The 144,179-nt window shown below is 38.8% G+C and overlaps 5 protein-coding genes across 12 annotated transcripts in view; 2 read left to right on the top strand and 3 right to left on the bottom strand.

Annotated features, from left to right (window-relative positions):
• tmem91 (transmembrane protein 91) overlaps positions 1-3,561 on the bottom strand; it is a 38,892-nt gene extending 35,331 nt beyond the window's left edge. Inside the window, exon 1 of the mRNA XM_058388289.1 lies at positions 3,183-3,561. The gene's annotated coding sequence lies outside the window, so the exon portion shown is untranslated. The remainder of the gene's footprint in view (positions 1-3,182) is intronic.
• Positions 3,562-39,641: 36,080 nt separating this feature from the next.
• On the bottom strand, positions 39,642-67,247 carry ppp1r13l (protein phosphatase 1, regulatory subunit 13 like). Of its 4 annotated transcripts, XM_058387000.1 has the most exons (15): positions 67,059-67,247; positions 64,330-64,462; positions 55,098-55,142; positions 53,721-53,814; positions 52,689-52,807; positions 51,292-51,931; positions 50,275-50,367; positions 50,056-50,135; positions 46,996-47,353; positions 46,052-46,533; positions 45,789-45,923; positions 45,567-45,700; positions 45,141-45,307; positions 44,199-44,392; positions 39,642-41,490 (listed from the first exon to the last, which is right to left on the bottom strand). In XM_058387000.1, exons 4-15 carry the CDS (start codon positions 53,755-53,757, stop codon positions 41,455-41,457), a joined length of 2,475 nt encoding a protein of 824 aa, XP_058242983.1. In that variant the 5' UTR covers positions 53,758-53,814; positions 55,098-55,142; positions 64,330-64,462; positions 67,059-67,247; the 3' UTR covers positions 39,642-41,454. The 4 variants fall into 4 exon arrangements, with proteins under 4 accessions (XP_058242983.1, XP_058242982.1, XP_058242984.1 ...); XM_058386999.1 differs by lacking the exon at positions 55,098-55,142; XM_058387001.1 differs by lacking the exon at positions 64,330-64,462.
• A 968-nt stretch (positions 67,248-68,215) lies between these two features.
• On the top strand, positions 68,216-70,948 carry opa3 (outer mitochondrial membrane lipid metabolism regulator OPA3). The gene is made up of 2 exons (XM_058387003.1): positions 68,216-68,392; positions 69,855-70,948. Exons 1-2 carry the CDS (start codon positions 68,251-68,253, stop codon positions 70,184-70,186), a joined length of 474 nt encoding a protein of 157 aa, XP_058242986.1. The 5' UTR covers positions 68,216-68,250; the 3' UTR covers positions 70,187-70,948.
• Positions 70,949-72,198: 1,250 nt separating this feature from the next.
• hnrnpul1 (heterogeneous nuclear ribonucleoprotein U-like 1) lies at positions 72,199-98,478 on the top strand. Of its 2 annotated transcripts, XM_058386872.1 has the most exons (16): positions 72,199-72,332; positions 73,616-73,811; positions 74,021-74,233; positions 74,772-74,979; positions 75,071-75,144; positions 75,282-75,421; positions 75,669-75,768; positions 75,934-76,046; positions 76,137-76,403; positions 87,574-87,696; positions 90,813-90,941; positions 93,100-93,268; positions 94,734-94,991; positions 95,143-95,291; positions 95,366-95,542; positions 97,023-98,478. In XM_058386872.1, the coding sequence occupies exons 2-16, from the start codon at positions 73,628-73,630 to the stop codon at positions 97,128-97,130; spliced, it is 2,412 nt and encodes an 803-aa protein (XP_058242855.1). In that variant the 5' UTR covers positions 72,199-72,332; positions 73,616-73,627; the 3' UTR covers positions 97,131-98,478. The 2 variants fall into 2 exon arrangements, with proteins under 2 accessions (XP_058242855.1, XP_058242856.1); XM_058386873.1 differs by lacking the exons at positions 87,574-87,696; positions 90,813-90,941; positions 93,100-93,268; ... (2 more) ...; positions 95,366-95,542; positions 97,023-98,478 and adding exons at positions 80,928-81,002; positions 81,101-82,091.
• A 93-nt stretch (positions 98,479-98,571) lies between these two features.
• rasgrp4 (RAS guanyl releasing protein 4) lies at positions 98,572-122,375 on the bottom strand. 4 transcript variants are annotated; one of them, XM_058386875.1, is made up of 18 exons: positions 121,833-122,375; positions 121,240-121,379; positions 114,476-114,651; positions 111,169-111,274; positions 110,822-110,884; positions 110,607-110,735; positions 109,977-110,118; positions 109,490-109,663; positions 106,382-106,498; positions 105,673-105,948; positions 103,916-103,996; positions 102,923-103,027; positions 102,672-102,781; positions 101,527-101,677; positions 101,334-101,370; positions 101,109-101,243; positions 100,683-100,870; positions 98,572-99,570 (listed from the first exon to the last, which is right to left on the bottom strand). In XM_058386875.1, the coding sequence occupies exons 2-18, from the start codon at positions 121,335-121,337 to the stop codon at positions 99,460-99,462; spliced, it is 2,199 nt and encodes a 732-aa protein (XP_058242858.1). In that variant the 5' UTR covers positions 121,338-121,379; positions 121,833-122,375; the 3' UTR covers positions 98,572-99,459. The 4 variants fall into 4 exon arrangements, with proteins under 4 accessions (XP_058242858.1, XP_058242860.1, XP_058242861.1 ...); XM_058386874.1 differs by having other exon boundaries at positions 98,573-99,570; positions 114,476-114,654; XM_058386877.1 differs by lacking the exon at positions 121,240-121,379 and having other exon boundaries at positions 114,476-114,654.
• Between the last annotated feature and the right edge of the window lie 21,804 nt (positions 122,376-144,179).

The following is a 144,179-nucleotide window of genomic DNA, read 5'->3' as shown; positions in this document are numbered from 1 at the left end:
TATATATTCATTCAGCAGGTCAGGGTTTAAGTCACTGACTCGTTCAGTCCTGACCAAGATTCTGTCCTCTCTCTTATTCAGCAGGTCAGTGTTTGAATCAGTGAATCATTTCACATGACCAAGATTCTGTCCTCTCTCTTTTTCAGCAGGTCAGTGTTTGAGTCAGTGAATCATTTCACATTGACCAAGATTCTGTCCTCTCTCTTATTCAGCAGGTCAGTGTTTGAATCAGTGAATCATTTCACATGACCAAGATTCTGTCCTCTCTCTTATTCAGCAGGTCAGTGTTTGAGTCAGTGAATCATTTCACATGACCAAGATTCTGCCCTCTCTCTTTTTCAGCAGGTCAGTGTTTGAGTCAGTGAATCATTTCACATGACCAAGATTCTGTCCTCTCTCATTCAGCAGGTCAGTGTTTGAGTCAGTGAATCATTTCACATGACCAAGATTCTGTCCTCTCTCATTCAGCATGTCAGGGTTTAAGTCACTGACTCGTTCAGTCCTGACCAAGATTCTGTCCTCTCTCAATCAGCAGGTCAGTGTTTGAGTCAGTGAATCATTTCACATGACCAAGATTCTGTCCTCTCTCTTTTTCAGCAGGTCAGTGTTTGAGTCAGTGAATCATTTCACATGACCAAGATTCTGTCCTCTCTCATTCAGCAGGTCAGTGTTTGAGTCAGTGAATCATTTCACATGACCAAGATTCTGTCCTCTCTCATTCAGCATGTCAGGGTTTAAGTCACTGACTCGTTCAGTCCTGACCAAGATTCTGTCCTCTCTCAATCAGCAGGTCAGTGTTTGAGTCAGTGAATCATTTCACATGACCAAGATTCTGCCCTCTCTCATTCAGCAGGTCAGTGTTTGAGTCAGTGAATCATTTCACATGACCAAGATTCTGCCCTCTCTCATTCAGCAGGTCAGTGTTTGAGTCAGTGAATCATTTCACATGACCAAGATTCTGTCATCTCTCATTCAGCAGGTCAGGGTTTGAGACACTGAGTCTTTTGCTGTTGACTGAGATTCGCTCATTCTGTGTTTAAGTCACTGACTCATTTGGTCCCCTCGTTCAGTAGGTCAGTGTTTGAGTCTGTTGTTCATGACTGAGAGTCAGTCATTGAGTTGTTCTCTCATGATGAAGATATTATCCTCTCTAATTCAACAGGTCAGTATTTGAGTCAGTGAGACATTTGTTTATGACCAGGATTCTCTTCTCCCTGATTCAGCATGTCAGAGTTTAAGTCACTGACTCATTTGGTTCTGAACACGATTCTGTGTTCGAGTCAGTGAGAGTTTGTGTCATGGCCAAGATTCTCTCTCCTTATTCAGTGGTTCCGTGTTTATTTTAACTCAGCGAATCTTTTGCTTATGAGTTGTTTGACTCTCTCCTTTCTCATTCAGCAGATCAGTTCAATGAACCCTGTATAAGCTCATTAGGTCTGAGATGGAAATATCCAGAGTTGAATAGAATTTTGAGCTGTTTTCAAGACTTCTCACACTGGCTTAGTCTTAGGATCTGGACAATGAAATGAATCGGTGAACAAATCTAAATGAATCACTTAACTAAACCGTAACGCATTAACGTACTTATCACTCCAATTGTGAGACCTTGTGATGGCACAAACCCAATACTTTCATTGTCTAGTGAATTATAGATATTAGATTTTATCCCTTCCATCTCATTTCATGAGCAGCCTTCACTGGTTAATCTCCCATACACTTATTCCCCAAACCCTGGCATTAATCATGGTGAATGAGCACATGCTTCGATATGCAAGGCTGAATTCCTGTCTGGATGAACGAGTGTTACTGAATTATCATTATCATTGCAATCAGTGTAGGACATAAGTGGCTGCTAATTGTTTGTCACCTACGCTAGGATCTTGCTAACACACCGGGAGCTGCGAAATTACAACAGCGCGCAGCATGGGACAAAGTGATAGAGCTATACACTCACACACACATACACACACACACACACACACTTTCACAAACACAATGCCCTTCCTCGCCGCACTTCATTCCAGTGAAGTGTTATTCTGCTTTCGGTGAAAAGGAAGAAAATGAGATTCCACTGCCGTTAAACCCGGGTGACGCGTGCATACCATATGCAATCTCATAATCCCTTTTTCATTGTAATCTCAAATATGGTTTTATCAGGGAGATTGTGCTCAAAGGGTATGTGTGTATATACAGTGTGAGTGTGTATGAGCGACTGAAAGTGTGCTGAATACCAGGCATCACAAACAGTGGGGAAGTCAAGTGCTATAATAATAAAAAATGCTAGAAAATTGGATCCCAAAGGAATCAAAGCAGAAAGCAAACTCAGATCCTGGTTTATTTTATATATATATATATATATATATATATATCTATATATATATATATATATATATATATATATATATATATATATATATATATTCGTGCATGCAGATGGACTGAAACAGTAGAAACAGTGCAGCGTTTCAGCAGCGTCCTTGCCAACACCAGCCACTGCAGAGCATCAATAACCCAACCCTAATGCAGTGTGTGCAATCAGCGTGAACCTTGCATCCTCGTTACATCAACGTGACACTGCGTTAAAGCTAAAAATAAATAAACAAATCACCAGTCAGATTGATGAGACCGGCAGGAGGAAGAGGCTCAATATGCCATTAACCCTTATGCAAATCAGAACGAGTTCTGGACATCGATCGGTGGAAAAACAAACGAGGGGTCAGATTGACCTGCATGAACACTTTGTGCATCACTGACGGTAGTGTCCATACGCGAGAAGCTTGGACGATGGTGGTGGTGGTGCTCTTCAGGTCTCTGGATAAAGTTTTCGGTGCAGAAACTTTCTACACTACCAGTGGTATAAATAAAAGCTACTGAACAAGGGTTTGTCAGTGAGGTGGTACCAGGATATGCCTCGTGCTTTTTTAAAGGAATATAATAATAAAAAAAAAAAACATATATTATCTTCATGTTTTAGATCACCAAAGATCCTAAAGTTCATGTGATGGACCATTGAGAGTATACTGAGCATGAAGCCTGTGTATGTATTGAAGAAGAACATCACTGAAGCTTTAAGGTGTCCACACGTTTACATTGCTTTAAGCCTGGTGCATATATAAAACAGAAGATCATAACACACTTTATGAGGTTTTATTATAATAAATGAATAATAGATATGATCGTACCTGTCATTTCCTGTGAGGCTGGTCTTGTTGTCTGAGGATCTCTGGTGCATGTGTGTGTTGGAGTTCAGTTCAGGCTCTGTGTGTGTGTGTGTGTGTGTGTGTGTGTGTGTGAGGTGATGATCTCCAGCTACCTGAGTTCCCAGCTATGAGAACACCAGCCTCCTGTCACGCGCGCGGTTCCTCGTCTCCTCTGCACAGTCTCTCAGACTTTGTCAGGGAAGGAAAGTGTTATGGCTTTAATCCGGTTAAAAGCGGAGGTATTTATATCACCGTTGCCGTTTTAAGTCTCTCCGCAAAGACTTTCAAACTCCAGCGCAGCTCAGCAGTTCTCTGTCGCTCACCGCTCTCTCCTCTTGTCATCTCTCTCTCTCTCTCCCTCTCTCTCTCTCTCTCTCTCTCTCCGTGACTCTACCCCCGACTCTTATCTCTGTCCTCAGCTATATTCCACAGTGCAGCCCAGGGTCTTAGCGCCTGCCCACTACCTGTGTACCAAAATCAGGAGTGCATTATTAATACAGTAATCCCCCTCTATATCGCGGTTCATATATCGCGGTCCCGGTATATCGCTGATTTAAACACTTGTTTTGCACTTATCTTGTTTTTCATTCCATTCTCCATATTTATTCCTTAAATCTCTGTTTAAATCTATTTTTCTGCTATATTTTGTTAAATCGTGTAATATTTTGTTATTTGATATATTTTTTGTTATATTTTTGTACCCTAATTTGTTTTTTGTTTTTTTTTTTAGTTTTTTATTTACCTGTGTTTGTGGATACTGCTGGAAGCTGTGAATTTCCCTTTGGGATGAATAAAGTATCTATCTATCTATCTATCTATCTATCTATCTATCTATCTATCTATCTATCTATCTATCTATCTATCTATCTATCTATCTATCTATCTGATTTTTATTGGGAACATAACTAATTTATTTATTTATTTATTTTTGCGGATTTTCCCGCGGTATCCGCAAACCTTATAGTGAATTGTTTTTATGTTGAAATAAGGTAATTTATTAATAAAAATATAATTAATGATTACAAAATCTAAACATTAATTACAAAAGAAATGAAGTAAAAAGTTAATAAGAACACGTAGCGTTGTTTAGGAAAGCGCGGTGGTGAAAATCAAAAGACAGTACAGCAGGAGGAACGAGTCCGGGCAATCGGAATGCCCCATTCATTTAATCATGGTTAGTGATTGGCTGCTGGCTATGCGTGCAGTCGGGTGAAAGGGAAGCAGAATTCTCCAGCATCCCAGTTCTTCACGTGTCACTGTCCCGAGTGTTTCGTTTTGTGCTGTGTACGCTGTGTTTTTTGCTGTATTGTACACAAATGATTTCTGTGTGTGTTTAAAGAGTGTGGGAGGGAAATTTACGGCTTAAACAATTAAGTGTATCGCGGATTTTCGTTTATCATGGGTGGTTTTGGAACGTAACCCCGTGATAAACAGGGGATTACTGTACAATTATTAGCGACAAGCTAGCTAGAGTTAGCTTTATTTTTATTTGGATTGGATTAGTTCATGAATTCGACGTCTGTGGTATTTTTATTCCTCCTCTTCAGCAATTAAGTTCTTAATTCTAAACAGCAGTACAATGTTACAGACAGGTTGTATGTTCCTACAAGTCCAGATGTTTGGGTCACATGATAGTATGATCATGCTACATTCACAAGATGGCGTCCAAGTGATTGAGAGACAGTAGAGAAGAGACAAAACGCTGGCTCTTATTGCAGTTTTAATCACAAAGTATTTGCAAACGTCCATTTTTCATTTTGCGATTTGAAAAGTGTAATACAGTGAGGGGAAAAATTATTTGATCCCCTGCTGATTTTGTACGTTTGCCCACTGGCAAAGAAATGATCAGTCTGTAATTTTAATGGTAGGTTTATTTGAACAGTGAGAGACAGAATAACAACAAAACAATCCAGAAAAACACATTTCAAAAAAGTTATACATTGATTTGCATTTTATTGAGTGAAATAACTATTTGACCCCTTTGCAAAACATGACTTCGTACTTGGTGGCAAACCCTTGTTGGCAATTACAGACGTCAGACATTTCTTGTAGTTGGCCACCAGGTTTGCACACATCTCACATCTCAAGGAATTTGGGTCCACTCCTCTTTGCAGATCCTCTCCAAGTCATTAAGGTTTTGTGGCTGACCCTTCAGCTCCCTCCACAGATTTTCTATGGGATTAAGGTCTGGAGTCTGGCTAGGCCACTACACTACTTAATGTGCTTCTTTTTGAACCACTCCTTTGTTGCCTTGGCCGTGTGTTTTGGGTCATTGTCAGGCTGGAATATCCATCCACAACCCATTTTCAATGCCCTGGCTGAGGGAAGGAGGTTCTCATCCAAGATTTAACGGTACATGGCCCCGTCCATCATCCCTTCGATGCAGTGCAGTTGTCCTGTCACCTGGGGATGATGTACTTGGGGTCATAGGCAGCATTCCTCCTCCTCCAAACACGGCGAGTTGAGTTGATGCTAAAGAGCTGGATTTTGGTCTCATTTGACCACAACACTTTCACCCAGTTCTCCTCTGAATCATTCAGATGTTCACTGGCAAACTTCAGATGAGCCTGTACATGTGCTTTCTTTAGCAGGGGGACCTTGCGGGCACTACCGGATTTCAGTCTTTCACGGCGTAGTGTGATACCAATTGTTTTCTTGGTGACTGTGGTCCCAGCTGCCTTGAGATCATTGACAAAATCCTCCAGTGTAATTCTGGGCTGATTCCTCCCCGTTCTCATGATCATTGAAACTCCATGAGGTGAGAGCCCGAGACCAAGGAAGATTGACAGTCCTTTTGTGTTTCTTCCATTTGGGAATAATCGCACCAACTGTTGTCACCTTCTCACCAAGCTGCTTGGCGATGGTCTTGTAGCTCATTCCAGCCTTGTGTAGGTCTACAATCTTGTCCCTGACATCCATGGACAGCTCTTTGATCTTGGCCATGATGGAGAGTTTGGAATCTGATTGATTGCTTCCTTCTGTGGACAGGTGTCTTTCATACAGGTAACGAGCTGAGATTAAGAGCCCTCCCCGAGAGTGCTCCTACTGTAATCTCAGCTCCTTACCTGTATAAAAGACACCTGGGAGCCAGAAATCTTTCTGACTGATAGAGGATCAAATACTTTTTCCCTCACTGTATTTTAGGAAGGGGCACTGATAGCGGAATCCAAGAAACAATATGGCAGCATTCAAGCATGGCAACATGATTTTCACTGACTTTGGCAATAATAGTAATATTCAAATGTACACCAACTAGGCATAACATTATGACCACCTGCCTAATATTGTGTTGGTTCCTTTTTTGCTGCCAAAACAGCCCTGACCTGTCATACACTGTGTATTCTGACACCTTTCTATCAGAACCAGCATTAACTTCTTTAGCAATTTGAGCAACAGTAGATCGTCTGTTGGATCGGATCAAACGGGCCAGCCTTCGCTCCCCACGTGAATCAGTGAGCCTTGGCCGCCCATGACCCTGTCGTCGGTCTACCACTGTTCCTTCCTTGGACCACTTTTGATAGATACTGACCACTGCAGACCGGGAACACCCCACAAGAGCTGCAGTTTTGAAGATGATCTGATCCAGTGGTCTAGCCATCACCATTAGGCCCTTCGTCAAACTCGCTCAAATCCTTACGCTTGTCCATTTTTCCTGCTTCTAACACATCAACACTGAGGACAAAATGTTCACTTGCTGCCTAATATATCCCACCCACTAACAGGTGCCATGATGAGGAGATCATCAGCGTTATTCACTTCACCTGTCAGTCCTCATAATGTTATTGCTGATCGGTGGAAATGTAATAATAATAATAATAATAATAATAATAATAATAATAATAATAGATGTTAGGTTTTTCTGGCTTGTAATGTTCTTAAAGTTCTGAGAAAAACACTGACATGACCAATCCAGAAATATAAAGTCTAATACACAGGCTGTGTCTCAAACCATGTACTGTGACTGTAATGTTCTGAATGGTGTGTAAATTAGTACAAGTCTATTTTTTTGCAACTATTTGGTATTTGGTATATGGTTTACGACTATGGACGCAGTCATGGACAAAAACAGCACCACAGGACATTTTTGTGGCTGTTGTCTGTGCTGAAAACATTCAGACCTAAAAGATAACCTCCCTCTTACTACATCTTAGCTTACCATTTGTTTTCTTCACACATTTGTCAGTGTACCCACGAATGTGCCATTACTGTAAGCGTTGACACGGACATAATATAACAACAATTCAACAGTTAAATCAGAGAAAAAAGAGCCAGGGATTGTTATTAGATTTGTTATTAGAATAACAACAACAAAAAATTTAGATTAAAAAAAGTTAATAAAAAAATGCAGCCATTACTGATAAACCTTTGGCAACGTGTAATAGCCTGAGGTCGAAAAACTAATATATCATTTTAACCAGATGCACCGTTGATGATGCCTTTAAATGATGAATCTCTCTTAGAACATGTTTTGTTTGTTTCTTATAGTCTTTGTATGAATGCATGCTCATAGATTATCTTAGACAGACGCAGGATGCTAAAAAATATCCCTGCGTTACTATGAAGAAATGATGAAAGGGAGACAAAAAGAGAAATAAATGAGAGATGTGGTATTATTTCACAGTTTCCCAATCCATAGTATTGCTAAAGCTCCTCAGTATATTTTTCACCAATCTTACAAAAAATAATATATAATCTATGGATAAATCTTTCCTCTGTCCTTTTCTGTACTGGATTTCCACAGGATGGGGTCAACCATGCTGGGGATAAAGCAAAAGCCTGACACACACTAATAATCAATAAATGTCCTCTGGGATTATACAGACTATTTCATAATGTCCACACTCACTGCTCTCTGTCCTTTTCCCTGCCTCATACACATACACTAGCACTGCTGTTGTGTTGTGTAGCGTAGCGAGAGTCTGTTTGACGTGTCATTTGTCTAGTTCTCTTGTTGTGGCAGCTGTTTGGCACGGCGTGGATTAATAGCCTTTCCAGCTTCGCATCATGTCCATGTTTACACACCAGCCAGATGAACACAAAGATAGAGGGAGGACTAGGCTAATTCAGACAGCCTTAGTTTAACATGGGGTGATTTTTTCAGCCTTTCGGTGTGCTACGTTGCGTCAGTATAAACAATTTCAGGTCTCCTTCCTCGGCTAAAAAATTTGGCTAGATAGATCATTTTCATTTTCAATTGTAGTTCAAAGAACAATCGTGAAGCTTGGAGGGGTTTTCTATATGTGTTTCTTTCAACATTTGGAAGAGATTGTTAGAATAAGAATGCTAACAACATTCATTCATTCAGTCAGTCATTAATCTTCAAGAATAATTTGATCCTGGTCATGACCACGGATCTAGAACCAACCCCAGGGACGCCAAGTGTGACGTGGAACTCTATATCAATCCAGTCCAATATGTGCAAACATTCATATTCAGAGGCAAATTAGAATAGCCAGTGCTAAGGTTAGAGGACACTCATGTAACACAGGCTAAACTAATCAAGATCAGGATCGAATTCTAATGAAATGATCAGACAAGCAATATGGTTTTATATCATTAATGACCTTTACATCCTCTAGCTTACAGTTTTAGGTTTTAACAAAACATTTATTATTGATTTTTTTTTCCTGACAACATTTCCAAGCAAACTATTATAACAGATATTGCATTAATGTTATTTTAGGGACTGTTACAATCTAACCTTCTTAAAGTACTTGTCACAATTACAGCTTAAAATAACTGCTGATTTTTTAACAAACTCAAAACTGGTAATTTTAGCCCTTTATAGACTCTGATCTTCCAAGCAGATGTTGCCAGTTGGAAATATTTTTTCAGACAGTGCTGCATGGCATGAAAATCACTAGAATACTTTGAAACTGAAAATCTGGAGGTTACAGAAAGATGGATAAATGCTGGGATGAATCTCTCAGAAATGTAGTCGAAGTGGGTCAGTTTCAAAGATATTTATTTTCAACAATATCATACAACCACCAGTAAATCCAGTATGGTCTTCCTATATCAATACTGGGCACTAATTCAATGGCTTTAGCTGCATCTGTATCTGTTTTGGTTTTCAATTAGTCATCCATGTATATACACCCATCAGGCATAACATTCTGAGCACTGTGAATAAGACTGATGATCTCCTCATCATGGCACCTGTTAGTGGGTGGGATATATTAGACAGCAAGTGAACATTTTGTCCTCAAAGTCAACGTGTTAGAAGCAGGAAAAATGGGCAAGAGTAAGGATTTGTAAGCAAGTTTGACAAGGGCCATAAATTGTGATGGCTAGACCACTGGATCAGAGCATCTCCAAAACTGCCGCTCTTGTGGGGTGTTCCCGGTCTACAGTGGTCAGTATCTATCAAAAGTGGTCCAAGGAAGGAACAGTGGTGAACCGGCGACAGGGTCATGAGTGAGCAAGGCGCACTTGATTCACGTAGGGAGTGAAGGCTGGCCCGTGTGATCCGATCCAACAGATGACCTACTGTTGCTCAAATTGCTGAAGAAGTTAATGCTGGTTCTGATAGAAAGGTGTCAGAATACACAGTGCATGATGGCTGATCTGGCAGCAAAAGGGGGACCAACACGATATTAGGCAGGTTGTTATAATGCTATGCCTGGTTACATTGATGGCACCTGCAAATGGGTGGGATATGTTACAGTCAGTTCTCAAACTGCTGGATAAATGAGTCCGATTTATGGAGGCACCATCTCGCAACTTACAGGACTTAAAGGATCTGCTGTTAACATCTTGGAGCCCAGATACCACAGCACACCTTCAGAGGTCTTGCTTGGATGAGGCAGAGCTGTTTTGGTGCACAACAAGGACCTACACCATAATAGCAGGTGATTTTTATGCTATGGCTGATTGGAGGATATACACTGTATTATTTATAACACATATTTTATACCATCCTAATTCAGCTAGAGAATTCTTGGAAAAAAATTAACAACCGAATTACTAGGGGATCGGATACTGACTAAAGGGTGCGTGGGCATGAGTGTGTGTGTGTGTGTGTGCCAGAACATGAGTGAGTATGTGGAGTTCACATCAGTTCAATCAGGACTCTGGGAGTGATGATTGAGCCTAGTGAGTCACACATCGCACTTCATAGCAGATCATAGCTTCACTCATGTCTGCTGAGTCACGCCATCCGTATCATCCAGTGAATACGTTACACCATCTTATACTGTACATATGAATATTAAGTGTGTAGTTTGGAAATTGCGCAGCATGGTGGCTCAGTGGTTAGCACTGTTGCCTCACAGCAAGAAGGTCCCGGGTTCGAACAGGAAGGGGCCTTTCTGTGTGGAGTTTGTATGTTCTCCCTGTACCTGCGTGGGTTTACTCCAGTTTCCTCCCACAGTCCCGAAAACATGTACAATAGGTTGATTGGTAATTCTAAATTCCCCAAAGGAGTGAGTGTGTGTTGTTGTCTGTCTATATGTGTGGCCCTGTGATAGACTGGTGACCTGTCCAGGGTGTACCCCTGCCTTACGCCCAATGTGTACTTGGATAGACACCAGCAGATTCCCATGACCCTAATTAGGAATAAAGTGGGTATAGAAAATGGATGGATGTTTGGAAATTTGAACCCATCAAGTCTCATCTTACATTAATATAACATCGATGAAGCGTATATCCAATGTCATCATTATCAACTCATAGTCTTTCATTTAGGATATAAAGATATTCATGTTGTGTTTATTTTGTCCAGTGTATTAACATGTTTTATTGCAGATTGCAATATATTTTATTGCAACACTGGTTATCTCCTCACCTGTTAGTGGGTGGGATATATTAGGCAGCAAGTGAACATTTTGCCCTCAAAGTTGATGTGTTAGAAGCAGGAAAAATGGGCAAGCTAGGTGAGGGCTGTTTTGGCAGCAAAAGGAGGACCAACACAATATTAGGCAGGTGGTCATAATGTTATGCCTGATCGTGTGTAAATGTGGTCACTTTTATACTGGTCAGAGAAAATACTCCTTTCCTTTGGGTTGCCAGGTGATTATTGTGTCTGAACACCTCTGATACAGATTCAGGCCAAAATACTGATATTAAAACATATAACCTTAGAGTTGCATAATGGTTTCGTTATCGGCAAAGAAAATAAGAGAAAATAATAATAATTAAAAAAAAGCTTGCAGGAAAAAAAAAAGATTTTGGGGCCTTGAAAAAGGTAATAAAATAAAAAATATATATATATATAATAAATAAAGCACACAGATCTCTATTCACTGGAAGAGCGAACAAGACATTGAACACTCTCTCTCCCTTTTAAGATCTTAATTTTCTTTTAGGAAATTCAATCCAGAAAGTTGTCTTATTAAGTACGATCTAATCTTCTAAAGGTAGCCTGTTACATATAATATCATTTCCCTCTCTGAGAAATTATCTGTCAAGATAACAGCTCAGTTTTCTTCAAAGTGTCCTGCCAGATCGGTAGATTTCTCCCCATATTATTTTCTCCAGAAGTGAACCTCTTTTTTTATTTACTGTAAATGTTAAATAATATTATTATTATTATTATTATTATTATTATTATTATTATTACTACTACTACTACTACTACTACTACTACTACTACTAATAATAATATAATTTATTAAATAACAAGTTACACTTTTTATACATTTATAATTACATTTAATGCTGCAGAACATCTGTTTTCTCTTTAGTCATAGCAGTGAAAAATACAGGAAATCCCTCACTTTTTCTTGAATTCAGTATGATAAAAAAAAGCTTAGTGAGAAAATGCTGACCACATTCTGACCACCTCAATGTCGGTGATAAAGCACTGACACTGGAGACTCCTTTAATAAATGTCTGTAAACCGAAAGCTTTACGTCTTTACGTACATTTTTTAATCTGTTTTTCATCAAATTTTTCATTATATTCCTTGTGAATAAGTTGATATTATAGACAGCCATACTTTCCGACCAATCAGGATTAAGGAAACCTCTTTTGTCTAATTTTTTTATGTAGTATGTTTTAGTTGAAATGACGTTACAATACACTGTTTGTGTTGAATAGTGAAATGTCCTTGTGCAAAATATCTAGCACACATGCGCATTTTGGCTCATTTTTTTTCTCACAGGAACACATTTTAACCTCATTTGGTTTCTCTAAGATAAACAAAAGCGGTAACGTTACAGCATGTTGACCTTTCTCCATAACCCCAAGGCAAAGTCTGTAGAGTTTATCATCATTTGGTTTTTGATTACAGCTAGCACACCGTCGCCTCTGGATACTGACCTTTACATACATGAAGCTAATAATGGAGGAGGGAACAAAGACACACACACACACACACATACAAAGGCTGTATGACTGAACGAGACGTCATCCTGAAGAGAATCAAATGAAGCACATAGAGCAGACAGCGTGAAATAATCTCAAGCGACAGCTGAGCGAACTCACACACCTGACAACACACAGATAAATGAGTTCGGCTCTCCTCCGCACTGCTGTTCGTTACACCTGAGGATACACACACACACACACACACCCACCAACCCACCCTACACACACACACACAATTTAAAAAGCAAAGCAACTGTCCTGACCTTGTGTATGTACATTTTAAAGCTATTGTGTTTGTATCAGATCAGTGCATTTCCATTACTTTGCATAAATATTCACCCCCTCTTGAACTTTCCAGCAATTTCTTCTCCTATCGCCTGGAATTGATCGTTTTTCAAGGATCTACATTTACATTCATATTTATTGCAGAAGCTCTTATCTAGATGTATTTAGATCATTTATACATCTGAGCAGATAAGGAGCTAAAGGTCTTGCTGTAAGGTCCAGCAGTGGCAGCTTGGATTGGAAACTGCTGCCCGTCTGATCAGTAGTCTAACATCTTAACCATCTAAACCAACGGAGATTTTTAAACACTCTAGTGTTTTGTATTTTCTGTTTGCACTGTCTGTTGTCCTGCACTCAATGCTGGTGTTATATTTAGCACCATGGTCCTGGAGAAATGTTGTTTCATTTCACTATGTACTGTACTGCTTCAGCTATATATGGTTAAAATGACAATTAAAGCTTCTTGACTTGATTTTAATCCATTTTTGTGAAGTATCCGCCATATATGTCTCTGTGTAAGTTGTGTAAGTCCCTAAAGAAGGGATAAAATGTCTCCCTTTACAAATAAATAAATAAATAAATAAATAAATAAATAAATACAATACAATACAATACAATACAATACAATACAATACAATACAATACAATACAGTACAATACAATACAATACAATACAATAATAAATAAATAAATCTAATGAGATAAAGAAGAGTTGAGGAGAATAGCAAATAAAATAAAGTGGCATTAGCTGTACAGTGGAAAAATAAATATTTTCAAAAATGCCGCAGCACAGTTACTGATGAAATACGATGATATAAATAATATAAATAACAGTTATGAATAAACGTACATAAAGCTGTGATTTGCCTTGTCCTAAATATGATCAGAGCTACTGTTATAGAATATGACCTCTTCTGACTATACACAACTGGGAATTCATCAGGATTATGTTCTCTCTTAGTTTGTTAAGTTTGTTAAGACAAATACTGCATATCAGTGCAATCATTTTTCTCTGAGAACTGCAGAGGCCATTTTACTTTCTACGCTTCTATTGGTCAGTCTGTACAATGATAAAATTAGTAAATTATTTCATGAATAAACCATGATGGGGTGTCCTGTAGTAAGAAATAATTAAAATAATTAAAAACAGGGAGGTGTGATGTGACCCGGCACACAGCCAAGCAAGTTACCATGATGAAGTAGATTATTTTTCTATAACAGCATACCCTGATGTGTTTTATTTTTCTTTTACCACAGCAGTTTTGCTTCAATTAAGAAGATTTATTTATTTATTTATTTATTTATTTATTTATTTATTTATTGAGGTTTATTATAACCACACTAACCTCATTCTTTTTTTCTTTTCTTTTAATAAAGTTAACAAAACTTTTTTTTTTTTATTACTATAAATGGTGGTTTCAAATGCCCGGTTGGGGGTAAATCATAAATCATGCTCATTGTTTAGATAATTATTATCCTTATTATTGTTTGACTATTATTCCAGAGCCTGAAAAAGGCTTCATTTTTCACGAGCGCCAAGTCACTTTAATCATGATTAATTCTATTTATTTGGCTGCTGAGAGCTTTGTGGTGGTTTCGACATTGCTATGTAGTTATTTTTAACATAATGGAAGATAATAATAGAGAACTACTCATATGCATAAAAAATAGCAGGCATTTCACGCTCGGTAATGTGAAGTGTCATGAGATGTGCGGGAAAATAGTAGCACAATTCTAAAGGTGGGGTTTGTGTTAATGCTTATTTTCCTGATTTACTTTTAATTAATTATAGAATATATAATTGTCTTTTATATAATGTGCATATTTATATATGTATAATATGTATATAATAGATCATTTTAACAATCCGAGCAAGTACCTTTGCTGATGTTTAGGTAGTAGTATGTGTGTGTGTGTGTGTGTGTGTGAGAACTAGAAACTCTACATATCTAAAAAGTGAACAAAACGTTCTGTCTTAATGCTATTTTTTGGCACTAAAGGGTTCTAACTGTTAAGTTTCAGGTCTTATTAAACACACACACACACACACACAGAACAATCCTTTAAATATTTATCCCTCTGAAAGCTTCAAGAATTATTTGAGTAGAGACACTGCACTGAGACTGCTGGTCTTTATAATTGACTATCCAGCATCTTTCTCTCCATATTAGATGTACCTCAACCACCTCTCTTTCTGCTCTTCTATCCTCTTTCCTGCTCTCCTGACTCAAAAGAGAGTGCGTGGTCTTACTGAGGGAAATGTGATTGAGATGTCTTTTGTCAACCTCCGCCCGGCACGTGCACAGACTTTCGTGTCTCTTTGCGTTTATCTCTAACATTATACAGCTGTTTTCCTCGATGTGACATCCTTTGAATAGAGTGCATAATTGTAACAGATGGCCATGAATCTGAAACACATTCAGTCATTACTCTGCATTTAGTGGTGTCATGAACAATCTCATTACCATCCAATTTGTTTATCACTTCATCCATGAAATTTCCAATCTTGCATGCCAATCCATGCTTTCTTCTGGTTAATATTTGGAAAGGCAGCAATGCACTATGGACACATGGACTCAGATAAGCCACAATGGAAAGACTGAACAGGAGAGTGGACTCCGTTTAGAACAAAGAGATATAGATGGATGGATGGACGGATGGATGAGTGGATGGAGGGGTTGGAACATGAGTGGTGGAGGCTAAAGAATTGGTTTATGTGAACATAGACATACAACTACCTGGCATAACATTATGACCACCTGCTTAATATTGTGTTGGCGCCCCTTTTGCTGCCAAAACAGCCCTGACCCATCATGCACTGTGTATTCTGACACCTTTCTATCAGAGCCAGCATTAACTTCTTCAGCAATTTGAGCAACAGTAGCTCGTCTGTCGGATCAGACCACACGGGCCAGCCTTTGCTCCCCACGTGCATCAATGACCCTTGGTCGCCCATGACTCTGTCGCTGGTTCACCACTGTTCCTTCCTTGGACCATTTTTGATAGATACTGACCACTGCAGACTGGGAACACCCCACAAGAGCTGCAGTTTTGGAGATGCTCTGATCCAGTCATCTAGCCATCACAATTTGGCCCTTCGTCAAACTCGCTAAAATCCTTACACTTGTCCATTTTTCCTGCTTCTAACACATCAACTTTGAGGACAAAATGTTCACTTGCTGCCTAATATATCCCACCCACTAACAGGTGCCATGATGAGGAGCTCATCAGTGTCATAATGTTATGCCTGATCGGTGTTTGTGGTTCAATAGATAGATAGATAGATAGATAGATAGATAGATAGATAGATAGATAGATAGATAGATAGATAGATAGATAGATAGATAGATAGATAGATAGATAGATAGATAGATAGATAGATGCAATTATGGATTAATGGACTGATGAATGGACAGTGGGTTGCTGGATGGAATTATAGGACTTGGTGGATGGCCAAATTTATGCTTGGCTAGATGGATGGACAGATGGAAAGATACTAGGATAGATGTATCAACCGGTGCAATTATGAACGTCTGAATTTTTCTTCTTTCAACTCTTCCCATTAGGAGTCACCACAGCAGATTGGTCTGAACGTTTGATTTTGTTTTTATCATGTTTTTATTTTTATTTTATTTAATTTTTTTACCTCGGATGCCCTTCTTGACACAACCCTCCCTAGTAATTTTTTTATCTGGGCTTAAGACTAGTGTTAGGAGTGCACTGTTTTGTGCTGCCCCATTGGCCGGGGTCAGTTTCCTGGGCAGGAATCTGACCTGAGATATGACCGTGAGACCACAGCAGCCCCAGTGGATGAATGAATAAAAAATCTTTTATTTATAAAAGAAAAAGTAAGTAAGTTATTATATCTGCTAGCTAAATACATTGGGTCCTGTCAAACAGAAATAAAGATTAATAAATAAGGTTTATTTTCCCTTTAAGTCTTACTTTAGGCTACTGCCATTTTGGAGATATAATATTTATCCACTGTGTGTTTGTATACACATATATCATTACTTGTTCATGTTATCTATACAGGAAAGACTTTTTCTATTTATCAAACATAGAAGCTGAATGTCTTCGGGTGCACAATCAGTGTATTACTGCTGCTCTGATAACAGGTAAAGATACAGGAAATTGCTTCCATTTATACTGGAAGATGGGGTTTATTCCAGCAGGAGGATATTGTTGCATGCACAGTTTCCTAATATGACACTGGTTTATCTCTTGAACAAGCAGACATGCAGTGAATTGTATTTTTTTTAACAGACCTCAAAATTGGGTGTGTAGATAGCTTCGTAGTTTTATTACAATTTCCGTCTCATTACCTCCTAGAATAGAACAGAAAGAAAGAATTTTACCACAAATTGCATCTGCTGTCAGATCAGGACATTTCAGTAAAGATCCACAGATGAACGATGTTAAATAGCAAATATAGAGCAGCTACACAAACTCATTTTAAAAGAAAATATCTAAGGATGACCCCAGGTAATATCGACGACGTGGTTAATCCAGTGAGACACGTGTAGTTTCTTGCAATAAAGTACAGGTATTGCTTTTGTTTTGTACTACAGGAGTTGCTTCAGATAAAATAAACCCAGGCAGTTTGTTCTCATTTTACAAACATCCATACAGCTTCATGCAGCATTGGTAATCGTGAGTCTCCATCGGAAGGGATTTCAAAGTGACAGTGCTAACGCATCACACAATATTACAGGAAACTCTCAGCATTGCTCCTACACATCACTGCCATTATCCCAGCATGCAGTATGTCCTCTCTTGTCATTCATTAAACCTAGTATTAAATGCGCTCAAGCCAAGATTCTCAGGGGTGAGAACAATTAGACATTACATTACATAAAATGTATTTATTTATTTACTTATTTATTTTTAAATGAACAATTAATTCATTTACAGTCACCCAAGAGAGAGAGAGAGAGAGAGAGAGAGAGAGAGAGAGAGAGAGAGGTGTTTATTCCATTGGTGGAAAGGAAATAGACTAATCTGACACTTTCAATTAAACAAATGAATGATTTAATGGCTGCAAGTCTGATATAAAATGAGACAGGACACTGTTGCTTTTCACCTTGAGATGTTTTTTTCACCTCTGTTGGGAAAACCTTACACAGAAATTTAGAGGTTGAAATTAATGCCTACAGATTTTAGATCCTTATTAGATCCTGTAGTAGGCTAAAAAAAAAGAAATACTTAAATAAAATTCTTGAAATTGTGAGTGTTCATACTTTCATACACCGATCAGGCATAACATCATGAGCACTGAGAGAGTTCCGCAGGGCACTGTTCACAATGAAGCGGTCATCAACATGGGATGTGGCCAAAGGACGTCCACTTCTATGCCTTTCTGTGACTCTTCCAGTCTCTCTGTATTTCTGTCCCAACCTGCTGATGACACTCTGTGACAGTCTAAGCTCAGTGGCCACTTCCCTCTGAGAACATCCTATTTGAAGCCTCGCAATGGCGAGGTACTGTTGGTCAATTGTTAGGTGTGGTCTTGGTCTCATGATGTCAAAATGTGAACAGCATGATGAAGAGGACTGTTTAAATACCAATTCTAATTGAACCAGAAAATGTATTGGTCGATTCATGGATCAAACACCAGTTGTGAATTTTGCTGTTAAGCACCTTGTTAGAGAACAGCAAGTTATGCAAAAAGTACTGAAACACTGAACAGCTGGACATGTGCATTCAAAAGTGTAGAGAAGGTCAAATTATGTTCACCTGGAAAGGTTATAGTGCATTTTAGGTGCATCCTGAAATTTCACCCGAAAGCCCAATATCCTTAACTTTTTGTGAGTAGTGTATATGTCAATATATTTTTGTAAACTGTTTTTTTCAGGTGTTGTTTTTCAGGGGTTGGTCTTGGCCCCTTAGTTCCAGTGAAAGGAACTCTTAATGCTTCAGCTTCATACCAAGACATTTTGGACAATTTCATGCTCCAAACTTTGTGGGAACAGTTTGGGGATGACCCCTTCCTGTTCCAACATGACTGCACACCAGTGCACAAAGCAAGGTCCATAAAGACATGGATGAGTTTGGTGTGGAGGAACTTGACTGTCCTGCACAGAGTCCTGACCTCAACCTGATAGAACACCTTTGGGATGAATTAGAGCGGAAACTGTGAGCCAGACCTTCTGTTCCAACATCAGTGCCTGACCTTACAAATGCACTTCTAGAGGAATGGTCAAAAATTCCCATAAACACACTCCTAAACCTTGTGGAAAGCCTTCCCAGAAGAGTTGAAGCTGTTATAGCTGCAAACTGCGGGCCAACTCCATATTACATTCATGTGCATGTAAAGGCAGACGTCCCAAAACTTTTGGCAATATCATGTATGATGTGCTGCTCTTTAATGAATTCAAACCAATGGCAAATAGATTGTAATAATAATGAGAAATGGCTGTGATATAAGGAGAAAAACACAATGAAAGATGCTGATATTGGAAAAAAATCAATATCAGGGTGGTATCAGTATCAGTAAGTATTTTCCATTATTTTCCTCTAACAGCACTTTCATTATTTATTCCTGCCATCTAAACAGTCACATTTTGTTTACAGCTTGCATTTAAAGATTTTAATTACCTAAAAGATATCGAATTGGTTTCTTAATTGCTGTAATGTATTTTGTGACTGATATTTAGCATTCTGACATTTTCAATATGTTTTTGTGGCTATACACAGAGTATTGGGGGGGGGGTGATTAGACTGCAGCAATCTTGTTTGTTTGCGGTGTAATTTTCAGGCTGTGTTGGCCTGGTGTGTGTGTGTGTGTGTGTTAACAAGGACATTTTGTATGAGGCAGCCACTAATGAAATCCACTAATTCCCACACTGTATAATTCAATTTGTTGAGAAGAATAGCCTGGAGTCATATACATGACTAGAATCTAATTTATTAACACTACAGCTTCATGAAAAAAAAAAAAAAAAAAGTGCACTCACTGACCACTTTATTAGGAACACCGACTAATAGATACAATGGATCTGATCGTTCAGATTCATGGCTGAAGATATCCTTCATGTTCACATCAAACATCAGAATGGGGGGAAAATGTGATCTTAGTGACTTGGTATGGTTGTTGGTGGCAGATGGGGTGGCTTAGTATTTTAGAATCAGGCTCAGTGGCAGTATCGTTGTGAGTCTGTGTTACTTTGGGCCTATTGTGGGCTCGCATTTCTGTTCTTATTAAAAAAGCTTGGACTCCAACATGATCTTTTGCTGTTTTAGGCCATCGATGTGTTAGGGAAATAGTAGGATGTTGGTAAGGATGTTGGACTATGGATCAAAAGCATGTGCATTCAAATCCCTCCCCTTGAGCAAGGGCCTTAATCTGCAACTGCTCAGTTGACAATTAAAGTCAACTGAACATTGCTCTGTTGGAGCTCAAGTGGTTAAGGCTCTGGGTTGTTGATCAGAAAGTCAGGGTTCAAGGCCAATCTGCCACTGTTGGGCCCTTGAGCAAGGCCCTTAACCCACTCTGCTCCAGGATGCACTGCATAATAGCTGCCCCTGTGCTCTCAGCCCAACTTCCTGAGCTGGGATATGTGAAGAAAAGAATTCCACTGTGCTGTAAAGTATGTGTGGCGATAATACACACTGTGCTGCTGCTGCATGATCGACTGACTGAATAGTTGCATGTGTGTCTAGGTGTTCCTATTAAACTGTCCGGTGAATGTGTATATTCAATTAGCAAACTCTGAACTTAATGATGTAAACGGAGGACACGCTGGTTGTTTTATAATAGTGTTACTACAGAGGAGGCTGAATAAGGATTATATAGATCAGCAGGCAAAACAAAAGAATTAACAAAGCTGCTAATCGTGTTTCAAAAGACTGCATATTTCCTTCTCAGTACTCTCTCTCTCTCTCTCTCTCTCTCTCTCTCTCTCTCTCTCTCTCTCTCTCTCTCTCTCTCTCTCTCTCTGGAGGTGTGTATGTTTTCTGTGAGTGCAGCAGTTTTGCTCCCTGCCTCTTTTTCCATTAACCTCAGTGGGAACTGAAATAGCACTTCATTAAGAGCAAGAAGAGAGGAAGAACACAACAAAGACTAATCAAGAGGAACGAATTGCTATCACTATGGTCTAACATGCTCTTCCACTCACCCAAACTCCCGCCAGCATGTACAGAAACGACATCCCGTCCACTACATCCTCAAACAACGCACACATCAACATCCATGCAAATACTAAACCATCTACATATTAGAGATTTTCACTGATTTTTTTTCCTTTTCAGATTACTTTCAGATTACACATAACAGCAGTATAACACTGTCAGATCTGCTTAGCCTGGTACACCAACACACACATCAAACTCTCACACATAAGCAGTGGCTCTTCTGAGCGCCGTCAAGATTCGATGACTGTAAAGGAAGATGGAAAAATAATGAAATAATTGCTGAAGTAGCCATTTAGAGGGATTAGCGACACAAAGCAAACAGCTCTCAGATGAGAAAATCGCTCATGAGCCCTTCAGGCTTTAAGAGAGAGTGAGAGAGAGAGAGAGAGAGAGAGAGAGAGAGAGAGAGAAAGATGCAGGGAAGAGGTTGGGGGTTGGGGGGTGGTTGGGGGGTGGGGGGTTCTCAGTCTCTCTGGTACTGAAAGTAATGAATAGTGTTTGCTGAGGAGTGAAGGCGAGCTCTTAATGGAGGCAGATTAAGGGCAATTGCTACTGCAGAGCACTGCAGAGTGCAGGGAAGAGTGACAGACTGAAAGACATAATGATGGGGGTGATGAGAAGCAGCAAAACATGGGGATGAGGGCGAGGAAGGAAGACAGGATGCTGGCGAGCATAGATTTTACCGCGGCAGGTTGAATTTAATAAAAGCATAGCCTCGAACCAAATGAAGTTGCGAGGCTATCACATTTCAGTTATTTTTAGAGCAACACAGTAACGAGAAACATTCGACATGCTGTCATCCGGCGTACCGTCTCACGACTCATCTCACACGTTTAGACATGCCGTTGTCAATAGTGTTCGATACAGCAGATGTGTTTCTCATTGCTGTTTTTCATTCTTTACCACTGACCTAATATAATTAAGCAGGGTTGCCAGGTTTCAGAAAAATCTTCCAGTCTAACTACACCTCAAAAGACCCGGAACTACCCAAGACGAGAAACTGAACAAGAGAGACAGATTTTATCAGGCTTTTTGCACAGGAAATGAAGTCACCATGGTGTACATGCATCCATTATCCCCGTTACCATCTCTAAACTTTGCAATATATCTTCCAATAAAAAATGGTTCCATACATCATCGACACACTGTCTGTGCTTATACGTTGACTTTGTTTGCAGAAATGTATATTTATTTTTTCTGTAAAAAAAAAATCTAGGTGACTGTGGTGTATATAAAATAAATAAATAAATAAATAAATAAATAAATAAATAATTTTTTTTAAACTATGAAGTCTACTGCTGTGTTCTCAAGCTTGGTGCAGCATGATTCCTGCCCCAATGGAACTCTATTAGCTTCAGCTGCAGTTCACATCTCAACCACTAGGTGCAGTCATAATTCTTACAGAAGCTAAGGCCATTGACTTCCACAAAGACAACCAAATCAGTGGCTTAATTTTTTAATGATCCCTTCCAAAAAGACGTCATTAGTAATTCAACAGAATTAAAAATGTATGGAATTGTGAATGAAGACTTTATGAAGATTCATCCAGTCTCTTGCTCACTTGTCACCTTCCAAAGGATAAAAAAAATGTACATAAAAACGGATTTGTGGGATTTTTCTTTCTTTCCATCTCTTCTTCTTTCTCTCGCCTGCTCCTCTGAGATGGATTATGACATTTGCTATTTCATTATGTTCTACGGTAGTAAAGGTTATTTCAGTACTACTTCGTGTGTGTGTGTGTGTGTGTGCATGCACCAGAGAGGGGCTGATGTCAATGGTGCAATCACTGTGAGTAGGCCAGGAAAGACAGAGCACAGAATAAACAGAGAGGAAAGGAGGAGGAGAAAAAGAAAAAAAAAGAAAAAAAAAGGCAGATTAAAAATGGAGGGGGTGGAAGTGGCACTGAAATGGAAAAGTTGCCCAGGAGACCCACAGAGAATGAGAGAGATAGAAAGAAAGTGCGGAAGATGAAAGCAGAACCTTGTGTTTGTCTAATAGTGAATTAACTTTTCAAGATGAAGTGGTTGTGCTTTTTCTCCTTCTTTGCTATTACTATTAAATATTTCTGTCATGATTTACATTTCAAAATGATCTTCATTCAAAGTAAGACCTGTACTCTGTGTGTGTGTGCATACAAGTCTCAGGTGCATTTGTGTTACTGAAGATTTTAAGAAAAGCAAAGCCAAGTGACGATCTAGTAAAAGATGCTGAAAGAGAACAAGACTGAGACCAGAAATGACCTGAAAACAAAACAGAAAAAGAGAACAGACAGAGAACACACCATAGGCGGAGCGTGTGTGAGTGACAGAAATGGAGACACAAAGAAGAAGATGGGTCAGTAAGTGCTGAGGTCTCTGCTTCTATTTGCCACTGACGCTCCTGTCTTCCTGAAGCACTGAATGATTTATTAAAGTGTGGAGAGGGAGATGAGCGGAGGAGAGGAGAGGGCAGCCAGGCGAGGCCTGATTAACCGGGGGAGGGAGAGAGAACAAGCAGCCCTCTATTATTCATCACTCTAGAGGAAAAGAGGGAAGAGAGGACAGCAGTGCGGAGATATTTTTATACGGCATGCTCTGTTTTTATCAGTATATTTGTTTGATGCAACTGTGTGTGTGTGTTTGTGTGTGTCATAAAGTGTTGGGTCTGACCGGTACATTACCTAGGTGAAATGAGGAGCTGGGGCAGCGAATTAATAGAATGAGGCTAACAGAGTGAGTAAATGGAGAGAGAGACATGGGGTGGGAGGAGCAGAGAACATATACTGGGTCAGTGATGAAGAGTTTTTTGGGATGCTAAAAGAAGAACCAGAAATTAGACTTACACATGGACCTTAAACCACTATCAAATAGTCTCTTAAAGAGGCCATGGGTCGATTCTGTGTATGTGGAGTTTCACATGTTGTCTTAATGTTTAGATCTGGGTTCTTCAGTTTTCTTCCACCTACTGAAAACATGTCACTAAACAGATTGAGTATACACTGATCAAACATAACATTGTGACCACTTAAAGGTGAAGGGAATAACACTGATTATCTCCTCATCATGGCACCTGTTAGTGGGTGGGATATATTAGGCAGCAAGTGAACATTTTGTCCTCAAAGTTGATGTGTTAGAAGCAGGAAAAATGGACTAGCATAAGGATTTGTAAGTGAGTTTGATGAGGGCCAAATTGTGATGGCTAGATGACTGGATCAGAGCATCTCCAAAACTGCAGCTCTTGTGGGGTGTTCCCGGTCTGCAGTGGTCAGTATCTATCAAAAGTGGTCCAAGGAAGGAACAGTGGTGAAGCGGTGACAGGGTCATGGGCGGCCAAGTCTCATTGATGCACGTGGGCAGCGAAGGCTGGCCCGTGTGATCCGATCCAAGAGACGAGCTACTGTTGCTCAAATTGCTAAAGAAGTTAATGCAGGTTCTGATAGAAAGGTGTCAGAATGCACAGTGCAGGACAGGTCAGGGCTGTTTTGGGGAGCAAAAGGGGGACCAACACAATATCAGGCAGGTGGTCATAATGTTATACCTGGTCTGTGTGTAAAATTTGTGAAAGTGCATGGATCCCATTCAGGGATTATTTACTCTTATAATTATAAAACCAAAAACAGAACAGAAAAGTAGAAACCCTATCTAGAGTGTCATGTTCTAGACTGGACACTTATTTCCACCTTGATCGACAGTGCACATTTGATGGCTTTTAAAGAAATTTATGTTAAAACTATAACGAATTCAGCAGTTATGCTAACGCTTATACCTATAAGTTGCTCAAAAGCTTTTGGTTCCTCACATGAACTACAGTTATAGATAGCAAATGATTTATAATCACACTATCCGGCGCTGCTCAGATGAGATTGGGTTCCCGTTTGTCTGGTTCCTGACCAGGTTTCTTTCCTCATATCGTCTCCTTGCCAATGTTGCCTCTAGCACATTAGACTTGTTTGCTCATTAGGGAGTAGGTGCAATATTTTTAATCAAGTAGTGATGTTATTACTCAGATCTTTTATATCTACCGAATACCAAAACCTCCTGATAAACACTGAGGAAAATGTCTTACTATTGTATATTAGTTGATTTGGTTAGTTGTTGAGATCGTGGAGGTAGTTACAGTGTTGTTGAACTAGCAGTATCGCTAGTTAGCCTTACAAGTTTTAAACAACCTTTCTTAAATTGCCTTAAAATATTATGTCTGTCAAACTCTTTTTCAACCAAACACATTTTGAAGCTATTAAAAAGACATTATGTACAACACCTTGTACGCAGTGTTTACTTTGTTTTCAGTGAATCTTGTAATAAAACTGTGAAAGTTAGAAATCCAGCTTGGCCTGACTGACTGACCGGCTGCCAAAACAGTCACTGACACAGACTTGTAGCTTGTGTGTTATATGTACAAATGTACCATGAAATGACAGGGGGGTAATTATACAAACTAATCAAAGGGTGAAACACAAAACAGGTGCACACAGTAGGGTAAAACACTAGTAAACTCAAAAATTAAAACAGAAATAAATCATAAAGAAAGCTGTATACAGTAATCCCCCGCTATATCGTGGTTCATATATATCGCGGTCCTGGTATACCGGTATATTTTTATTTGGAATATAACAAATTTTTTTCTCAGTATATCGCGGTATCCGCAGACCTTATAGTGAATTGTTTTTATGTTGAAATAAGGTAATTTATTAATAAAAATATAATTATTAATTACAAAATATAATCATTAATTAAAATGAAGTAAAATGTTAATAATATATCAAATAATGTACAGTGTAGCGTTGTTTAGGAAAGCGCGGTGCTGAAAATCAAAATACAGTAGGGCTGGGGGAACGAGTCTGACCAATCGGAATGCCCCAATTAAGTTAATCACGGTTGTGATTGGCTGCTGGCTATGCGTGCAGTTGGGGAAAGGGAAGCAGAATTCTCCAGCATCACAATTGTTCGCGTGTCACTGTCCCGAGTGGTTTTGTTCTGTGCACGCTGTATTTTTATGGTTTTTCTGCAAGCCCTGTTATGTCGCCTAAATGCTTTGCACCTTCTAAGGCTTCTGGCAAGGAACAAACATACATACAGTACTCACTATAAATGTGATATTTCTACAAATTTACTCAAAATTCATCTCGCTATATGTTTGCAAATGTTTTCTGTGTGTTTGAAAAGTGTGGGAGGGTCATTTACAGCTTAAACAATACAAAAAAGCATTTGGGGGAGGAGTCAGTGTATTGCGGATTTTCTTTTATCGCGGGTGGTTTTGGAACGTAACCCCAGCGATAAATGAGGGCCTTCTGTAGTCGTTAATGGGCTAATCATACCATCATACCAATACCATCTTATAAAGTGTTTTCCTGCTTCCTTTTTACTAGATTAAATCAGATCAATAAATATTGATGAACTGATCAGTTTTTCTAATAGTTATTTCCTTGAAAAGGAATATAATTTTTCTGCCATGGTGTTGTATTAGTAACAGTAATTCAGAAACTGTTTCCTTTAAACCAGCAGGAAGGTGGCAAAAAATAGTCTACCAGTTCGGCATGCTCTGCCTGTGTTTTGGCAGCTGGAACTAGTCAGGCCAAGCTGGATATTTTGGAGCAGATTTGTGTGAGACACTTCTCTTAAATCACACTCCCATCCACCCCTGAAGGAATTCTAACCTATTTTGCCTGCACTGATACTTTCTTTTCTATGTACCTGCTCATAACATTTTCTACTGAATGTTCATTCATTCATTCACTCACTCACTCACTCACTCACTTAATCAATCACTCCTTCACTCACTCACTCACTCACTCACTCAATTAATCACTCCTTCACTCACTCACTCACTCACTCAATTAATCACTCCTTCACTCACTCACTCACTCACTCAATTAATCACTCCTTCACTCACTCACTCACTCACTCACTCACTCACTCACTCAATCACTCCTTCACTCACTCACTCACTCACTCACTCACTCAATCAATCAATTACTCCTTCACTCACTCACTCACTCACTCACTCAATTAATCACTCCTTCACTCACTCACTCACTCACTCAATCACTCCTTCACTCACTCACTCACTCACTCAATCAATCACTCCTTCACTCACTCACTCACTCACTCACTCAATTAATCACTCCTTCACTCACTCACTCACTCACTCACTTAATCAATCACTCCTTCACTCACTCACTCACTTAATCAATCACTCCTTCACTCACACACTCACTCACTCACTTAATCAATCACTCCTTCACTCACTCACTCACTCAATTAATCACTCCTTCACTCACTCACTCACTTAATCAATCACTCCTTCACTCACTCACTCACTCATTTAATCAATCACTCCTTCACTCACTCACTCACTCACTCACTTAATCAATCACTCCTTCACTCACTCACTCACTCACTCACTCACTCAATCAATCACTCCTTCACTCACTCACTCACTCACTCACTTAATCAATCACTCCTTCACTCACTCACTCACTCACTCACTCACTCATTCACTTAATCACTCACTCACTCACTCATTCACTTAATCACTCACTCACTCACTCACTAACTCATCACTTTATCCTGGTCAGGGTCACAGTAGAATTGGAGGCTATGCCAGAAACCCTGCCCACTCTATTCCCCAAAATATTAATACATTTGTGGTTCAAACCACAGCAACCCTGACCAGGATAAAGCAATTACCAAACAGAAATGAATAAAAAATGGTGGATCCTGCAAGGTCCCAGTCACCAGGCACACCAAGTCTAACATTATCATTAGTCTGAAACCCAGGTCTTACTTGTCACTCGGGAGTGGTTACGGTCCCACCAGTTCCCCTTTCTATTTTGTTGTCTAAATAATTAAAAGCTATACTTGTTGAGCTTACATTAGACCTGTGTGGCGCTGATCTGACTGATGCAATTTCTCCACACACAGGCTTTAACGCCTTTAATACTTTAAAGCAACCATTAAACCATTTATGACCCTGGATCAGAGCCAGAGAAAAGAACGGAGGGGGCTCTGAAGCTTAAATACGTGAGCACACATTATCTTAATGATGTATGTGTGTGTGTGTGTGTGTGTGTGTGTGTGTGTGGTGAATCCCTTATTCTAATTGCTTTCACCGTAATTGATTAGTGTGCAAATTAGAAGGTCAGGATATTAGCCGTACTGACTCTCTTATGTAAGGATATGGGATTTTGCTTTTAACAGGCATGTGCTGATAATTGGCTACACAATATATCACAACCTTCAATAGCTACTGCACAATATTGTTGTCATGGAAACTTTGAAATATTATCACTGCCCCCATGTTTCATTTAAGATAAAACTGGAACAGACGACTGCTAAGGGTCTAGGGAAAAAGGCTCACACTAGTCCTTTTGCAAGAATATAATCAGCCAAGACATGTCTGAAGTTACATTTATACTGTAACGACTACAGTAAGAAGAAGGTCCACAAATAAGCTAATGGTTTCATAGTAATACATGATGCATAAGGAAGTAAATGAAGTATATAGAGGGGGTGAACAGCTTCTTGTAACGTACGGTGATATGCAGGACGCAGGTGCGAATACTGTGAACGGTTTCATTTTAATGAATCCACAAATTTATAGTCCATTGCAAGGGTCACAATACAGACAGACAATGTCAAACAAGACTGACTTCAAGTCATAAGATGGGGACTACATTAATACTACAAGTGACTGCATTAATTAACAAAAATGTTAAATATTTAATTATGACCCTAATTAATGACTTTTCACATAAGTCCGAAATTTAATATATAAAGTATGTGCTTCATTTTTTCAGGATTATTGGATTAGTGTGTGTATTATTCATCAATATGAAGGCATTCATTAAAGTGAAGCATTAAGAGATGTTTCTTTGTGAACTGTATGGGACATTGAATGATATCACAATTCCCTTAAACTCTATCTGATCGATCAGAAGGTTAACCATTGTCTTTAAAAGCAGATTTGTTAGTAGTGCCAGCTCTTATTTAGGTTTATATCCAATATTACAGCATTATAGTTAAATAACAAAGAAAAAAACATCTCATTACTGATATGATGAAACATGTTTTGCCCTTGGGGACAATTTGACTCCAGCAATTTACACCTCCAGAATATCCATCCATCCGTTTTCTATCCCTGCTTTATTCCTAATTAGGGTCACAGGGGTCTGCTGGAGCCTATGCCAGTGCACATTGGGCGAAAGGCAGGGGTACACCTGACAGACAACCACACACTCCTATGGAGCAATTTAGAATTACCAATCAACCTAATGTACATGTTTTTGGATTGTGGGATGAAACCAGAATACCTGAACACCAAAATCCATGCAGGTACGGGGAGAACATACAAACTCCACACAGAAAGACCCCTGTCTGTTCGAACCCAGGACCTTCTTGCTGTGAGACAACAGTGCTAACCACTAATCCACCATGCTGCCCCCCGCCACAATATCATTTTACTAATTCTTTTTTTGACAGCTAATTTATGTTTCTTTGTTGACTATCTAAATAGCTTTTTAAATAAAACATAACCCCGCCCCAACCATACCACCCCATTTTCCTAAACACCCTGAATTAGTATTGCACGACTTTAGAAAAATCTACCTTACAATCTTACTGACTGACCTCAAATTGGACAGAAAGATCCTCTTTTTTTTTGTTTTTAATGGTTTTATTTGATATTTAAGTATCAATATTTTTGTTACTTATAACATTTGGAAAGTAGTACAATTTCTGTTATCCGGGATAGTAGCATGTCTTTTTTCTCAGCTTCTCTGAGAACTGAGGTTTTCCCCTCCACCATTTTGTGTGAACTCTCATTAGTTCTTGCAATACCACAGGTATGTTTATGATTAAGTTCAGGCTCTAAAGCAGAAGGTTCTTCTGATAGATTATAAAATTGATTGTTATAGTGACCTAAATATTATCCAAAACAACCATATGAGTGTATTTTTTTTTTACAGTTTGTGTACAGTATGTGTTTTATACAGGTAAAACAGCCTGGGCTCAAATTGACCCCAAGGAACAATGATGACACAAAATGTGTACAGGAAACTGAAGACATATTATTATGATCATTTTATCTTTACCTGGTTGTGCCCAATAAAATGAAAGAAAGTCATTGAATATGAAGCAAAAAATATATGACAAACCTATATTTAGAGACATTACATTTTGAATGGGGTCAAGGATAATAGGAGGGTTAAGGCAATATTTATTAGATGGTTGTGAAAAGAGTTAAAGGAAAGGAATTAAAAGTGGGGAGAAAAGGAGAGGGTATTGCACTATAAGTGCTTTAATAGGAACCAACTTATTTTGTAGATGTTTCACACCATAAAGTAAAACTAAAAATTAAATAAATAAACTAAACTAAACTAAAAAAAACTATTTAAACCTGTCAAGTTCAAAAAGTCAGTACATTATCTACATTATCAACCTTTTACAACGCTTCCTTCAAACAATGGTAGAAATTCAATGACAGAAAACACAATATGGCCAGAAGGTTTTTCGTCAAACGCCCGCTCATAACACCCATACACGTATGTGATTCTTTCTTGTTACAAGAAATTTGGATGGATCTGTATGCTGCAGCATTAAGATTTCTTTCACTAGTACCAAGAGACCCAAACCTGTTCCAGCATGACAATGCCCCTGTGAACTAATCAAGCTCCACGAAGACATGGTTTGAGACATTTGGATTGAAATAACTCAAGTATCCTGTACAGACCCCTGACCCCAACCCCACTGAACAACTTTGGGATGAACTGGAACACCAAGCCTCGTCAACATGTAGCTGAACAAACACAAATCTCCACAGCCATGCTACAAAATCTATTGGAAAGATGAGTGGAGCTTATTATCACAGTAAAGTAGGTACTGAAGCTGGAATAAGATGTTCAACAAGCATATATTAGTGTCATGATCAGGTGTAGACAAACAATTTTGTTTTTTCACACAACAATAATGGATTCCTTCAGTTGAAGACCACCTCTATTCTATAATCAACTGTCACTGCACTGTAGAAAAAGCCCATCTGTTGACGGTTCTTTATATATTTATTTGAGCACAGCTGAAGGGCTGCCATGTGAAACAGGCTTGTCAGGAAGAGAAACAGGCCAAAATGCCATCACTGATCATCGCTGATCTCATCATCAGACTAACACGGACAGAGAAGGAGACAGACGGAGAGAGACATTTGTAATAAACGGTTAAAAGACAAGATTATTGCTCTGTATAATAACTGTCAAAGGTTTATGAGATAATAGCATATAATAGCATAAAAGTCTATAAATTCAGCTTGATTTATGTAGCAATTATTTTGGAATGAACACACAGCGGGCCAAGAGTTAGAAGAGATATTAATGCAAACCTGCAGATTTTCGATCAATAAAATTGTACTTTATACAACTTATAACTACAATAATTAAAGAATAACTATAATGATAATTTATAATTATTGATTATAATAGTAGGTTGCTACTGCCTTGCCATGGAAAAAAAAATCTTACAAATGTATTTGGTGTTTGACATTTTTTGTACATTTCCATAGTCTATACAGTCATTTTATGTACACTTATCCTAAGGGCAGAAGGCTGTGGACACCCTAGTTGGGATGCCAACCCATCATAGGGCACAATCACACACTACAGACAGATTTTTTATGCCAATCAAGTCTACAATGCATGTCTTTAGGCTGGGGGAGGAAACCGGAGTACCCAGAGGAAACCCCTGAAACACTGGGAAAACATGTGAACTCCAAACACAGAGGGCAGAGACAGGAATCAAACCTCCAACTTGGCTAGGCTAGGGCTAAATGATGGGCTGAGTTGGTGAACTCATTTACTAAGAAAATGTATAAAGAAAGACATTTGTGGTGGTCTGGGAAAAGCTGTCAGATATTACTATTCTGTCCACAAAAGACACAAACAGTAGAAAGTAGACAAAATAAAAACATTTTCTACATATTTAACCAAAATAATATGGACATGTTTTTTTTTTTTTTTTTTTAAATCTTGCTGTGGCTAAAACCTTGCTGTAACATCACAACATAAGAGGGAAGTGAAGAGTCAGGCATTTACAGTCAACAATAGATCACCATGCACTGAGAAAAGGCTTTAACCTGACGACAAATAGAAAGAAGAGAGATTGAAAAGCACAAGTGCACACAACTCCATGGTCACAGTCCATGTTTCTGGGAGGAATGTGCTAAACATCGGTCCTTCAGCTGCAGCCCACGACTGCAGTCCTCCATCCGCCCCCTCGCTGCTGCTATAATGGAGCTCCAATGAGGCTTGTTCTTCAATGTGCTCTGACTGCACAAAATCAAATGCTCAGCTCGACAAATACATGTTCCTGTTCACCGCGCTCAACAGCAATACACATCAGCACAAAACAGGAAGAGAGTGTGTGTGTGTGTGTGTCTAGTCTATTATGAGAAGTCTTAAAACTGAGGTTAAGTACATTGTCACCAGCTACTGAACTGTAATCGTAAAAAATAGTTTAATTATTAAATTTAATGATTTACTCTTATTTCTAGTTATTTAGTTATTTTTATTTATTTACTTTATTTTTATTTATTTTTTCCCATCCTCTTTCTCTGTTTTTCTTCTTTTGTAATGCTGCTTTGAGACAATGTTCATTGTAAAAGGCGCTACACAAAATAAAATTGAATTGAATTGAATTAATCGAGCTGGGTTTCAGGTCGGGGTCTTGGGGTGGGGAGTTGGGGGATTACATATTACTAAGATTAAATATTATGTTTTAGTTCATTTTATGTTTTAATCAAGTAATTATTTGCTTTAAATATATCATATACCATGTTATGTTTTAGTCCATTTTCTAGAATTAATTGTTATGTTTAGTCCAGTCTCTAGAATTAAATTTTATGTTTTAGTCCAATTTCTAGAATTAAATGTTATGTTTTAGCCAAGTTTTTAGCGTTATATATTATGTTATATTATGCTTTTGTTTAATGCTTAAAACCTATACAAGAATAATGAAAGAATATAGAAAGAATATACTTTCTAGAATTAAATGTTGGGTTGTAGACCAGGTCTAGCATTAAAATAGTATGTTTTAGTTTAATTATTCAGCATTAAATGTTATGTTCTTTTAATATATCGAATACCATGTTATGTTTTAGTCCAGTTTCTAGAATTAAATGTTGTGTTCACCCAATTTCTAGAGTTAAATGTTATGTTTAGTCTAGTTTTTAGAATTAAATGTTCTGTTTTATTCCAGTTTCTAGAATTAAATTGTATGTTTTAGTCCAGTTTCTAGAATTAAATGTTATGTTTTGACCAATTTCTAGAATTAAATGTTATGTTTTAGTCTAGTTTTTAGAATTAAATGTTATGTTTTAGTCCAGTTTCTAGAATTAAATTGTATGTTTTAGTCCAGTTTCTAGAATTAAATGCTATGCTTTAATCCAGTTTCTAGAATTAAATTTTGTGTTTACCCAATTTCTAGAGTTAAATGTTATGTTTAGTCTAGTTTTTAGAATTAAATGTTCTGTTTTAGACCAGTTTCTAGAATTAAATTGTATGTTTTAGTCCAGTTTCTAGAATTAAACGTTATGTTTAGTCTAATTTTCAGAATTAAATGTTACATTTTAGTCCAGTTTCTAGAATTAAATGTTATGTTTTAGCCCAGTTTCTAGAATTAAATGTTATGTTTACTCTAGTTTTTAGAATTAAATGTTATGTTTTAGTCCCGTTTCTAGAATTAAATGTTATGTTTTAGCCCAGTTTCTAGGATTAAATGTTATGTTTACTCTAGTTTTTAGAATTTAATGTTGTTTTAGCCAATTTCTAGAATTAAATGTTATGTTTTATTCCAGTTTCTAGAATTAAATGTTATGTTTTATTCCAGTTTCTAGAATTAAATGTTATGTTTTAGTCCAGTTTCTAGAATTAAATGTTATGCTTTAGTCCAGTTTCTAGAATTAAATGTTATGCTTTAGTCCAGTTTCTAGAATTAAATGTTGTGTTCACCCAATTTCTACAGTTAAATGTTATGTTTAGTCTAGTTTCTAGAATTAAATTGTATGTTTTAGTCCAGTTTCTAGGATTAAATGTTATGTTTTAGTCAAGTTTCTAGAATTAAATGTTATGTTTTAGTCCAGTTTCTAGAATGAAATGTTATGCTTTAGTCCAGTTTCTAGAATTAAATGTTATGTTTACTCTAGTTTTTAGAATTAAATGTTGTTTTAGCCAATTTCTAGAATTAAATGTTATGTTTTAGTCCAGTTTTTAGAATTAAATGTTATGTTTTAGCCCAGTTTCTAGAATTAAATGTTATGTTTTAGTCCAGTTTTTAGAATTAAATGTTATGTTTTAGCCCAGTTTTTAGAATTAAATGTTATGTTTTAGCCCCGTTTCTAGAATTAAATGTTATGTTTTAGCCCTGTTTCTAGAATTAAATGTTATGTTTTAGCCCCGTTTCTAGAATTAAATGTTATGTTTTAGCCCAGTTTCTAGAATTAAATGTTATGTTTTAGTCCAGTTTTTAGAATTAAATATTATGTTTTAGCCCAGTTTCTAGAATTAAATGTTATGTTTTAGTCCAGTTTTTAGAATTAAATGTTATGTTTACTCTAGTTTTTAGAATTAAATGTTGTGTTTTAGCCAATTTCTAGAATTAAATGTTATGTTTTAGTCCAGTTTCTAGAATGAAATGTTATGCTTTAGTCCAGTTTCTAGAATTAAATGTTGTGTTCACCCAATTTCTAGAGTTAAATGTTATGTTTAGTCTAGTTTCTAGAATTAAATTGTATGTTTTAGTCCAGTTTCTAGAATTAAATTGTATGTTTTAGTCCAGTTTCTAGAATTAAAGGTTATGTTTTAATCCAGTTTCTAGAATTAAAGGTTATGTTTTAGTCCAGTTTCTTAGATGTTATTTTGTAGCTCAGTAATAACATTAAACTTTATGTTTTATTCTAGTTTTTAAGCTACTTAATTAGATGTTATGTTTTAGTTCGGTGCTTAAAAGCAAATGTTATGTTTTAGTCTACTGTCTAGCATTAAATGTTATGTTTTGGTCCAGTTTCTAATAGTAAAATTTATGTTTTAGTCTAGTTGTTAAACAGTAGATGTTTTATTTTGTTTGCTTAGTGCTTATTTTGAAGTCCAGTTATATAAGCAATAAATATTATGCTTCAGTCATAAGAATAATACACACCATCTTTCTTCTAGCACCTGGAGTGAGATAGCTGACCTCTACGACTCTGAAGCTGACTGATTAATCATAAAGATGTGACTGTTGTATCTACATACTTGATAAACGACATACATTCCTCCATACAACAGTAAACTACTTAAAGTAAGTCAGTCATCAAAGACAGAACTTTTGATTAATATTACTTTGACTGTAAGAACCAAATAAATGAAGCCGGTTTATCTTTGTTAGTGTGAATAATTAACTTAAGTGTTAAAATATTTACAGCGTTTCTGGAGCACAAGAACGTAATTAAGGGCGCGAGTGTGATTGATGGATGGCATCGGAAGGCAGGCTTCAAATTAGCAGCAGAGCATCGAATGCAATACACTGTGACCACCGGTTTAGACGTAAACACACTAATAGGAGTTAGGATAATGTTATGAAGTAGGATAACGTTATATGTTAAGAAACTTTTTCTTCATGAAAAATTGCATTTGTATCAGCAACTGCTTTATCCTGGACAGAGATCTGGTGACTATGCAGGAATGCAGGCATAGGCGCCGATCCCGTGGATTCTCCAGGGCTCGAGCACCCACAGAAATGGCCAGATATGCCAGATATGGGCAGATATGGATCTCGTGGGCCATAATGTCTAGATAGAGTAGCTGCTCTTTCAAAACGGTAGTGGGCGTGGTTATCAAATTCAAGATTCAAGATTCAAGATTCAAGAAGCTTTATTGTTATTTCAACCACATATAGCTGACGCAGTACATAGTGAAATGAAACAACGTTTCTCCAGGACCTGGTGCTACATAAACATACAACAACAAAGAGTTCAACACAAAACAACACCACAGAGCTAGGACAGAAGTTTGTCAGTGTGCAGCTAGGTGCAAACAGAGCAAAAGACAATAAATACAAGAAAGACAATACAGAAAACACAGGACAATTAGCGCCGAAAAAGAAAGAAAAGAACATGTGTAATGGAATGTAAGTGAAATAAAATAAGATAAAATGAAATGATGTAAAAAAAAAATATTGTGCAAAAATACAACAGCAGCGGTTGAGGTAGTGCAAATAGAAATAAACATAAATACAACTATAGCAGCGGATGACAGGTTGAGGTAGTGCAATAAGTAATGAACAATATAAATTATGTGTGTGCGTGTGTGTGCGTCCACACAGTCGAGAGAGAGTGTGTGTGTGTGTGAGAGAGAGACAGAGAGTTGTATACAGTTCAGTCCTGAGTGAGAGTGTGTGTGTGTGAGAGAGTGTAAAACAGTTCAGTCCAGGGTGTTGAGGAGCCTGATGGCTTGAGGAAAGAAACTGTTACACAGTCTGGTTGTGAGGGCCCGAATGCTCCGGTACCTCTTTCCAGATGGCAGGAGGGTGAAGAGTGTGTGTGAGGGGTGTGTGGGGTCAGCCACAATGCTGTTAGCTTTGCGGATGCAGCGTGCGGTGTAAATGTCTGTGATAGAGGGGAGAGAGACTCCGATGATCTTTTCAGCTGTCCTCACTATCCAATGAAGGGTCTTGCGATCCGAGACGGTGCAGTTCCCAAACCAGGCAGTGATGCAGCTGCTCAGGGTGCTCTTGATGGTCCCTCTGTAGAACACAGTCACAATGGGGGAAGGGAGATGGGCTTTCCTCAGCCTCCTCAGGAAGTAGAGGTGCTGCTGGGCTTTCTTGGTGATGGAACTGGTGTTGAGTGACCAGGTGAAGTTCTCCGCCAGATGGACACCAAGGAATTTGGTGCTCTTGACGATCTCCACCGAGGATCCATCGATGAACAGCGGAGAATGGTCACTCTGCGCTCTCCTGAAGTCAACAACCACCTCTTTAGTCTTGTTGACATACAGGGAGAGGTTGTTGGCTCTGCACCAGGCTGTTAGATGTTGCACCTCCTCTCTGTATGCTGACTCGTCGTTCTTACTGATGAGACCCACCACGGTCGTGTCATCGGTGAACTTGACGATGTGGTTGGATCTGTGCATTGCTGCACAGTCGTGAGTCAGCAGAGTGAACAGCAATGGACTGAGCACACAGCCCTGAGGAGCTCCAGTGCTCAGTGTGATGGTGCTGGAGATACTGTTCCCAATCCGGACTGAAATAATTGAAGTAATGTCAATTAGTCTTTGCATTTCGCTTAAATGGATAGGTTCGGGACTAGAACGAAAACTTCAGTTGATGCATGCCTCTCTTCGATTAGTTGTAGTGATGATGTTCTTTGGTAATGTAAATGTTCTTTGCTCGTTTTCTGTAACCACTTTCTGAATAACTGAGGAAATGTAAGCATTATAATTAGTAACTTACAATGTTTCTATTGAATTGTTATCATGTTAAATACAAATTCAGTCATATTAACACATTAGGCTGCTTTTAGCCTTATGTTAGAGTTGGTTCACTTTCTGGCAATGAAACTAAATAAAGTAAATAGGACAATATGACAAATTAAGCATATCGCCCAACAGTAGTTGTGTAATAAATAAATAAATGGTGCAAGTTATCCTATATTGCCAAAAAGTTTTGGGACATCTGCCCTTACATGCACATGAATGTAATATGGAGTTGGCCCGCCCTTTGCAGCTATAACAGCTTCAACTCTTCTGGAAAGGCTTTCCACAAGGTTTAGGAGTGGGTTTATGGGAATTTTTGACCATTCCTCTAGAAGAGCTTTTGTGAGGTCAGGCACTGATGTTGGAAAAGAAGGCCTGGCTCGTGGTCTCCGCTCTAATTTATCCTAAAGGTGTTCTATGGGGTTGAGGTCAGGACTCTGTGCAGGCCAGTCAGGTTCCTCCACACCAGTCTCGCTCATTCATGTCTTTATGGACCTTGCTTTGTGAACTGGTGAACAGTCAATTTTAAACAGGAAGGGGTCATCCCCAAACTGTTCCCACAATGTTGAAGCATGAAATTGTCCAAAATGTCTTGGTATGAAGCTGAAGCATTAAGAGTTCCTTTCACTGGAACTAAGGGGCCGAGCCCAACCCCTGAATTCAATGATTTGGAGGGGTGTCCCAAAACTTTTGGCAATATAGTGTATGTTTTGTTAGCCTATGCTGCCTTGTAACTTACGATCCTAAGAAAGTTAAATTTTTCGTTGTTGTAGGTGGTTAGGTCAGTGTGACGACCACCTACCTGCAAAAAAAAAAAAAAATGAAACTCCGCCTGTGAATACAGGACATGGTAAATGGATCACGAGTTGATCACAAGACATCCCCCTATACACACACATTCAGGGGCACTTTAGCATAGCCATTTTACCTACTAGCATGTTTTTGGGAGGTGGGTAAAAAAACAACCCAGATTACAGGACTGAACCAGGAACCCTATAGCTTCTAACTTAGAAACATTAAAGGTAATCAACATAATCCATATAAGACATTTCTAACAGTAAATCAGTACGTCAGCTATTTGTTAGTAATACCTGCCATGTCAAGAGTGTTTTTATCTTATTTTTTACTTTATTATTTTATGACTTTCAAGAGCGTCAAGTCCAGGGTGTATCCCTGCCACATACTCACTGTTACCTGGGATGGACTCAGTATCTACTGTGACCATGACAATGATAAACAGGTCACTGTAAATGAATTAAAACATTGTTCAAACACTGTAACCTACAGCTAAAGGATTAACAAAATACCACACTAAGAACTTCATGGATGGTTACGCACAATGCTTAGCAAAGAGACCTCCAGAATCTGCAGTAATAGTTAAAAGTGTCTAGTGATCATCCTATTTTTTTTCCTTTTTTACCTCAGGAGAACAAGAAACAACAACTGCAGAGATACATTTCTGGGTTTATGATGCTCTCTGCTGGTGAGCCTTGTTCTTTTAGCTACCGTACATTAGAGATACTGATAACAAATAAGTGGGTTGGAGGTTTTTTTTTCAATGGCAATAACATATTTATAACACATTTATAAATATTTCTATCCCAGCAGTTGACTTCTTGACACAGAAGGTTGATTCATGCTCTATAACAGCACGGTTATAACAGTCACACTAGCTGTCTCCAAATCACAGGTTTATATTAATGTCCTTCTTGTAATATGTTATTGTTTTATTGTAGTGTTATCATTTAATAAATAAAAAAAAAAAATCATATTTAATCAGGTGAAGCTTTCCGAAACGTTGAGTTGGTAACAGTATATAGTGTTTGGGCACATCACACTGATTATTTTCCTATAACAGCATGCCTAAAAAGTTTTTTTCTTAGCCAATGTGGATATTTTGGACCTGGATCCTAAATTTCATATTAATAAACACTTTGGATTTGACTTAGAAAATTTGGGAAATTTAAGAGAACATAACTGAAAATACAGATTTTAATAATTATAAATTATAAATAATTAATAATTATTTTTTGTTTTATTAATTAATTGTTTTTTAAATTTTATTATTTATTTTTTTATTTTAAAAAAATGTTGTTAATATTATTATTAATATGTATTGCTAAGCCACACAAAATCCACTTACCTAATACCAGTTCTGCTGTAGTTTATAACAAATGAAATGAAACACATACACTTAATATTTATTGTTATTTACTGTGTTACAGAAAATACAATAAGGTTACTTTCATGTAACAGCCTGTGCCAGCTAGATACACGCATGCGCACACACACACACACACACACACACACACGCTCCCTAAACACAATAACACAGACACACATCACATTAAATACTACGTTAATATCACACTCAATTAGCAGAACATAATTATTTGTAATGGGGATTCGTTCTTACACACAGCCCTTGGAGGTGAAGTTAATATGTAAGGTGATAGCAAAGCATTCCTTTATATGAATGGTGATATTACAAATGCAATGTAAACAAAATACTGTACAGGATTAATGAGAAACATTACATGATGACTAAAATAACAGAGAAGAAAGAAAAGCCCTGTACACAAAATTTGGATTATTGGTTATTAGAGTAGTAAATAATAGGAACTCAGTGTATCTCTAATACATAGAAATCAGATCATGATACATTTATATAATGCTAATGCACAATCTCTCTCTCTCACACACACACACACACTCACACCAGAAAACCAATAATCACAGCCAAACCCAATACTGAGATGATAAATGAATCAATTCCTATCCAATTTGATAGATGGCAAGGATTTAATTCGCTGTGATCTCATACTGATCATATACATTCACTTGGGAGAAAAATCAAATCCAAACATAGCAGCTAAAGGTTATTTAGGGGATTTGAACACAAAACCTTCAGGTAACTAGCATTGCAGCTACTCAGCCCATCATTTATAATATAGAAAAAGTTCACATTTGAAGACATTTAAACATTTTGTGTGTGTGTGTGTGTGTGTGTGGTGTCTGGGAAAACCTGTCAGATATTAATGTAGCTGAATTCTGGCCACAAAAGACGTAAACAGTAGAAAGTAGACAAAATAAAAACTTTTTTCTATATATTTGACCAAAACTATATATATATATATATATATATATATATATATATATATTTATTTATTACACCTTGCTGTGGCTAAAACCTTGCAAAGCCAAGTGTATCTTCCACACAAGGCTAATTTATTAGATAGCTATGTGCCATAGAGAAATGGATAGAAGTCTAATTATTTTCATATCGTTATAACATACTGCCTGTCACGCGAATGTCATCACGTTATCATCAGAAGCACTTAAAAATGTGTAAATGTGAACTAACAAAAAACAAAATAACAAGAATCTTACTCAACAGAAGCGATGAAGTAATCGGCGATAATTTCCATACTGATGTAAGTGTGAACAGCGAGGAGACGACGATGTGTTTTATTTATTTATTCGGGTGTGACTTTTACCTCGGGTGATGAGGCACAGACCGGTGTGGATACATTTGCTAATCAAAGTGAGAACTCATTTCCTTACAAGTCTTTTAAATCTGGCTACGATATTGTTGTATACGTGTATTAGGTTTCAGATGTAGACAATGGAATTGCATATCATTCCAATTCCATTGTCTACATTTGAAACCTAATACACGTATATATAATACACCTTTTCATTCAAGTAACCTGATTTTAAAACTGCTAGATTTGCTTTACTTCTGGTTCTGGTTGAAATACATGCCCATTACGTTTCATAACTAATTATAATAGACAATGTCAAAATTCAACCCTCATATGTTCTATTGGAGTTTTGGGATTAAATCCAGCCGAAACCCGTCAGGAGATTTAGATAGATATTTTTCTACTAGTTTTGTCTACAATGTGACTTAAGCCCCTCTATGTCCAAGCCCTTGATATAACTTGCATAATCAAGAAAATATAATAACTACAGGAGAAAAAAACAAAAACATAACTGAGTATTGTAGTGATTCTGTGGTGTAATATGGGAGCTTTTCCTGTAGATGGACGTCTAGCACAGTGATTTCGGACGCACCTTTGGGAAAAGCTGTAGGGTAAAAGAGGAAATACAAGATCAGACAAGAAGACAAAACCAACACCAATACTAATATCAGGTACTGGTTTGATGTAATGCTGAATTACTTGTACACGTAAAAAAATGCTTCTTATCTGATACTATGTGGCGTAAGCCTAGAGTACAGTGCCAGGATAGTGACCAACAACATGATTTAAAGATAGCAGTTAAAGCAATCACGCAAACTATGCTCTGTGAAAATATCGACAGGAGCTACTATAGCATCTTCCATCAAGACAAATATACTGCATTTTATGTTATAATATACAGTGGTACCTTGGTCCTCGACCACCCCTGTGTTCGAATTTTCGGAATCCGATTTGAATTTTCGAGTCAATTTGACCTCGGTGTACGAAAATATTTTCGGTGTACGACTCGACCGTCAGGTTCTTGTTTCATACAGGATTGCAACGAATATCAACATTTCGGAAACAACATTCGAACTAATGTTAATGTGAACTGTATTTTCAACACAAATTTTCAGTTTTTGAAAAATATATTTCTGTGTTCGACCCGACCTGAAAAGAACTATTGTGACCGCACGCGCTTCCATGCGGCGTACCCTGGCATAGACAATAGAGATGAAGCGGTTTCCACGGGTCGTCTGTTTTGAAAGCATCATCTGTGAGTAGATTGTGTTATAACCCTACGCAATCTTTTGTGGCATAATTTCAGTAGCCATGTCTCCGAAAAAGGGGAAATCAGGCAAAAAGGGAAAAGTTGTGAGATCAGCCATCGAGTTCAAACAGATTAATTCATTTTACATTATTTCCTATGGGGAAAAATTATTCGGTTTGCGACCAGAATTTTGGAACGAATTAAGATGTACCACTGTACAACCTAAGAGTGCAAGTAAAAGTAAAGCATGGTCAATAAAAAAATAAAATAAAATAAATTAGCGCGAGATACTGTAAATTATTATGAAAGCAAAATAACAGAGAAACCGTTGCACACGAGAGTACTTCAGTTCTGCGAGCACTGAGTACTTGTCCATTAAAAGGTACAGTACCATGACTCATATCTTAAACATAAAATAATAGCACAGCATCATAAACAGAGCTAGATAATGCCCCGACTGCTTAACACTTGTTTCAGTGTCAGTATTGAACATATTTGCTCATACTCCATCTACAAAAATATATATATTGATGCATCCCTCTCTATGTAAAGACAAACCTCACAACTCTGAGATCCTAACATGCAAGCCACCATTAGTCCTTTCACTCCTCAGCTGAAATAAAGATGTGAGAAATGCTACGCTATCCAGGCTGTATAATGTATTCAAGCTTCACCAACAAGTGGCCAGACAGGAAAATATCTGGGTAATTCAGGTGGAGTCAGAGACCTGTCAGAGAACAGAGCTCCAGCTAAAAGCTCTATAATTTATTATAGCAGACCTGTAATTACATGAAGAGAAAAGCATTGCTTGTCTTTCATTTTTGTCATGAATACAAGTCCGCATACTTGCTATTCATTCATCGCACAATAGATACCCTGGTTTAACACATGCGCTTGGTAAATTTTGTCAGTCAAACAGGGGATTTTCGCATGGGGGGGGGGATGTATACGCTGTATTCTGGATGATTATACACTACATATTGTCAGTGTTTGTACATTATATTAATTATTACAAATGATTCCACTGCATTACATAACAGACGATTCTGATTCATTTTCTATAATAGTAGAGCAAGCAGCAAGCATTGCATTATAATATATTTTAATATATGTTATCATATCTGCAGTAATAGCTTACAGACCTGTAATGACCCGTGGTGAATATTTTAAAAATCCACTAGGTTTTAAAAATGTGTGTACTCATCGATATGGTGAGATTTTTATGTTTATGTAACATTTATGGAAGGAGTCTACAGTGTCAGTGGCGTGTTACAGTGAAATTTAAAGCTTTAACATTAAAAATTTTAGATGGAGGGTTTTCTGGTTTCTTAGGAACTATTATTATTATTATTATTATTTTTATTTATTTTTTTGTTTATTTTTCAAAATCACTTGAGAGAAAACAAAAGGTGGAGGCTGATAAGGAAACAACTGTTCAAGGATATTCCACAACATTAAAGAACTAAATTAAATCTAAAAATTCTAACATGATGTTTCATAATTATCATGCCACTTCCTTGTTGATTATTTTCCTAAATTGTTGTTTTTCATTCCTTAAACAAGGTTAGCGATACTAATCTATTTTTTTATATAAATAATTATTTAGTGCCATTCTTCATGTTTACACACTAAATGCAGCAATATCAAAGATTTATTGCATGACCTAGAGTTGTAAAATAAAGCATATAGTATAGAGTATTATATAAATTTAAATGCATAGAGTAATTTCATATTATATAAAAATAAATGTTCATAATATGTAAATTCATATTATATAAATGATACATTAAATAAATGATACAATATAAACTGTGCGATCTATATAAATTCCATTTAAACATTACATTAGTATCATTACTAATGAATATATGAATGTACAATAGATCCTTATTACTATTACTATTATGATCCTTATTACTAATTAATTGTATAATCCATATTTATTATATTATATTCTAAATGAATTCATAATCAGCTAATTAGAAGATCTAGTATCATTACTAACAATCTTGCCGGATCCATGTTTGTACAGTACATATAATATCAACAATATGTCTTCTTACCCCAAAATAATTATTCGGGACAAAGCCCTCTCGCCCGCAGAGCGAAGCCCACCACCAGTCCATTCCCTCGGGTTTCTGCAGGATGGTCACCATGTCTCCCTCCTTGAAGCTCAGCTCATCATGTGTCTGGGCCGGGTAACTCCACAGAGCGTACAGAACGCCGCTGTTATCGACACCCATCGATTCCTCCACTCCTGACATCACACACATGTACACCTGCATTACTACTTGTACAGATATCACCTTAGACATTTCTGGACTACACCAAGTGCAGCATATATTGCACTATAATGCACACAATTGCACACATACTTTAATCATAATAGTCATAGCTACCTGTATAGGTAAATTCTATAATTATTGCAATTCCATTTTTATAGCAGTGACAGTGGATAAAGCATTTCACTGCATGTCATACAAGTATAGTTTTTTTCAAATTGAAATTCTCTCATTACTTTTCCGACATTTTGCCAGACGCCCTTATCCAGATACATTTTATCTAACTTTTTATACAACTGAGCAATTGACGCTTAAGGGCCTTGCTCAGGGCCCCAGCAGAGGTAGCTTGGTGGACCTGGGATTTGATCTCGCAATTGTGATCAGTAATCCACCATCTTAACCTCCAAGCTACCACATCCCCACCATCTCACTATATACCGCTATATACTTACAAATCTGGTTCTCATTTTAAATAATCTACATTTCAAGAATTGAAGTAATAAATAAATAATTGTTTATTGGAAACAATACATCTAGTTGTTTTTTATCCCTCTAATTAGGAGCTATAACGTGTCTTAAAACTTTTATCTATAGCATTAACTGATTTACTTTCATATACTCGATTGTAATTAACCACTCATGTCGAGACACGCTGAATGTGAAAGGTTTGTTCTGCATTTCTGTTGTGGACATGTGTCCAGTAACTGATGAGATCACCCTTACCTCTGAGGAAGCCCTCACACTCTTCATAACTGACAGCGTACGGGTCACACTTCTGCGCCGCCGTGGCTCCATCGCTCTCCGTCACGGCCATAACGGCTGCTCCACTACGCACTAGAAACTCACACAAGTTCTTGTCATTACAGGAGGCAGCGCAGTGCAGGGGCGTCCTACACACACACACACACATTCAGAGTTCAGATACACATTAGAGGTGTACCGCAATGCCACAGTCTGTAAAAATGAATGAACACTGTAACAAACAATCTTAAAATAGTACACCTCCAATTTGTGTTCTCAACATCAGCACATTATCCATTCATCAAAGTATTTCTTTCCATTTCTAATACACACTAAACAAATTCACTCTACATACAAAGCTACATACGCACAAACCATACACAAATGAATTGAGGGTGTGAAACTAACCATCCGTGACTGTCTGGGGCGCTGACGTTGGCACCAATGCGTACGAGGAAATCCACTACAGCATAGTGTCCACCACAGATAGCATTATGAAGGGCGGTGATGCCCTCATCGTTTGGCTGGCTCGGGTCACTCATCTAGCAAAGAAATGTATTTACTACATAGAAATGACATCTAGGTGATTATGCACTTTGTGTGGTGTGTTGGAGGTTTGTGTGTACTGACCTCCTGCACGGCTCTCTGCACCGTTTCCAGCTCCCCAACCAGAGCACCATCCAGCAGCAGCACCAGAGGACTGAGACGAGCACGCTGTCCTTTTGCGCCACTTCCTTTAGGCTTCCGCAGGATTGACTGAATACCCTGAGACACACACAGACACACATTGCTGATCCAGAAATCCAGGTGATGATAGCGTCTGTCAATTTAAAATACGCTAGCTTTTATAGTTATTATTATTAATCTTTTTGATCACACAAGTCTCTCCTCACCCTCTGCTGGGGTGAAAGAGTTGTGTTCAGGACAGGTGAAACTGGGTGTGGTATCGATGGTGTGTTCTCCTCTCCATCTGAGGAGCTGCTCTCGCTTCCCGTCTCACTCTTTATTTGGGGTTTATTCCGGTGGAACATTTTTTTAATCATCTGCTTGTACTGGTTGGGCTGAATGACGGACCTCTTCTTCAAGCTCTGGGAAGGGTCGGCGGAGCCTCGTTTTTTCAGGGCACGTGGGATCTCAGCTCGGATCTGGAGCAACATGTCCATATCAGGGACAACGGGAGCTTCTGGGGCCACCACTGGCTGCAAGCGCGTAGGGCTCAGGGGTCGAGGAGCCGATTCCACATCAGGATCGTCAGTGTTAACCTCTACTTTGGACTCCTTGCTTGGCTCGGCTGAGGGTGCCGGGGTTTCTGGGAGCACTGACGGCTTATTACCGGAGTTTATTTTTACCAGCTCCACGTAGCCTGACTTGGGGGCTGACAAAAAAACAAAAACAACATACATACCAAAATATTAGCAGATGAACAATACTGTAATACCTACAATTTCTTCAGCATATCATATAACTACTATAAGGATAATAATAAAGAGTAGAGATATGACTCTATAGAAAGGGTGTACATTTTAGAAACACTGATACTGATCAACTGCTGTTACAATGAGAGTATTATGTCATGGAGAGTTTAAGCACATTTGCTTCTATTTTAAGAATTTTATAAACACCCATAATAGCTTTTGTTTATTAATACAAATGTTTGGTCTTTTTTTGATCCCAGATTCCTGGAATTTCCCTTCAGCATTTCATTACAAACACATGTATCCACTTCAATCCTCCCATATTGGGTAGATTCTGGCAATTCCGTTGAATTTTTAATGGAAAACAGGAAAAAACTCATAGATAAAACTCCACTTCTAACATACAGTACTGTCTTTAGTACCTTCTGGATAAAAGACCGGCGGTCTCTGTTCTTGAAGGATGGGTTGAAAGTGGTAAAGAAACTCTCGGGGCAGGGGCATAGGCTGGCGTGGCATGCTGAGATCTCGCTCGCCTTCTATGTCATATGGATATCTGGTGGCTGCTGTATAGTATGGGTTCTGGAGCCTCATAATGACAGACAGGGGGATGGGTCTACGTGGACGGTGCCCGGATGATGCAGGCGGGATGGAGACACGAGAGATGATTGGCTGAGAGTTGAAAGATGACTGGGTGGGTGAGGCACGATCAGGGGGCACAGAGATACGGGTGTTTCTAGACAAGGACCCGTCACCTGATGGGAGATGACGGGGCACAGGATCCTGTGGGCAGAACGTTTAGAAGATGGGGTTGAAACGGAGCTTCAATGACACATCATGACCATTAAAGAAGTAAAAATAAATTCATTTCATTTTAACTAAGGATGAACGAATGAACTGTAAATCTGCACATCTCACTGGTCTTTTTCTGTCCCTTGAGCATCATACCTGATGACTTGATCACACCAGCATGAAAATAAATATGTGACTTATTTGTTTTGTCCCATGGCATCCACGGGACCTTGATGATCTCAGTCAATACAGACATGACCAACTTTGGCAAGAAAAACGCACACACACCCACACCTGCCCCTATCTGATTAGAAAACGTTATTATGTTATTTATTAGCTAATTCATTATATATAAAACTGCGTTCACGAGAGTTTAGCCTCAGCTCTCTGGTGCAACATTCAAAATAATCAAATAGTGCTTGCTAAAAACGTCTTGGCCGATTCAAGTGCTTATGGAGAAAAGATGAGTAAGTTTAAAACCGGTTAGCTTAACCCTGACCTCTAAATCTATTAGGGATACACCTAATCCTAAAAAGTAAACACCATGTCAAGTGATTTAAAAAGTGTCATGATTAATATGGCAAGGTTTTCTTTGAGAAGCCGTTCCTGTACATTTTTCTGGGAGGTGTCTCTAGTGTCACCCGGGACGTGCTGTCGTGGGAGGTAGGTGAGGCAGATATCAGATATTGTCATGAAAAGTAAAAAACAAATAATGCTAAAATAAATATTAACATTCGTCCACTGATCTGTGCTATAAATTTAATGTCTGTATGACTAAATTCAATCATTTTTTTAGCCAAAATCACTGAATTTGCCTATTCCCTGTACAAGTACACGGGAGACACGTGATGTCGACGAGGCAGTGATGAGTTTAGCCTCACCTCATATTGCGTAATCCCTCATAAACTGGATTGAGCGTATGTAATTGGCATGTGCCGGTTGCTATCTCTCGGTATGTCACCAATATAATGTTTATAGACACTTTTATGATATGTTCTCACTCTCCATAGCCTAGGTAATGCATTTCACGTATGTTTATAACATAACTTAGTCTTGCTGATCTGACAAAAAACTGCACTGAAAAAGCACGAGCTGAGGCAGCCAGTACCTCTGCCTCACTGAAGGGGGTGTGTGTGAGCCCATGGGTTTATGATAGTTCTGCTGTTGCTCTTCTTCTTCAGAGAGATGTCAAGGGCTGATATGCTAGCTAAAAGCTAGCATGAGTTAATTGAACCCCAGCAGTTGCCTTCATTTTTCATTTGGTTTCTCTGACAGATAAATTCGGAAGACTCTATATCAGAGATTATACATTTCTCTTAAAAGACTTCCACACAAATCAGGTGAATTTGAAATGGTGACTCTATTGAATTTAGGTATTTGTAAATCTTTTAAATAGAGCCTCATAGAGGTGAGTACTGATCGATAAGCCTGCTGGAATATACTGGAAAAAAGCAGATCAGGATTTATAACATGTCCTGATTTAATATAAATTATTCAAGTGGCTCAAGTGGTTAATGCTCTGAGGTTGTTGTCCCTCGGCTGACCTGGGAACGCCTTGGAATTCCCCCGGAAGAGTTGGAGGAAGTGGCTAGGGAGAGGGAAGTCTGAGCATCACTGCTTAGACTGCTGCCCCCGCGACCCAGCTACGGATAAGCGGGAGACAATGATGATGATGATGATGAAATAAAGGCTCCTATTCTAACGAGTATATGATTATTTATAATAAGGTGTAATGTAGAGGAATTCATGCTAGTACTAACAGTGTTATAAATGATTAAATAATACATTTGTGTCTTCACCACCCTGCTTCTGTCGAATATACACCTGAAATGACTCACGTAATTTAATTATACAGATCAGGGAAACTAATCCTGACTCAAATATTTCCCACTAAAATTAGTTTCTGGTTACGCCTCTCCCAGCGAAAAAAAAAGTCCTGATGTGCTTCTAAATTGTTATTTTGGATGTGAATGTGACTTGTTTCGAGTGACAGTGACCAACAGAACAAATAAAATACCACTTATTTGTAGCCTGTGTTCACAAGCTGTGTGATGGATCTGTAGTGAATTCACAGCCAGTTGAAAATTTTGATCGGTAGAGTGGGCCTACACACACCAAATGAGGCTGCGGGACCTCGGATCTTGCCCTGTCACTATTAAGAAAGAGACATTTATACAGAAGACATACGGCTAATAATAAATATTCACTTACAGGTTAATTGTAGGGAAGGGCGCCATGTTACTAATCCAGAAATGACTATTCTTCCAGACACTAGACAGACATGCAGCGATGCGCGTACACACCCACACCGTGCGCACATACATGCATTCACACACGCGCATACACACACGCACAAGTTATTAATCTGACACAATGTTACTAATCTGGAAATTGCTATTCTACCAGACACTAGACAGACATACACCGTTGCACGCACACACATACACACACACACACACATATACACACACATGCATGTTACTAATCTGAAAATTGCTATTCTACCAGACACTTGCCAGACATGCATATCAGACCAGACCAGCACAATGCATATCCACACACACAGCCCACACACGTATAGACACATACTTGCGCATACACACACACACACGGACAGACGCAAGAACACACAAGCACAAATGCACACGCATGAAAATGCACGCACCACCACATATGTAGGAACACACACACACCTTTCGAGGTACAGTGGGTGAATCCAGATTGGACTCTCTCCAGTTGCTGTTGGGGACAGAAGGTCTGATCCACTCATTCTCTGGAATGGGAGGAGGTCAAAATAAGTGCTGTTCTAAACCTAGCGCTTATCTTACGCTTAGTTTATCTTGGTCAAGGCTAAAGATATGTTCCAGAACACTGATGGCAGATGATTATTCTTATCTGCTGTGCAGACTTACTGTCGTATGTGTGGTGCGGTTTTCTTTCATACGAAACATCCAGGTCCGTCTCGTTCCATTTTGCCGGGCCGCTCTGCCGCGGTACACTCTCATCTGATAGAAAATGGCAGTGAGAGTGAATTTAAAGAGGGATTACAGTGGGTGAGTTTAAGGAAACACAAAAAACCTTGACACATTTACATAAAGCTGCCTTTAGACAAGCATGATGACTCACACTACACACACACACACACACACACACACACACACATACAATCAGCAACAAAGCACTTTCAAACACTGGACTGAAATTCTTTGAAAAATCCTGTTTGTTTAGTGCTTCAAGGCTGACCTGGGTGTATCTACACTTTGGGTGTGTCAGTGCTAAAAAAAATTTTGAAAAGATTTTGGTAGAATTTTTTAGCATTCTCCCTGTACACTATGTTGCCAAAAGGCTTTGGGACGATTGCATTTACATACACATGAATTTAAGATGGAGTTGGTCCGCCCTTTGCAGCTACAACACCTTCAACTCTTCTGGGAATTTTTTTAACCATTTCTCTAAAAGCGCATTTGTGAGATCAGGGGCACTGATGTTGGACAAGAAGGCTCGCAGTCATTCATCCCAAAGGTGTTTTATCGGGTAGAGGTGCAGGCCAGTCAAGTTCCTCCACACCAAACTCACTCATCTATGTCTTTTTAGGACCTTGCTTTGTGCACTGGTGTGCGGTCATGTTGGAACAGGAAGGGGTCATCCCCAAACTCTTCCCACAAAGTTGGGAGCATGAAATTGTCCAAAATGTCTTGGTATGAAGCTGAAGCATTAAGAGTTCCTTTCACTGGAACCAAGGGTGTCAAATCAAACCCCTGAATTCAATGATTTGGAGGGGTGTCCCAATACTTTTGGCAAATAGTATAAGTTGCTCTGGATAAGGGTGTCTGACTGGCATACAAGGGAAATTTATCTTCATTTCAAGCAATGTAATTTACCAAATAATCCGAAAGATGGTTGACTTTAAACATACTGTACATTTTTACCTGTAGATTTAAATGGAGTGAAACTGCGTGGCAACGTGCTCGCTATCGGTTGGCTGAAAGGTCCAGGAGAGGGAACTCTGTCCAGCCTGGGTGATCTCCGTCCACTGGAGGATGAGTCAAGTGAAGCCATTGGATTGACTGGGACATGAAGCATGCTAGGAACAGATGTTTGCTCATATTTAAAGGTAGGTGTGAGCTCAGCGAAGTTGAACGAGCCACTCAAGTTCCGTTCATGCGACCTGGTTGGGAGTGGCGATGCCCGGCGTGGGGTACGCGGCGACAGATTTGGGGGTGTGAGCGTTCCATGTGAATAGACAGGTTCAGTGCGAGTGTTTCGAGGTTGAGTAGAGGCATACTGAAAGACCTGTGGGTTTGGGGAGGTCTTTTCTCTACCACTGGTAAAGAAAGAGTCTGATGAGCGAATGCTAGGCTCTGAAACTCTGATGGGAGATGTGGTTTGGGGGAAGGACATGGTGCCTCTATTCAGGGCATTTCCACCTGCATCTCTGCTGATATTGACAGTGGAACCACTGTTGGTGTTGGTGCTAGTCTGAATGGAGCTGGTGTTGTTCTGTAGCCTTGAGCTGGTGTTGTTCTGTAGCCTTGAGCTGGTGTTGTTCTGTGGTTTTGAGCTGGGGCTCTAACATAAAAAGGGTAATGATGAGTTCAACAGAACACAGTAGGTGCATTTTATCTGCAAAATAAATCAGGCTCTGCCTCATAAAATTCCTCTGCTTATATTATTTAATGTTCAATAAACAATTAAACATAATCAAACCTACTCTCCCTCTGGAAAACATATCTTGAATCGTGAAAAAAAAATCTAGCATAAGAATATATTAGCTGGGGAAATGCAGCAAGAGACAGAAGGAGTTTCAATGGCTTCCATGCAGGTTATGATACTGATGGCTAACGAAAGTGCACTGAAAAGTGAAAACTAGCGCTAAGAATCTAAGCTAAGTCTGAAGGTGGAACTAGACAAACCAGGGTAAAGAAAATCAACAAAAAAGAAGTTCATAGCTGCAGATATAAGATATTCTCTTAGAGAGCGGAAAAAACATGTGCCTTTGACAGAACAACTAGCTAACAGCAGAACGCAAAATAAAATGCCTCATGCTTCTTGTTTTGAGACTTACACGTTTAACTGGTTTACGACAGCAATCACTTAGAGAGCTAGCAGGAGTTGAGGCCAGTAATTATGCTGTTAAATACAAACTCATATGTCTTTGGTGGAGCACTCTTATGTAACTGCCATACTGCATGCTTTCCTTACGTAACTGCCATTCTCTATTGTTTCATGAAGAAAAAGAAACCTGAGCCAGATATTGCCTGAGTTCATTCATAAATAAAATAAACAGCTTGGAGAATAGAGCAGTAAGTTAAGCGTAATTAGTTACCTGTGCTGTAGAGCTTGCATTGCCGTTAGAGGAGATATCCTGCAGGAGGGAACTGAACTCACGAGAGAGCTCATCCGCCGTGGCCAGTGACGCGTTCAGATCTTCTGTGATGGACTGGACTACAGGTGAAAACAACATAGAGTCAACAAAGCCATCCCCAGACTACACAACACAGAGAACCGTACCACATCTCTGCATCCCTAGTTTCAAAAATGGATGTTATCATCAGCGCCTCCTGTTTCCCCCCCCCTTTTTAAAGGCCCACATTAATGTTTTCAAGATTTTGGGGTAGAATACAGAGAAAATCAGGAATGCTGGCACAATAAATACTTTTAACTGAGTTCAGATGTATTAGTTGAGGCAAATTGTGTAAAATCATTACTTATACTATTCATGCATCCAGCAGAAACTCACATGGTAAGCTAGTCACATAAATAAGTGTTCCAGACACCATCAAAACTAGATTTTGTTTGCTTGTTTATTATTTATTTATTTATTAATTAATCAATCAACCAATCAATTAATTAATTATAATTTTTTGGTATTGTAATATTAGATTGAATTATTTTATATGTAATTATTATTATTATTATTATTATTATTATTATTATTATTGTTATTATTTCACACATATAGCCTTTTGGACCATTAATTTTTAATATTTGATTAAAATCAAGACAATATATAAAGAATCTGGATATGCAAATAAATACATGAATAATATATACATGAAAGAAACTGGAACTAAGATTACGAACCACTTAACTGGAACTGGAGAAAACATTATTAAGCAACTGGACAAACCTGGAACTAACAATATTAAGTGCTGAGTAGCATGTCATGGCAAATAAAAGCCCTGAAATGGAATGAATTCTTCTTCACTGAATGTTGTAAAATCTTTGGCACGCAACTTAATTTTCCTTTCACTTGCTCCGACGTGTCTATTGTGTAGGTTAACATGGTTCAGTAGAAAAAAGGATCATAAGAAAATGAAAACGGCAAACAATAAAAGACATGAAGTTAGTTTCTCACACAGCAAGTTGCTGTTAAAAGCATTGTTGGAGGACATGACTTCAGGCTCTTTCTTGACGTTGCTGCAAGACTTCTGGCGAATTCAACACACTTCCTAGGTGATTGAAGAAGACAACAAGTTAAAACACATCAATTCAGATAGCCTTTTCCAAAATCTGAAAGGAAACAACATTGCCTTTTATGAGAATTCCTTCTTTTCAACTGTAGTGCTATAACCTGGATCTAAAACGTACTTATTTGTAATTATGAATCTACACAAAACATGACATAGGAGGGAAATCAGTATAGCTTGCAAAATAATTAATAATAAAAAAAAAAAAACATTATAAATGTCTTCACTGCATGCACATTCATTCCTATTGCTGTGAAGCAATATATATTTAAAACAAGCAGGCATAAAGTTCTGGAAAAACATCAGTCAGATCTTGGTTATAAAAAATAGATAGCAAACTTTGGCCATCACATTAATTCCTTTATTTAAAAATGGAAAGAAAATGTCTTAGTTTGGAAAGCAGAATTCAAAGAAGCAACCAAGATGAGATGGGAGAAGCTATACACAAGGCAGAAAGCTATTATTGAAATAAGCCATATAGTATTCTATTTAGACTTTACCGAAGACTGTAAATAAATAAACTATAAAGATACAAAATGCTCTATTGTCTAAATGAGACCAGGATTCAAATGAAAAGCAAAGGTAAAAACCCAGCATCATCCTATAGGACAGCTTCACTACAATGAAGCATGATGATGGTAGCATCCTGTTAGAGTACTGGGAGTGCTTTCCATGAACAGGAACTGGGAAAACTAGGTTTGGGAGTTCAGAAAGGACTGGAAAACAACGGCCACGGTTGAGGACAAGATGGATAGAACTGAATTCAGAGCAATCTTAGAAGAAAATAAAACTTTGAACCTGAAGAAACTGAGACCTTAACCTGATTAAGAATCTATGGCAAGGCTGTTTGCCAATAGAGTCCATTTAATCTGACACAATGTGAGCAACTTTGCCAGGAGGAATGGGCAAAAAAACATCAGGATCCATATATGCGAAGTTGATAAAGCCATTGCTCAGCTAGAATTAAAGGGGCTCAAGCGGTTAAGGCTCTGGGTTGTTGATCGGAAGATCGGGGTTCAAGCCCCAGCACCACCAAACTCCACTTTTGGGCAATTGAGCAAGGCCCTTAACCCTCTCTGCTCCAGGGGCGCTGTATCACAGCTGCCCCTGCGCTCTGACCTCAACTTCCTCAGCTGGGATATCTGAAGGAAAGAATTCCACTGTGCTGTAAATGTATGTGCGGCGATAATAAAGGCTTTATGCCCTCAGTTCTAAAGCCAACTGTATAAATCACTGAAAAAACACAATATGAAAGTGAGCGTTACCTGTTTAAAGCCGAGTCACAGATGTCACAATTCTCGCCATGTAAACTGAATAGTTTCACGTAAAGAAAACACATAAGAGCATGCAGATTAGATAACATTCTTAGAAAAAAAAACCCAGTCTGTTCCAGGCTTCAGGAGACATTTATTAAATGCTTTATTACTTCAGCTTTGTTTTAAAACTGCTTTCTATTCACCACTGTGTTTCTGGACTTCTTCCAGTATCCCATAAATCCGTGGGCCTGCCTCGCTGAGCAATATCAGTGTGGCAAACAGCTCCTCCTTTTCCTCTCTCTCGCTCTCGGCCTCACCCTGCCAGCGATTGTGCACTCAAAGCCAACTCAGGCACCCATTCATTTTGTGACCTCAGTAACAGAAACTAGTTCAAGTACAAACAGGTCTCTATTTCAGTCCGTGAGCTTAACTTCATCCTTCTTCCTGCATGAACTCATGCAAACATAAATCATGGGAAAGTACAAACTGAACTCAGATCACAACATCTCACTAGAAGTCTAAAAGCCAACAACAAATGTGATTTGTGAAGCTCCAGTAGCCTGATGTGCTCATGTGATTGCACTACTAATTAGTGGCGTCTTTTAATTCCCTGGTTGTTGCTCCTACACTGGGTGGATGAGCTGCAAGTCCAGACAAATGCAGCCATAACCTGAAACACCTGTAGCAGCTGGTGATGCTGTACACTCATTCTTCCACCTGCAGCACAAGGAACCATCTGGTACACTGCTATTCATGGGATGAATAAGGTTTCAAGTTACTATGGATGCTAGTATGACATGAATATTAGCAAAGGGGTTCATGGATAGATTCGACTATTCCTAATGTGTAGTATAGGACAGCATGGGCTACTGGCTGGCAAACTGGTTCCAGTAAACCATTAAATGTACAGTATTTATAATTCAGCTGCACCTGCATACATCTTTAAGACAATCTGAAGCAACTGACTTCCTAAAATAAATGCATGACATACAAAAATAGGAAATCCTGCTTCTTTCTAAACTTTGTGCAATTTGAAATCTCACCTAATCTGACCAGTTTAAGATTGGATATAAGTAAATAAGGTTCTGCTAATCTACATGATCTAATCTACTAATCTGTTTTCCTTGAGTCTGTTCTCACAGATTCTTGTTCTTGACTGATGGGAGTGGAAATCTTTGTGGTCTTCCGCTGTTGTAGCCCATGCACCTCCTCAAGGTTTGACATGTTCATTCCAAGATGCCTTTCTGCTCAAGACAGATGTAAAGGGTGATTATTTCAAACCAGTCTGGCCAGTCTCCGCTGAACAAGGTGTTTATGCCTGAAGAATTAGTTCTTACTGGGTTTTTTTTTTTTGCACCATGTACTGGTTTATTCTATAAAGACACTATATGGCCAAAATGATGTGCACACCAGATTCTCACACCCAGGGGCGGAGCGTATCTAAACAGATGGAGGCAGACAGTTGTCTAGAATGTCTCTGCATGCATATATTGTAGCATTGTGTGGCATTAAAGTAGGTGTGTGTCTGTCTGTCCAGTACATTCCAGCATAGCAGTGTCTTACTCTTATCGGTGTTTGTCAAGTGCATACATCAACGGTGTCTGTTTATCTCTCTCTCTCTCTCTCTCTCTCTCTCTCTCTCTCTCACAAACACACACACACCCACCATTCTATCAGGCTGCTATTTAGAGTCAACACCTTCTGCATGACTTCACTGTAGATTGTTATTTCATGGCTTTCACCATGTGTCTGATTTGAGCTCAGGTTGCAAAGTTTTGTGTATTCAGCTCGGCACCCCTCATTCTACTTTTCTCGCTGTCCATTCTGAATTTATTAGTCACCCGAGAGCTCAAGCATAGATGCGTGACTAATAATTTGGCTGAATTCGGTGCCATTACAATCCACTGTTCCAGTGTAGCTCCAGTGTAGGGCAGACAGGTGATAAGGGGGTTTTTCATCACAAATTTGCTGTGGGAGGCTGGAGAGGATTAACGGATTAGGATTATAATGTGACTATAAATCAATCAAACTCTCCCTCACCTCATATGTGTCTCTCTCTCTTTCCCAAGAACTCACTCACTCTCTCTCTTACTCAAATTCATTCTCTCTCTCTCGTTCTCTTTCCCTCTCTCTCTCTATGTGTCTGTGTGTGTATGGGAACAAAGCAGCTGGAATCTCTGGAGAGCTTTTGTCATCCAAATCTTTTATTTCAGGCTCACCTCCTGACCCTCCCAAGTTTCTGTTTCCCCAAATCATCGGCTTGACTCAGATTTTATCTTTTTCTAAATATAGCCCGTCAAACTCTGTCTCTGTTTTTTATGCCCTTTAAGAGCGAGTCCTTTGTTCAACACAAGAAAAAGCTCATAATCAAACTGAAGAGGCCTCGAGCACTCATAAGTAAGCAACAAAACATGATGGAATATACTGTTTTCAGACAATAATCAACGATGAGGTGATGTGACAAGAAGATGCGATACTGTTGCTACCCTGATTGTGATTATTTTCCTATAACCTCACCAGCCTGCCCGTTCTCCTCTCTGTTTAATTGGATCATCCCTGTGAATTAATTATTAAGTCCTATCCAAACGATTTTGTATTAGATCGAGTGCATTACTATACAGTAAACCTTGCAGCCAGAACTACTGTTTGAGCCATGTTCGATTCTAATCATAATCAAGAAATCAACAATCCTTTGGTCTAAAGTGGTTTATTAAGTATTATATTAAACCCTGACCCATCAAGCCCTAAATATATATCATCACAAGTTGTTAAAATGATGCTCAACCTATATACAGTAATGAAACGGCGCCTCAACAGTGTCATCACTTGAGTTTAAGTGGGTGCGGTTGACAGAATTAGCCTAGGGAGCATTAGCAAAAGTCGCCTCCGGACAAATCTTATTAGACGATAATGAATTTTTTAAAAAAAAGTATATATATATATATATACACATACACACAAAAAGGTCCCAGGGTCAAGATCAAGACCTTGGAATTCTGAGTAACTAATAGAAAATACAACATACTGCACAAGCGTGTCACGATAACTTGAATACATGACACGCCCTTTTAAAGTAGTCTTTTTCAGTACATAAAATTAAAAATACATTCAGAAAACATGCTGAGAAGATGCAAGGGAAACAACAGTGCTGCGTCATCATATTTTTTCACTATAGGCACTGGACCTCTTTTACTAGTCAACAGTTTTCTCTATGTTATGCTTCTGAATAGTGAGTATGACAATTATGTTTTATGCTTTACCAAGAATTATCAACGTACCCGGATTGAAAATGTGGGAAAGACCAAACTAATCATGCTGTTTAAATGAATATCCTTTCACAGTATTATTTTGTGGTGGCTGAAACGCCGCAAAATAATAAGCTTCGGGTTGTTGATCGTAAGGTTTCAGGATTCAAGTTCCAGCACCACCATGCTGCCACTCCTGTGCCCTTGAGCAAAGCCCTCATCATGGCTGACCCTGCTATTTCCCTCTGACCTCTAACAAGCTGGGCTATGTGAAGGAATCCATTTCACTGTGCTGGTATGTACAGGTTGTAAATAAAGTCTAATTTATGACTGACCTAGTCTAATTTAGATCTATTTACTACTTTTGCATTGTTAAAACTTTAATGTAAGGAAAATGCTTAATCACAAATAAATAAAAAAGAAGTATGATAAAAATGTAATCAGACATTTTTAATATGATAATCTGTGTTCAGTAGAACGGATTGAGTAATGTTAAGCTGGCAGATCGGTACCAAAAATAATAGAGCACAAAGAGATGATGTTAATTGCTTCAATCCAGCTGCCATTGTTAATTACAAAACCCCTTATTTGTTTACCGTAAAAGACGCCAGAGTCTGTCATGACAAGAAAGTGTGGCCATAGTGATTTTAGAATAATTAATAAACAGGTATTAATGTCTTTTATAAGTGATATTTTTTCCCTAGTGGAAAAGTATTGTAAAAAAGATTCTCCTAAAAGTTTCTGTTATGGATTCTGTATATGTCACTTAGGAACTACTGTAGTTTTATATCACCTTTAAAAAGTTTCGGAGAGCCTTTAATAAACTGGTTGGGGGATTGTGTCATCGAGCTTTAGACGAGTGCATGTGAAATACAACGGCCCATGAAAGCACAGTGACTGAAACCAGACATGCGATAAGAGGTTTACTATCTGTGCAGAGGGTCACATTAGGGTAGGGCGTTTACTCATCACCAGGTGAAAGAGAACGAGTGAATGAGAAGGAGATATGAGACACAAGACCTTAAGTATGAGTCACTCCCTGAACAAGACCTGGCTGAGGTAAGGATGTTCATTCTCCAGTTGACGTCATACTAATTTTCATAGCAATTCACATTAGCATTCACTTTCTGGTCTGCTTACATCACTACTCCTCCGTGTGTCTGTGGACATCCTAAAATCTGACCTTCCTGATTATTACTTGGAATTGTCTGATTGTCAAATACAAATTTAAAAAGGTCCCACGGACCCACAGACAGCTAGACTAGATCATTATCTAATCAAGTTATTATTTGGTTTGTAGCTATGATGAGCACCTTGATGCTGAAATAATGACTTGATGATGGCGTTATTAGTCTCTGTTAATGCACTTAACTAGCTAACTAGATCACCATATGCTAAGGCATTACATTCGTTAAATTTCAATTAATTTTCTGCTTAAAAAAACAACTGAGAAGTAATGAATTTATCATTTGTCCAATACTGAAGGGTGTGATAATATTGAGGATAAAATACAAGTAGGGCTAATTCATCCATCTATCCATTTTCTGGACCACTCGTCCTACGCGGGATGGCATGACACCTGAAGGGTATCCCAGTGGACAAGGGGCAACAAGGTAAATGACACGTTGTATGAGGTTCCACAATCCATCACAAGGTACATTCACATACACTCATTTCCACCAGTCCACCTGAAATGTATATGTCATTGAACTGGGGAAGAAACCTGGAGGACCTGAAGGAAACATCTGAAGCATTGTGAGATCATGCAAACTGCTGGACTTACCCCACCATCTCTCAGGGTACATGCAAGGTATGTACGTATGAAGACTCGTCTCTATTCTGGCACCTAGGTGGTGGAATGAACTTCCCCCAGATTTCTGAGCAACTGAGTCACTTACCGTCATCACACAATGTCTAAAGACCTATCCCTTCCGGAACAGCATACTTAAATTCCTGCTATTTTGACCTCCCACCAGATTTTTTTTAGACTGACGGTATTCTTAGTCCTTCACCTCTTATTAAAGAAATGATAAGCTAGTGAAGTACATGTCGATCAGCAGCACTAATAATCAGCTAGGACATAACGACTGGCATTCCTGCAGCTGGTGGCACTCCACTTAATAAGTGGTGCTGCTGTGAAACAATGGCATAACACAAAGTCCACTCCAATCTCTGCTGGCCTTCATATGATTCACGAATCATATGATTCACAAAGCCATGTGCCAGACATTCCATAACAGTCACACTGAACATCCACCCAAAATACTGCTACTAATGAGGCACTTCTGGAGTAAACACATGCAGACTCATATGGCTTGTAGTCAAAGATTAACACAAACTATTACGCAGAACACACCATACACAGCAGTTTAAACCTAAAAAAAAATATCAAATACCTAAACTCGGACCCAACCAAATTCGCATTCAAAAGAACTACAACAAACGTGCAGACACGGCACACGTTCCCCGAGAGGAAGTAGGTATTCTGACATTTTCGTTTTTGTTATTTAATGAACTTCCAGTGCACGTATCCACTTCAAACATTTGCCTCATTGTTCTCAGCAAGTTATCCGCAGTTAGTTGCTATTGGATGAACTTCCCTCCTGCATATCGTCAAAGCCAATTGTACTGACAGGAAGTCTTTCTGATGGCTCTGGTGCGTTTTCAACTTGCGTGATGTTTAATAATGTTGTCACTGAGAAGCTTTAGGAAGCTCCATCACCTGCACCATGATTACTATTCTTTGCAGGAAATCTTCCCAGACAACGGCAATGTTTTTGATCATTAAACACTGAAAAAACACATTATGTACTTTATGTAGATTTTAAGTATGTAATGTGTTTTTATGCATAAGGACACAAAGTCACAAATCTACACCTGGACCCAATATCACAAACCTGCAAAGAGACACAAACTCACGAACCTGAATACAGCCACAAACCAACAAACCTGAATAAAGACACAAATTCATAAACCTGGACATGGACCCAAACTCACAAACCTGAATAAAGCCACAAACTCACAAACCCACAAAAAGACAGAGACTTACAAACCTGCTAATGGACCCAAACTCACAAACCTAAATAAAGACACAAACTCATAAACTCATCACTTGAGTGTGAATGACTCCGGTTAGCACTTTCTGCCATTGTGCTGTTTTTATTCTTATAAGCAGTTCCTTCATATATCTTGTCTTTTGTCTCGGAATAGAAAATGCTAATCAAAAAACACTTGCACCCAAAATTACAAGCTTGCATGCAGATGCAAGGTCACAAACTTGCACACAATTCCAACATCACACACATCATGCCAAACTAACACATGGACCAAAAGTCACGAACAGACCACAAGAGCCCAAATCAACTGAACACACAGACCAAAATAACACAAGGACCAGATCGTCCATATAAACCAAAATCTGACCCAAAATCTGTGCTATTCAGACCCAAACTTACAGAACTGCTTAAGAACGAGCTCTTACTCAGTTCCAAAATCATACAGCATCCAAAGTCCCTGTAAACCTTCGGGTTAACTCATCAAACTTTCTGGTAGATTGTGTGTGAAAGAAATTTATACAAAATAGAGAGGTTCAAATTCTATCTATACAAATCATATGGTTGGGGTGGATTTCTGGTTTTTGGAGCTGTCTCCATCCCCTGAAGTTACATGATACTACAAAATGAGCATCCGTCCATTCATTTTATGCCTTGTTTATCCTACACAGAGTTTGATGGGAGTCTGGAGCCTGACCCATGGGACTAGACAGGGTGTCAAGGCACCACAGCACAAAATCGCACACACACTCATACATGACAGACAATTTTAAAATACTAATCAGCCTCCAAGTATGCTGTTTAAGCATGGATAAGCTCAAATGGTTGCTTGTTAGATGACTAGCTGAGCTGTACACACTTGCATTAGGGAATGAAACCCCCTGAAGCAGGGGAAGAACATACAAGCTCCATGCTGGCAAGAGTCAAACCCTGATCCGCCAACAACAAAGGTGTGAGGCGAACATGTTAACCACTAAGCCACCGAGCAACCCATAGAGAATACTGAAAAACAAGTTTACATGCCTAGCAGAGCTGCACACAGTTCAGTACATTTACTGATTCAAATCTAAAACCTGAACTTGAATTTTGTTTAAGAGACAGATTAGTAAATCCTGCACCTCTGAACAGGAAGCCCTAACCACTCCCCTCTTCTCCTTGCACATGAACTCATGCAAAATCCATTATGAATATTTGCTGTGCTTTACAGAAGGCGGTCAAACCTTCAGTATGTCAGCACACCTATTGTCTGAGGTCCATAGAAAAATGGCTAAAGTTCTGAAATACTTACTGGTGTCAACTTACATTCATACAACCTTTAATAAAAGAACATTAAAGGGAAAATGAAAATAAGGTCAGCCAAGAAGCAAGGTTTCTAAAACAAACATGAGAATTCGTTAGAAAACAGACCTACTAGAACCTTTTAAAATAACAGGTATCATGCAAGGAATTTCAGGATATATTTCATGTCTGCTTGAGAAACAAGAACAGTCCAGCAGTACCCTTTCCATACCTCCATGACACTTGGGCACCTTATCAACGATATCAGGAAGGCCAAGAAATGTGCATACAATACACACTGAAAACAAGATTGGAGACACACACAGGAAGCTATTTTTCTTAGAAAGTCTAATGCCTAACATACACTATATTGCCAAAAGTTTTGGGACCTCTGCCTTTACATGCACATGAATGTAATATGGAGTTGTTCCGCCCTTTGCAGCTGTAATCTTCTGGGAAGGCTTTCCACAAGGTTTAGTAGTGTGTTTGTGAAGCACATTTGTGAGGTCAGACACTGATGTTGGACGTGTAGGCCTGGCTCACAGTCTCTGCTCTAATTCATCCCAAAGGTGTTCTATCAGGTTGAGGTCAGGACTCTGTGCAGGCCAGTCAAGTTGCACTGGTGTGCAGTCATGTTGGAACAAGAATGGGCCATCCCTAAACTGTTACCACAAAGTTGGGAGCACGAAATTTCCTATATTGAGACACTATTCTGCAAGCAGTGGCAAGATTTTTGAGGAATATAACTCTGCACTAAAGCTTAAGTCTCAACACTTTCATCTTCAGTAGTAACTTTCCAGTGAGAAATGTTTCTTTGACAACATTTAAGCTTTAATCAGTCAATGCTCATTTTTTGAGGTCACAACAGCAGACAATCCCAATCCAGACATTTGATTTTGACACAGGTTTAATGCCTGATGCCCTCCAGGCTTGGGACCGACACTGTCTTATGCAGCCGTAGTGGTTGGGTTTTTGATCCCTGGCCAGAAATTGAACCCAGGCTGTGGTGGTGAGAGCACCGAAGCCTAACCACAAATCCTCCAGAGGCCCATGAATTGAGAAATCCATTCAAAAGTCTTTGTTTATAAAGTTTAAAAGAAGATGCAAAAAAAAAAGTACTAGGAATTAAATCTTTCACTTTGTTGATGTAAAAGGTATATCCATTTTTCCCAACATTCTGGCACCAGAGCATATATATAGTGTGTGTTTGTGTCACCACAGAATAATTACTGAATATCAAAGAAGGTTCCCATCAGAAGCATGTCTGAGCTGGTAAACAAAACCACACAGCAATGTTGCTCAGCCAGATCTCAAAGCTTTTTAGGCTCAGTGCCAGTGTTTGCTTGTTGCAACATTGAGATATATTTGCCGAAGGATTATAGGTTGCAAATATACTAATATGATACTGATATATATATCTTACATGTTTACAGTGGATTTAGTATGCAAATTATGCTGTACATCCTCTAGATTTGTCTTCCTATCACGTTACCATAACACTGTTGAACTCTTACCCTCGCAGACTGCATGCAAAGTTCAGGCTTCTAAACCTCATAACTGTGTACACAAGATATCTGGAGCTAGCACTAAACATTTTTGATTAGAAAAGTAGAAAGGATCTTTCACATATATCATTTAATCTGAACCGAACCCCAGCAGGTTTACCTGGTTGTTTCGTTGGACAGGTGATTGCACAGCAGCAGCGATGTTGCAAGTGTTCAATCGTGATTCAGTGTTCAATGGTGATTCAGTGTTCAACGGTCATTCAGTGTTCAATGGTGATTCACTTCATAATTGCCTTTTGAAAAAACAAACATTATTGCCACATTTTAACAATTACAAGGTTATAATGAGAAGCAAGTTCTCACTTTGGCTTTCTAATTCGTATTGCTGATGAGTGATATGAATTTTGTGGTATGGCCTGTCCTCAAAGTCTTCCTTGAATGCCGGGTTGCAATACCATTCCTGCTGCCATATGGAGGCTGTTGGTGATGTCACTGAATGTTATTTTTGGGTTTTTCTTCACTCACGATGTCTGTCATCAGCTATTGTTGTTTTCCTTGGCCGACCTGTTCGCTGCCTGTTACTCGGTACACCAATTAATCCAAATTATACTATTGCCTATGCCCAGTGTTTGTGCATTGATTCCCCCCTCTTTTCTCAGCTTCAAAATGGCTTGCTTTTCTCCCATAGATCTTCATGTTGCCTTATTCCACAGGATGTCTTCCCAGGTAAAACTGAAGGCTAAAACCAAGCGTATATTTTCAACTAATCGATCTAACAAGGAACATCTAGATAAAAAAATAAAAGAACTGTCAGACACCTGGACCAATATTTTTGCTTGGGATGGTCTGATACAAAATGTGCTACGTTCTTACACACCTTCAATCTCCACTGATTAAACCAGGTTTTTTTTTTGTTTGTTTTTTTTACGTTAACACTACTTCATTTTGCAGTCAAGACTGGGAAATTAGGAGTTACAGTAATCAGGAGATTAGAAGACAAATGGGCTTGAAGACTAGAAATTAAGGACACTAGGACACTACATGACTTGGAAATACGAGTAGAATACTAAAATACAAGAAGGTTAGAGGGATTGGAAAGCTAGGAAAGTTGAAAATATAGACCCTGGGAATAATCTAAGACAATGGGACAGTGCAAGAGCAGAATAGGATATAAAACAGCCTACAAACTGGCAGGAAGCACGGATTATACACTATAGGCACAAACACTGAAAGTGTGAACACTCACATTACATAGATAATGGATATGAAGTGCTTATAATGACAGAATCAAAAGAGTGCAGCCTTTTAAATGTGTAATTGCAATTCAATTAAGACCTGACACAACTGTTTTCAATGGTGTAAAGGACGAGCAAAGAACTCATGGAATAATTGGATAATTGGAATAATGGCATTATTTGTGTTGGTGATTGAACAGGAGCTCTGGCAATAGAGTTGGCCATGAAGACAACTCACAACTTGTCGCAACATGTATGATAATCGAAGCCTACATATAATCCTTGATATGGTGAAGCATTTTATAAAGAGACATTTCCATCAAACTTGGAAGGAGTCTCCAGTATTGGTGCTTTTTAAGTTCTATAACAGCAAGCCTGGTCATCTTTAATAATTCATTTGTGCTGTGCAAGTTGTTGGCAGTTTTATAAATAATTTATAAAAATGATCCATAATTATGATAGTGTTTGCCTTACCTACAAATATAATCACAAGCATGACAAACAAGACACCAATACAGTCTTGGATAATCGAGAGAATGTCCATTGCACTGATGGGACTGAAGCGAATGAATGCATGAGCAATCACAAGCAAGCAATAACTGCATAGTTTTAGGTCATAATATAAGCATTAAGATTACCATAATAAGAATTTAAGGTACACATGAAACCGCGTTCATGATAAAAGTAACGAACTACCTTTATGATGCATTTCTGTCATTTACCAAAAAAACAAAAGTTTTCACCTATTGGTTCGAAAGGCTTCTGTCTTTTCTGTGCATTTATCTTCTTGGTATTTTGATTTTTTTCTACAGTCTGGGATAGAAAGAACTCAGCCCCACTTCTTCATAACATATTGCGTATTTTTTCCTTTTACAAGTGCCGGTCCTGTCGTACTCCTTTGCACAAAAACAATCCAGCGAATAATCTGATGTGGATGCCAAAAACACCAGCAATACCTGGCTTGAAATATTTACCATAGTCTGTGATAATGTCCAAACTCCACTGAGATTCAGTACTGTGTTACAGGGAACACTACAAGTTCATACTTGTTTTAACAGAGTTACTACAGCTAGTGTTTGTGCAGCCAGGTAGCATGCATTTATTTATTTATTTATTTATTTAAAGTTAGAATTAAAAAAAAAAAAAGAACAATAAAAATAAATTTTACTTTTACAGTATACAATCTGACCAGTTTGGGATGCTTGAGATCTGCTAACATCTGATTCTCATTAAGGTTCCCGGAACACACACACACACACACACACACACACACACTTCAAACAAGAAAAAAAAAGAAAGACAGAAGGTCTGTGGAATGTCTGGATTTTCTGGGAGCTGTTATTGAACGGTGGTAAAAGCAACAGCTTCACTTTGTACTCAGAACTGTTGTCTCGTGCGTTTATGCTGTTAATGTAACTTTTCTAATCACACACACACGCGCGCGCGCACACACTGTCTCGTTTGTAGTGCACAACATACAAAAACCTGACATTTTGTTTCAACTTTTGCATCAAAACACTTTCACTACCCCAGGCGTTGCATCTAAACCCCCCCCGGCTCCAGATATCCACTTTTAACAAGCATTTTGAGTTAATGCGCATGCGCAGCACTGTTTAAAAAGCCCCAAAGAGAAAATCACGCCGCTTTTACCTACCCCTATAAAGCAGCCCGGCGGCTGTAATCCTGTTGTCGCGGCTGGAAACAGTTCTCCTATGCCTTGTTAACTGCTGTAGTCTGTTTCCTCCAGATTAAAATTGTAGGCTGCATGTCTTCCGTTTAGGAAAACAGCAGACGATTCCTCTAGACTGAAGAGATTTCCAGGAGTCCTGCCCACTGCACTGCTCTCAAACTCCACCCAGGTGTGTGTGCACTGCCCAGCTATGGGACAGGTACACTATGCCCTACTGTTCTGTACTGCTCCAGGGCCTTTAGTTTATTCCAAAATATCAAAAAATTATTTTTATATTTTTGTATTAGTTTTATTAAAGGATTTACATAAATTTATTTCCATTGGAAAAGAATAAAAATTATTACCCTAATTTATACGTTATATCTGTATACAAATATTATTAATAAAAAGCAATACAACTATATAGAAATAATATATCGTATAAAACCTATATATATATATATGTAATATAGTACAAAGCATACTACTACTACTACTACTACCAATAATAATAATAATAATAATAATAATAATAATAAATAGAAAAAGAAGAATGCATCGTTTAAATAATCTGGTCAGATCACTTCGTCTTCTTCTTCTTTTTATTATTATTATTATTATTATTATTATTATTGTATGCATTTGTTTTAGAACCATTTTCACATGAACAATAATTAAATTACATTTCATTAAATTACAATAGATATGTATAATGACTCGATGAATAATGAATTATTTTATAATCGTTTGATTTTTATTATTCCGTCATTTTTTTCTTATTATTAACTTTACTATAATTTCTATTATTTGGCAGTTAATAAATCTTTACATAATGCCAACCGCTGCGCAGATTTCGGCGATCTACAGCACAAACACGGACTACATTTCACGGGAAAGATGAGTTGAAGATCTGACCAAAATAAACGCAGAACCTTTCAGTATGTAAAAGCTTCACAGATGTTGTCGAGGCTTTGGTATGTATCCTTTGATATTCTTAGTCATCCACACACATTTTCCGTGAAGGGAATTTTTAAAGAACAAACTTTATTAGACAGTTTTTAAACTGATCTTGCGTAACGCTAACGCAACCAGTATGCAAGTGCTCTCTCATTTGGCCTCTCGCGCTCTTCTCATTTTTTTTTGTCCCGCCTTCCTTCAGTGACGCGCTTCCGTCAAGATGGTTGTCGGCGCTTTCCCCATCGCAAAGCTGCTCTATCTGGGCGTTCGTCAGCTCAGCAAACCAGTGGCCAACAGGATTAAAGCAGGAGCGCGGAGAAGTGAATTCTTCAAGAATTACATATGTCTTCCTCCGGCACAGGGTAAGCACGGTTACAGAGTTCCAGCTTTAATTCTGCCGTGACCATGATAGCGGAGTTGATGGAATAAGCGAAAGCAGAACAGCGCTATTCGCAGCCAATAGGATTTTTCGGACTGTATCGCTTAACCAATTAGGACCGTGGGCGGGTCAAGGAGCGCTTGCCATTGCATATATAGAATAATTGATTACTCAGTGAACCATTGAGGGGCTAAAAGGCGGGAAATTTAGCTTCGACAACAGCCAATGTGTGTTGGTTGATTATAATGGGGCGGAGCCGAGCCGTCATTGAACATTTGAAAGTGCCTTCTACTGAAATCGTTTCCTGATACAAATAAGAGTATAAACAATATTTATTACAAAAATATTTATTGTAATCTCTACCATAATATTCACAAACTACCTGAGAATGAGTAAAAGAACTTTAAATAACTCTCCTTAAGGAAGAATTAAGTAAACAATTACTTAAGACAGTGTTTCCGGCTGTAATTCAAATCACACTGTATTGCCAAAAGTATTGGGACATAAGCCTTTACATGCACATGAATGTAATATGAAGTTAGCCCTGACCTTTGTAGCTATAACAGCTTCAACTCCTCTGGGAAGGCTTTCCACAAGGTTTATGGGAATTTTTGACCATTCCTCCAGAAGCACATTTGTGAGGTCAGTCACTGATGTTGGACGAGAAGGCCTGGCTCATGGTCTTCGCTCTAATTCATCCCAAACTCTGTGAAGTTCCTCCACACCAAACTCTCTCATCCATGTCTTTATGGACCTTGTTTTGTGAAATTGTCCAAAATGTCTTGGTATGCTGAAGCATTAAGAGTTCCTTGGAAGTTCACTGGAACTAAGGGGCTGAACCCAACCCCTGAAACACAACACCTGAATTCAATGATTTAGAGGGGTGTCCCAATACTTTTGGCAATATAGTGTAGGTTGTAGCAGAACACATTTACCAGGATTTGAACGGTAAACACTAAACTTTTGCCATAAATAATATATATATTGATTTATATAACAAATATTTCTGGTAGGATTTGTGTATATAACATTTATTGAGAGTGACTGTGGTGTTAAAAGTTTTCCGCCATAGGAGAGTCTTCTGGACAGAGATAGGAGACAGATTCTGGACAAAGGCTGAGAGATCAGTGCCTTCAGTTTTTTTGTGGTAACATGACAAGCTGAGTTTCTTGAAAAGAACAAAATAAAAGCTGTTGAGGGATTGACTGTGTATGTGAACCTTGTAATGTTAATAGAAATGGTTAAAAGTATAGCATGTGGTTTATTAATATCGATCTAAATCAATACCCATTATGAGCTTTTACCTCATTGCTGTGGTGTGAATTAATGCTTTGGAACAGGAAGTATTCTTCCACTTTCCAATTAAAAAAAAGTGTTTTGTTATAAATATTGTGTTTATTAGTACATTTAACATCTGAGCACATTCTGTTTCTGTCTCTCTGAAGCGTACCACTGGATCGAGATGAAAACGAAGATGAGGATAATGGGCTTCCGTGGCGCTGGCATCAAACCACTTAACGAGGATGCGGCTGCAGAGCTGGGAGCCGAACTGCTAGGCGAGGCCATCATCTTCCTCATCGGCGGCGGCTGCTTAGTACTCGAGTACAGCAGGCAGGCGGCGAACAGCAGGAGAAAGGAAGAGGAGCTGAACCTCACGATCACCAACCTGCAGACTCAACTCGGAGAACTGGCCTTGACCACCGAAACTCTAGACGCTCAGCTCCGTGAGGTCAACAGGCTCCTACTGTCCTTGCCGTCTGCGCCGAGTGGCAAATAACAATTAGCGCACGGCACTGAGTGGAACAGACGGACTAAATCTGTATGTGCGTGACGTCCTACAATACAAAGAAGCTCCACTGTGTATATAATGCAAATCTTTCCACACACATACACAGCCTGTGATTTAACAACATTTAAGAACCTGTGGTTTAGTACGTGTGGCTTGGTTCAGTATTGGAGAGCAAATTATTCATTTCTTATAAGAGTTGCACTCAAATTAATTTATTCTCATATATCATATTCCGCAGAAACATTTCATATTTCTCTCTAGGACTTTTGCAGTTCGTAATAAACTCAGTTTGGTTTGATGCCTGTAGCTTAGTTAAGGTAACCCTAAATAAGTGAATTCTTTTGTGATTGCCTCAGAATTCAGCTCAGAGTCCACTTATTTAAGATTGACTTCCTGCAGCTCAGACCAGTGAGAGAACACAAAGAGATTTTACTTCACACACTGTATGCAGTCGTCTGGATTGTTCTGTGCATTTGGTTTGGTTAAGTTAGTAGATGCTCTTCCTCTGGCTGCAGTTTCATGCTTTAAAACTGTTGAAACGATTGAGTTCGAGTGACGCAAAAAAAAGACAACTCTGGATCATTAATATTAATTACAAGTTTGAGAAAAATAACTACCTGAGACTTGTGATAACAAGCCCCATGCCTGTGCAGTGATGCTGTTTTGTCTTGAAGGATGATTGCAATGTGCATAAAGAGATGTATATTAATTATTGTAAAATAAAAATAAATGTCCTATATCTTGACTGTTTATTTTTGTATTTTTCTTTCTTTTTGTATTCAACAATTTATGATCATATTAATTACATGATTTGGCGATATCGTACGATGTATAGACATAACATTGATCATTTCTGCTGACTTCGATATTGCCTGTTGCATGTTTCTTTACATAAGAATGAATGTCATTATCATTTTAGTCATTTTTACCGCTTCTGTCCTCTCACCTGCTATCAAAAAACCAAACAAAAAAAACACCACAAACATCCATCAAATTTAAGACAGACTTTAAGGCAAAAAGTTTGTAAATGTGTTTAAGATGTGTAGCAAGGACAAGTACAGATTTTCATTAAAACATATTGTTGAAAAATTGACATGCAAGATATTAAAAATAAACCAGCAATGAAGTCTAAAGTCAATTTTCTTTATTTTATTTTATTATTTTATTTGTTTATTTAGGATATTTTCCCAGTGTCTGAATATCCGTAAGAATCAAAATGCATTGTTCTTTGAAAGGGTTGTACTTGCATTATTATACTTTTATATTATCATTAAAATGACATTAAAATTGTTTATCCCAATTAATTCTGAGACGATAGTAGTTATGTAGAAATACACTATGTTGCCAAAAGTTTTGGGATGTCTGCCCTTTGCAGCTATAACAGCTTCAACTCTTCTGGGAAGGCTATTCCACAAGGTTTAGGAGTGTGTTTATGGGAATTTTTGACCATTCCTCTAGAAGAGCTTTTGTGAGGTCAGGCACTGATGTTGGACGAGAAGGCCTGGCTCGCCGTCTCCGATCTAATTCATCCCAAAGGTGCTCTATCAGGTTGAGGTCAGGACTCTGTGAAGTTCCTCCACACCAAACTCACTCATCCATGTCTTTATGGACCTTGCTTTGTGCACTGGTGTGCAGTCATGTTGGAACAGGAAGGGGTCATCCCCAAACTGTTCCCATAAAGTTGAGAGCATGAAATTGTCCAAAATGTCCTGGTATGCTGAAGCATTAAGAGTTCCTTTCACTGGAACTAAGGGGCCAAGCCCAACCCCTCAAAAACAACACCTGAATTCAATGATTTGGAGGGGAGTCCCAAAACTTTTGGGAATAGAGTGCATCAGTAACGCTCTGTTGAAACAGGGAGCTACGTTTAAAATCCGATAGATGGCAGCAAAGAGCCACGGTTTAAAATGCATACTTGAATTCTACTCTATTGTCAAGTATGCGAAGGGTACATCCGAAGTTAGTGAAGTGGTGCACTCTTCTTAGGACGCAAGTATGGACGACTGCGCAGCCTGATGACGTCACTACATTAGCCAGCCAGCTAGCTAGGTGTTGACAGGCGGTGGCTGTTTACTAATAGCTGGCGTTTGACTTGTTTTGGAAGCCAACGTCTTTAACTTGACTGTTTGCAAAGGTAATAACCCGCTTTACGTGCATTTTATTTTTTTTAATTTAATGCAACTGTCCTGCACGCACGAATGCGTTTCGCACATCAATTGACGTTGCTAGCTAGCGGTGTTTTGTGGCTGTGTTCCAATATAGGCGTCTTTGTACATACAGTACACTATGTAGGGTGTAGAAAGCCACTATTCCCATCATACCGTAGGGCACTTTTATAGTGGATGTGTAGCTATTTGTTATACCGCCTTATGATGTAACTGTAAACATGAAGAAAGAGGCAATTGGCAGTGATAGAAACTGTTCAGCTAGACAGTTAGCTTACTTTACAGTTAGTGAATATAAATTTTATTGCAACAATAACGAGTCACATTAAGTTTTAATATGCACCTAATGTACCGTTTGCTAGCAGTGTTTTACTAAGTAACGTATCATGGGGTTGTGTCCAAAATTGTACATTTCTCCCTATTCCCTATAATTAGCAAAGTATGTCCAGGGTGTAGTTTACCTGCTATGGTGCATTATTAGTACACTACCTAGCAAACAAAAACAAACTTCCCAAAGCACCAACAATACACTATATGCACCGACCAGGCATAACATTATGACCACCTGCTTAATATTGTGTTGGTCCCCCTTGCCCTGACCCGTCATGCATTGTGTATTCTGACACCTTTCTATCAGAACCTGCATGAACTTCTTCAGCAATCTGAGCAACAGTAGCTCACCTGCTGGATCGGATCACACGGGCCAGCCTTCACTCCCCACATGCATCAATGAGGCTTGGCTGTCCACCACTGTTCCTTCCTTGGACCACTTTTGATAGATACTGACCACTACAGACCGGGAACACCCCATAAGAGCTGCAGTTTTGGAGATGCTCTGATCCAGTGGTCTAGCCATCACCATTTGGCCCTTTGTCAAACTCGCTTAAATCCTTACGCTTACCCATTTTTCCTGCTTCTAACAAATCAACTTTAAGGACAAAATGTTCACTTGCTGCGTAATATATCCCACCCACTAACAGGTGCCATGATGAGGAGATAATCAATTTTATTAACGTCACCTCTCACTGCTCATAATGTTTTGCCTGATCGGTGTACGAGTGTGGTGTCGATGTATTATTTGAAGACATTTAGGTACTACTTAGTAGGTAACTTCCATGCTACAGAAATAATCATCTACATTATTTCAACTAGTTTAGAAGCAGAATGGGGTTTATAAACTGACAGCTTTGCACTTTGTAGAGTTAATCTGTTTGACAGGTTGTAGTTAACCTACCATTTTTTCCTCGTGCAGTTATAATCTGCAATGGATATTGACGTGAAGAGGCTGAAAGTGAATGAGTTGAAGGAAGAGCTGCAGAAGAGAGGGTTAGACACTCGAGGCCTGAAGGCAGACCTGTTGGACAGACTGAAGGCTGCTTTAGAGAGTGAAGCAGCAGCACAGGATACACAGGAAATCACACCAAATGATGGACAGCAACCCGAAGCAGGTAATAATAGAAAATATCACGGTACCTGAATACTATAATACGTGATATACCATCCTTAATATTTAAGGTGGGGGTGAATACTAATGCAAAGCGCAGTATGTCGTTCTTCAAAAGCTCAAAACTTAGGAGAGCTAATCAGATTGTGTATGATAGGTCAGTATTTGTGAAAAGACAGTCTTAAAGCTGAGACAGTTATTCTATATGTGCAGCTGAAGGTGAGGAGGAGCCTGGCTACGAAGACGTGGCTCACCAGGGGCAGCAGCAAGACGAGGGCACTCAGGTGAAAGACGAGAAAATCTTCATCCCTGATGTAGATCACGATGTTCCTGACTTTTCTGTAGATGCCAGCATGAACAGAGCGGAGGCTGTTGAGGAGCCTGAAATCAAACCTGAAACAGAGGCGCTGCCTGTCTGCACGGAAGGTTAGATCGTGTACAGTGTCCTCATCTGCGCACACAAAAATCTACTTCAGTTCTGATTGATAAGTCAGCTGAGAAGTTTTGTTTTGACACACTTCAGCCACAGAGCTAAAAACTCTCATAACAGGTGTCTTAAAGCTGGAATGACTTTTTTTTTTCTTTTGCACACTGTTTCTGAATCAATCCATGCAGGTATTAGATACACCAATCAAACAAAACTTTATGACAGAAACTTGATAGAAACTTTCTAACACCTTTCTATCAGAACCAGCATTAACTTCTTCAGCAATCTGAGCAACAGTAGCTCATCTGTTGAATCGGGCCAGCCTTTGCTTCTCATGTGCATCAGTGAGCCTTGGTCGCCCATGACCCTGTCGCTGGTTCACCACTGTTCCTTCCTTGGACCACTTTGAACGATACTGACCACTGCAGATCGGGAACACCCCACAAGAGCAAAATGAAATATTAATGAAAAATAAATGAAATGATCTATATATGCAAATGTCTTTTAAGGTGAGTTTGTGATCTATGGTGTCTACAGAGCAAAATGCACAACGAGATGTGGTGAAGGAGGAGGAAGACATAAAGCCAGAACCACAGCATGACTCTGGAGCAGCCACCGAGTGGGAAGAGGTCCAGCAGGCCTCGCATTACACATCCCATCAAGACAACCAGGCACCTTATGGCCGCAAAAGACACCATGAAGACACCCATGGATATAGTTACTACGAGCATCGAGAGGACAAGAGGTGAGGATATTGTATGCCCCAAAATGTGTATTGTTTTTAACTGGTAGGTTTTACCAGAGCAGTTGTAATCCTTGCTCCAATGTGATTACAGGTCCCGCTCACCTCAGCCTCCAGCTGAAGAAGATGAAGAGGATTTTGATGACACACTAGTAGCCATTGATACCTGTTAGTGTCTTTCTGGAGCCTTCTTAAACATTATAGTGGCAATACAAATGTAGAAAGTAAATACTGTTTCTATTGTAGTTTATAAAATATTGAAATAAGATAGACAAAGATGATCACACATACTCCCACTCTTGTAGATAATTGCGATCTGAACTTCAAAGTTGCCCGAGACCGCTACAGTGGCTATCCTCTCACCATCGAAGGCTTCGCTTACCTGTGGTCCGGCGCGCGTGCATCATATGGTGTGAACAAGGGCCGTGTCTGCTATGAGATGAGGGTAATAATGTTATCCTGCCTAAACACATTTTACAAAAGCATCACAGAATGCCCAGTATGTTGCGCTCTGAGTACAACAGGAAACAGGAATCTGACCTTTAGAAACCCAATTTCTGATATTTGGGAAAAGACCGTGTGTTCTGTTCACCTTAATTGTAAATAATGTTTAAAGTTTGAACAGTATACTGAAATCTGCTGAAACTGCAGTGTGTAAGGTGAAATGTTTTTCTGTGTGTGTTTTATGGCAGATAACAGAAGAGATCGCCGTCAAACATCTTCCCAGCAGCGAGCCTGACCCACATGTAGTGAGAGTGGGCTGGTCTTTGGATTCATGCAGCACACAGCTCGGTGAGTGGAACACACACACACACAACACAGGAGTCTTTAATAATAGTAGGCGTCAGAAACATTAAAACATTTCTAGACAGAAACATTTCTACTTTCATCTTTATTAAATCCTTTCGTTTGCATGGTGAATAATGGTACATTTTCTCATACTTGCTTATATTTTAGGTGAGGAGCCTTTCTCTTATGGATACGGTGGAACAGGGAAAAAATCCTCCAACTGCAAATTTGAAGATTACGGGCAGAAATTTGGTGAAAACGACGTCATCGGATGCTACATCGTGAGTTCTGCAGATGTTTCTAATTCCACAATCCTACCCATCCTTTATAATGACTGTGTGTAATAATCTATCCATGTGCTAATGTTTCAGGACTTTGACACTAGTCCTGAAGTGGAGATTTCATTCTCTAAGAATGGGAAGTGGTTGGGTGTAGCTTTCCAGGTGAGAAAGGAGGAGCTGGCTGACCGAGCCCTTTTCCCTCATATCCTGGTGAAGAACTGTGCTGTGGAGTTTAACTTCGGTCAGAAGGAGGAGCCGTTCTTCCCTTCACCTGAGGGATATGTGTTCATCCAGTCTGTCGCAATGGAGGACAGGAATAGAGGCACTGTGGGTCCTGCAACCAAGGCAGACTGTGAGGTGGGTGCTGTCAGTAATCCCACTTTATTTAAGATTTTTGTACTAACTGTGTACAGATGTGGCATTAAAAAATGAGCTCTTTTTCCCACGGCACGCCACGATTCCGCCCACAGTGTGCCGCAAGATTCTGCAAGTCTGCGCTTTAGTATTTAAATGCATGGGTTGTACTTCACAGAATTTCCACCAGGTGGCACATGGTACAACTCTGGCCAGAGCACATTATACAGTTATACATTATACTGTATAATGACATTATACAGTATAATCCAGGGGTCAGCAACCTTAAACACTCAAAGAGCCATTTGGACCCATTTCCCAAAGAAAAGAAAACACCGGGAGCCACAAAACCCTTATCTAAAATAGTACCGGTCCTGACTGACTCACCCGAGTTAAATGATCCGATTCTGTATATTAACTCATGATTCATGAGGCTGAGGTCTAAATTAACCCGTTCTTATTTATCCTATGGCTAAAGTGCTCTTTTTTTTATTATTATTATTATTATTATTATTATTATTATTATTAAACAATGCAGTACATTCTATATTATACATTAATATTAATGCAGTTATTAAACATAGCAGAGAAAAAAAAGTTAGAGAGAAACAAATGAACAAATGTGCTGCCAAGGTAACAAGAAAGAGAGAGAAAAAAAACAGTATAAGAAATTGATGTATTAAGAAGACGGCTGCTACCGTGCTCATCAACTGATTCAGCTGAGTCAGGTTATAGATTGATTCAGCTGATTCTCAGTGGACTCGTAGAGTCGGGTTATAGACTGATTCAGCTGATTCTCAGTGGACTCGTAGAGTCGGGTTATAGACTGATTCAGCTGATTCTCAGTGGACTCGTAGAGTCGGGTTATAGACTGATTCAGCTGATTCTCAGTGGACTCGTAGAGTCGGCTCATCGACTGATTCAGCTGATTCTCAGTGGACTCGTAGAGTCGGGTTATAGACTGATTCAGCTGATTCTCAGTGGACTCGCGGAGTCGGCTCATTGACTGATTCGGCTGATTCTCAGTGGACTCGTGGAGTCGGCTCATCGACTGATTCGGCTGATTCTCAGTGGACTCGTGGAGTCGGCTCATCGACTGATTCAGCTGATTCTCAGTGGACTCACAGTGTCGGGTTATAGACTGATTCAGCTGATTCTCAGTGGACTCGCGGAGTCGGGTTATAGACTGATTCGGCTGATTCTCAGTGGACTCGTGGAGTCGGCTCATCGACTGATTCGGCTGATTCTCAGTGGACTCGTGGAGTCGGCTCATCGACTGATTCAGCTGATTCTCAGTGGACTCACAGTGTCGGGTTATAGACTGATTCAGCTGATTCTCAGTGGACTCGTGGAGTCAGCTCATCGACTGATTGGCTGATTCTCAGTGGACTCGTGGAGTCGGCTCATCGACTGATTGGCTGATTCTCAGTGGACTCACAGAGTCGGGTTATAGACTGATTCAGCTGATTCTCAGTGGACTCGTGGAGTCAGCTCATCGACTGATTCAGCTGAGAATCTTATGTTTAATCTCAGCACCTCCAAAGTGCGTGAGCTGACATTCTTAAATGCCAATTTATAGGCAAAGCACTTTGTTATACTTTGCACATTTTGCATTTATGTTCAGTTTGGTTATTTTATTCCTTATTTAAGATATTTCTTTTTATTCCATTTGGATACTTTAACATTTAACATACTTAATTTTTGGTTAATATAACTGATTTGCACATTTTTAATTTTTATATTTGTGTTAAAGTTTGTGTGTGTGTGTGTGTGTTTGTGTTTGTGTTTGTGTGGCACTTTAAAATAAATTTTTGTTGCACTGGTATTGCCCCTGTCAGTGGCGGAACAAGCGCACATTGCACCCTGGGGCAAACATTCGGTTGGTTACCCATCATGCAATAGTCAAAGATTTTCTAAAAACTTGCAATTACTATTACATACACGCCATAACATAACAGTACATAACTATACTCATTAAATTATCAACCACTATTTCCCACCCTGATTAGAGTTTGCATAGGAAACGAGGGCTATAAAAGAATCACTTTTCAAAAGCAACTAACTCAAAAGGAATCACTGACTCGATTCATTTCAGTGAGTGACTTTAAAAAGAATCGTTCCACTGATTTAAAATGAAGATAACACTGCATATATTATTTTTTACCTTTATGCTATGTACAAAAACAACTACAGTGTGTTGCATTTATGAAATCAATGAACCGCTACAGAGAAAACGATGTTATTTCTGCATGCAACGAAAACATTTTCAACTCCGAAAAAAAAAGACGCTGGGTTGAAGGTTATAAAATGCTCAATTTCTATTCGAGTCCTCCTCGTATTTATGAGATAAAAAGCCGAACTTAAATTATCCACCTGCAGCAAACCAAAAATGCCATCTGCTTCTGTGCGTCTGCTTCTGAAACTTCCGCATCAGTTCCGAAACAGATTTTTTCTCTCATCTCCATCCGGATATTTTTCAGCAAAGGCTGTTTGTTTATTCTGGAAATGTCTTGCAACATTCGACTTTTTGTTGTTTGCCAATTTCTCACCACATATTAAGCATACTGGTAAACCAGTCTTGTCAGCAGTGAAAGCAAATGAATCTGCCCACGTAGCACTTTTGGATTCACTTTAGGACTCTTGGACTCATCCATGGTTGGCCTACCGGGGGTCGAAAAGCTCAATAAATCGTGCCGGCGGGTGTCGCACATCGGCGGTTGTGACCCATATTTTGAGTGACAAAAAATTAAACACGTTTTATTTTAATGTTACAAGATCACCATAATCTACAAACTTAGAATTACATTTAAAAAACTAACGGATAAAATAAAATAAATTTAAATTAAATACTCATTATTTATTTTCCAAAGCCACAGGGAGCCGCAGCAGAGGGATGAAAGAGCCACATGCGGCTCCAGAGCCGCGGGTTGCTGACCCCTGGTATAATCACTCAAAGTTCGCTATGTAGTCTTCGTACTATTGTTAAATACGCTTGTGATTTATTACGTTAAGTGTCCAATAAATTTGTTAACTGCACATGTAATGTAGTGATTGTGAGAAAACATCCACAATAAATTCTGAGAGAAATAGACACAGTTCTTCTATATATATATATATATATATATATATATATATATATATATATATATATATATATATATATATATATTAATACTTTAATACATATATAATAATATTTACATTTTAAATGAATATGTGTAAATTTACCCGTGACTGTGTGAGTGTAAAGCTGCGAAGTATTTTTATGTGCTTTGTAAATACTTAATTGCGCTGGTGTTGTCCTGCCATCTGCGCATACATTTTTTTGTTCAACTTTACAGATAAAAATTAAAATGGAAAACATCTTGAGATTAAAGTCATTATAATGCAAAATTTAACTGGTAGTTATTCCAGAAAAAAAAGTCAAACTAAATAAAATTGTGACAAAGTAGTAATATTTCGCGAATATGGGAAAAATCACGAGATTCGTAGCAATACGGGATTAAATTCGTAATATTTTGAGAATAATGTCATTATTTACATTAACGTGTTTAGAGTGATGAATAGTGATGCTATTTAGAGCATGTGAAAATAAGTTTGTTTCTTAAAAGTATTAAATTTGCAATAAGTGTTAAATAGTAATTACATGCTGTGTTACCCTGCCTGTGAAAACCCAGAAATCAAATTCTGAGAAGGAGCATCAAAGTTTGAATTTAACCATTAATTTCAGTATGCTTATGATCTTTTACATGATCTTATTAATATTCAATATTAAGGCTATCAAGATTATATTTTCACTGAATGTTCTTTACATTATGTAGGATGAGATTATACAGAAAACAGTAAATCACAAAAGTCACATATATTGGCAGACACTTTCAGTATTTTTGTAGATTAACAGGATATAATTAACAGAGTATAAAAGATTATATTTATAAAAATAATAAAGTGGATGCTGCATTATTATGAGAATAAAATCCCTCCCCACACAGACCCCGAACCCTACCCAATAAATAGTTAAACATTAATTAGGCACTTTATTTTACATTACTACGCTCCCTAGTTGTCCTAAACGTTTTTATCTTTAAAAGATTACACATCTGAATGGGCTTTGAAAAAAACAAGCATCAAGCAGTTGTCCTAACCATTTCACAGTCTTTTCAACTGGTAAATCGTTTTTGTTTGTTTTGTTTTTTTTGTAAATGCAGTTAATACCAAAACATTCACGCTATCTTTTAGGGGGGAGGTCCTAAGCTATAAAATGCTGCATCAAACTAGCCAATGTACAGTGTATGCATTTGCAGTTCATGTAAAAGTGTCACTTATTTGGTTGCTGCACATCGACCCGTGGGACTAAACTGTTAGAAAATTTAATCTCACAACAGACATGGAGGCAAAGACATTCTATAAGAAAGTCGCCGTTTTTGCGCTAGCAAAAAACAAAGGGTAAGAAAGTATTTTTATTTACACCATTTCTCGTTCAGTTTGTGTTGTACTTCTGTGTTAACCATCAAAATGTCTCCACAGAAATCCGGAAAGGAGAACAAACCATGTCCAGGCACAAAAACAACAGCAACTACTCGGCTTGTAAAAAACAAATCGGTATGTAATTGTTTTTATTGTAACACTGATAAGCACTCATGTACATGTCCATGTTGTAATAAATGTATTAAAATGACTCTTAACGTTGGTTTCTTCAGGCTGCGCGGATTAAAAACCAGTGTCCCACCTTAGTGAAAGTTTCGAAGCACGAGTTGACGGCATTCACACGAAAGCTTCTGAATTTGGAGGCAAGAGTTGGCTGGTTGGAAGAGCGTTTGAAAGAAAAGGCATCCCCGTCTCATCCGCCGACAACAGATCAGTCCACCTCCACAGACGGTCCGGTCGATGCTGGTGACAGTCCTGTATTGATTTTGAGTCTTTTGGAGACTCCAAGTCTAGAATCTTCTGAAAATGGACCATTTCTTCAGTCTGCCTATGAAGAAAACCCAACTTCAGGCAGCGGACACTTGGACGATGCAGATGTAGGCGTAGGTTTTCCATCAGCGGTCTTTACACCCCTCGTTGACCACACTTTCAATCAGCAAACTGCGTCAGAACACGTTTCATCAATGGACTCGCCATCAAACACAGAACATTCAAACCATCGACTGACAACAATGTCGATGGTTAGTTGCACACCAGTTCAAGAAAATTTTGGGTTTTCTTCTGTGTCCAATGCAACGTCCTTTTGTTCGAGACTGCCTGAAACACCGACAAACGCCTCACATCACCATGTTCGTCGGTCTCTCATACAGGGAGTAATTCAACCTGACGTGACTTTAAATCACGTTCCCTTGGAGATAGAGAAACAAATGTATCTGGATTCAGCAGGACCCGATGGCAAACCAAGAGCAGATCGTTTTGCTATTCGTCTGTTTAAGAGGTTAATTCCTCTTCACGTATATCAGGACTGGGTAGGCTTGGTGAATTTTGATGGTTCCAGGGGGAAAAACGCTCTGCCCCACAACGTGCGTCAAGCAATTTCCGAAGCTGTTGCTAAGAAATTTCACACCACAGCCCAGGACTGGAAGCAAATAAAAGATAGAATTAACGAACTTCTCAGAAAGAAACGATCAAGTTTTCCCCTGTTTTAAGGTGTCATGCTACAAGTACTGGTTTTAAACACTTAACAACTGTATATTTATTCTGTAAATAAATACTTGCTTTCAATCTCCATTGTATACTGTCTTGTGACGTTTTTGAGTTATATAAAAGCACTTAAAATTGGTTAAAACACTTAAAACAGCTGTTTATCTGTAAATTAATACTTGCTTTCAATCACAATTCCATATTGTCTTGTGACGTTTTTGATATATATAGATATATATTTTTGATAGATATACATATATAAACAATTTTATATAAATCTATATCTACAACGGATGATTAGGGCTAAGCTAAAATTAAGAAATAAAAACATCTCGAGATTGAACTTATTACACTGTGAGATTAAACTAGTAGTTTTTCAAGAAAAAAGTAAAAATAAATAAATTTACAGGGACAATCGTAATATTTGGAGAATATAATCAATATAACGAGAATTAAGTCGAAATATTTGTGATATGAACAAGCAGCCTGCCTTATTAATAAAACAGACAATGTTAGGGACATGCACTCAAAATCTAAATGCAACGAGCAAGGTTTTACTTTACTAGCGTATTCTCTACGTGGCTTAATGCATTAAGACAGTAATATTAATACACTACATTCACATATGAAACATTCATATTAATAATACACAAAATGTATATAGATACACAATTTTTTGACCATATTCTCGAAATACTATGACTGTATTCCAGCAATTTTGTTTATTTTGAATTTTCTTTGAAAAACTACTAGTAAAATGATTTTAATCTCAGGATGTTTTTATTTTTTTTTTTTTTTTAGCTTTTTTAAAAAAATTAAACTATTATTTTATTCCTCCATTTTGGGCCATGTGCTGTTTATTTATTTTAATAAATTACACAAACCAATGTTCACAAGGTGCAAGTTTGATAGTACTCGCCACTGTCGCTACACCCTAGCAAAATTATCTGCAACCTATGCAGTCTCCCTGCAGGTCGTGACATATAAAATTAATAATCTATTGATAAATGTTAACAGACAAGACTTTCTACTTTTATCATCACCCAGCATGACTTTTGTTTCGGTGATCAAGCTTTGCGCAAGACCCTGGCTATTCTATCCTTTCCCCATTAAACTCTAAGTAGCACTTGTTAATAGTCCATCACATAGATGTGCAATATCGCCAACCCCTTTTTCACTTATTTTCCACACCCCCAATGACATCATGAAATCTTATTGATAAATGCATTGTATCCACATGCACAATAACGGCATTTTAAAATGACCAAGATCAGCAAGATTCATTCCCAAGACATCAGGAGAATGAGATCTGCAGGACGTTCCACTTGAGAGATACATCGCCATCTGAATTCTATTGGTGTTCACGCAACACTCTGCACAATCAGAAGACATTACAAAGAACAAGCATCACGCAAACGTAATCCTGGCAAAATTACTCCGTAAGTTACTTACCTCAATGCCTAAAGTTTTGCCTAAAGTGTCAAATATTTAATATCTTTCCCTTGTTTTAGGGACATTGTCACAGCCATAGAGAACATCACTAGCCAAAACGATGAAATGGCTGCAAGATTGGTGAAAAAGCAACTATTGTGTGACTTTGGTATGGACATTAGCAAGCGATCCATACGCAGTGTCAGACAAAAACTTTGATGGAGGTATGGGAAAACTCAACATTGTCCCATGATCCGAGACAAAAATAAAGAGCTTCGACTTCAACAAGCTCAAAAATGGATTGAGGAGAAGGAGCTGTTTGATGACGTAATTTTCACTGATGAAACAACGGTGGCTTTGGCTCGCTTTGCCACTATGTCGTTTTGTAAAAGAGGAAGACGTGTGTTCAAACCAAAACCAAAGCATCCTTTGAAAGTTCATGTTTAGGGGGCAATATCCAGACTTGGACCAGGACTGACTGCAATATTTGAAGGGATAATGGACCGGTCTTTCTTCAAGGAAGCTATCATAAAAGAAACCGCCGCCCCATACATCAGGGAAAACTTCGGAGTCCGCCACCGTTTTTTCCAGGACGATGACCCAAAGCACACTGCTGCAAGAAAAGTCATTGCCGCAGAGGGCATTAACTGGGTCAAGGCTCCAGCTGAATCCCCTGATATGAATCCCATTGAGATGGTGTAGCATTCTACTGTATGAAAGACTGTATTAGAAAAACAGCAAAACCAACTATGAAGACTGATTTAATTGCTGCTACAGAAAAGTTCTGGTTTGAAGAACTAAAAGATACTACATGCAACAACTACATAAATAGACTGTTTAAAGTTCTTCCAGTCGTGGTTACAAATCAGGGTGGACATACCGGAATGTAGTAGCTGTACAAAACACAAATTAGAGTGTAATCCCGTTAAATCTGTAATTCTGCCAATGTAATCACTCAATAAAAACCTTAAAATAATAAAAACGTGGTCTGATTGCATTAAATAAAAAATAAACATTATGCAGATTCTTCAGCTTGCTCGTCATTTTGGTTAGAAAGTATTAAACCGATTAAACTAACTAAAGACTAGATTGTGACATACAAAGGTGAGTTTTATCCCCGAATTCAGCACCATGTTCTGACAATCGAACTCATAAGAGTAAACCCGCCCCAACCCTAAAAGTCAATGTGGGGGAAGCATTGTGGGGGAAGATATCTCAGATCGTCTGAACACCGCTCGAACCGGTTTTTACATGTAAATTACATTTAGCAACTCGAGATCGCCTCAAAAACATCCTAAAATTTCCCCTATTTTAATCCATTAACAAACATCCTGCTGTCTATGTATATTAATGTATATTTAAGCTGTGAAACAGTTAACGAACAATATTAAATCAAATAGCATATCAAAACTACTGTAGTAGGCGGAGGCTCCTGTAAAGCTTTTTTATATGCCATTTAATGTCAAAGAAATGCGCTACATAAACTCGGATGAATGTGGGAAGTAAGATTCCAACACCGAAAAATGAAAACAAAAATTTGAAAATTAACTGTAAATTGGAGTTCACGGTAGTGTTAAACTAAAATGTAGGCAATCACACAATATAAACAGTACAGTATAACGGTTATACTGTATGTATAATGGCAGAAGATAACGTAAGTTATGTTCAATGCAGGTTTCAAGCATGAAAAAAGAGTAATAATTAAATCATGAATACTTTATTTACATTTGAACTCTACATAAATAATATACTTCAAAAATGTGGCTCTCAAACATTTAGTTTTAAGGGGTGAAAAAATGAACAAATATTACAATATACACTATATTGCCGAAAGTATTCACTCACCCATCCAAATAATCAGAATCAGGTGTTCCAATCACTTCCATGGTCACAGGTGTATAAAATCAAGCACCTAGGCATGCAGACTGTTTTTACAAACATTTGTGAAAGAATGGGTCGCTCTCAGGAGCTCAGTGAATTCCAGCGTGGAACTGTGATAGGATGCCACCTGTGCAACAAATCCAGTCGTGAAATTTCCTCGCTCCTAAATATTCCACAGTCAACTGTCAGCTGTATTATAAGTGGAAGTGTTTTGGAATGACATTTCTGCAGAGTCAATCGCTACAGACCTCCAAACTTCATGTGGCCTTCAGATTAGCTCAAGAACAGTGCGCAGAGAGCTTCATGGAATGGGTTTCCATGGCCGAGCAGCTGCATCCAAGCCATACATCACCAAGTGCAATGCAAAGCGTCGGATGCAGTGGTGTAAAGCACGCCGCCACTGGACTCTAGAGCAGTGGAGACGCGTTCTCTGGAGTGACGAATCGCGCTTCTCCATCTGGCAATCTGATGGACGAGTCTGGGTTTGGCGGTTGCCAGGAGAACGGTACTTGTCTGACTGCATTGTGCCAAGTGTAAAGTTTGGTGGAGGGGGGATTATGGTGTGGGGTTGTTTTTCAGGAGCTGGGCTTGGCCCCTTAGTTCCAGTGAAAGGAACTCTGAATGCTTCAGCATACCAAGACATTTTGGACAATTCCATGCTCCCAACTTTGTGGGAACAGTTTGGAGCTGGCCCCTTCCTCTTCCAACATGACTGTGCACCAGTGCACAAAGCAAGGTCCATAAAGACATGGATGACAGAGTCTGGTGTGGAGGAACTTGACTGGCCTGCACAGACCCGATAGAACACCTTTGGGATGAATTAGAGCGGAGACTGAGAGCCAGGCCTTCTCGTCCAACATCAGTATGTGACCTCACAAATGCGCTTCTGGAAGAATGGTCAAAATTCCCATAAACACACTCCTAAACCTTGTGGACAGCCTTCCCAGAAGAGTTGAAGCTGTTATAGCTGTCCCAATACTGTAGCATCCATGCAATAATTTTACTAAATGTTATTTTATTAAAATTTATAGGTAGACTTATATTATGGACTTTTTCATCAAATAAATGTGAATAGGTGTGGATAGGTCTTTGCTTACAGACATGAAACAGGTTTCCCTGACAGAAGTTTTGCATTTCTTAAAAATCAGCTAATAAAAGATATCAAATCAAAAACTTGCACCGACCCTTAAGCAACAAAATTCAGCGGACGCGCATCTGCTTGTTTGGTCCAGCGAGCTTCAGAGCGCATGAGTTTACAGTACATACTGTAGCAGCGGGCTGCGGGAGTGAGATGCCGCAGTGATTATTAAACAGAGACCATGTTCAGATAGAGAGACAGATTTCATATTTAGAAGTGTTATAGAGAATATATACTGTAAACATGACATAAAATAATATATAAGTGCTACAGTAACGATCAAACGCATATGAGGTAAAAACTATTAATAACTGAGCCATAAAAATGTTAGAGCCATTTGACCAGTCCATAAGCAAATTTTTACATATCGCTATAATATTATAGCAATGGCTTAAAATAGCTTTTAGGCACAATATGTTTTATCCATTACACTCAAAACAAGTGCGTAAGTAGAAGAAGGGCGCATTTGTAGAATCTTAAGATTTTTTTTAAATGTATCCTGATGGATGCTCGCGCTCCGTGTTCAGCTGCCTGCAGGGCAACGCGCTCTTCCCGCTTCCATCACACGCAATAAAACCTCACACCATGAAGTTATGACATTGAAAACTCACGGCTGAAAATGTTAAATATGAATTCCACACGTTTACTTTCTTTGTTGCTTGTTTTAATCTGCTTCTGAGAGAAATTCCATGGCCAAGCACATCATTTAATGTGTTTGACTTCATGCAGCGCTTCGCAGACCGATCAGTTTATGACATCAAAGTAGCCTACTGCAAGAACAGACTGCTCCGTATGCTTTTAAATAGCTTTTGTGGTACTTTGATATCATACGCCAATTGCTCTCCGCAGCGCCACGTTATGTTGATCGATTTCAGTGTACGTGAAACACGACTGCCACCTACTGGTCTCGTATTTCCTGCGCGAGAGCGTCACTCGCAATCGCGCACAATGCCGCGAGTCGTAACGGGATTCCTGTCCCTCTGCCGCGCATTCTTAAAAGCCACATCTGTAATATTGATTATTTTTTGCCTGAGCAAACACACCAGCCATGTTTGTACATGCTGATGGTCATTGCTGTATCTTTTTTCTTAGATTTTGATGATGGTTGGTCTACCTGCGTGTGGCAAAACCACTTGGGCTGCCAAGCATGCTGAGATGAACCCTGAGAAGAAATACAACATACTCGGCACCAACGCCATTATGGAGAAGATGAAGGTAAATCTTACGCTGTTATATGGACTGGAGTCCATGGAATAATCATTGACGCTTCCAAGTACGTCACTTGATGTAAAATATTTTTGCAATATAAAATGAAAGAAAATTTAAAGTGTTACAGTCGTAGATCCTCGTTTGTGTTTGTAAACGAAAAGAGAACCTGGTTGCCTGTCCTACATGATTATAATCTGACTGAAGAAAATTTTATTTAGGAATTATTTGGATTATAATGGATTACATGTAAAATACATGGAGCGGTATTTGGCTAAAATAACCCTTTTTTAATGTTGTACTTCTAGAAGATCCTTATGGCTAGACACCTTGTCAGTGGCTAAATCATGCTAAGCAATGGACATGCTACACTATACAGTAATACCTCGCACATCCGCGTCTCATGATTCGTGGCTTCACTGATCCGCGAAATTTTCATTGGAACCTAACTCATTTGCATCCGCGAATTTTTCGCAGACCCGCAAAATCCTGCAAAAGTGTTTATGGCTAATTTCATGGCCACTTATACATTGTCATGCTTATTAATGCGAAATTATTAAGAAAAATTTCAATTATTAATTTAATAATTAACGACACGCTATTGGCTGGAAGGGTTGGAAGTAGCCAATCACAGAGCATTAACAGTTTAACCTAGCTGCTGATAGGCTGGTAGCTTCAATCCTTTGTATGCGTGATGTCGCAGTTTATCTCCCCGCACCTTGTATTTGGTTCAGCACACGCGTATACACTACAGTATTCCATGAGTGTGAGTAAGTGATTTTTTTTCCTTGGTTTTTATAAAAACCTTCAAGATGCCCAAACATCCTGCATCTTCTAAGGCTCCTAGCACCACTCCTAAGTGTCAGAAGAAGGTGATGACGCTATTGGAAAAAGTAAAAGTGTTAGATTTGTTGAAATCTGGCGAAACGGCTACTAACGTTGGACGCCAATATGGCGTGAATGAAAGCACCATACGCTCCATAAAGAGTTAGGAGGCCGACATAAGAAAATTGGTCTCCAAGAGCTACCTGCAAGGAGCAAAGCAGGTTTCAACCAAGCGAGACCCGCACATCTGTGGCCAGAGGTAGTCCACGACTACAAGGGCTTCTCTACGGAGGAAATCCACGATGAGGCTGTCAGCAAGGCTGTGAGACTGGCTTGGCGGTGAAGGATTTGATGATTGCACTGAAGAAGAGGTCAACACCCTCATCGATGCCCACTCTGACCTCCTGACGGACAAAGACTTGCTTGAGCTGACCAAGTCAGCAAGTGAAGAGGAAGAGGAGGCAGCTCAAGAAGAACAAGAGGAGGATGAGGGTCTTTTATTGGAACGTCTTGGAAAAATCATGAGGACTCAACAGCAGTTGCAATCCTACATAGAAGAGTGGGATCCCTTTTGTGAACATGCTCTCAAAACAATAAATGGAATTAATTCAGCCAAGGAGACGTACAAACCCTCTTCACCACCATGAAGAAACAGGTCTTTGATCGCAAACCCAAACCCTCACACAAACCTCCAGTCAGAAGAAGCTCCGGCAGAAGAGTCTCCTCCACCTTTAACATCTTAAGAGGGGGACTCTGAGGAGCTGTAACTCCTCAAGTACATGCTGTGCAGTCATCTTCATTATCTTCACCGTACTGCACAGCTAATTCATCATCTTCAAACTATATTCATTATTGGTGAGTACCCATACTACTGTTTTTTATTTATTCAACTATGTACTGTACAGTAATTACAAATTTTTAATGTACCTATGCATCTTCCTTTGTAGATAATAGATATTTACTGTACAGTACAGTACAATTTGTAGGTCTTTACGTATTTTTTAATTGATTGAATACCCTGTACATACATGTTTTTTTTATTTTAATGAATGCCAAAAAACCCTACAGCCAGTGTACGTACCGCAGCTCTGTGAATTATAGGCGTAACATTAGTATATATGTCCTTGTGTCAAGTGTTTTGGGAGCATGACTGTGGTCATATTTAAGGTTTAAATTCTAAAAATAAGCATTTACAGTAAAGTATTAGCATTTTTAGTGACTCCACCGAACATCCGCGAAACCTCGTCATTCACGACGGGTCCTGGAACGTAACCTTGCGGATGTGTGAGGTATTACTGTATTGCGAAAGGTTTTGTGACGTCTGCCTTTATTTGCACATGGATGTAATATGGAGTTGGCCCGCCGTTTCCCAGCTTCAACTCTTCTTGGAAGGCTTTCCACAAGGTTTAGGTGTGTGTTTATGGGAATTTTTGACCATTCCTTTAGAAGCTCTAGAAGTGTCGGGTTTAGGTCAGGACTCTGTGCAGGCCAGTCAAGTTCCTCCACACCAAACTCGCTCATCCATGACTTAATGGAGCTTGCTTTGTGCACTGGTGTGCAGTCATGTTGGAACGGGAAGGGGTCATCCCCAAACTGTTCCCACAAAGTTGGGAGCATGAAATTGTCCAAAATGTCTTGGTATGCTGAAGCATTAAGACTTTCTTTCACTGGAACTAAGGGGCCGAGCCCAACACCTGAATTTAATGATTTGGAGAGGTGTCCCAAAACTTTTGGCAACATAGAGTATAAGCAACAATACGCTTCTCGATGCTTACAACTTTGTAGTGTGTAGGCGCATTCAGGATATCAACATGTGACTACCCAACCAGATATAAATCATTTCAAAGTTGGTCTAGATAAATGTGTGTTATAGATAACTTCCCAGAAGGAATTGCTATCTGGTGCTAGTTTCTTGATGTAGTGATAAATTAGGTATGCTAGCCTACCGGCAAGCTAAGCCTGTTAGTCTTAGGAAGCAAGCCAGCTTCACTAATATGAGTTAGCTTCTTAGTATAGATGAGCCTCCCAGAGCAATTATCCCTCCTAATGGCCTGTAACCACATCCGACTTCCATGTACTTTTCCATTTCTGACTCCCAACAGCAACAAATTCTGGATTGCTTTTAAAAAATCACTGTATTCTCTTGTTATATTTTGGCAACCTGGAGGCATGTTTGACATCAGAGAAATAAATAGATCAGCTGTATGGATGAATGTAAGTAAAGTCAGTGCTGGAAAGAGTGTTGAAGTTTGTTGCAGAGTGTTGAAGTTTGTGTGTGTGTATTATTGTATGTTATGTAGGTGATGGGTCTGAGGCGTCAGAGGAATTACGCAGGTCGCTGGGACATTCTCATTCAGCAAGCCACGCAGTGTCTGAACCGACTCATCCAGATCGCCGCCCGCAAGAAACGCAACTACATTCTGGACCAGGTACTGCCTCCAGCCCCATAATCCTCTACCAAGACAAAACTGTCGATGACCCTTTAATGCCATCTTTCTAATGCGTTATTTATTTATCTTTCAGGGAGCCAAAATATGATAGAGTAGAAGAAGCATCAGCCTCTCTTTTTTTAGTTTTGTTGCCTTGCATTGTAAAGAAATGCTATTTTGTAACATGAGAGGAAAGTCATTGCTGTTATTGCTGCAGTATTTTCAGCATCCTTTATTTCTCATACTTTGTATATTGTCTTGTAAGCCTTTTTCAATACCGTACAAGTAGATCCATTACAGTGTTAAGATGTTGAGAGACAAGTAAGCTCTGCCTGGTGAGTAAGAAAAACAACTTTTGTTGCTTTGGTAACTACCAGAAGTAACCTTCAGTATCATGTACAGTTGGAAATGTTAAGTGTTAATGTTTTGGTAAAGCACCAAGGTAAGTGAGAACTAACGCTTTTAGATTTGTAGGAGCTTCTCGTCTGGTTTGCGAGGTAAGTAAGGTCAAATGGACGTGCTTTGGCTTGACATAGGAAACTGTAAGTACATTCAGGTAAGTATTGTATGTGTGTATATGTGTATGGGACAGAAGGACCAATTCTGGACAGGTAAGTAAAGGTGAGTTATGGGACCCTTTCAGAATAATGCAGCACCATTACATGTAATTGTGAGTAAAAAGCAGGGTTACCTTGTGAAGTCAGATTAATACCACTACATAGTTGCTCGTAAATGTTTGTGTCGTGAACAGTGGCGTAATGACGATGGGCGACTTAACAGGGATTCAAAATTGAAGCCAAAATGTGTAGTGGCTCGCTGCAGTATAGTTTTTAACCCCGTCCATTCCCATGTTACTGACGACCAAAAGACCCACAATTTCATTATAAGTTGCATCTCTGCATATTATTTCCAGGAACATTGTATTGTAATTATAAAGTTCAGATCATCTTAACATTTCCCTCTGTGTATTTCTTTAAATATATCTGTATATAAATGTATCTCTATCCAAAACTTATTTGATTATAAATGAAAGGGCATTGTTGATTAGACAAGTTACAGTTTTGTATTTTTGCTAGACCGGACATAGCCTCATAAACACATGCAATTTGTCACACAAACCTTAAGCTCTTACAGCAGTTAGAGCCCCGCTGCTTATATTTTTTTTAGTTGATACTTTACATTAGCTAATTATATGTATATTGCTTTAATTTAAATGATGGATGATGTAAGCTAGCTAGTGACTGGCCGTGCAGTAGCATTGCGTTTGTTTTAATTTTTTATTTTTTTCTCAACCCAGACCCATAGCTTGTTTTTCTACTTACCCACAACATTTTCTACCGAAACCAATTTATGCAAAATATAAGCGTCACTTGGTAAGAGAGTTCTTTCCTTTTAATGAGCACAAGTAATAAACTGATTGGTTGAATCTTTTCGACCAAAAAAAAAACACAAAATGAGGAAGGATGCATTGTTGCAAATACGGAACTAATTTATTACATTTCTCTAATGTTATGACCTCTTGGTTAAAATGAAAACAAATCCTCAGAATTGTGAGCTGAAAGAGCTATCCATGCTCTCTAAGGATCCAATTTTTTGCTGTCTTTCGTTCCTGACAGTCCACTCAGGTTGCACATGCAGCATGTTTACGTTTAATCCGTTTGTCTTTTCTCACGAGCGTTTCCAGACACTGCCACGTAGTTCATTACATCGCATGGAAAGTTTTTGGCAGAAGCCTAAGTGAACCCATACGCTTATAGAAATATAAATCAGGCTTAAGATGAAGCGTAAGCATAAACAAAACCAAATGGTCTTGAGGCTCAGTAAGAGCCTGAGAGATGATTAAATAAAATCTTAGCTTATCGTTTAGATGCTTTGAGAGTGACTGCAGGCTGCGGGGCTATTTTTGTCCCGTGAAGAGCGTTTCAGGTTAAGCTTTATACTGTGGAAGGGTCCCAGTTAACAGCTCTGTTGTAGGTTCAAGTGAGCAGATACGGAAAGGTAAGTAGGCGGAGTTGTGAGAGGCTGTCGGTAGCTCGTCAAGAGAAAAAGAAAAAGAAACCCTCTCTCACTTCATCATTGCAGGCTTCGCGTCGCCCAAACCAGAACACAAAGTAACAATAACGAACAGCTTCTACTTCTTTCTTGTCACCATTGCTAGACAAATGTATATGGATCAGCCCAGAGACGAAAAATGCGTCCCTTTGAAGGGTTTCAACGCAAGGCTATTGTAATTTGTCCCACGGACGAGGACTTAAAAGAGCGAAGGTTAAAGCAAACTGATGTGGAAGGGAAGGATGTGCCCGATCATGCTGTTTTAGAAATGAAAGGTAGGAATGCAGTGGACAAAAGCAAACCACTTTTAAAACAGATTCAAGATCTCTGCTCAACTATTTGTATATTTTTGTTTGTAGTCAAACTTGGACGATGCCCCCTACCCCTTTCATCATTGAACTAAGAACTCTGTCTGTTAGGCCTTTGGCCTAAGTTTTTTTTTTTTTTATAAATTAATATCCCTTCTCACCCCTCCCCATTAGTGGTGGGCGGTATACCAGTATAAATGGTTTCTATTGCATTTCAGCGAAACTACAACCCTTGTATTTAAAGGCAACTTGTTTATTTACCTCAAAACATTTTATACCAAAGCAACACATTCCTTTGAATATTATATCATAGTAGGAATTCATTTCTAAGGACTTTTATATTAAAGTAAAAAGATTAAAAGTGGGGGAAAAACAGAAAGGTTGGTAAGAGAATGATTGTAGTTGTTGTGATTTGGCAGACATTCTACAATATTAAATTGAACTATAACCAGTTAAAAGTCATTAATAAATGTGTAATCCAACTGGAATAAGAGGAATGAGACTATTACACATGTCCACTTCCGGGTCTGCTTCGTTTGGGTCACATCACCTTGTTGCATTATATATGGTCATAACTTTGGAGAGAGCTTTGGATTTCGGTTCATTTATGCTTTTGGTATTAAGCACGTTGATTAATGAAGTGCTGCAACATAACTGTGATTATATTGGTATAGGTTTTGTTGTAATTTTTTTTAATCATAGCATGAATAACTTTCACACACACGTATTCAGTGATATTCTTGGTACATGATGTCGTTTATCATATACAGTTTTGTTCATAAAAATGCATATACGGTCATACATGGCTACTGTCTATGATATTGTGGTTTAAAATATTGGCTATATCGCCCACCTTTTACTCCCCATCCTCCCTTCCTGCTGAAGCACTGCAAACTGAGCAGACGATCACGAAAAAGCTTAATCAGTTCCATTATCTGGCTTCAGATTGACTGAAATCTACAACCCAATCTTTCCTGACTTATTCAAACCTCATATAGAGTTAGCTCTTGGTTTGCAGCGGCAGTGTCCATTTCCTAAAACCTATTTGCCTATTTGGATCATTGATGTTGTCACTTTTTCCTGTCTATGTAAACCAGAGCAAGTATTGAATCCCATCCTTTCTGGGAGGCTATGTTTGCTCCAGGTCTTTTTTTTTTTGTTTATGTCTCATCTCTACATGATCGTGTTGTCACTTGTTTTTTTTTTGTTTTTCTTCAGGTGTTGTGAAATATTTGCTGATATATGATATTAATTAAGATTTCTCTGTCTCTTGGTGGTGTGACTCTACCTGTCCCCACCATTTCTTCTCCCTTCTCTGCTACTCTTTTCCTCCCTCTCTCTCTCTCTCTCTCTCTCTCTCTCTCTCTCTGTCATGTGTCCTCTCTCTCTCTCTCTTTCTCTGTGTCTCTCTCTTTCCTGTATCCTTTCGAAGCTAACTTTGTGCTGCCGGAGGCTGGAGAGTTCCTGGATGAGGTGACCTTCGTTGAGCTGCAGAAAGACGAGGCAGAGAAGTTGGTGAAGCAGTTCAACGAGGAAGGCCGGCGGGCTGCTCCTCCACCTGAAAAACGCTACGATAACCGGCAGACGGGTTACCGCGGCCAGAGCAGCAGCTTCCAGCGCTATGACAATCGTGGAGGTCCTCGAGGAGGCTATCAGAACCGTGGCAGCTCTGGAGGAGGATACAGACCAGGTCCTTACTCTGTATTGTATAACTTTATTTTAAACAAGTTCGAGCATATTTTCTGGAGGATTTTTTGGTGTTTTCTTTGTCATATTAACCACAACATTCATTATCTTCTAAGTGTCAGAGCTTGATAGAGTGTATTTCATGTATTGTTCAGGTTTTAAACGTGGAGGCTACAACCAGAACGGCTGGGGTGGGAATTACAGAGACAACAGCTCGAGAGGTGGCTACAACCGTAACCAGAACTATGGAGGAAGCTACAACAGCAATCACCAAGGTTCCTATAATAAGGATGGATACAGCCAGGTGAGACTCGTGTATTACTGTTTCACTTCTGATGCTTCTATACAATGTGTAACTCTTTCATTCAATCCATACAGAGTTACAATCAAGGATACAACCAAGACTACAACCAGAGCAACTATAACCAAGGCAACTACAATCAAGGAAGCTACAACTACGGTAGTTACAGCCAGTATCCTGGATATGGGCAAGGCTACAGTGATCAAGCCTCTGGGTACAACCAGCAACAGAGCTACAACCAGCAGTATCAGCAGGTAAGACCTGAGACCAGTGATACTTTTTTTTATTTCTGTTTGTGTTATTGTCGTGACCAGTGATATTTGAATAGTTCATTTCTTTCACATCTCACTGAAACTAAAATAAAACCATGAGAACAGTAAATATGGACAACACTTACAGACTTCTCAGTGATATTTTGAACAGAGCAAGCAATTTAATTTCAGTATCGATAAAAATTAATATCTATAAGGAAATTACCACAAACATCACTTAAGGCCAAAAGTACCTTTTTCCAACATATTTTAATAAAGAGAACTTCTCAACAGCATGTAAAAAAAATATAAAATGAAATGTTTATCACTTCTGCTAATGTCTACATCACTTCTGCTAAATGGAAACGTGCGTGAGTGTTGAAAAGACTGAATACACCGATCAGGCATAACATTATGAGCACTGAGAGGTGAAGTGAATAAGACTGATGATCTTCTCATCATGGCACCTGTTAGTGGGTGGGATATATTAGGCAGCAAGTGAACATTTTGTCCTTAAAGTTGATGTGTTAGAAGCAGGAAAAATGGACAAGAGTAAGGATTTGAGCGAGTTTGACGAAGGGCCAAATTGTGATGGCTAGACGATCGGATCAGAGCATCTCCAAATCTGCAGCTCTTGTGGTGTGTTCCCGGTCTGCAGTGGTCAGTATCTATCAAAAGTGGTCCAGGGAAGGAACAGTGGTGAACCGGCGACAGGGTCATGGGCGGTCAAGGTTCATTGATGCACGTGGGGAGCGAAGGCTGGCCCGTGTGATTCAATCCAACAGACGAGCTACTGTAGCTCAAATTGCTGTAGGCGTTAATGCTGGTTCTGGAAGGTGTCAGAATACACAGTGCATCGCAGTTTATTGCGTATAGGGCTGCATAGCCGCAAACCAGTCAGGGTGCCCATGCCGACCCTTATGCACCACTGAAAGTGCCATGTGAACATCAGAACTGGACCACAGAGCAGTGGAAGAAGGTGGCCTGGTCTGATGAATCACGAATCACATGGATGGCAGTGTTAAAGGATCTACTGCTAACATCTTGGTGCCAGATACCATGATATGCCATATATGATGAAACCTACTTTTTCAGCCATTTTGATGGATATAGTGTCCTTCGTCCATAATGTGCATCAAACTGATATTGTACTGGCAATGTGTATACTGCGAGTACACTTCCATCTCTATACAGAGATTCTGTAGAGGTTGCTTTTCCTGTGAGAATCAAACTAACTACATACTTCCTTCAGCAACATCACTTCACAGAATAGTATTACGACCAGTAGATATATTAAATGAGGAATGTTTCAACAGAACTCACTGACCTGTTGCTTTCTTTCTTTCTTTCTTTCTTTCTTTCTTTCTTTCTTTCTTTCTTTCTTTCTTTCTTTCTTTCTTTCTCTCTCTCTCTCTCTCTCTCTCTCTCTCTCTCTCTCTCTCTCTCTCTCTCTCTCTCTCTCTCTCTCTCTCTCTTTGACCAGTATGCCCAGCAGTGGCAACAGTACTACCAGAACCAGAGCCAGTGGAATCAGTACTACAGCCAGTATGGCAACTACTCTGGGCAACAGGGCAACAACCAGGGCCAGTGAAGTGCGTCCCATCAGGATACATTCGTCTAATTCATGTTATCCTTCATGTACCTGCACGTGTCATCACACACCCTATTTTTTCCACAACCTTATCCCTTTATATCCAATCATTCTTGTCATCTTAAGAGGCTGTATGCTGCATTTCTAGTTGGACTGAGAAATGCTAACGGACTTGTCCAGTCAGAGAACCTTTATTTTGTAATTTAGCTGATATATAAGTGAAGCAGAACCTAATTTAAAAGTACAGCAGGTAAGGGTTAAGGGTGTCATGGAACAGTCCTGAAATTTTAACCTTAAACTAAATAGAGGTCCTGCTGCACATATAAGATAGCAAAATGCAGTATACCTAGAATGATATGAGGAAATGTGAAGGTTAAAGACTTTGATTTGACAGGATCCTGCTCTAAAAAATGATCCAGACCCTCTTTTAATCAGGGGAAATGCTCACAGAGCTCAAGAGTACATTACGGTTTGTGTGGCTTCTTTAACTTTAACATTATTATTGTGATGATAATTAGTAAATAATATATCGTGCAGCTCTAACCACTGAGCTATCACTGCCCTCTTGAAAGAAGTGTGCTTGTGTAATTTGTTTGAATTCTATGATATGAATATAAGATAAGCTCTTTTCATTTCTATGTAGCTATTTTTTGTCACTGCTGCCTTGCTTTTTTGTCAATAGGAAAAAATGTATGGTTTAACGTTAAAGGAAAAATCCACCCTGAATTAAATGGTTTAATCTGGTCCATTTCCTCTTAATGGCGTAACGGTTTCCTGCATTACCCATTATGCCTCTTTTGATGGTGATGACAGCAGGCTGAAGAGAAGGGTGTGATGCAGCAGCACTTTAGTTCTTTAGTCTATCCAACAATTGTGTTATTGCCGACTTAAACTACTTCTGTGTTGGATTTCTTATTAATATGATATTGAATTGAGTGTTACTTGAAAAATAAGGAATTGGTAAAGATTTTTTTTGTGAAATTTCCCCACTGTAACCGCACAGGAATAACAAACAAACAGCAGCAACAATCACAAATCTGTTAATATAAACATATTTAACGTGTACCATGGTGGAGTTTTCCTTTAAGGAAAGTGGAATTTAGATTTTTCGACATAGATTGTAAACGATTTACGGTTCATAAACGGTGTCGCCGAAAGCATGTGGTCTGTGATGTGATTTTTTGTTACATGTCTAAAATGGAAAGCTTTTATTTTTCCTTGTAAAACTGACTTTTTGAGATTTTTCATTCAGTTATTTCTGAAAGATTTTAAGAACGTTGATCCGGACTACTTTGTCTCGTGCTGGTTTTCTTTTTCATGTTTTGAGAATAAATTCACGTAACACCTCTATAGAGTCTCTATAAAAACTGGGAAAAAATCGGCTTGTGTTATCATTCAGCATTTAATGCAACCACACAGTGAAACAAGTCTCTCTTTTGTTTTTGTTTTTTTCTTTTGAAACAGTCATGGCGGTTATCTGGCAGTGCTATATGGTGGAAAATACTGTAGATTCATATTAATAAATTCTCAATAAATAAACATCTACAGCCTAAGTTCGGGATTTAGTTAGACGGACATTCAAGTCGGAAACATACATTCGGTGGAATGTTGTTAGAGGAACAATAAAAAAGACAAACAAACAAACAAACAAACAAACAAAAAAAACACATCGAGTCCACCGTGTTCGTTTCCAGAATTCAGCATTGGCACAGTCGGTAGATTCAGTAACCTTCTTCCCAACTCTGAGTGAAACAGTCATTGCATAAGGCACAGTGATGCATAATGGGAGTACAGCACCAGCCGACGTGGCTTTTTGCCAAGCCAGAGCGATTTACATTCCTATGCTACGGACGAGGACATCCACACATCCCGATGTAATTCACAGTACAAGACACGTGTCAGTGTGAACACAAAAAAACACGAAATGTCAAACTTTTTTGGTACACATAAACACACTTATGGCAGTAAGCACCTTTTTTTTTCCCCCTGTGGGTGGTGTAGAGATGCATAGGAATGCCCTTAACTCTTACACGCAGGCAGTAGTGGTGAAAGCAGTGCTCTGGTAGTCCGCCTTTTGTAGAAACATTCATTGATATTCACGTATATTGGCAGTGGATGCTGGTGAGGATCTCTCGGTTCTGTTCTCGTCCAACATGGCTCTGGAGGTGTAGCTGAAATCACGATGGTCCCCACATACATTAATGCATCGGTACAAGGTGTGTGCACAGTTCAGGTCTTTTGTTAATTGTAATGAAATGTGTGTTCAGTGTGTTTTAAACAGTTTTTTCTCCAATACTAAATGTAAGAGCAGTCTCTTTTTGTCGCCGGTTCAGTCTGGCTCCTTGCGTTTGTCTTTGTTTAACTGGAGCTCCTCCATTTTCTCCTGGAGGAAAGAGCTGGGTGCAGATGAACCTCTCATTCTGATTGGCAGTGTGGCACTCTGGAACAATACAGGGGGAGAGAAGATTATTTTAAAGAAGCAGTTTGTCATTTTTAGAAAACTATGCTGCTTGCATTTCTTAACTAGTCTCATGTTGTTGATCAATTTGGCTGCTCCCTATGTGTGTGAGGGGTCACCACAGTGGACCAACTGGTCCGTACAACAACTTGGCACAGGTTTTATGCCAGATGCCCTTCCTGATGCAACGCTCTAATTTTATCCTGGCTTGGGACCAGTACTGCATCCAGTGGCTGGGGATTGAACCTGGGCCTTCCACATGGTAGGTGAGAAACCTACCACTGAGCCAGCAGTGCCCTTAACTAGGCTCATGTGACATGTTAAAAAGAAAAAGATAAAGGTCTAGCAACTCTGTTATCTGGGTGAGGAGACCATTTCAGGGCCAGAAAACTCAACAGAAGAAGCTAGACGAATATAGAATAATAAGAAATCCCTCCTCAGTTTTTGAAAGCATCTTTGATATTACCATTTATATTTCTAGCAAAGGAGATATTTGAACATTATTACTTTTTATGAAATTCCATTGAAATTTTACCCACGAATGGAAAATCAGCCAATCATGTAGCAGCGGCACAAGGCATAAAATCCTGCAGATATCAATGTTCACATCAAACATCAGAGATGATAATCTCTTGGGATTTTCTAGAGATTACAGAGAATGGTGCAGAAAACAAAAAACATCTTGTAAGCAGAGGATGTGCAGGCTGAGACTCCTCTTTGCTGATGATTGGAGGAGAATATCTCTCAGAATGCACAACACATGAACCTTGTGGTGATGAGTTATGAGTTACAACAGCAGAAGAACACACGGGGTTCCATTCCCGCCAGCCAAGAATGGGAATTCAGAGGCAATTATGGGCACAAACTGGACATCAGGTTTTCTAATCTTCAACTGTCCAGTTCAACCTCTTGACCTGTATCTGCATGATTTTTTGCAAAATTCGGGTTTAAATCTGTATATGGATACAGATAAACCTTAGTCGTCCTTAATATTGACAGCAATAATTTTTCCTTTCATGCTCTTTGGACCACCAGATGAAATTTCAGAAAAGCTGAAATCTATTATTTCCCAGTTTAGATGTCTTTTTTTGTACCTTCTCAGTAGGTGAGAGAGTTTTGGAATGGTGCAGGTCTTTGCGGTTTGTCACCGGTGTCCACACTCCCGGGTCTGTCTGAGTGGAGCGGTCCGACAGCGAGGAGTTCTCTGCGATGCTCTGTGGAATGGTGTGACTCTTGGAGTGGTCAGGTCCATGGGGAAACACAAACGTTTCTTCCTCAGAACCTTATTGGATAAAACAGAAACACATCAGTTGGAGGAACGGTTTAGAATTATGAGTTTTGGACAAAGAATCCTAACATTGTTCAATGGTTTTAAATGTCTTCGGGAGTGTGTTTGGTACTGTGGGTATCATCAATGTTTGATGTTAAAAAGTCGACAAAATTTTTGCTAACAAATTCAGCACCATCTTTACAGAGGTAACTGTTTTGTGTACTGTTTATGATATGGAAGAAAAACTCACTCCAGCTGTTTCCCTTTGTCCTCATCCCGGATCCTGGGCCTGGAGTGCAAGGACAGGAGCCTCCAGAAACCTGGAACTTCATACACTCCATCCCCACCAGGTCTTTACAGTGCTTATGGCAGTTTACCCCACAGTCTAGAGAGCAGGAGACAGAGAGATGTTTGAGAGATATGATTTTGTTTAGATGTTTTTATTTTAAAAAACTAGAAATGTATCAGATCTTACCTTTGCAGTGGTAGCCTTGCTTTATGACTCCCCATAGCTGATGGACAAAAGATAAAAAATGATATGATCAAATGATACGATTTTTATAAATGACACCAACTTTAACTTTATTAGGTGAAAAATATAAGCAACAATTAAAATCATCGACATGCTTAGAACAAAAAGAGAGACACAACAAAACCAAAATACTCACGAATCCTCGGCAGGTGTCGCAGAAGGTGGGCTTCTTGTACGTCATCTCATGGAAGTTGTGCAGGTTGTGGAGGTTGAAGCCCAGCTTAGCACATACTGACATCCCTCTCATGAAATAGGATGTGATCTCCTCTCTGCTAATCTCTCCTTCCCTGTGGAGAGAGCAAAGGAAATACGAAAACATATTTACATCTGGGCCAAAATCAATGATTACGGTTTGTTCATCAAGAACAACTTCATGCAAAGCAAAAAAAAATCATCCCAATTCAGCTGCTTGGTTAAATAAATAAATAAATAAATAAAATAAATGATAGTTTCTCAATATGAAGAAAGAGTTTCACATGGGTTCCTACATTCACTGCCGAGCTTAGTCAACTGTATGTAGTATTTCCTATGATAGGATTAGTAAATGCATTTTTTTCTATTGGCAGATAATTTTATGCATTTATTTTTAGAAATACCCCAATTGATTTGGATCAAATATTTAAAAAGAATTTTAAGATTCCTATATTAGGTTTATTCGATTCTTATGAAGAAACACTAGATCAAACTGATTAAATTCAAATATCATACTTTTGTATCGTACTCGCATGTTCTCTATCGAAAGTGTATGATGCAGCAGCACTTTATTCCTTCATTCTATCTAGCTCTCTCAGCTCCACTAGATAAGCTTCCACAGCTTCAAATTTCATGCTAATAATGGCGTCAGTGCTCATCTTCTTGTAGAGTGCTAACTAGCTGAGCTCTTAACTCAGAGAAACTGTGTTATATCACTACATTGCAGTCTGGAAGCAGTAGCTCTATGTTGGATTTCTCTTTTAGATGACTAACTATGAGTGAGAAAAGAAAGTCTAGTTATTAATTTACTTTACTTTAATTTAATTATTTTATTTTATTTTATTTTCTGAGATAAAAGCAAAATATGAAAATAGAGCACCAGTCAACAAATTAGCAAAGCACTAAATCTATGAGTTTTATCCTGCTTAGAGTTAAACCTAGCCTTTTATTTAATCATTCAATGCTGGATCACTGACATTGGTCCAAAATTGTAAATCTTGTCCAAATGCTGAAACAGAAATGTCATGTGAGGCAGAAAACTACATAACAGAATAGCATCAAATGCTAGTGTTCAAGAGTCCTCTGTACCTGTCACTGTCATGAGTGCAGAAGGAGAAAGGGAAGTTAGCAGCTATCTTCTCGAAGTCCTCCAGAGAGATGTAGCCGTCCATGTTCAGATCGTAATTCTTCATGATCGACTGCAGAGGGAGACAGCGAGAAACGTTTCGAATTTCAGCTCGGAACATGTTGTACATTGTGTAAAAAGGAAGTGAAAGAGGGCAGACAGGAAGTGCTGCTGGAGTACTGTCACCAGCACTGCGCAAGTGCTTTTAACTTACGTCCACCATCTGCTTGACGTGTTTGGAAATGGTGTCGGGGTCGAGGCGTGGAGCCACACCTGACCCCCATTCAGCGACCACAGGGGGCTTTACTGGGGTTACAGGCTAGAATGACACAGAAAGAGAAAGATTAGCAAAGAGACGGTTAAGTTAAAAGATCATATGAGCCGAGTTTCGTTTCGAGAACAGCAGTCGCTACAAAGTTGGCGGAAAAAACACTGCAACGTGCTGTGCTACGCGTTTGCATGTCACACACAGACAGAAGGTGTTAGAAAAACGTTCGTAAGTTATAAGGCCTGTAACTCAAAGCGAAAGAGATAACGATCAGTCGCCTGTAAGCTCTTCGGCACTTTTCTTGTGGTTTGCTTTGAAGTGTGTATGCATAAAGAAGAACACGTTACTTACTGTACCCATAGTGCACTGAGGGATACTCCCTCTAAGCAGTTCACGCACAAGGTCAAGACATTTAGCATGAATCACAATATCCACTCCGGGCAAAAAGAATAAATATATAAACCCAAAAAAAAAAGGACCAAATGAGTCAAAATGTTAACATATGGTTTCACACTGTGTGGTGATCTCACGGCTGAGGTGACATTTCTCTCACTGAAAATAGGTGAGGTATCCTTTAACAATCATGTGTATGTGTCAGATACACAATGGTTAAGGTGTTGGTGTAGATCTACAAGTAAAAAAGCTGGGCTGAATGTGAGACTAATAGAACAATAAGTGGATTCATGGCTTATTTAACAAAGGAGATCGATAAGGTTAATTTATTTTTCCATTTGTTAGCATTAGTTCCTTTATTTTTGGTTTTATTTCGTTTTCTTTATTTATGTTTTACTTTAATGTTTCTTTTAAGGAACTACAAAACTCTTAGGCGACATGTTAAGACAGTGTTTTCTCCGTAAATATACCTAGAAGTGCTTTTATAGGTATGCTTGGATCCATTATAGCAGATTTCCTAGCTTTATGATCCTTTTGTTAACATACCTGTATTTTGGGATTCTTGGGTTCCTTGGCATAGGAGAGCTCGTAGATCTCATCCTCGGTGTAGTACAGGTCCAAGGAAAGCTGCATGCACACACACACACACACACACACAGGTCAAAATGAGTTCAGCAAAGGCTTTACCCTTTTCTGCTTCCTACACTACATATATTACATAATCTCGCTCCCTTCAGATCACACATCTTTTTATCTGCTTTTATCATAAAGACTGAGAAGGTATTTTATGCCACTGGATTTTTACATATTTTCCAAACACCTCTGTTAAATATTATTCACTATTTTAATTGAAAGCGATTTTTGTATGAGATGATGGCTTGGTCTAGGTTTATACCAATGTTATTTCAGTACATAAAACTCGTCATGAGCCACGTGTCATAACTTCATCGGTTGGAGTATTTCAAACAATGCTTTTTACAGCATGTAATGATTTATAGTTCCACTCTCCGGTGTCACTCAGAAGAGGATGGGTTCCCGTTTGAGTCTGGTTCCTCTCAAGGTTTCTTCCTCATTTTGTGTCGGGGAGTTTTTCCTTGTCACTGTCGCCTCTGGTTTGCACATTAGCAATCTATGTCTACATCCGGATTCCTGTAAAAAAACGCTGTTTTGGGTCAATGTCTATTGTTAAAGGTGCTTTAGTAAATGAAATGAAATTGCATTTGGCCTAGCTTCAGTACACTGGCCAATTTTGCTTCACATCTGATATATTTGATTGAGGTTATGTTGGGAAGAAATGGTGTACTATGCATCATACTCATACTAAACTCTATCCAAAGGCAGCATGTAGTACACTGTTGGTGAAGCAAGAATATTTAGTATACACACTGGCTAATACTACAAGTAGCAAAAACTATTGAGAAGCCTCAATATTGATACTGGTATCAGATATGCATGCCCTGTGCTTACTGTCATTCTCATAAAAACACTCTATCAACTAAAATACCAACACTACAAGATGAGATGTGACATAAAACTAAAGTACATTGCCGATCTAATGGCATGAAATGACAGCCATCCGGATTGCTATTTCAGAATTAATCATAGTAATCAATACGGAGCAGACTGCAAAGTGCATCAAATAACATAAACCTTAAACTCATGGCAGGAACCCATACTGCAGTAAATCATTCTCTTTTCCACTTCACCTCCAAAAATGTAGCTAGCTAATGCACTTCATTTCATCTCAACTAGCTAACAAGCCTAGTAACCTAGTAAGTATAGGGCTGATATTTTAAACTGCTGACACATGAACAACGCTAAATAAAGCGCCAGTAAGTGTCTGATGCTATCGATTATCAAATTGAAAGACTGCACTGGAGTGTGATTGAAAGCAACAAGTTGCTAGTCTGCTAGTTTTTGTTTCATACCACGGCTATGCCATTGACTGACTACTTCAGCCTTGTCTTCCTCTGTCTTAATACCTCTAAGAATCACACATGAGCAACAGAGTGAGGCAAAAGACCAAAACAGCAAGACGAGTAGAGCTGGTGGTAAAAATACCGCTTCAGGTTAAAAATAAACCCAGCTGTTGTTGGCTCAACAGAGCAGCCAGGTGTACTATATGTGCATAGAAATGTTTGTGTTGTCTATTTTGGGCATGGTGCCATTGAACTGCCCGTGTATTTATAACAACACCATGGCTCATGGCGTGACTGATACAAACACTTCCAGGAAGGGACTTTTCAAGTTGTACCACTCCAGTCTACTTTCCTCTTCAACACTTAGTAGTTTTATTCCCTCACCGTGAGCAGGTGCAGCAGGTCCTTGTTGGCTTCGAAAGGTGGCTTGCACTTGTGGATGGCCAGCAGATCGCTGATGTTGCTGTACAAGTGCTGTAGCTTTCCCAGGTTGATCTTGTCACCCTCTAGGTAGTCAGGAAGTGCCTCGTTCAGAGAGATAAGATCTTTAAGGTGTACACCCAGGATGGGCACTTTAAAGCCGCTGCACTCGCTGTACACTCGTCTGTAGTTAGTGTAGTTACTGTAGGAGGAGAGCAACTCCGTGAGCTCGCTCAGTGCCTGCAGACAGAGAAGAGTATTCTTATTTAATATAGCAATTGCTCCACCCAAGGACTGAGTTGTATTTACGCCAGATCCTAACTTCGTGATCCCCCCCAGTTTGGTAAACTGCACCTTTAAAGTGTTATCCACCCCCTTCTGAATACATGAGTCCAATGAAACCCATGATTGGCTAGTGTCACTGTAATTGACAGGACACAGGGAGCCTGCCATCTTGCCTGCCTCCCACCTTGATATGTACAAAATGTTTACACCACTTTGTTGCTGAGCTCTTGAAAGTAATTAGTCAGAACGGGATCACTGTTCTGTACCAGCAGCTTTAGCTACAGTAATTCTGATCACAGCTTTGTGATTTGTGGTGTGTGTGTGTGTGTGTGGCTGGGAAGCTCCAGAATTGTCTTCTGTGGGAAAAATTTTGTGGGATTGCACAAACCTTGGTGATGTCAGAAGAGAGTAGACTGGACGTGTCTTTGAGTCGGGAGATGGAGCTGTGACACAAACCGCCTATGACTGCCATAAGAGTGTTGAAATTCTGCAGGGACCTCAGTTTCTGCTCACACACACACAGAGAAAAGGGAAGAATGTTGTTCAGTGCTTACAATTCTTATTGTACGTCTAGTTGCTATGTGTGTTATGGGGTGTTATAGTTTGCACACACTGCTTCCTGTACATTTTGCTTTTGAAATGTTCAGGAAGTTTATGTAAGAATTCACCATAACAGGAACATGGTGTCAGAATGACATATTTATTTAATTACTAACCACTCACATCATGACACACCAGCTCACCAGCTTCCTATGTATTTGCCCAAGTTTGCATGTCAACACTGCTATGACTACATGCTTGTACTCGCATAGTAAGGCACAGCTACTGCTCAAGGGCACAACTTAGGGCTTTCTCAATGACATCACTTCCTGTCATCCAGTGACTAGTAGACCATGACAGCGGTCAAAAACATAGTATATGTTTTAATTGAATGGGCGTTGGCTTATCAGTAATAAATCAGTCATGGCTGATTGTTTCCATGATATTAGAACTCCAGCAGCACCGAAGTGACAGTTACTTCCTTACTGATATGCCAAATCAAGTGTCTTGATGGAATATCATGTGTCAACCTTTTCCTGAAAATACCTTCAAGGTTCATTTCAACATTTTGTTCATTACGCTATTGAAACACATATTAGGCATTACTGTATATAAGGACAGTCACTGTATTATTGCTTAATATTACCGAGTACTGTATATAAGAACACTCATTGTCATGTTTTACATTATTGTAAGTAAGAACTTGCTGCATTAGTACTGATTACTGTATATAAGAACCCTTGTATTATTACTGATTATTGTATATAAGAATACTCTTACTATTACTCATTACTGTATATAACAATACTGTTACTATTACTCATTACTGTATATATGAGCCCTTGTATTATTATGCATTACTGTATATAAGAACACATGTATTATTTCTCATTACTGTATATAAGAACACATGTATTATTTCTCATTACTGTATATAAGAACACGTGTATTATTACTCATTACTGTATATAAGAATACTCTTACTATTACTCATTACTGTATATAACAATACTGTTACTATTACTCATTACTGTATATATGAGCCCTTGTATTATTATGCATTACTGTATATAAGAACACGTGTATTATTACTCATTACTGTATATAAGAATACTCTTACTATTACTCATTACTGTATATAACAATACTGTTACTATTACTCATTACTGTATATATGAGCCCTTGTATTATTATGCATTACTGTATATAAGAACACATGTATTATTTCTCATTACTGTATATAAGAACACGTGTATTATTTCTCATTACTGTATATAAGAACACGTGTATTATTTCTCATTACTGTACATAACAATACACTTACTGTTACTCATTACCGCATATTAGAACACAATATCATTTACTCATTACTGTATATAAGAACATTCGCATTATTGGTCATTACATTATACAAAACTAGGTGTACTATTATTCATTATGGCATATTAAAACATGATCTATTATTACTCATTACTGTATATAAGAACTCTTGTATTATTAGTCATTTTTGCTCATTAGAACATGTATTATTACTCAATACGGTATATAAGAGCTTGTGCATTATGAGTCATTACTGTATAAGAACATGCCTAGTATTACTCATTATGGTATATAAGAACACTGGTGTTATTACTCATTACTGTATATAAGGACACGTGTATTAGTACTCCTTATTGTCTTCAAGAACACTTGTATTATTACTCATTACTGTATATAATAACGACTGAACTAAACCTACACCACATAATTATTTCTGGAGGCTTATTCCACCAGCCTACATTTGTCAAGTGCTTGATTTCCTGGCGACCTGACTTATCATGTTATAGTCGAGATTAGCATGAAATTCCGACGTTTTGGAATCATCAACCACTATTATTGACTATCAATACTTTCTAACTTAGACTGATTGGTTTGGATTTGATGTATGATGGCATTTCACCGCATCAGCATTATATGAGATTCAGATATCAAGCACATGTACAGTCAAAATGTCATAACACGGGACTATGTCATAACTTTCTGTCACATGACTCAGGTTTTGCGTCAAACTGACATTAGAATTAACGAAACTTATGCAGGTCTAATATAATTGTGAATTTCCCTTTGGGATGAATAAAGTATCCTTCCTATCTATCTATCTATCTATCTATCTATCTATCTATCTATCTATCTATCTATCTATCTATCTATCTATCTATCTATCTATCTATCTATCTATCTATCTATCTATCTATCTAATTCCAGTAATCATTAAAAGAAGAACTAAATTTTATTAAACTAAACAGAAAACACAACACCCATCTATCCATCACATTTACACATACTATTTAGAAATGTCAGTCAGTCTATCATATAAGTCAGAGTACCTGAGGAAACCCCCGAAGAATAGAACAACTTGTACACTCAGGGTGGAGGAGGGAAAGAAACCCCTAGCTCTGTAGGTGTTAGCCAAACATGCTAACCACTAAGCCACCATTCCCACCAGAAAAGTAAATTAAAAAAAAAAATCATAAACAAAATATGAAGTGGACAAAGAAAAGATTTCTGTTGTCTCAGTTTGTTGTGCAACCCTCACGTGGCTTCCAGCTAAGTGTGGAAATGATGACTGGCAGTAAGAAAGCATGTATGCATGTTTCATGGGCGTTACACAACATGCAGTGTAGCTTCTTCTATTTCTCGAGAAACATTTGAGAGAATGGGGAACCAATCATACATGGGTTTTTTAAACTAATAATTTAACACCAAATTTGACAGAGATGTTGGATGGTTTTGTCTTATTTATACAGTCACTGTGCCTTTGTACTGTAACTAGAATAACTATGATCGCTATTTTTACCTAAGAAGAAAATGATTGTCCTCAGGTATGACGCTAATGTGCTAACTAGTGAGCAATAGTGAGTAAAACAGCCTAAAGATTTGGCTCCTGTGTGTATGTATTGTGTTGGTCGATGTATACCTGTGCTACATGAATGAATTTTGTGAAGACTTCAGCCCTCTGCTGTGGAGTGTGTCTGTTGAGAATCATGAGCTGGACCCACTGCGAGACACCGTTACACAGCATGACGGAACGTTCCAGGGCCGGATTATTCCTCACCGAGCCATGCACCATGTAGCTGCGATAATCCAGGAACTAAGACAGTAAATGACACACAATTGGCAATCACACACTCAGCTACACCTCATACAGAAACCAGTCATAACATGACTAGAGTTCTCAGTAAATTCCAAATTCAGTACTTGTTAGTCGCAAGTTTCAATCACCTCAGCACGAACGAATGTCTGAGAAATATATCAGTTGTCAGACATATCGAAAAGGTCACTATTAACATTGACTTTACTACTATGATGCAATGTTTATTCTGTGCTGTGTAACAGTCTGTGTCTGGAGGAAATCCTCAAGGTGTGAGCAGGTGTGGTAAGTGTTTTAAGGTCTGCCCACGCACTGAAATGCTGCAGAAGTTTTTGAACTCCAGGTAACTCAGGTGCTCGGCCATCTCGTCAGCCTCCATGTGATCGAACAGCAGAGACACCTTCCTCTTCTTCACCGAAGGAGAGGGAGCCAGGCAGATATCTGCAGGAGGATTGCTGCTTTCAGAAACAGAGAACAGAATGAGAAAAAAGAATTTTCTTTTTAAATGTTCTAACACAAGGATTATTTCAGAGACTGGAGAGCAAGTAATAAAAAACAATGGGGTGTGCTGTTATTGGTGTGCTGTTATATTCAACAACATGGTAGCGTGTTCTGGTATCACCCAGAGGTGGTTTATTTTCCTGTAATAGAATGTCCAGAAGTGACAAAAACTAATGCTCATTTTTACCATATCTATGACACAGTCTGAAGTCAACAGCCCACTCTTTTTTTTATATAATGCATAATGTAATTTCAGAGTAATTTTAGTCATACTGCACATTTTCTTAGTCATTTATCAATACATCTAGTGGTGGTGTTTTCACAATTTTAACTCTATTTCCATGTCAAAAGCTTGAGGTGAACTAAAACTGTGATAATTTGCTTTACCATAGTGTAGCTATATATAGATTGCATGCAGTTAATAAAGTTTGTGCTCACTCACGGGTATGGAGTATCAATCAGCTGGCAGTGGGAGTCCTTTTCAGCCCTGACTAGAGCGCACATATTCCCCATGACCTCCTCTAACATGGGGTCCGTCTCAAACATCAGAGGATAATGAACTATCCAGTGCCTGAGCGAGAAGATGGAGTGTAAATATGAACACAATGTTCTGTTAATCTCAATACACTTTCAGTGTAAATGTCTGAGAATACTGACCTGATAAGCTGGCAGATCTGAGGCCTCCTCTGTGCTCTCTTCTCCATGGGACAGTCCTTGTAGGTAATGCCTAGTCAAGGAATCGTTGTAGAAGAACAAGGACACACACCCTTATTGCTACACACCCTCAAAGGAACCAGTCTACCAGCACACTTATTTGTAAATATCTCCAAACAAGGCAGCACTTGTTTTATTGTTTTGGAGATTAGATGCCATGTGATGCTCAGTGTAGCTAAATACTGTATACGTCCTGACCAAGCACAGTAGTATTAAGTTGTAAAGGCAGCCCTCGGGGCACTTATATAAGATGCTGTTCTGTGGGTAAATAAACAGTCAATAAAGGATATAGAGAGAGCAGTTTATGGGCGAAGATGTGTGATGGCACAACCCAGTTGTGCATCATCAGAGTCATGTTGACCAGCTGCATGCCTCGGATTAGCTTCCCTTCAGAGTCTGCAACACACAATGAAGGTAATTAGCACCATTTTAATTTAAGCGAATTCAAGACAGAGGAAGAGGAAGAAAGAGAGGTAATAAAGCAGGACAAAAACATTCCCAAGTTCTAGCAAACGAGCAGAAGTCTAAGACAAAAAGGGTTTCAAACCAGCGAAACATTTCAGAATAAAATATAAACCCTGTACAAGGCAAAAGACAAGAATAACATGACAAAATATTAACACATGCTAATAATTTCCTGCAAAGTGAGCGCAAAATCCATCTTTCCCTATAATACGATTACATCATCACTGGACAAGAAAGACCCAATAAAAAATAGTCCAAAGACAATCTTCAGGCAAAGTTTGACATTTGACTGAGTTCAGAAGACTGTGATCGGTATTGTGGTGACACGAGAGACACTATATTTCACGATAGATGACAAGATAGTAGAAAACCCTTATACAGAGGACGTGACAACGATTCAGTGATAATGGACTATATACCACAACAATACTGAGATCTGAGAAGGTGATTTCTCAGAAGGTGAATAGTTTTTATAACAACAGCACTGACAGCAGTTCGGGCTGCAAGGTTTACATTAATATGCATTTTTCAAATTAGGTGTATGATGGTTAAGTGTTCTGTGAAAGTTTAACATTTTTGGAAGGAGTCTCCAGTGGTAGCGCTTTGTAACAAACTGTAAATTGAAGCTTTCTGAAATCAGTCTTCAGGATTAACATTAGTAGCAGCTAAGCTGCTCTTTCTGTTTTATTGTCTTCAAGCAAACAAATAAAAGGAAGGTTCATACACAATGGAAGGAGAGTGAAAGTGAATTTCACTGTGCTAGACAGACAGTTGGACTGTGAAAGTGAATGTCATTGTTACTAGACAGACAGCACTTACTGAAAGTGAATGTCATTATGTAGGATAGACAGTGAGACTGATTGTCTTTATGGTAAACAGATAGACAGCGAGAGTGAATGTCATTATCGTGAACAGACTGGTGCACAGTGAGAGTGAATGTCATTATCGTGAACAGACTGGTGCACAGTGAGAGTGAATGTCATTATAATAGACAGACAGTGAGAGTGAATGTCATTATAATAGACAGACAGTGAGAGTGAATGTCATTATAATAGACAGACAGTGAGAGTGAATGTCATTATAATAGACAGACAGTGAGAGTGAATGTCATTATAATAGACAGACAGTGAGAGTGAATGTCATTATGATAGACACAGTTAGACAGTGAGAGTGCGGGTCATTATGAAAAACAGACAGTTAGACAGTGACAGTGAGGGTCATTATGATAGACAGACATTTAGACGGTGAGAGTGAGGGTCCTCATGATAGACAGACAGTTAGACAGTGAGAGTGCGGGTCATTATGATACACAGTTAGACAGTGAGAGTGAGGGTCATTATGATAGACAGACAATTAGACAGTGAGAGTGAGGGTCATTATGATAAACAGACAGTTAGACAGTGAGAGTGAGAGTCATTATTATAGACAGACAGTGAGAGTGAGTGTCATTATTATAGACAGACAGTGAGAGTGAGTGTCATTATTATAGACAGACAGTGAGAGTGAGAGTCATTATTATAGACAGACAGTTAGACAGTGAGAGTGAGGGTCATTATGATAGACAGACAGTTAGACAGTGAGAGTGAGGGTCATTATGATAGACAGACATTTAGACGGTGAGAGTGAGGGTCCTCATGATAGACAGACAGTTAGACAGTGAGAGTGCGGGTCATTATGATAGACAGACAGTGAGAGTGAGTGTCATTATGATAGACAGACAGTTAGACAGTGAGAGTGAGGGTCCTCATGATAGACAGACAGTTAGACAGTGAGAGTGAGGGTCATTATTATAGACAGACAGTGAGAGTGAGTGTCATTATGATAGACAGACAGTTAGACAGTGAGAGTGAGGGTCATTATGATAGACAGACAGTGAGAGTGAGGGTCATTATGATAGACAGACAGTTAGACAGTGAGAGTGAGGGTCATTATGATAGACAGACAGTTAGACGGTGAGAATGAGGGTCATTATGATACACAGTTAGACAGTGAGAGTGAGTGTCATTATGATAGACAGACAGTTAGACAGTGAGAGTGAGGGTCATTATGATAGACAGACATTTAGACGGTGAGAGTGAGGGTCATTATGATAGACAGACATTTAGACGGTGAGAGTGAGTGTCATTATGGTAGACAGACATTTAGACGGTGAGAGTGAGGGTCATTATGATAGACAGACAGTTAGACAGTGAGAGTGAGGGTCATTATGATAGACAGACATTTAGACGGTGAGAGTGAGGTTCATTATGATACACAGTTAGACAGTGAAAGTGAATGTAATTTAAAAAACAAAGTTAGACAGTGAGAGTGAGTGTCATTATGGTAGACAGACATTTAGACGGTGAGAGTGAGGGTCATTATGATAGACAGACAGTTAGACAGTGAGAGTGAGGGTCATTATGATAGACAGACATTTAGACGGTGAGAGTGAGGGTCATTATGATAGACAGACAGTTAGACAGTGAGAGTGAGGGTCATTATGATAGACAGACATTTAGACGGTGAGAGTGAGTGTCATTATGGTAGACAGACAGTTAGACAGTGAGAGTGAGGGTCATTATAATAGACACAGTTAGACAGTGAAAGTGAGGGTCATTATGATAGACAGACAGTTAGACAGTGAGAGTGAGGGTTGTTATGATAGACAGACAGTTAGACAGTGAGAGTGAGGGTCATTATGATAGACAGACAGTTAGACAGTGAAAGTGAGGGTCATTATGATAGACAGACGTTTAGACAGTGAGAGTGAGGGTTGTTATGATAGACAGACAGTTAGACAGTGAGAGTGAGGGTTGTTATGATAGACAGACAGTTAGACAGTGAGAGTGAGGGTTGTTATGATAGACAGACAGTTAGACAGTGAGAGTGAGGGTTGTTATGATAGACAGACAGTTAGACAGTGAGAGTGAGGGTTGTTATGATAGACAGACAGTTAGACAGTGAGAGTGATGGTCATTATAATAGACACAGTTAGACAGTGAGAGTGAGGGTCATTATGATAGACAGACAGTTAGACAGTGAAAGTGAGGGTCATTATGATAGACAGACGTTTAGACAGTGAGAGTGAGGGTTGTTATGAAAAACAGACGGTTAGACGGTTAGAGTGTCATTATGCAAGGTAGACATACTGACCAAAGCAGTGCAAGCAGCGCTGAATGAGCTCGTCCAGACTGGCAGCATGTGTACTTGCAGGCGTCCGGCTGGGGCTATGCAGCGCCCGGCTGATCTCCTGAGAACTGGGACAGGTCATCCTCCTCTGCACCGGCCTCCTGGTCTTCTTCATGCTTCCTCCTTCCTGATGTGATTTCCTACTGATGAAGAGAGAGACAACAGTATTATTTATTTATTTAGAAAGCGTCCCTTTACAATGACTCTATTCTGCCATGCGCTTCTGTGCACCAAGGTAGAAAGAAGTCAAGAGAGCAGGCCAAGAGCATATACGTTTCATTTTAGGTGTTCCAGCAAGAGGCTAGAAGGGCAGTATAGTTCTCACAACCGAAAAAATGATGTCTTTTAAGGTCACCCAAACTCATTCCATAAGGCTTAACTTTATTAATAATAACTTTATGAATAATACATTGCTTCCTTGCTTGGATTGACGACTCAATAAAAATATGAGTGAAAAGAAAGGCACAGAAACAAAGCTCTTTTTTTGTAACCATCAAGAAATCCAGTTTCTATGGAAATGCAAATAAGAACTGGACCGACCCCTTCCTCCGCAAATCTAGTATCAGGTGTCCTAGATTTGCATATTTGATCTTTACTGGCGCTTATGTTTTCTTTATGTAGTTTAGTATGTAGTAACCATGCACAATTAAATCAAAACACTGAAGAGCTGCTGTGATGGATAATCAGGTGTGTGCTTATTAAATTAAATCTGTGGCAACTAACAGAGATTAAATGCTAATTTCTCAGTAAGAATGGCAGATGATGCAGGGTGTACTTTCATGTCACACCGCACTGAAGCTGTAAACTCAGTCTGTGCTCCATTTGTTGCGCTTGGTTTAGGGCTTGTGTTTCACTTTTAGTTTTTAGTTCTATCAGGTATAAAGTAGGCTTGATCGGACGTTATCTATTTCAAAGTAGCAAGCGGTTAAGGCGCTAGCACTACTTTAGGCATGAAGATTAACCGAAGAAAACTGTGCTGACCTGTGCAACTGAAACGTGCAAGCCTTTTCTCAGCGCCTCAACTATCTGATGATTGTGGCTTCACCTTCTGATCTGCGTCCTGTGCTCGGAGAGGTTGCATGAGTATGTGCATGTACACATGTAGTCAGTTTCCATTACTAGCCTTTTAGCTAAAGTTTTATACGCATAAATAAGAAAGCCTGGATGGATATGCTTTAAATAAAATAAAATAAAATAAAATAAAATAAAATAAAATAAAATAAAATAAAATAAAATAAAATAAAATAAAATAAAATAAAATAAGATAAGATAAAATAAAATAAAATAAAATAAAATAAAATAAAATAAAATAAAATAAAATAAAATAAAATAAGATAAGATAAGATAAGATAAGATAAGATAAGATAAAATAAAATAAAATAAAATAAAATAAAATAAAATAATCTAGCATACTGATAAAGAGAACATGTCGTGACGGTTTATAGAAAACGACTGGATATAAGGAGTCTTTCCTTCTGTGTTTTTGAACTAGTGCCCTAGACATTATTCCCAACACATTGCAAGGTCATTCTGCAGCAGATAGTCTACATCCCTACTGTCTCAAATGGTGCCCTAGTCCCTAGAGGTGGCAAAGTCATTATTGTGATTGTTGACCAGCTAAGAGTCTAAAGGACACCCTAGTTCCTAGAAACTGCAAAGGTACTTTCCTAGAGTCTCAAAAGGTGCTCTAGTCTCTATTCCTTCACAAATCATTATGGAGATACATTGAATGCATTCCTATTAATCTAAATTGCCCTCGAGACCTTGTTACATTTTTAAATGGTGGCCTAATCCCTATTATCTTAGTAAAATTCTGCACCAAATCGGCCACATAAAGTGCCAAAGTTTATTTATCCTAGATATTGCAAGGTCATTATGGACCTTCTGCACCAGCTAGTTTTCTTAGCAGCACCATAGTCCATATAAGCTGTAAATGAGACCCTGAACCAGCTTGAGTGCGTTCTTTGTGTCCAAAGTGGTGGCTTAATCAACATCATTACAAGGATTCTGCACCAGCTAGACTCTATTCATCTATTGTTCCAAAAGAACCTGCACTATTTACCTGTAAGTTGTGAAGCCAATGTAGGGCATTCCTGTAGTGCTAACTAGAGTTCCTATTCCTTGCAAATCGCAAGGTTACTAGTTATTACAACTACACAATGAAGAGTGCACGACATAGTGCACTTAAATATAGTTACAGAAATGACTTATAATCACACTATCTGATGTCACTCAGATGAGAATGAGTCTGCTTCCTTTCAAGGGTTCTTCCCTCTTATTACCTCAGGGAGTTTTTCCTCGCCACCATTGCCTCTGGCTTGCTCATTAGGCATCAATTTAAATAGAAATGTTACATCCGGGCTTCCATTAAGCTGCTTTGTGACATTGCCAATTGTTATATAGCACTGTGCAAATACAATTGAAGCAAATCGTATAATGACTGAATGTTTGCTGGTTCTCGGTTGCCGAACTCATATTGCTGTTACACCTTTATGACATCAGAGATATTAGCAGTTAAACTCCGGAAACATGGTTGAAATTGTATCCAGGATAAAACAGACAGATTCGGTAAGTATGCATGTAGGAACGTGTGTGTGTGTGTGTGTGTGTATGTACCAGCATGGCATGTGTGGTTTTGTTTACTTCAATATTTGTCCTGATCATATCCACATTACTGTTTTGGTCATAGCAGTGCACTGTTTGTTGTCACTGCTCGTGTCCCATCACCTGCCTAGAGTCACAACATAGCACCACACACACACATATACACACACACACACACACACACACACCATGAGGTATCGGTAGTCACAATGTGTGAATGTCACTTTGCAAAAAAGCTGTCAGTGTTAGATATACGCACCCTTCCTCCTTCTTCAAAACAAAAAGTCGTACACTTGCACATATTTGTTTGTCAGTGCTGTGACTAAAACTTCTGCCCTTTTTTGTGTAAATACGTGTTAGCTCTACACTTCACTTCTGAGGTTCCGATTCAGAGGTTCTGTCATGTACTAAGGCTGCCGGATTATTGTTATTCTTTTATTTAAATACTCCAGGCGTTTATGCTTTATGCATAGGTGATTAGTAATGAGCCTGTGTTTTACTACTGAGTCAGGCACAGAACATTTGCAGTAATGATACACTTGATCACATAAATGAATAAGGAACGGAATCATTATTAAGCCTCTGAATCATCTGGTTTATATATATATTTAGACACTACACAGAATACGCATCATATCATTACAGACTCCCTTGCACTATACACCCTATAGGAAGTATTTAAGTTGTTGAAAGAATACCTACATGCCATTGCACAAATTGAAAACATATGCTTGAAGTAATGAAACCTAGTATTTGGGATTTCATACATCTGATAAAAGATAAAAATTGAAACGGTTTTCGAACCAGGAAACTCTTTCTAGCAAGTCTAAATGTGTACAGCTTGTGATTTCTGGCAAAGATTTGTAGCAGCACTACGCCACGTCTTTGTATCACTCTATTACCCTATACATTATTAACGTCATGTATTATTAATCCCCTGTCGTTTTTCAGTCTCTGACTTAGATGACTAAGCATCAGCTTTTTAAAAATGGAACTCCTTCCTGTATGCAGCCCATTCTCTATTCACATACTACACAGGATACACATGGAATTATACATACGCTGAGAGTCTGTTTAAATATATACTACACAATGTATGCTCTGTACACAGGATATCACCCAGTGTAAATATCATGTGACCTGGAATCCATAAACCTAAATTTTGCACTTGTCTTCAAACTTAACTCTCTAATTAATATATTTGTTGAAAAAAGAGTGGAGTATCAAGTGTACTGGCAAATGGTTCGATTTTGATTCACTCCTCACACACTGATACTGTTTTGTTTGTTGTGTAGCAGGTAACAGCAGGTAGAACAGATAAAGGCTTCTCTAAAAAGATCAGCGTGTGTGAGTGTGGTCAGGCGTCATGGCTGAACTGACAACATATACAGGAAGTTAGCTGCGTGTGTAGAGAAGTGGGGACAATTTCTTAGAATGACCAACCCCTTTCTCTCTCTCTCTCTCTCTCTCTCTCTCTCTCTCTCTCTCTCTCGCTCTCGCTCTCGCTCTCTCCAACAGCACTTGCCAGAGTTTTCAATTCTCAATTCTTCTCTTCTCTCTGCTTAGACTCTCACATCCTGAAAACATTCACACATACACACTCGCTTTTAAGGCTGCGTTTTTTAATCGGCCTACTGTCTACATATTTACTTTTCATTAGCACGTTTATCAGTATTGACACAAAACAGGCACACGCCTCGCCCCACTGTCCGTTCCACTTTACTTTCTCTTGATCCTGAACGCCGGAGAAGTCGAATCCCATGCAAAATACTTCATTTCATATTTTTGTCCCTAATTTGCATGAACCAACAGTGCACATAGACGATACAGGTAGGAAGACAACACTGTAGTTACTGATCACGCAAACACAAACACACGCCATAACGCACTCTGAATATGCAAACGTGTTCGGGATGTGTTTACGTGTAGGTAAATGCTGCTGGAGGTTCTCAGAACCAGGCTAGAAAGCCCTGAAGCACTAATGCACAGGGTAAGAATTCAGTAGGCTGCCATATTTGAGATTGCAATGCTATGTGTGTATGTCTGTGCATGCAAGTGTTTCAGCCTTATACAGCACCTACTCAGTCTCACACACTTTCTCTTCCTCTCCTTCAGCACCCTTGCTCTATTCAGGTCATTCAGAAAACAACTTCTCCTTTTTTCTTTGGAAATCCCCCCTCAACACTCCCCTCTCCTCTTCCCTGACACAGAAGCTGGTGTTTTACTCCCAGTTCCTGGCTGCAGCTTTGGCAACATCCCCACACACGCACACACACACACAGACACACAGACAGGAGTCAGGGGTTCTTTTCTCTCAGTAATTGATTAATTGATGGTAGACTCATTTGAAGTGAGACTCCACACACACACACACACACACACACGAGTCAGGAGTCCTTTTCTCCTAGTAATTGATTAATTGATACTAGACTCATATGAAGTGAGGCCCATTTGAATTGGTCTCATTTTATATCACACACACACACACACAATCTAACTCAAATCTAGTTTAGTATCTACAACTAGTTTACAACTTGATTGACTTGAAATAAACGTCTCGTTTAAGTGCTAAATAAAAACACGCTGAAGAACACAATAAATAGCCGACTTATTTGTACTAAAATATCTCCAAAGTGACAGATAATCAATGGAAGGCCTTGATTAAACCCATGACCAACTGCATTGATTAAACCCATGGCTCTCAAATCTCTCTCCAGGAACCCCCAGGGATCCATCAAGAGCTGACAGAGTGTCTGTGTTTTATATGTAGCTATTAGATTTAATTATAATGTAACGATCAGTGTTATAATAATAGAGTTCTTACAGTCATTAGTTAAAAAAAACTTGGTGGAATGTTCAGGATAAAAACAGATGGTTCATTTTAATACCGCTTCTGAAAGAAATCCATGTTTTCGGAGAAATTTTTTTACGGTTTGAGGAGTGAGATTCTTGAGTATCCTGAAATACATGTGCGTCAACTGAAGTACAAGAACGCAAACTACGTACCAGCTAATACGTCTACGTAATGCATATCCACAAACCGGAAATGTGCCAATGCCACTGCACTTTGTTAAACCACATGTCACAAATCATGGTGTCAATCTTGGCTTTAACCCCAGATCTGTCGCCAGGAGTAGCTTTTAGTAACTTGGGAAAATTTCTAAAAGTTAAATCATCCTTTCAGTTCAAAAAAAAAAAAAGTCTGTTGTATGTGTTTGACTCATGACGCTAGTAAACAAGTGTTTATTGTGTGTGTAGTTAGTACAGATAGACTGTTATCCAGCACTAAGATGACACGAGCCGGTTTAACCTGGAAACTCCCAGAATCCATCAGCGAGTCCTGACATACCAGCCTCACTCTTATAGCTCCATACTTTTCCTGTTAGTCTTCTTCTTCTTCTTCTTCTTTAATTAACTCTATAACTTACATAAACCTATGTTCAATCTGAAGCTGTCACAGCCTTCCACAAAACATTAGGTAAACTTCCTCTATTCCAGCTTTTAATGTCAAAACCTGGCACTCATTTGATTTCTGTGCTCTGAAATGCACTTCTGAACAGTATCATGGTTTGTGCTTGTATACTGATGCCATATATATTGAATTATGTTAACTAGACTGCCTTTGTTTGTTTTTTAATATGCTTTGTAACGCAAATGGACTTCATTCTCGCTGGTCGCAAACACACTCATCTACAAGTGAAGGCCAACTCGGTATAATTTCAACAGATGTAATAAATTCATCAGTATGTTGAAATTATATTGTAATACTATATGCAAGAACCGTCAGTGAACGTACGAATATGTGTGTCCTTAATTGTACGGTGTTAAAACTGTGAAAATGTGATAATGCATATGAAATAGATCATCATGACTTAATTGTTTATATCGCAATACATGTGATTCCACTTCCTAACTAGTGCTCTTCATCGCTGGTGCTGATAGTATCATGTATCTAGGAGTGCAATGACTGTCATTTCCCAGCAATCAGATAAATGCACACAGAGATTGCGTGAAAAGACACACATCATGACTGTGAATCTTTAAACGCTGATGTTTTTAACTTTTCACGCTGAATAGAATTTTCGAAGTAAATTCAGCAGCCACTGGTGGCTTGCAGCACTCACTGCGAGGAGGTGTTGCTGGAGCCGTTCTGCTGTGTCCAGTGCGTGACGCAGAACGATGCCTTCTTCCTCACTTTACGGAGATCTTCACGAAACGACATCGCCTGGATCTCAAAGCCGAGCCCTACGGCAGGAGTCTCTATCTGCAGCAGATGACGGCAGCGAAATGTTAAGTTCAAAAGCGACTCTGATGTGAAATCCCCTCTCGACAGATCACAGATAACAAACTCGATGATTCAACACAAACGTGTCAGATATGTAAATCTACACATCTTCACTACAGAAATGTGTTTAAAACAACTTTAAATTCAGAACTTTTTTCTCGGGTTTAAGTCTGAGAAATAAGTGCTGTTTTTTCTGTGACACCGAATTGAGAACTGAACTGCTGTAATTCTAAAGAATGCAAAGGGAAGCCACAGCCTTGTCTGGTAACCACAATTATCGTGCTTCTTTGCACTGCACTGCAAAGGCAGCTCTAACGGACCTCGCAAAAACACCACACAGAAAATGGTAATGCTGCCAAAACTATTTGCGCTGACACATAACCTGTAAAAAGCACCTGTAAGAGCTGAGAAAGCAGGGAAGGACCCTGTTACCTTTTGGTTTCTTTTCGAATCATGGCATAAGGATGATCTTCTCCCTTCAGAACTCCTGAGCTGGTTCTCTGGATGAGTAAGGGCATCTGTTCACAAATCCTGGGGCCCTACTTTCCCATTAGGCTGTTCTGTCGATCGCTTGGCTATGACACTGTGTTTATGTCCACAACAGAGACGCTGAGGCCAACCTCTCTCTCTCTCTCTCTTCCACTATGTTAGAGGATCTCTCTGTCCTGTTCAGCAACTCCGAAAGCCAGACCTGTACACTAACAGCTGCAAGACCTCTCTCTTTCTCTCTCTCTCTCTCTGTACCACACCTCTACCTAATTGAGTAAACAGCAGAGCGAAAACAAACCAACCAACCACACAAAAAAAAAGAAGAAGAAAAACTCCCACTCAAGCGATGACAAGTTCAGAGTGGTGAAAGACTGTCAGCGAAATAAAGTGTGTCAAGAAGGGAATCTTTCAAAATGAGCAGCAAGCTAAAACTGGTCAATGCACACACGTCCCTATTTCCAACACAAGCACTGGCTCTGACAGATAAGAGAACTGTCAAGTGCATGAGTATGTGTGTGTGTGTGTGAGTGAAAGAGGGAGGGCAGGACTGCTAGAGACAAAGCAAGCGGGTGACTAGAGAGCTCTTGTGAAACACGGCAGAGTGAGCATTGTGAATTAAACATCATTAAAAAAGACAATTAGGAGAGGGTAGTGAAAGGGGGAGGGGGAGAAACAGATAAAGGAGTCCGAACTCAATGTGTGTTGGCGTAACTATTACTGAGACTGACGTATTTACGCGCTGTGCTTTTTCCTAGCCCTGAGGGTACAGGTAGACCATCCGAAAATCAGCTTGTTAAGAAATCACGGCTTGCCTCTGCTTGTTTCATCGGTGCTTTCTGATTCCTGCATTTCACATTTCACAGGCCACACTTCGCTCCCTTTCACGCCACCTTACCTCTTTTTTAAGCCTCTTTATCTATCAGTTCTGCTCTAACAGGGAGCCAGTGTGTCTCGGCCATGTGCAGCTGTATGATGAACTGAAAGACGGCCTTGTTCTGAGCCGAGGCCACAGGAGCTGATAGGAAAGCCTGGTGTGTCCGTGCACGTGAATGCTGTGGGAACCTGGGTGTCTGTGTGTGTGTGTGTGTGTGTGTGTGGGTGTTTGCTCACAGGTGGGACACCCAGCCGGACTGGTGTGGGGACGCTCCGCATGTCAATTCTGAATAAATGCACCTTTTCTTTTCACAGTTCTGCTCGATCCACAGCTTTGGTTATTCAGACATAACAGGCTAAATTTTTTTTTTAAAGCAGATGAACCATATAAATGGTCTCTATCAGTCATTTCAATTTAACTGAAAAAAGATGACATGTCTCTATAATCCATGATAACCAAGCCGTATTGCTATCTGTAGTCTTGGCATGAAGAGTCACTCATCTGGTGACAATTTATACGACAGATAAAAAAGACAGATAAAAAAGCTACAAACCTCAACATTCCTATATTTACAGTTGCCCTTGTTCATTTTATACCAATACAAAGTCACATGAAAAGACACAAAGGCTTCATCCTTAACCCTACCTTTTAATCTCCATATTAAAAAATAAAAGCAAAATTCTGATTTATACAAATTATGTACAGTGGAGGTTTAACCAGTGATAAGTGTAAGCAGCCAGTTTTAAGATTTTCATGGCATTACTTTGTTCCTATACTTAAAACCAATTAGGTTAAATCTTCCTTCTACTTTTACTTTTATTTTCTACATTTAAAAGAAACAAAGCTCTACATGGGGGCACAGTGGCTTAGTGGTTAACATGTTTGTATCACACCTCTGGGGTTGGGGGCTTGATTTCTGTATCTACCCTGTGTGCACACTGCATGCATGTTATCCACATGCTTTGGGGGAGTTACCTCCAGGTTCTCTGGGTTCCTCCCTTAGTCCAAAGGCACGCATTGTAGGCTGTTTAGTATCTCTGAATTTTCTGTATTGTGTGCTAGGATAGATTGGCACCCCATCCAGGGTGTTCCCTGCCTTTGGCTCTTAATACCCGAGGATAGGCTTCAGGCTTCCTGTGACCCTGTGTAGGATAAGAGGTAGAAAAATGGATTGATGGATGGATGGATGGATAGAAATGGATATACTTGTCCATTTTTTATGGATAGAGTGATTATAATCCAAGCTAATGTTTGAGAGATTAAGCAGTTTGTCTTTTTACTTTCTCCTAATGGAAGAACATGAAGTCATTAAAGTATTGTGGACCTATATGCTAAATCTTCTGCCTAAATATTGTTCAGAAATATTACCGAATTACAACATGCTATACATTCCTCAACAGTTGTAATAGAAAGACAGATGCTCCTAGCAGTCATGTTATTCACCACAAGGCTGAAACAAGCAAGGCTCACGAAACCATGCAAGCTTGTGGTTCGCCTGCTGTTATAGTTGTCTGATTATACATTCAAATCTTCCCGCATGTGCACTAACCTGTTGCTCTGGTTACGTGCTCATATAGCTTTCAGGTCCTCTTTTCTAGGTAACCTTACAGTAACTTCACTATGCAATTCAGTTCCCATCTTGTTGCATAACGATAAAAAAGGAGTGGTCATGGCATGCTGCTAATGAGACATCATTTGATGATTCAGTATATTTGCTGGAACTGATACACTGGTGGATTATTCTTAACCCTTTATGATAAGCGTTCGCTGTTAGTGCCACGTGCTAATTGTGAATAATTCTGTTAATTATAATTCGGCCCCAGTCCTGTTTATCTATTTGTTTGTGGTCATTTGCGATAGATAAGATCTTATTAGAGATGGTTGGTCTTGAAAAGTCAGAAGTTTAGGAGACTGCATGTAAATATTGTGTCAGAGCTAGCTAGCTCACAAACAATTACAATTACATTACATTGCAACCATTTGTGAGAATTCATGGCTACCACGTAAACTCGCAAGACTTTTCAGCAGGTCCAGACTCATTCCCCGTCCTCACACCCAAATATCTTTCCAATTAGCTTCACTGTAGATTTTAAGATGAAGGTATGACACCACTACCGCTACTTCGGAATATACAGTATATGCAAATTATAGAGGTTAGTTTACAGAGATATGCTTAGATTTGAATTTGATAACAGTATAACATATATACGTATTCCTGACAATGGAAATGAGACTGAATGTTCTAGAACAAGGGTCATCAACTGGCAGACCGTTGACCCAACTATGTGTTTAAGGGACCCAAAACTGAAATAATAATGCAACATAGCCTGTAACAAAAACTAGCCGGGTTTCTGACTCCAGCTCCAGTTTATCCAATCATTATTCCAAACCTGCGTTGATCAGACAGCTCACCAGACTACAGACTAGTTTTTCATGACTTTTAATTTCATTTTCCCTCCCGGGTCTAACTGGTCTGGTTAGTGAAGTTATGACTCATGCTTAAAAAGGGAAATGAAAAGGAAATAAATGTCAACCCTGAAAACAGAATATTTAGAGACGCTCCACTTGACGCTTCAAGTTTATAAATGTATGTCGTATTTTTCAGTCTGTTTATTGATCCAGAGCAGGTGTTTGCTTGGAGGTCATTTGATGACATCGTGGGGGCTGAGGATCATGGGAGTGGTAGTATACAGCTTTAGTAGTCTCAGACTTGGGTGTAGCAGCTGGCACATTTACAAATCTGACCTTTATCACCAGTGCCTCCAACAGATGATAGCCATCTAGCCAGAGAGATAAGCTACTAAAACATTCTTTCTGTATGAAAAAAGCACACACTAAGTAAACAGTAAGTTTCCATTTAGCACAGACACGTCTGTCCTGTAACACTAGCCACAGCTCAGGTTGGACTCACAAACAGTCAGATGACTTCAGAAAGTGTGCGTCCTTCATTACTGATTCATTTATTAATCATTTACTTTACAACTGACTTCATTCTGAATCCTTACGGAAAACAGTTGTTCAAAACGGGGTGGCATTTCTATGCAATGATGTAATCTAGATGACAAGTTAGTCCAGGTATCAGCCCCTCTTTCTCCTGCCCTTTCTGACGGTGCTGTAAATCTCACTATTGATGTGAATGTCCTGTTCTGGATACAGGGAGGTGGCTAGCAAACTAGACAAAAACATGCAATGCAAAGTGAACAATAAGAAAAAACAAAAACAAACAAGCAACAACAACAGCAACAAAAAAACAGGCAAATGCTGATGCCTTTCACTACTTGTGATCTTATTTTATTTTTTTAATTGACTATTCTTTGGCAATATTGTATGGTAACAGTCATGCCAGTAAAGTACTTTGAAATGAAATAAAAAAGATAATTAAACTATTTGCTTATCATTTTATACTTTCAGGGGGGCACAGAGGCTTGGTGGTTATCACAGGGGTTCAGTTCCTACATCCACTTTACATGAGCGGAGTTCTCCTGGTGCTTCAGGGGTTTCCTTCAGGTACTCTGGTTTCCTCCCTCAATCCAGAGACTTCGGCATCTCTAAATTATCTGTAGTGGGTGAACGGAAGTGCATGTGTGATTGTGCCCTGCGATGGGTTGGCACCTCATCCCCTGGGATAGACTCCAGGCTTGCTGTGACCTTGTGTAGGATAAGTGATAGAGAAAATGAATGGATCGATGCATGCATAGATGTATGTATGGATGGATGGATAGGTATTCTCTCAACAATGATATCATCGAAGCCCCGAAACTCCACCTGAAACTCCGCTGGTGTTAGTAGTGCGTAAAATGCCCAAATTGATTTAATCTGTCATCATTCAACAGTACATTGTTTCTAAGATACAGTGGCATTACTTAACACTACACTAGAAAATGCATGTAGAGCGTTTCTTCATCTTGATTACACTTCACAGTGAAGGTTGAGTCATATTTTGGAGGGGCTCCAAAAAAAAAAGTTTTCTGCTTGTACCTGCTGCGGGATGAACAGCAGTTGTGCTGTCACAGAAACAATAAGGTCCAATTGTGTTTCACAGGAAAAAGGTAAAAGCCAGTTAGGCTTCATCTTAAACAGCAGTATTCTTTAGCAGTTTATTCTCTAAAGTGTAATCTGACGTAGGAGGTGTGAACACTAAGAGGTAGGAACATACAGCATCTAACTGAACTGGATATGTGAATATCTTACCATTTTTTAAGTCCATAAGTAGCTAGTTTATAGGACTAGTGAAAAAGTTAGTAGCTAGCTAGTCCATAGTGTCATGTTATCTCAAGATTCGATTGTAGATGCATGGAAACCGCTAGCTAAGTGAAACCTGCTAACACAAACAGTATTCTATAATGCACAATGTACTGTTTGATTTGTATGTTAACGCCTTTTGGGGATGTGAGACCTTTTTATTTCATTTCATTTTCAGTAACCGGGCCTCTTCCAAGAATGTGAAAATCTGTTTCAGTTTGACCCAGAGGCAGTTTAGGGTAGTCATTTAGGCAGCACGTGTCAAAAGATGTGTCAATTTCCAGTGTATTTTATTTTTAGAATCTGATTGAAACTTTGTTTAAATGAATATCTTATTTGGAGGTTGACTCTAAAAAAAGAAGAAAAAAAAAAGATTTGCTTTATAATTAGAGAATTTCATTAATAGTTAACAATTGATAGGACACAAATCTTTAAATAAATCATATAAATAAATAATAAATCAAATAAATTGCGAAACAAAGATCCTGTAAAAGTGGTCCTTCGTGATATTTACGTCTTGTCCTGTAAGATGATTTCTATAGGAAATACCTTACAGAAATGCTTCCAAGATATAGAAATTGAAGAATTCTAATTAGAATTTCTTCTTCTTATGTTAACCTTTAAGTTTTTTGAAATGTGATTGTAGGGTAGATTAAGATGACTGGAGGAAACCTACACAGGGTGTCAACTTCAAGCCACCTACACTGCCCTCTGCTCTACAGTGCTGCCCATATGAGGCAGAAGTTGTTATACAGCATGTAATATAATAGGTCATAAAACAGGGTAGGCGCTAGGGAGGCGGTTAACACCTCATTACTTGAGGATAGTGGTGGCTCTCCACCCTGGTGTGTAAATATACGCAAACCCCAACAGAACAAAGTTGATCATGGTGGTGGTGAGAGCCTATAGTCTTCTTTCTATAGACTCATTGCTCCTGCGATGGATTCAATCCTCACACAGTGATCAGGTTCCTGAACTTAAAAAAGACAGACATCATCTATGAATGCTATTATTTGTTGATTTGTTCTTTGTAAAATGTGCTGTGTCTTTGCTGTAAGTGTTAAGCCCTTATTTGATGTTACAATCTGATCACTAGATGGCAGCAGTGGAAGGTCAAGACAAGCAGGACAAATCCTTCAGAAGTTGCATATGTGAGGGATAAAAATGGGCATTTTTATATAAATCACATGTGAGAAATTTTTTTTTTCATTGTCTGTACCGGTTATCCGATCTATCCTTGGGTCACGGGGAGCCTGTGCCTATCTTAGGCGTCAAGGCAGGATACACCATGGATGGAGTGCCAACCCATTGCAGGGCACACACAATCTCATTCACTCACACACTATGGGCAATTTAGAGACTCCAGTCAGCCTAGTAGCATGTCTTAGGACTGTGGGAGGAAACCCATCAAGCACGGGGAGAACGTGCAAACTCCATACACAGTGAGCAGGAGCAAGACTCAAACCCAGGACACTGAAGGTGTGAGGCCAAAGTGCTAACCACTAAGCCACCATGCCGCCTGTGAGAAAAACCAGCATGCGATCAGCTTCACCTAATTACTTATTTAGGCTCTGTTACTGTATGACTCTGTTACCTACCATAAAGACTCGATGTGGCCCAAAGATTGAAGGACATTTATTCTTGAAAGTATTCATGCTTTAAATTGTATTATATGAATCATATGATATTGTAGCTACATCACACACACACACATACATACGCACACACTCACTCGCTCACACATATTCGGGTCAGTAGCTTCGGGTAATGTTCGATTTAACTGTCAGAATGGGAAAAAAATGTAATCTCAGTGATTTTGAGCGTGACATAATTGTTGGTGCCAGACAGGTTGTTTTGAGTATTTTTATATAACTGCTGATATTCTGGGATTTTCACACACAGCAGTCTCTAGAGTTTACTCAGAATGGTGCAATAAAAAAAGGTAAACATCCAGTCAGTGGCAGTTCTGCGGATGGAAATGGCTTGTTGATGAGTAAGGTTAACAAAGAAAGGGCAAGGGAGCTGACAGAAAAGCTACAGTAACTGATAGCTGATAAGAAGTTCAAGCAAGCTTGTCTGGATATTATCTTTTTCTTTAGCTGTCTTTCTCGTGCTTCTGTAACAATGCAAATCTCCTTGTTGTGGGATGAATAAAGGATTATCTTATCTTATCACCACTCTGTACAACTGTGGTGAGCAGAAGAGCATCTCAGGATGGACAACATGTTGAACCGTGAGGCTACAACAGCAAAAAAAAAAATCATGCTGTGTTTTACTCCTGTCAGCAAAGACAGGTGCAAGGTGATGGGACAACCTAGATGGGGTGAAAACCCATAGCAGGACACAATCACTCACACACACACACACACACACACACACTACAATTAAGAGATGCCAATCAGCTAATACTTAGGAAAAAACACAGGGAGAATGACATGCCCAAAGGACGGAGGTATGAATCAAACCCCCAGCCTTTGAGGTGTGAGGATGAAAAATGGGTACTCCAGTCCTTTATTTAATTAAGACTGCAAACCACTCTCGTAATCTAATTAAAAAAGTTAACTCAAGTTGGAAGGTATAACCTCTAACATTTATTTAAAGCATTAAAGGCAAAATGTATGGAAATTCCTGCCTCAAATCACACTGATGGTAAATTTAATGAGCCTTTCTTCAAAGAAACATAGAATCTGGGCGAATGTTAGCATGAGGCTAAGAGCAGGTTTACTGCTAATCTCTCAGATGTTAGCTAGCACGTGGCTCGTTCAATTGGCTGAATGCTAACAGGTTTCTGTCATTAGACAAACTGCCATGCTAAATACAGAAGGTGTGATATCTGTTAGTTAGGAATGTAAGCTAAGAGAAATGTTGAACTTTTTCACTGTAGTAAAGTAAAAATGAAGTAAAGTAATAGTATTAGGTGAATAAGAATCATAAATAAAACTGCAGATAGTTAAACAAAAGCTATTTCTGGGAAAGAAAGAAATACTACTTAATTTATTTTTTTGGGATTTAATTTAAGAGTGAGTTAATTAGCCTTTATTTATCACATATACATTACTGCACAATGAAATTCATTCTTCACATATCCCATCCTTAGAGGTTTGGAGCATAGGGTCTAACTCATGATGCAGTGGCCCTGGTGCTGGGGGGTGGGGGTGTGTGTGTGTGGGGTGTGGGGTGGAGGTGGGGGGGGTGCATTTCTTAAGGGCCCAACAGTGGCAGCTTGACGGTGCTGGGGTTTAAAACCCCAATCTTCTGAGCAGCAACCCAGAGCTTTAACCACTTTTACCACCATCCTGTGAGTGAGGTGCTGGCATCACTTTCTTCAAAAATCCTGTCAGGAAAACAAAGAAAAATTTTCTACAGTATTTCCAATATTTTACTGAAGTAATTCAGCTTGTACTGAAAACCTCAAGCCCTGCTACTAGTAGTGAGAAGAATTGCTCACTTTTCCTGATCATATTTTCACATTTTTGCCATATAAAGATGTAACACCCCCACAGTCTAGAAAAATCTAAGGCAAAGTCTTGGGAAAATAAACAGAATGATCTCATTTGTATCTCATTGTGTTTAATTATTGTCAGGACACATCACATCCTCATCCTCATTACTGAGCCGTGTAGACACAGCTACACACTCTCGCTGCAAATATTTGCACTGTGCACAGATTCTGCTCCAAGTGAATGATTTATTTACTCTCTTCTCTCTTTCATCCTCCTGCTGCATGCAGTCTTCTTGTTTTTTTTTGTTTTTTTTTACCCTCAATGTGCTTTTTATAGGCCTGCTACAAAGGGAAAGTGAGGCTCTGTTTTGGCTTCAGGGATGTTCCTGCTTCCAATATGAAGGAGGGCTGTGATGGTGGTGTGGTGCTGTAATGAGTGTCATGCATGTACTCTGGGTGTGTGTGTGTGTGAAAGTGAAGGTTACAGATTGAACTCTGTAAAGGTTTTGCACGCAAGGCTAGTATATTTTTGAGTTGTATTTGTATTTTTGCATGTTTGACTGAATGTGATACAGAGTGTGTGTGTGTGTGTGTGTGTGTGTGAGTGAGTGAAAGTGAAAGATACAGATGTTCATAAAGGTTTTGCACGCAAGGGTAATATATTACTGTTGTGTTGTGTCTGTATCTGTGCATGTCTGGTTGAGTGTGAGACAGAGCGAGTGGTAGAGAGAGAGAGAGAGAGAGAGAGAGACAGTGTGTGTGTGTGTGTGTGTGTGTGTGAACAGAACAAAATCTGTACATGTGATATCGAATATGTGATATAGAATAGATGAATATGGGCTTTATTTTAACTTAATCTAATATAATATTAAAATATGTTTAAATAAAAAAGTAACTGAAATGGAACTACAGGAAATTGAACTGTGAAAAAAAAAATATATACTGAAAATGAAATGACAAAAAAAATGACTTCATGTCTAACACTAGCATTGAAAATTTATGAAGTATATACAAATATATACAAAAAGAAGTTAACGATTTCAATTAAAATACAATCTTTCTTTCTTTCTTTCTTTCTTTCTTTCTTTCTTTCTTTCTTTCTTTCTTTCTTTCTTTCTTTCTTTCTTTCCTTCTTTCTTTCTTTCTTTCTTTCTTTCTTTCTTTCTTTCTTTCTTTCTGTCTTTCTTTCTGTCTTTCTTTCTTTCTTTCTTGTCACACAGATTGCCCTGGACTGGAATTTAATCCATGGTGTACTTTTTCTTTTTCTTTTTTTTGACCAATACTGAACAAAAGTGGAAAGAAATATCATGGAACTGAATACCTGAGCAGAGAGGTCAATAATTCATAAGCATCTTCTTTCAGTAAACACAGAGATTTTCTTCTCCTATCGTTTACATTCCTTCTGTCTAGGCTGTAAGGTGATACACTGTCTGATACACAAGAGAGTGATCTGGGACTCAGTAACAGAAGCCCTAATGAATCGAGCACAGCAAAAATAAATATTGAATGGATATCCTAAAGCTAAATCCGCTAGACGTCAACGTTCTAAAATGATTTTTATTTGCTTTTCATTCAAGTGTGGTGAAGAAATGGGAATTTAGACTTCGTTTAAAGGCAATTATTGACTCCACCAGGGGAAGTTCATTCCACCACCATGTCATCAGAAGTGTGTTAATGAATCTTGTGGGATGGTTAGTCAAGTTGAGCCATGCTAAAGGCTCAAAGGGAATCTCAAATATGAATGGAATTACAAATCAAAAATCTTTTAAACTGACCCCTGACTGAGATAATATCTACTGAAATGCTAACACAAATGCTAAAAATGTATTTTATTTATGGGCCAATCGGCTTGGTGGTTTGGTGGCTTAGTGGCTTAGCACGTTCACCTCGCACCTCCAGTGTCCTGGGTTTGCGTCTCGCTCCCGCTCACTGTGTGTGTGGAGTTTGCATGTTTTGCAGTCCAAAGACATGCTTCTAGGCTGATTGGAGTCTCTAAATTGCCTGTAGTGTGTGATTGCGTGAGTGAATGAGTGTGTGTGTGTGTATGTGCCCTGCGATGGGTTGGCACTCCGCCCAGGGTGTATCCTGCCTTGATGCCTGATGACGCCTGAGATAGTCACAGGCTCCCCATGACCTGAGGGTAGATCGGATAAGCGGTACAGACAATGAAATTCATGGGCCAAACTGAAAACCAGCATCTGCATGTAAAACTTGCTTATCTTGTATACAGAAAGAGATAAAGTAGAAGAATGAGAAGTTAGATGAAAGTTAGAGAAGAGTCAGAGACTGAGATGATCATTGAAGAACAGATATTTGAGAATTTTTAAAAAAGGAAGTATTATTTTGCGACAACAAAGAACAATTGTTGATGAATTGACGTTTACAGTGGAAATTGAGAATGACTGTATGCATACATTAATTTGTAGAGTATACCGATTTAATAACTGATAAACTGGCAAGAGATTGTGTATGAGTGTATGTGTGTGTTTTTAAATTGTTCAAGGGGGTGATGCAGTAGTCCATGAGGAGAGCAGATGGCACTGTGCTCGCTGCAGGCTCTCCTGTTCCCCTCGGTACTCTCTTGTTTTTCTCCAATACACCACTCCTTTCTGGCCTTCCTTTCTGACATTTATTCCGAGAGGGAGTGAAATTACATTTGGTTTGCTCTCATTCTTTCAGACATCATTATGTGGTGTACAATGTTTTATTTGCGATTTTAAGATAATGCTTTTGTCTAGCTAGAGAAATAAAATCAGGAAAACCTGGACTAGAAGTCTGCAACTTCTTCCTGTCTGAACGTCTCCTTATCAGGAATCACGCGAGGACGTGTTGTTTGTTCTTGTGCGTGCCGAGGCAATGCGATGAAATATATTATTATGTTAATTATAATTTCACACACACACACACACACACACACACACAATGAATTCCTGTAAGCATTTGCAACTCTTTGTAACTTTATTCCATTCCATTTTGCTTTAGGTGCTGATAATACCGTGCAAACCCCCGGTTTAATGGTTTGATAAAGCTATAGAAAAGCCATGTGAAACAGAACATCCAAAATAACCCACTTTTCGGCTTGTTGAATTATGCAAAGCTTATACACTGCTACAGATCCTGCTTAGGCATTGGAATAACCATATACTGTAAACCAAAGAAGCTAGGTTTGCCTCTTAGCATGTCTTCCATATAGGGATCTCGATATCATGTTTTGTCAACCTTGTTAGATGAGAAAAACTCATAAAGTAGAAAGTACATGTTGATATTAATCCCTCTAGTATTGTAAATGGATGTGAAGGATGCTGTCCTGTTTGCATATTTAGGGGAAATGTCCTTCCTTTCACCAGAGTTGCTCAAAGTAAGACATCCAGCAAGTGTTGCAGCTGTCTCCTGAGCAGATGCCTCCATTATCTGCAGCGCTTCATGTGGAAAGGGTTGTCGTTAAAGCTGGCAAGCACTTAACTGTCACTAAAATGTTAAAATCAATTACATAAGAAATATATTAGAACACCATGCCATGAGAAATATATTAGGATGCCATGCCATGGTCAAATATTTACAATGTAACTTAGTAGGTAATGCATTCAAAGGTAATAATGTTAGTTTAAACTTGCGGTCTTTTGTAATGAATGGCGAAAATGGTGGACACTGTTAAGATTTACTGAGTTGAAACAACATGAATGAAGTAGTCCATTAGTCCATTCATTTCATCTTCTCCTGTCCTCACCAAGTACATATGCAATATCGAATCTTTCCGATCCGATTCTCTTTCTCCCTCAGATGGTTAGCTCTCTTCTTGTCCCACTCCAAGTCTTCAGATGGTGGTGTAGATGTAGACAAAGATGACCACCAGCAGGTTGAGAATGGTGCCCACTATTCCCAAGATAGCCAAGATCCTCTCCTCTCTGTCGTTGTCCTGCTCCTCATCGATGGCCCGGCACGAGTGAGCAAGGCCATGGGGGAGCATGTTTATCGTCAGTGATTTCCACCTCCAGGGGGCACCACACCTGCTGCAGCAAACAAGAAATAGATGTGAGAATTCTTTAAGCAACTTCGTAACATTTTTGCAGCCAAGAAAACCCTTGCAGTGCATATTAGATTCATGTCTTCCTTAGGATAGCTGGACATTTCTGATTCAACTATTTAAATATTAGACATCATATTTATTTACTAGTGCTATTACAGATATGAATTCCAAACTGTTACAGAAATGGACATTTTGGCAAATTATCAATGATTCACATGTGAAATTTACAGCTATTGTTTTAAAGCATTTTACATTTCTTTAAAAATAATTACATATATTTCCGAATTTTTTTTTTTTGGAATGTACTGGTAGAACCCACAGCATATGTACTGGTAGAACCCACAATATATGTACTGGTAGAACCCACAGCAAATGTACTGGTAGAACCCACAGCATATGTACTAGTAAAACCCACAGCATAAGTACTGGTAGAACCCACAGCATATGTACTAGTAAAACCCACAGCATAAGTACTGGTAGAACCTACAGCATATGTACTAGTAAAACCCACAGCAAATGTACTGGTAGAACCCACAGCATATGTACTAGTAAAACCCACAGCAAATGTACTGGTAGAACCCACAGCATATGTACTAGTAAAACCCACAGCATAAGTACTGGTAGAACCCACAGCATATGTACTTGTAGAACCCACAGTATATGTACTGGTAGAACCCACAGCATATGTACTAGTAAAACCCACAGCATAAGTACTGGTAGAACCCACAGCATATGTACTGGTGGACCCCACAGTATATGTACTGGTGGACCCCACAGCATATGTACTGATAGAGCCCCAACATATGTACTGGTAAAGCCCACAGCATACAGTATGTACTGGTAAAGCCCACAGAATATGTACTGGTAGGACCCACAGCATATGTACTGGTAAAGCCCACAGCATATGTACTGGTAGGGCCCACAGCATATGTACTGGTAGAACCCACAGCATATGTACTGGTAAAACCCACAGTAAATAGCTAGGGGTTAGTTTTGGGTTTTGTCACTGCAGTTAGTAACTCGTTTTGAATGGTTGTAAAATGTTGTCCAATCACACCAAACTGTTGTGCAGTTTTGGAGATGCTCTGATCCAGTCGTCTAGCCATCACAATTTCAACAGTAAGTTCTACCATCCACATTTCCTGATGATTATGAGAAGTATTATTCAGATGTGTTAACACAATTTTTAGAGGTCTAGATGCATGGTTTCTTAGATTCAAAGTTGAAATATTATTAAAAAATACATTTGTAGTTCTAAATATTTTCAATGGTTAAATGGCTTAATGAATCATAGAATTGCCCATTTAATTAATTATTAGGGGGGCTGTTTTGACAATGCTTTGATTATAAAGGGAAACCAAACCTGAAAGCGTTCTCGAACTGTGAAATTTTTGAGCACTATTTTTATATGACATGGACTGCTGGAATTGGTGTAATTTTACACTCAATTAAAAGCCAGCCAAAACAACTAGGGCAGCATGGTGATCATTATTGTCGACTCACAGGTCCAGCTTCCCTTTGTCATGTCCTGTCTGTGCAGAATTGGACATGTTCCCCAGGGTCTCCAGTTACTTCCCACCTCCCAAAACATGCTGTATCACCCCTAGGCTTGAATGAGTGTGTGCAGGTTGCTTGTCCTGGACTGGAATTTAATCCACACAGTATTCCTGTCTCATGTCCTCGGTACCTTGATTCAGGGTCCTTATACTGCTTTCCTAAACACAGAGCCTATTTTCTTAATGTTCTAATATAAACACCCTGTCATTAAATAAGGGCAGAATGGCTATAAAACACACATGGATTATTATTTTCTTTCTAGAATGAAGTGATGTTTGCATTGTGAAGCAGAGAGCTGTAGTAAGAAATTATCAGCCATCCTTGACCTTAAAGCTGGCGGAGTATCGCCAGAACATATGTAGCACTCTAGTGATTGCTTTATTGCTTTATAAGTGGTAGCATGGATCACTAATAAGTTTCATTTCATAGTTTTATAGGGTAGTATACAGTATTCCCTGTAGATCAGCTTAGAAAGGATTAGCTGTTGATCCAGATTTGGTGATATAAACAGCATTACTGCAAACCTTTTTTCAGGCAGACTTCATATTCATATGCAGTTCTGATTCCCACTCAGCTAAAATACAGATCTTCTGTGTAAAACTGTGTGTACAGAAACGAAATTACACACAGAATTACTGCAGTATATTGAATTTAAGGACGGATAGGTTTCCCCCAGGTAGACAGATTAGGTAGTATGGGCTATAAAGATATATTTTGCAGTAAAATTTTGATTCAAGATTTTTTTAGTTTTAAACTTTCATGTAAATTCCTCCATGTAATTCCTGTGACATCAGCATGACATCACCTCTAACATCTCGACAGCAGTAACAACAAACAGCACAAGAATCACATTCATTTGGAAAAATACAAATGTTAACTTTGGTATGGAAAACAACTTTTGGGAATTAGAGGCTCGTATTACTTCAGACACTTCTGTTGTTGTAGCTGAAGGGCGGTTACTCTTGAATTATCTGAAACATTAGTGCTGTTTGAGACTACTGATCAGGTACAAACAAACGAGAATACAGTACATGCCCACTCTCAGAAAATAACTGTCACAACCTCTACGTCCTCTTGAAACTGAATTTTCAACGGACATTGATTGCGTCCCATTGGCTCAATGATTCATTTCAATGCATTCCAGTCCAGTTTATTCCTGTATATACAACATATACAAATATTGATATTCTGTATAGATAACTAACTAAACCAACCAACCAACCAACCACCTGAATAGTACCTGGTGCGCCCTTATTGGAATCTGTGGTATTTTAGATTGCTATCTGATATTCATGGTTATTTAGAACACATTATCTTTTCATTCCAAACAATGTTTTTATCCTTTAGCCGCTTCCTGTCCAGAGTCGCCACAGTGGATCATCCAGTCCCGCTTATTTTAATTTGGCAATGATTTTACACCAGATGCCCTTCCTGATGCAACCCTCCCATTTTATCTGGGTTTGGGACCGACACTGAGAGTTGGCTGTGTTGGTTCCCTGCCCGGGAATTGAACCCAGGCCACATCAGTGCTTGTTCTTAATAATGTAAAAGTATTAATTTGGTTCCATCAACCATCCATGTACATCCGGTATATTCATACTGGTTTATGTATGTTTAAACATGCTCCAGTATTTTATCATGCTACAATTTACATTATTAAAACACACTCTTTTATTAGTTGAATCTATTAGCTTTGACAGATGGCAGACAAACAGCAACACACATAGTTTATACAGAATACAGCAAGAACCTTCCATGAACTCAGCTACTACTGTCTTTTAATTAGTTCATTAATTTTCTGGGCAATGAGATCATAAGACTGGGCAGTACATTGTTCAACAAGACAATGTTCTATATTTAGACTACTAGTGGAACATTGTAATAGGTTCTCAAACTGCTGCTTTAATATTCTGGCAAGTTGATGTTCAGATGCCATGTGAAATTCCGCATGAACAAGCTGTCTTGTGTGTTTGATCAGTTCAATAGAAATTAGTTTAAATCATGTTGACACACTACTGCAATGTGTGTGTGGAAAAATACCGCCCTGTGGACTGACGTGTCCGTCTCCATCAATTGTTTTCCCCGCATTTTACCTGTCAAATTGAATCACATGCATGGGCTTCTTCTTTATTCAGAAACTAATCAGGTGCACAGAACAGCAGTGCAATCACACCGCTGGAACAGAAAAGAGTTGTTGTAGCATATGGACTGAGTAGACCCTGCGAGGTGCTCTTGTCACTCTCCTTGCTCTCTGCTTTGGTTTAGCCACTCAGCAGTAAAACTTGATTAGTTCCAACCCAATTAGGGAGGGCTTGAGGACCAAGTCAGAAAAAATGCTCACACACATCCCAAATGACTCATACGGATCTGAGGGAATTAGAGCGGCACTACGCTGCAGCAAACAAAGTGTGGAGAGAATACATGTAGAGAGATGACAGAAAATATGAAAATAAGAACCTTCGCACATGTACATGATATAATAGTTGGAAGGGTAGGATGTGATCTGTGAGTAAGCAAGAAGAAAGAGTGAGTTAGAAGGAGAGGGTGCGTGGAAGAAGGACAGAGGGCTATGAATCACCCCATAGCCTGAAACCAGTGTCAGGCAGATAAACATCAACATGAGAAAATGACGACCATCTTCACAACATCCTTCATTACGGTTCTGATGTTCTGCTCTGTGAAAGGTTTCAAAAATCATACATATTGACTCTTAATTAATTTCATTTCATTCATTTCGTCTTGCCAACTTACTATTAACTTAGTATTAATTTTTTTGAGATTATTTTAAACAAATTTTAATACTAATATATTTATTTAAAATATTGTCTCTGTCCTGGCATATTACCTTACCTTGAATAAATAAGTTCAATAATTATTTTACAAAATTTTAAGAGAAAATAAATATATTTTTTAATAATCTAAATGCAGATTTTTTTTTTTTGCTAAAATAAAATGCTAATGCTAAATAAAACATGGTGTACTTTTATTGGAAATGAATCAACAAATTGTCCATGTGATGCTTCTCAGCGCTAAGTTGTTGAACATCTGAACATCCTGAAGTGTTTTATTCCTTTTATACAACAGGAGTTTGTCAAAGCTATAGAAAAGTAAAAAAGAAAGAAAGAAACAACACTTTCTATGTGTTTGTAGTTAAAGTTAAGATTGCGGAATGATGGAGAAACCTTACATTACAGCGAATGTAAACTCTCGTTACATCACCAGACTCTCTCTCTCTCTCTCTCTCTCAGCTAATGAAACAATAAAAAAAATCCAGCTTATCATTTTACTGAAGAAGTGATTATCCAGGAACAGCTTCACCTTGACTATAACAAAGCACACTGGAGACTCCTTCCAAATATCGAACCACCATACCCCTTAAATTCATTTATCTGGAGTATCTGCTGTACAAGTCCCTGTGTAAGTTCTTACACAGACAATAACATATTGGTGCATTAATATAAACCTGAGATTTGTCTTCAATTCAATTTATTTGTATAGCACCTTTTACACTGGACAAGCATTTGTCTTGCAGCCCGAACTATTCTCAAAGCTTAGTGACCAATCTGAATTCAACAGAAGGGAATTCCACAGTTCTGTGGTACCTTATATATAAACAATTCATAGATCAAATATGTCATAAGAGAAAGCAGGCCAGTCTGAAGACACCATTAATATTGGATGAAAGCCCGATGGGATGCAATCCAACTCAACCAGCATTACAGGGGTCCATGGTGCAACATTAATACCATGAGGGAGGGAGCTTAAAAAAACAAGGCCATGTTTACTATGGCTAAATTTAGCTCTTAAAAGAGACATGACATGAATGGGCACTTGAAGGAGAAGAAACACATCGCATCCTACATGACTCCTAAATGGCAGTTGCGTGTTCTAGTTGCATCTTATTTTTTTAAGGTTGTCAGAACATTTCCTATGAACTTTGTAACAATTTTGTAACAATAATTTGTGAAAGATGTTTGCCAAAACTTATTTTTGTTTTAAACATGAACAAAATGCTAGCTGTGTTTAGTATTGCTGTCAGTCTGGTCACTGTGACAGATATGCAAGCAATTATTTTCTTGCCTGCCGGATGAAAAGCTGTGCTGAGCAGGAATTCTGATCTCTCCTACAGGAAGTAGAGTGCAATTTGTTGCCTCCTGTGTGAAAAACCCTTAGCAGTGCAGTTATGTCTTGTTGAAACACATCATGTCATCTCCTCAGACTGAGAAATCTGTTATTTCAACATCTTCAGTGTTAACCGCCTATGAATCTCTTTGTTTTAAGACAGGAAGTGAAATGCTATAAAGTACAATATCACGAGAGAGTGGTAGTGATAGGCATGTCTGATTCACATAGATGTATATAGAGTAAAGAGTATAGAGATGTATACAGAGTAAAGTGTTAAACCGATCCCGTTAAATCCTGAAATTCTATTTCTAACTACCTTTCATCGTGGAAGCTGCTGCCATGTTCATGGTTGCGTTTGTTTATGACGCCTGCCATAACTGTCAGTCAGAGCTTTCAGAATATTCCAAGTATTAATTATGTGTTCAATTAAAGACTTAAGCGCTTTTATGACTCACATACGCCTGATGGCTGTCATTCCAACATGACGTGCCTGGGTATGAATCACAGCAGGTTATGTAAATCTCCTGTGTTGTAGGGATAAAGTCATTACCGAAAAGAACCAGAAATGGTCACTTTAAAGTGCCTCTAAAATCAAAATGGGTGTTTCATGCCACTATTTTTTTCTTTTGGATCTAATATAATAATATGACAAAATCTTACTGATGAGTTTCACTGGAAAAGCAGTGAAATGATTTATAGTATTGCAATAATAATTGTTTTGGATAATTCATTCTGGTTGATTTTTCTGTACATTATGCCCAATTTAATGTCAGACCTTGTCCCACCCTCATTGTGAAAGGGTGACATGTAAAAATTAAGGTAGAAATAATAAAATAAATAAATGACAATGTGACTTGTGCATAAGTATGCACACTCTTTTATGACTGGGGATCTGGCTGTGTTTAGAATGAACCAATTAGCATTAGCTAACTCAATATTGAACTAAATACTGAAATATTGATATTTTTTTCTTCTGAATCTCTATAGCAGCTCGTTTCTGTTAAAGTGAATCTGCTTAGATCCTTGCTGGTCATTTGTTTATAACTGATTCCCAGGACACAGGCATTAGTTATTCTGTAATTATGTAATCATAATTACCAAGTCAGACTCTCCCGCTATAGTACTTATTATTTTCTTCTGACGTTATGTATATGTTTTCCTTTTTAAGTTTTAATAAAGGAAACAATTTACAAGCCTCAGACCTTGCTTTATATAATGGTCCTTTTTTTTTGTTGTGTAGCGCTCATGCACAAGAAACTAAATTGTTCACCATCGGTTTACCACAAACCGTTCTTCAGAAGTTTGCTATGAGGTTAACCAGATCATTTTGCAGGTCTGCCAGAAGCTTGCGATTTTTTTTTTAAAGGTTGTATATCCTGTAAACACTGGGAAACATGTGCCATCTCAACACCTGCATGGCAAAGTGTTTTATCAGGGTTTAATTTATTTCTATTTTAAGTACAAACTAAATCTTAACAGGAAAATCCTGCTATTTTACAGCCACCCATATACCCCTTGACTACTCAGAATAACGTCAACGGACAACTGTGTCATGTTCGTCTCTAAGACCTTGTATTAACATGCATGTGTGAACAGAGCGACAGATTCTTCTCACAAAAAAAAAAAAAGAATAAATAGAGCTAGGATAAAAGTAGTACTTTTTTACTTAAGCACATTTGGTTGCAAGTACTTTAACTCAAGTGAAAATCTAAATGGATGGAAATCTACTTTTACTACAGTAACTAGCGCATCTCTATTTTCACTCAAGTACAGGAGATTTGTATTTTGCCCATCACTGCCATTGGATACGTCCCATTGCAGGAGATATGTCTTGCTCTTCTAGTAGCAGCTGGTTAGCAGGAAACATTATTTGCTAGTGTGTTATTATCCTCCTGCACACTTTTCCCTTTGGTAACTATGATTTGGTTGGAGTTTATTTATGTCTAAGAGCTTGGAAGGAACCGAATCAAGAACATGTATTGGTCTGTACACACTCACAGGCTTTTTATCAGTAAAAGTAACTTCTTTTATTTGCTATTCAAATGCATCAGATGCTCAAATGTGTATGTCATAACTCATGCCATCTCATTGTATAGGATATTATCCTATTTAAAATTGACTAGCATGGGTTAAGACAGCAGTGAAGGGTGAAAAAGCTTAAATAACAAATTTATTTTTTTTACTGTTTTATGTTACTGTCAAGTTATTTTGATTTGTAAGGGTTATGCTGTCGGTTGTTGTCTAAATCAGTCGAACAAATCTGTCCTGTCTAAAATCAGTCGAACACACTGTCCTGATTTCCTGTTTCGAAAAGAATTATGTCAACATCCGGGAAACAAATCATGGCTTTCATGAGGCTCCGAGTCTGCAGTGGTTCTGACTGTTTGTCCCATTGTTACACACTTTATCTGCTGCCAAAGAGAGGTAAAATTGCTGGGAAACAAATGAGTACCTCTGAAGGTCGAGTAGCTTTGGATTTCCGCCAAATGTTTCAATGAGTGTTCAGTGGATGTAATAAAGAGCCTGGCTATTACACCACTCACCTTGACCTGAGTTAATAAGCTTCCAGCCAGGGCAACTTCACCTCCATATATCTGTCTGCAGGTCTATCGTCTGTTTATATGTGTGCGTGTGTGATGGAGAGAGATCATGATAAGGGAAGTATTAGTAGTATTTTTTTAGAAACAAATTAAAGAATCAAATTATTAGAATCAAATTATTAGAATCAAATTATTAGAATCAAATCAAACCATTCGATAAACTGTATTATTTAGCATGCACCTACACAATACTGAATAAATGAATTTTTAGGATATGCAAACACTCTAGACCTTCACATCTAATGTTCACATAGAATGCAACACTCTTTACTATGTCATGAAGGCTACAGTGATTATAAACTCACACTTAGTGTAACTTACTGAGGGCATACTGTGAAATTACAGTTGGTCCAGTTCAGGAGATTTAGGAAACTCTGCTGAGATCTCAGAGACACTAATTGGCACATTAATCAATCAAAGTAATTACTGGGATTAAGCTTCATTCTCGAGTTAATCCCCGCAGCTCTGCACACGCTTGGAGCGGAGTCATTATCAGGTCCAACAGCCGCAGATTGTATCAGTTTGCACTGGCAGGACAAAAATAACTCAGCAAAGACATTAAGTCAGGGAAATGAATGTGAAGAGGCAGCACTCTGTCTTTGCCTTTGGCATGTTTAAAATGAATAAAAGATGAACTTGGTTTGCCATCGGTTTTTTAGAATATCTTGTAAGTCAGTATGATCTAGGAGTTTTTTTGGGGGGTTTTCCCTGCTCTAATATGTCTGACTCAGCAGGTAGAATTAGCTCATGACCTGAATCGGTTGTGTTAGAGCAGCAAAGAACGCTCAATGCATGAGAAACTGGACAAGCATGTATAACCTAAAAGCATTATATTAATAATTTTTAATTGATAATGTCTAGATGTGTTTCTGAGTTGTCTTTTTAGGTTGTCATGTATAGCATTTCTTGGCGAAGGCCCAGTGAAAGCCATTAGTCCAGCAGACAGACCTCTCAGCCTGTAAAGACTGAAAATAGCTAACAGGTTCCCCTGATGAAGCATCTGTAGCCCAGTTCTGTCTGCCTACAAAGTCACCTCAGCGACACGATGGAAGGCTCGAGGAGTGCTCTCGATACCCCACACACAATCTGCACTTGGCTTCCAGCATTTATTCAACATATGCCTGATGAATACAGCGAGAAAATAATGTGTTCTTGGCTTCATTAAGATCATAATTTTCTTGCTTTGGAATTTTGGGCGAGAGCATAAAGCATATAAGCAAAAAGACTTTGTGATAATAAAATGTCTAGCAACATAATTTTAGTATTTTATATCAGATATGGGTAAAACCTTTAACAGGGAAGATCTAGACAGTTGTTAAGTACATAGAATGGTAGAAAAACAGTAATACAGATAGTTAAGAAAGCAGTCTATGTCAGTGTTTCCTGGAATTCCCTTCAGCAAATATATACAGTATATAAGCCA

Source organism: Hemibagrus wyckioides, linkage group LG04 (genome assembly GCF_019097595.1).
Source record: "Hemibagrus wyckioides isolate EC202008001 linkage group LG04, SWU_Hwy_1.0, whole genome shotgun sequence".
NCBI classification, from domain to species: domain Eukaryota; kingdom Metazoa; phylum Chordata; class Actinopteri; order Siluriformes; family Bagridae; genus Hemibagrus; species Hemibagrus wyckioides.
This window is presented reverse-complemented; position numbering and strand designations above follow the sequence as displayed.

Bases quoted from the DNA above. Each gene is read 5' to 3' on its own strand.
- hnrnpul1 (XM_058386872.1), top strand. From the start codon at position 73,628: ATGGATATTGACGTGAAGAGGCTGAAAGTGAATGAGTTGAAGGAAGAG. The intron at 75,769-75,933 runs GTGAGTGGAACA...CTTATATTTTAG, and splicing joins TTCATGCAGCACACAGCTCG to GTGAGGAGCCTTTCTCTTAT. The intron at 94,992-95,142 runs GTCCTTACTCTG...TGTATTGTTCAG, and splicing joins TGGAGGAGGATACAGACCAG to GTTTTAAACGTGGAGGCTAC.
- opa3 (XM_058387003.1), top strand. From the start codon at position 68,251: ATGGTTGTCGGCGCTTTCCCCATCGCAAAGCTGCTCTATCTGGGCGTT. The intron at 68,393-69,854 runs GTAAGCACGGTT...GTCTCTCTGAAG, and splicing joins ATGTCTTCCTCCGGCACAGG to CGTACCACTGGATCGAGATG.
- rasgrp4 (XM_058386874.1), bottom strand. From the start codon at position 121,337: ATGTCGTTTCGTGAAGATCTCCGTAAAGTGAGGAAGAAGGCATCGTTC. The intron at 103,997-105,672 runs GTGAGGGAATAA...GTGTGCATGCAG, and splicing joins ACCTGCTGCACCTGCTCACG to CTTTCCTTGGACCTGTACTA. The intron at 99,571-100,682 runs GTACAAAAAAAG...GTATTGTTCCAG, and splicing joins CTCTCTCACCTACTGAGAAG to AGTGCCACACTGCCAATCAG.
- ppp1r13l (XM_058387000.1), bottom strand. From the start codon at position 53,757: ATGTCCTCCAACAATGCTTTTAACAGCAACTTGCTGT. The intron at 45,701-45,788 runs GTCAGTACACAC...TTTCTTTGCTAG, and splicing joins TGCAGAGAGCCGTGCAGGAG to ATGAGTGACCCGAGCCAGCC. The intron at 45,308-45,566 runs GTTAGTTTCACA...GTGTGTGTGTAG, and splicing joins GCCCCAGACAGTCACGGATG to GACGCCCCTGCACTGCGCTG.